The following is a 140,788-nucleotide window of genomic DNA, read 5'->3' as shown; positions in this document are numbered from 1 at the left end:
TAAAGGTTTTTACTAGAGTAAAATGTTGCGACTCATTGTAATATATTTTGAAATACAGCTGGATATTACTAAATTAAATAATAAATGAACACTATTCAACTTAATTTACTTCATTATTTGATAAATACTCCTCCCCCCCCTCTCTTAAAAATGAACCACATTTGTCATTTTGAAATTTCCCATAAAAATAGACTATTTTATTTTTTTTATTTTTTCTATCTCTAATAAGGTGAGTTCATTCTCCAATAACAAAACTTTAATCACTTTTTTTTTCAATCTCTCTCATGTTTTACTAATTGTGCATTAAAACTCGTATCGTTTCGATTGTTGTCTAGTTTCTAAGGAATGGATGGGTACTCTGAAAATTCCTGGAGTTAATTAAGTAATTATTGTGATATCTTGGCTCACACCAAGAAAAATGGATCTTTAGCTGCATTTTCATAGTTTGTAGAGTAGTTAATATGTTTTCATAGTTTAATTCTGTCATGTATTTGTACAAGATTCTTTTAATATTGCAAAATATATCGGATCAAATTATGTGTCCTCTAGTGTTAAAATTAACGTATAGAAAGATGGGGGAAAAATTAAAGTGGCAACAAGTTTGGTATACTGAATTTCAATTTGATTGATTCGTGTTTCTTTTTAGCTATTGAATTATATCTCCCAATATAGAAACATGTGTTGGGTATACTATATTGCTTATTTTCCTATAGGGGTTTTTTTCTTTTTCACTTTATTTTTTTAATATCGTAACATTATATCAGAACACTACAGACCTAATTCATGTGATTTTAGTTAAGGGAATGTAGTGAACTGATATTGTGTCATAGGAGGGACCCTATCATAATCAATAATTCTAGTGCACCACTTTTTCATTTTACAATGAAACTGTAAAGTTCAAGAAAATCAACATTAATAAACCTACACTTTTCATATTTGCATAGAAATGTTCTACTACGTACTTCACATTGAAAGATGTAAGTCTTGTCTTTTATATTTTTCTACTCCATTTTTTATTTCTATTTCTCACCTTCTCCTGTTAGAAATCATATATAATTTGCTCTTCTCTCTTATCTTCTGTTCTTTGCATTCATTTCTCACATTAGACTCGACAACTTTTGATTCGTAGACGAATGGCATTACTGGTCAAACCGGATCCAATTTACAATACTAGACTATAGTGACATAGTAAATGGTTATATATATACGAATAGCACATACATAGTAGAAAGGACTATTGGTAAAAAAAAATTAATATTTAATTTTTAAATCATGATAAATATTGCTAGAAAAATCACAAGAAACTATACAACGATCTACAAATAGTACTACTCCAATAGAATTGAAATTACACTAGAAAGTGATACCACTTTGATGACCTAGGTATACGGATCAAATGAATGCTTAACAAATTAAATGCAGCTTCTTTTTTCTTAAGTATGTATGCATTAATTTAAATATTTAAATATGGCTTGTATTTTTGTTGGCAAAATATTCTCACGAATTAATATAGGTAAATATTTCAAAATGATTCATAGATAGTAAACTAAAATTCAAATTACTTCATATAATCATATTCCGAAAGGGTAAAGGCCTAAAATAAGTAGATTATATTTTTCATTCATTTTATTTGCGTATGTCCTATTTTGATAGCATTAATTAAAATCCTAGAATAAGATAAGACTCATATCAGTCAAATAAGTAATTCCAGTGGCGAACGCAGGATTTCAACTCTGGGGTCCAAATTACTATTAACAGTTACAAAGTATTTTTCGATATTAATTTCACTGCAAGTAGTTGTGGCATGAGTGATTAGGAAGTTGTGGCATATATAGATTATACTCTCCCCGTCCACGAATATGCATGAGTCTCATTTGTTTCCGGCACGAGTTTTAAGAAATGTTAAGAAAAATGGGTGGAAGAAAGTTAGTGATAAAAGAGTCCCACTTGTATATATCAGTTTTAAATGATGTGTGAGGGGAATGAGTTAGTGGAATGTGAGACCTTTTTACCATATATGGTAATTATGAACCGAGACTCCTATTCGTGGATGGACTAAAATGAAAAAACGGGACTCCTATTCGTGGATGGAGGGAGTAGTAATTAACAAATAATAAAATGTTGATGACAATGACTAATGAATGATATATATGATCTTTAAAAATAGTTGAAAAATAGAAACTGTTGACAAAATTTAAAAAAAAAGAGGAATGATGTCACGACCACAACTCCCTAGTGCTAGTGAGCGTAACTATTTCGCGACTAAACAATTCTCAAAAATCAAGGGACAACAATAAAAGGATGAAATCACTTAAATCAAAAGTATCAAAGGCATATGGGTACATAGTCAAAACGTGTTCAGAGTATCAAGACTAAGTTCATAGCTTTCTAGCACACAACTCTAAATTTGCAGCGGAAGAGTCCAAGATAAAATAGCACGTATGAAGACATGCTACTTTGGGCTACCTAACTTCTTATTTAAAAAAAGCCTGTCCCAACACCTTCGCCTGCTCGTCCACGTTCAACCTGAAAATAACATGCAGGGCTGAGTATTTGATATACTCAGTGGGCACATTGCCAAAAATGGTTCTATCTTTAATTGTCAATGCCACAGTTGAGTGATCACGGGGTTTTACTTAAAAGACCCGAGTCACTAAAATACTTTTCCTTTAGTAAAGATTTGATTGCGCAATCACATAACATAGATATACCATATCTGAAACTGATGTGAACCGGGAATGTGGCCACATTCCACGACGGTCACTGGACCGGCCAACTCCTTTGTTAGCTCACGATCCCCTTATGTGTACACTAGTCCGAGTAGGGTTTGCGGCCCTACTGGGACCCGAATTTGATTTAACTTAAATTGGCATAGCCAAGCAGATAGGTAATCATAAAACAAAACATGGCATGACAACATACTTGAGCAAAAATTCACATTTTCATACTGAAATCACGTTTTGAAAGAATGCCCACCTCAAAAGCTAAAGCTCATTCCGAAATTTCCTTAACTTGGCCTTAGACGACGTTCGAAGACGCTCCTTTAGTAAAAGACATAATATTTAATTAGACTTTGATAAGTTGATTAAGCTTAAACGTGAATGCATCCTAGGTGCGGGATCACTTTATTCTTCCTCTAAATTTTCTAGAAGAGTTCTAGAATTCTTAAATATTAATTAAATCAGTAGATTTAATTAAATTAGCGAAAATTATCCACTTAACCAGAGGGTGCTACCTCCTATGCCATTTATTTGAGCACACTAAAAGCTCGAGGTCTATTCATCGTTAGCGTATCGTAGTCTCTTAGAATTAATTATTTGAGCACTCAAACTAAATTCCGGAAAATTAGACTTATCCTCGTGACAATAAATAGCGGGCCATTATTTAAATCCCTACATAGGAGAGTCCATGATTTAATTAAATTCTTAGTGCATTCATTAATTTGTTGGTGGCCCAATCCAAAATAAATAAGAGGCCCAAAACAAAGAAAAAGGGGAGAAGCCCAATTTCTCCCTAACCCATAACCATCGACATCTCTCTCTCACTCCTTCACCCTCTTGACCGAAACCCTCAGCGGAAGAAATGTAGCGGCGCCTCCTCGTCGCCCGTCGCTAGGAGCTCCGGCCGGCGCCTCCCTTGCGTCGCCGGAGGTTCCGATGTCCTTCCTCACAAACCCTCGGTCTTAATCTCTTCTTAGAACAAAAATCCCCAATTTCAAAGCACGTCCGACCTTAATTTCTTCGCCGCCTCGCGGCCGCCCTTATTCCGGCTGCCCGACGAGCAGGGCTGCCGCCCGCTGCGTCGTTTTGCGCCGCTCATCCTCGGTGGAAAATTAGAGCTCCGTCAGTGGGAACTCCCGTCTCTCTGTCGAGGTCGGAGAAGCCCTCGGCTGCCCGACGAGCAGGGCTGCCGCCTGCTGCGTCACTTGGCGCCGCTCCAGCCATTTCCCTCCTCCCCTCTTCTCCGGCGATTCGCCGCTGCCTTCTTCACCTCAGGAGCTTAGGCTCGCCGTGAATGTTCCCGCGGCTGCCCTCGCCCCCAACTTCGGCGAGTAGTGCCGCCTTGCAGTCCTCCGCCACCGTCCCGATCGGGCAACCCAAGTGCAAATCGTAAAAGCTAAGTCCTTTCACCCCTTTTGTTTATTAGTATTTTGATCAAAAGTTGGGCTGTAGCAATGTTGGAAACGTTTTGATTGTTGTGATTTGAGGTGGTGATCTTGGATATATACTTTAGTTTACTGGAAAGAGATTGATCTTGAAAAGGTTACAGTTTGCTACTGAAAATTAGCATGAGGGCAGCCTATTGTGCTCTTGTTCCATTTATGAGTTAAAGTTCTTCAAAGGCTACTACTGCTATGAGATTTCTCTAGCAAATTCTACATCCTTGAGCTAGCATGATGTTCTAAACAAGGGCAGAGAGTGTGCTTGTGTTACTTTGATTGTGCTTCCTAAGTTGTGGTGCCTCTATATGATGATATGTAAAGCTATTGGGGAAGGAAGATGGAGGTGTATTACCTCTGGAAAAATCGAAGGAATGGCTGTCTTTGCTGCCGTTCACCTTGTTCCACCCTCTACTCTCGGTTTGTGCTGAAATTTTGAAGTGTGTGTGAAAGGGAGTTGAATGTGGTGTGGAGGGAAATTTATAGGCAGATTGGTGTACTTGTGAGCCTTAAATGAGGCTGCTGAAACTCTTGTTTCTATCCAGCAGCATATCTCTCTTTTCTTGATCCTTTGCAGCAACTTTACTTGACACATTTTGGTGCTACTTGGAGTACTAGAGTTTGACTAATTAATTTAACTTGTTCTCACATGCTCTCATAGTACTTTGGTTCATAACTTTATTTGTTTGCAAGCTGCAGGAAATCTCTCACTTCCTTGATCTCCACTACTCTTGTTTGAAGGAACTTGGTGTTTTGCTAAGGACAGAGGACCTCTCATTTACTCACTTTGGTGGTTTGTGACTAAGATATAAAGGCAGATTTGGCTTTCCTCATTTGGATAGGTCCTTAGTCCTCTATCACTAAGGTAGGATTGTCTCAATTCCTTAAACAAAAACTCCATTTAACCTCCTGTTCCCTAGCTGAAACTTAAGGCTTTATCTCATATTGCAGGTGGGTCACCTTGGCTACCTTGATGTTCTCGGACTCGGCCCGCCGTTCGGCCGATGGGTTGCTCGAACGGGCCACGATTTGGGCCTGAGGGGGAAGGCCCGAAAAGCATCTAAATTTTATTTTCTTTGTTTTCTTTCTTTGAAGCCTCGATCCACATATTGTAGTATTTTTGACATTAATTGTTCGTTTATTGTATTAGAAATGTTATTCGAAAATTCATGATATTCTACAATGTAAATTTCCAATTCTTAGTTCAATTGATTTACTTAGCTTTTACTTGTAACTAAAAGTTTAAAAATTCACAACAAAAGCTCGAGTTTCATTAATTCTTCATGAACGGGGAACTTCACATCCTTAGTTCGATATTAAAATGGCGAGGGAAAAGAAAAGTAAGGGTGCGGGTATTACAAATGAGAATTGAAAATGGAAACTGTTAATAAAATTTAAAAAATAAAAATAAAAAGATAGCAAAATAGGAAGTGTTCTCCCAAAAAAAAAAAAAAAAAAAAAAAGACGTAACTTATCTATTAAAAAAGAAAGAAGAAATGTGAACATAATAAAGTTGCCTTCATCACGATTCGAACTTGGACCTATACAATGGAAGGCTGAGGTAAGACCACCTGTACCATCTAACACACATGCACCAACTTCGAACCTAATATATATATACGAAAGATAACAAAGTTGGGGTTTCATCGGACACCAAGGCACCATGTGGGTCCGCCTCTGAGTAATTCCTATGCTTTTTATAAAAAAATATTTTTACGGTGATACTTACGTGCACATATTAGAAAAAAGAGGTGTTTATTGCAATTATGGCATAAATTAACTTAATCAATGATATTTAATTTGGACCTAATTTGATTTAGAAATATTAAATAACATAAATGAGCTCGACATTCAGTATTGATAGCATAGGCATATAGCGTCTAATAAAATGCACATGATGAAATTTTCTTACCTTCATGGCATATACACATTGAAATCTCTACCTATTAATTCTCCTGTTATTTAAGACATCTTGTTGATGATCAATTTGAAATTCCTTATGCAGTCTCAGCAGCTGTATTCAAAATTTCATGTTAATGGAATTATGTGTGTTTTGTTCTTGGACTAATTAATTGTTTTCTTAAATATATGATAATCATGTATTTTAAGTACATTAGATTTGTGTTTTCCCATTTCATAAAAAAATTATATTTACCAAACTTACAAACCCAACATATCAATTTAATTATTACGGTGATTAGATTTATAGTTATTAGGCATGGGTGATTAGGTGAATATTATTGAGCAGGACTTTAGAATTTGGAGAATGGGGAGTCCAAATGTGTAGTTTATCTCACTTTTAGTAAAGTTAGGTTTATAAGTACATTATTAGGCATGGGTTAATGACCTATTTCTTGGTTCTAACAAAATCAGCCTTTGTAGAGAGTTACTTCTAAATTCTCCCATTCAACCATTTTTTCAATGGACCACTTTTTCATTTTACAAGGAAAATTGAGTGAATACACCTACACTTTTTTGAGTTAAAATTTTCATTTTGAAATTTTGCATCGGATCAATTATTGTGTTTAAATTATTAGGCAGACATGAGACTGAATTTACACAATACAGTTTAAATATTTACCAATCTCAGGCAAAATCCAAAAGGTACCACTTTATTTATGATATTCTAAACTGGGAAATGAATTTTTTAAAAATCTAATGAATTATTGCCATGACTGCTTCAAAGCTCCTTTAAAAAAATCAACCGAGTAATTAAGTTCACTTGTTTTTTCCTATTTTCTGAACTTCTTTTCCCCCTCTTTTAATTATTCTTATTCCATCAAATTTTTTCTTCAATTTAGTGTTTAATGAATCTTGCTAGAAACCCTAAAAAAACGAAATTAAAGTCATTTGTTTTAGTTAACACTGGATTTTAGTGACGTGGTAAATAATATATCTATATTTATGGAGTGTAGAATCAAATTTGTTTATAAATGAGCATTTCAACTGTACTGGTCTATTTTTTTTTTATTTGGTATGTGAAGAGTAGAAAAGACTATTAGTGAAAAAAATTTAATACAGAAATTTCTAAATCATGATAAATATTGTCAGAAAAATCACAAGAAACTATACCTACTCCAATAGAATTGAAATTACACTAGAAAGTGATACCCACTTTGGGGACCTAGATATATGGATCAAATGGATGCCTGCTTATTATAGTAAGAATTAAATGCACCTTCTGATTTTTTTCTTATCTATGTATGCATAGATTTAAAGTAAATATTTAAATATTGTTTGTATTTCCATTGGCAAAATATTCCCACAAATTAATATATGTAAATTTTTCAAAATGATTCATAGATATAGTAAACTAAAATTCAAATTACTTCATATAATCATTGTTCAGATCATATGCATACACTTATTACTATTGTTTAAGATGTCTACTTTTATTAATTTGCATGTCCTTTATTTTTGTTACATGTGTGTCTTGTTTCATGTACCTAATAAGTCTTGACACCTATTCTCTATATGTTAGTACTATTACTATTAAATTGTGAATATGTTCCAACAAGTCTTTGACACCTAAATTGAAAGTATATTGTAGTTAGAAGATGATTAGATATATCTGGATAAGTGAAATGGGAATCGATACACAAATTACTCTAATAATTGTGTTGCCAATTTTTTTTTATATTTTGAAATACTTCTCATTTAATTAAATAACCAAAAAATGTGATTGAACTATTTTCATTAATTGTACGTTTTTCCCTGATGAGTGATGAGAGGCTTTTTACTCATTGGAGAATGATGACAATAATATGAGAGTGAGAATGAATCATATGGTGGATTCCGTGGATTATATTTGGATATATATAAACTTAATTAGTTCCCAACATATATACATGTTATGTTATTTTAATTTTCAACATTTACCAATCATGATATACATTTACCAAACATACATGATGTTATGTTATTTTAATTTTCAACATTTACCAAACATACATACCCAATAATTTTCAATTTTATTATACATGGTGTGACTGGTATTCTTCATATATACTGATATGTTATAATGCTCCAACCAAATAATGAGGTTTGGTGATAGTAAAAATTTGCATATACATATATACAGAGAGTAATAATGGAGCTGTGATAGAAATGATTGTTTTCCCCATTTTAATAAAAGCGAAAATTTTCAATATTACTACCAAACATACAAACTTAGTAATTTTCAATTTTCAATTCTACATTTATCACACATACAAACCCAATAATTTTTAATTTCAAATTAAAAGCTCATGTGACCTTCTTGAACAATTTGTTGATAAATAGTACTCCTTCTTCGACTCTCCCCTCACTCTCATTCTAACTCTAAACTCTGCACTCACCCTCTCTCTCACACACACTCTCCGACGCTGCCGCCGGCCACCTGCAGGTACAATCCGCCGCCGGCCCTCCCTAAATTTCGATTTTAATATTTTTTTTTTCAATTTAGTGTTTAGAGAAACTTGTTAGAAGCCCCAAAAAAATGAAATCAAAGTCATTTGTTTTTAATTAACACAAGATTTTAGTGACGTGGTAAATAATCTATAGCAAATTTGTTTATAAATGAGCATTTCAATTGTACTAATCTATTTTTTTTTTCTTTTGTATGTGAAGAATCATGGGTAAACACATGATGATCACTTGCTTCATGATACTGTTGTGTACACTTGAAGCATCTGCGTAGAGAAAGTCAACTACACTATGCTATACTCGGCCGTTCCAAAAGGGGCAGGTAATTAATTATACTTATATATTTTGTAAATATTGGAGTACTAATTATCATGATAATTACTCATTAATTAAATTATTATTTAGTTTGTTTGGACGGAACTCCACCAGCATATGCCTACAGTAAGGGATTTGGAGATGGATCTACAAACTGGGTAGTACTCTTGGAGGTATTTAAATCTTTCTTTAATTAGTAATTTTATATTATGTTTAAATTAATTATAATATTATGTGTTGATTTAAAATTATCATAGATCCTCCCTGTTGTTGTCCAAATTTGATGAGTTTGATGGAGTTTAATTTTGTGCATGTTTCCTCAAATTAATTTCTTGTTCCCTTGTTCATGTTCTTTTCTTTTTTTAAATTTTCATAATTTCAATAGGTTTCACTAGTTTGGAATTCCCACAAGTTTTCACAAGTCATAATTTTCACAAGTTTTCACCAGTTTTGCTATGTGCTCTTCTCCACACCTCACTTTTTTCACAACACAAACACTAAGGTTACCTTAGTCTGTCATTAATTAAATACATTAATTATTGGTAATTAATTAATAAATTATTAATTTTTCCTAACAAATCATCAAGGGGCAGTTTGCAAAAGGTACTGCAAAAGGAACATTTTCTCACTTATCAAACACATCTATTCAGCTATTCTCAAATATTGTCAAACAAGCCCATATACATTTTCTCACTTACCAAACCCACAAAAAAAGGCTTTTCTAAGAGACTTAAAAACAATTCTCAAATAAATTCTTGCTGTTATTTTCTGGGCCATTGTGTCTATTTCTGGATGTCTATTTTCTGGAAACATTGGTTGTTAATTGATGCAGTATAATTTATCTCAACTTAAATATTACTCATATAGTATATAAACAATATAATTATGGAGAAAATGAGAATCTTATAGGTGCTGTTTTGTTTTTTAAAATAGGTGTATTACGGTATATTATTAATTTGTTTCAAAAAAAATATTTTGAGCATGTGTATAATGTAATTTATTCAAATTAAAAAAAAAATTGGTTTTATCATGTAAGGGTGGAAGATGGTGTGATTTAGAGGAAGAGACCTGTCAAAATAGGTCAAAAACCTACTATGGCAGCACTGACCATGAATTTCCTATTGACGGGATACTATTCAAAGGAATACTTGACTCAAATAGTCAAGCTAATCCCGGTAAGTTTACAAAATTAATTATTTTAATTATTAATTTAACCCCAAGTTAACTATGTCTTTTGCTTTTTGTTGTTTTTAGATTTCTACGATTGGCATAAAGTTTTTGTTCACTATTGTGATGGCTCGTTGTTTTTGTCGGACGTCGACCAAGTTGATCCTGTAAGACATATAAATATATATATTTGTATTTTTATCTCAATTTTATTAAAACTATGTCATTTACATCAAAATAATTAATTTATATATTCAATTAAAATTGGTTCAGACTAACAGCCTCACATTCCGAGGTGGGAGGATCTATAATGCTATAATGGAGGAGCTGCTTAACAAAGGAATGGGGATTGCTCACAATGTACATATCTGCGCCTTAAATCTATTACTATCAATTTATGTATATTTATTAACATATATTCATTATTTTGATTATTTGTAGGCTATCTTGACGGGTTTCTCAGCAGGTGGATTGAGCACAATCCTACATTGTGATAGATTCCGAGCCCTCTTTTCGAATACTACAAGAGTCAAGTGTGTATCGGATAGTGGTTTTTTTATACGCGGGTAAATTCAAATTTAAACTAATTTCTGATATACATACGCAATACAAATAGATTACATGTTAAGTCACCTACTTAATTTCCTAACAGGGAAGGTGAATTGGCAAACCAATCAGAAAGGCATTTTGCTGGAGCGATTGCTGCAAATGTATTATTCTAATTCTTACTATTTAATTAATAATTAAGTTTTCAAATAGTACACTAAATTAATTTGTAGTACTGTTTTTTGGCACAGGAACTTAGAGCATTATTGCCTAGATCATGCACATCTAAGAGGGACCCCAATTTGGTGAGATGATTATATTTTGTTTAAAACATTTTCCTTTATACTACACAATACAACAACGATGATAATCACATTTTAATGAAATTAATTTTTAGTGTCTCTTTGCCGAGTATTTGGTTGAAGATGTTGCCACTCCACTCTTTATAGCTGAATCAGCTTTTGATTCGTTCCAGGTATGAAACTACATGAATTTAGTATTATTTACTGTGTACTGCAAAATCGATACATCTGTATGCATCATATTGTTGTAAGAAGTTGTTGCTATTATTTCTATTATTATCATACCCTGCTTGCCATTTAGCTTAAGCATACATTTTCATTCACAAAAAAATTACTCGAAGAAACAAAAATAATAATACTATATGTCTTCTTATCCATCAAATATAAATAATATCCTCTGCTATTATTCATCTATTTCTATTCTAACATATTGCAGATTGGATACAACTTCATACTAACTATTCCTGGTCTGGATCCAATTCAATGGCGAAATTGCTCACGTTTCTTGGAGGAGTGCAATGCTACACAAATAGAAATAATAAAAGGTAGTTTTAAGTAATTTGTTTTTCCATTTTTAAAATTGTGAAATCAAATGTTAATTTCTCACCATTGGCATTCATATTTTCAGATTTTGGACCTATTTTCAAGAAGACATTAATGAAACTCGATAACTCTTCAAGTAGGGGGGTATTCTTGGATTCGTGCTATCTTCATACGCATATCTTCCAAAGCTATAACTGGATAAAATACCCGGTGCTTGACAATAAAGTAAGAATATTACTTGATCAATTTTCTTCTATATTAGTAGTACTAATATTTGGTGTGACATACTATGTGATGCAGAGTGTAGGAAAAGCTATTGGTGATTGGTTTTATGATCGAAGTGCATTCCAAGAGATAGATGCTCTTAATTTATGTCCACAATCATGTTATCCTAAATAATGGGCCGGTCTAATTTTTTGATTATGTTAAGTATGCGTATCCGATAGAGACGGCAGTTGTAATGTATATCAATATCTCTTACATATTTTTAGTCTCCTTACTAGTAGATCTTAGTAGATCTTCCGTAACATCTCTAACCTAAAACATAAATTTTGCATAGCAATATATATTTTCTTTTTGTGTTGTTATTGCGTATTGTATTCTCTATGCCTCTTCAAATATATTCTTCCGATATTATAAAAGACGTTATGTGGAGTTGGCATAATATATCATGGTTAGTATTCAAATTATTTTTATTTATATATGAACGAAACATAAAAATAGATATATATTTAGTTAGTAATTAAATTAGTTTCGTTATCTAATATGAATATATATAGTGGTGTACATGCATGAAAATATAAATAGAATATTTGTGCATTGAATGAAAGGGAGCAACAAGTGAATTAAAAACGAACCCATGTTTATTGCATTGATAAAAGTCCATGTCACGAATGAAAATTTATGTACGCATCTCTGGACTTACTATTTATCTTACATAATTGAAACATGAAATTAGAAGAAAGAATGTAAAATACAAAGGAAAAGTTCTTTGGGCCTCTTTCTCCCGAGCCCATGTCGCACCCCCACCGCGGCCCGTATCCGATCAGCCCGTCGGGCCCACATTCTGGGACAGCTGAGTGGCAGCCAAGTTGTTTCTTCCTCCTACAAGATAAAACAAGTGTTAATTGTGGGAAATTAAGGAACTACTATTAGAAGAAAAAGAAACAACCCTTCTTTGACAATAGGAGACCAAAAATTCAGCAAAGAGGGCAAGTCAAATTCTGAAATCCTTCACACCATATGGCAGCACCTGAAATGTTTATGTACCGGTCACTAGGTGGCCATATGAGAACAAGATGAAGTAAACAGCCAAGTATCTAGTACTACAAATAACATAAATGCATAGATACCACCAAATTCTGTTAAAGTTACTGCAAGAATCAAAGAAAAGGGAGATTTGCTGCAGGAAAATAACAAAGAAATACAATAAAGGCTACACGAGTACACATTTGTGCCTATAAAATCCCCTCCACACCACCTTTGAACACTCTCCTACACTTTGAAACTTTTTCCAGCAACATAGCAAGGTTGAGAGTGAGTGAGCTAGGAGAAGAGTCTGTGCAGAGTCTTACAGACAACTCCCACACCCATAGGTAACAATTACTTTTTCCTTCCCACAAGTATTTTCATGCTCAACTCAAGCTCACAACTTTGAGAACTTTCGAAATCAGATTTTAAGCCACTGTCTTTTGCAAGAGGAAATCGTAGGCCTGGAAAACTTGTTCCTGCGGTTAGATGACTATCGTCGTAGGCCTAGAGCTGACGGCTGACGGCGGAGCTATGTGGTGGCCGAGAAATCGACCAAATCCCGGTCAGTTAAAGTGAACGCCTAGGTGTTGCCTTGAGGTCCCGGCGGCGGGGTCTCGATTGAGTGTCGAAACGAGGACGGTGGTGGCGGCGTGGCTGGAGATCGAACAAGAGCGATGGAGCAGTAGAGAGAGAGTGTGGCGTGAGGGACCAGATTGGGGATTTGTTTTGTGAATTGGGAAATTGAAAGTGAAGAGATGACATGCACTCCGGATCCTACAACTTTTTCTACAACATCCCCTAATCCACCCCTCACAAATATAAAATATGATGGTGGGCCAGTGGGCCTATTAATTATGTTTGTGAGGGGTGGAGTAGAGGATGTTGTAGGAAAAGTCGTAGGTGATCCGGACCGGATGAAATGGGAGAGATGAGATCGATGGAGGTGAAGAGTATTGGTAATGCCCTTCTTTTAATTTAGTACTTGGGCCAACTATGAAATAGTCTTGGGCCGGAGTTAGATTGAATTTTGGGCTGCTTTATTGCTGATTAAATCACGGGCCCTCCTATGTTGCTCAATCGAATAATTTATGGGAAATGACGAGTAGATCTCGGGTGAATATTTTTATGCTTGAATAATTTATATAGGAGGTAACGCTCTTTCGTTAAACGAATAATTGGTAGACCTCCACATCAAACTAAATCGTATGATTTATTTAATGCTCAAGGACTTCTTATGAATTAAGGAAAAAGGAATAAAATGATCATGCACTTAGGGTGCATTCACGTTTGAGTTCATTTGGCTTCTTAAGCCTAATTAAGTATTATTTCCAAGTATGTTAGTCATGTCATGTTTTGTTTTATGATTATCTAAGAAGTTAGGTAGCCCAAAGTAGCATGTCTTCATACGTGCTATTTTGTCTTGGACTCTTCCGCTGCAATCTAGAGTTATGTTCTACAAAGTTATGAACTTAGTCTTGATACGCTGAATTCATTTTGACTATGTACCCATATGCCTTTAAGACTATTGCTTTAAGTGATTTCACCCTTTTTATGTTGTCCCTTGATCATTGAGAATTGTTTAGTCGCGAAATAGCTACGCTCACTAGCACTAGGGAGTTGTGGTCGTGACAGAGTGGTATCAGAGCACCGTTCTTTCGCTCTGGACCCAAGAACCTTCTTTCAAGCCTTAGTCTAGAATGATAGTACTAGGCTAGAATATAACTAAAATGGAAAGTTTAAAGGGACCCAACACCTCAACTCGTCACGTTCAACCACAGCAAAGGAGGTAAATACCTATGTTTCTTGAAGTTTCTAAGGAAAAATATTCTTAGTCATGCAAAAGCTGTGCCACCTTTTTGAGGAAAATGTATCTTTCACGAAACTTTATGAGTTGCATTTTGACACTAAGTGTAATGTGTTAGGCATGATCAAATATGTGATCTTTGAACATATTGTGACGATGTTAATGACTTGTATTCGGGACTATGTATGCGAACATAGAGCGCCTAAGAAAGTATGTTAGGCTGCAACACGTTTGAACAAGTAGTTGTAAGTGGACAACTGTAACATCACTTTCCCAAGTAATAGGAAAAACGGAGATTTTTGTTCAAGCTCGAACTTAGATTAATGATTACAATTCCCTATCGTTTTCCATGAACGATAAGAACACTTAGAATACGAAAATAAGTGGCATACGATTTGGAAATTGAGACATGGAAATATGCTAGGTGGTGTATCCCTGCAACAATGATAGATCGTACCTACGATCCAATGAAAATTTCTAATCTCTCATTTTAAGTTACCAGTGGCGACGCGTCATAGGAACGCCTCCTTTTTACACATCGAGCACACACGAGAGCTATGAGATTTCGCAAGAAAGATCGTTATGAACTTCCAAGAAAACAATGAAGATTTGACCTTCAACTATAAATTCTAGTTGTAGCAATGCGATAAATCCCAATTTAGAACTTTGGATTCCCTAGAACAATCTTATAATGTTCCAACTCTCGAAAGATGAACAAGGGAATGTCACCTCCGAGGTTAATATAAGACGATTTTAATCAACAGTACTTACTTGGATTCTGAACCTCCTTAACAGTGCCCCTTGTTTATTTTAGACTTTGGATTGACTGACATTTTTTGCAAGTAATACATTCACTATTTCATTTTTCCACGGAAGTAGTGACTCACTTTCAGTTTCCGAAATTGGATTGCTCATATATTCTCAAGCACCTTGATTGATTGTCGTCTTTTATGACCCACCATTTATAAACTCCAAAATAATCTCGACGTTCAGGCATTTATCTTCAGAGGATGGCATATTATATTAGAACCTTTGTTCACCTCTTTATGTTGCAACCATGTTTGTGGCGATATCTTTCTTACATGAGTGAAATTCTTTTAGCTCAGTTCCATCACATATATTGTTTTTAGCTCGTAAATTTCTTTCAGCAACACTAAGTTAAGGCTAGTGTATTGCATTTTCCTTGACGGATTGGATCTATTTGATCGTTTTAAAAAGTTTCTTTAACCTTGGTTGCCTCTAACCAAACCTGCGAATCCATTGATTTGTTTCCATGATCTCATAGTATGATGTCGCTGAACCATGACCAATATTGATTCGTGGCAATTGCGTATATTTCTAAACCCTCCCATGGTTGATCATCTCAGGCCTTGACATGTTGAAATCGTCATTCTTAATGTTCAGATCTTTTCAATTTGAGCATACAGTTGAACTATCCTATACAACTTCACCCTATTTTCATGATCTATCTTATGTTCTTTCAAGCTTTCATCAGAAGTGAGTTCACAATTCAATGGGTTTATCTAAAACCATTTGAACCACGTAGTTCTCTGAATGGACATGATAAGTTCAATTGAACTTAGTGGTTGCCTTCAAATAAATTGTCGCAACTCGATGATAAAAATCCATAAGAATCGAACTAGAGATGTTATTCTTGTCCCCTTGGCTACTCTAGAGCCCTTCCAAATTAAAGAAATTTTTAATCATGCTTCTTCTATGTAGTATCAGATCCTATCCAAGTTAAGACTGATCGATTAATCGTCGAGTTCTTAACACAAGACTCTCATGAAAGGCATAAACTTAATTTCGTATAGATACACATGACAGGCATACAGCCAGAAACGATGCACCAACTAGAAGCGTCGGTATGACCAACAACATGAAAATTTGGACAGTTCACACTTGTGTGCCACTTGTAGCGAGCTACTAAAGGAATGGAACGTTACGATATATACTCAGATGATAGGGCACAGAGAGAGAAAATGTAAATGAGTCTTATGTACGAATACGATATGGATATGTGAGTGATGCAATGGACATATTTTTATATAGCATTAGAATTATATGCATCATTGGATTAAAGATGATAGGTGACAGTCTTGCCATGGGTCTGATATCAATGATAATGAAAATAGACCTACGAGTCATATACAATGATAATGGACCTACGAGTCAAAGAAAATATGCAAAGAGGGACCTTCATGGAAAGGTCAAATCAAAGAAGGGACTTCGTGGAAAGGTCAATATGCAAAGAGGGGCCTTCGTGGAAAGGTCAAATAATTAAAAGGGACCTTCGGGTCGTATATAATGGAAATCCCAGGCAGATACCAGGCTTGATTTGTCACAGAATAATCAATTGAATAGAGAGACATATGCATATGGATAGGGATGTCAATGTAGCCCGTAACCCGTGGGCCGGTCCGAATAGCCCGCCAAATTTACAGGGTTAGGGCTGAAAATTTCTAGCCCGATAAAATTACAGCCCGATTAGCCCGCACCCGATTAACCCGCAACCCGTTAGGGCCAGGCCCGAAAACCCGATGGGCTGGCCCGGAAACCCGATAAGATTTCTATCGTTCTATTTGTTTGACTCTAATTCGACAATGCATTGGTTATTTTATAATATAGATTACTAAAAAAATAATTTTATTAACATAATAATAGATATATAAATTAGAAACTTCAAATTCATTAAAAAATATACTTTTAAATTTCTAAAACATGCTTTAAAATTTCTTGATTTTATGTTTTATTTTATATAAATCTCAAATATTAGTATTTGGTCATGTTTATGTTTGAGTTTAAGCATATATCTCAAATTTATCATAATTAAATATTTTACATTTTAAAAATATAACTAATTTTCACTATTATTTATTGGATTGAGCGCATGTTAATTTTATCGTTAGCAACCCGATTAACTGGGCTAGTCCGAAACCCGAGCTTTTAGGGTTAGGGTTGAACTTTTATAACCCGAAAAAATCACAGCCCGATTAGCCCGCACCCGATTGACCCGCAACCCGAATAGGGTTGGCCCGAAACCCAATGGGCTGGCCCGATTGACATCCCTACTTATGGATATGAAATTGTTTATGATATTTGATGTCATTTATATGTGCGATGGATGATGGATTTTGTAATTATAGCATTTTGGATGGTGAAATGATTAATATGTGATTTCTTTACTTTAATTTGTATTTGTTTATTATAAACATATACGTCAGAGGGGTTAGGGTGTGACACCTTCCGTCCGCCATTAAAAGTCTCATTTTATATATTTTTAGTCTCGTAGCGGCACGGGTTTGAACAATTGTTAAGAAAAGTGGGTGGGAAAAGGTTAGTGGAATATGAGCATATCTCGTATATTGACGGACTTTAATTAGTTTGATTTTTTACTTGTAAAATTGTATGTGTATGATTATTATCATAACTTATTGAAACTTTCCTAGATTGTGTTAATTGTAACGACTCTAATCGTTATGTCTTCTTGAGTGCAAACTTAAATGCATATTTAATTTTTAACATTTATTTAGTAACATATAAAAGTTTATGTATCAACATTAATTTAGTAACAGATCCCATCTAAACTAGTATATATGTTCATATAAAGATTAATAAAAATTATAGTTGAACCATTGTGAAAAGGAAAGATTTGTAATGAAGTTCAAATCCATGATCAAGATAGTGACGGTCCTTGTAATATGTGCAACAATTGTATACGAATCGAACTCATATACTCCGCCAGGACCCGATTGCTACAAAAACTTGCCGCAGAATTGTGTCGATATAGTTCGTGAGGCGATATGTGCAGGACCAAACGGTCCATACGAAGAAATAATACATAGATGTAGCGGTCCAATTACTGCTATACTTGATATTCAATGTTTCATCGACGTATTGGCCATCGATGTTGGAAAATCTTGCAACTTGAGCCGCGATGAATCAGTAGATATGGCAGGTGAAATTTGGAGATATATCTATGACGGACCTGGAGCTACGTGAATGCACCAACCAACTTTTATTAATACTAAATAAGGTGTAACAAAAAATAAGTATAATAGTTCTATTGTAAAATGGTGCGACTCAATGAAATATATTCTGAAATATGGTTGGGTATTACCAAATTAATAAAGGGACACTAATACTTAATTTACTTTATTATTTGATGGATACTTAAATTTCTGGTTCTTTAGATCTAGTGTTAATTATCATGAATTCATTTTTCATAATAAAAATTATTGTATCTGTAAATATAATATGGACAGTCTAGCTTCCATTCTGAAATTATCTTATTGATTGATCTTGTCTCCATTCCGATGTGTACTTATCAATGGCCTATCTTCCATCAGAACTTCTATTAATAAATTCTAAAAACAACGAAAGTGAGTGTTGAAGCTTATTTTTGATAAGTATCTTATGGTTAATGCATTTGATAAGTATTTCGTATGGGTAAGTTTTGAATTATCATATATTTTGAGATATTTTTGATGTGATGGCAATGGCCCTGCAAGCATCACATAAATGATGTTTGGAACATATAAACTTCATCAGGATGCCTCTTTAATTTTTGAGGAAATGGACCAATCATGTAAAGTAACTGTGAGCATAAGTGATGGCTCGAATCAAGGGCTAGTTTTAGCTGCGTGCAACACTGTGTTTCACCAACCGTCAGATCGAGTTTAAAATTAATGATAGATCTAATCTCAACCGTTGGATATAGCCGTTGGACTTTTATGTTTAAATAGCGGTTCAGAGTTTGTTGAAGATTTTTTTCATTCTTATTTTGTACACTCTCTCTCGATTCAATTAAGCTCGGAATAATGCTAATTTACGTTTTCGTAATACCCAATTTTTCGAGCAATTCGTTCTTTCATCCACCGCATCACTTCATTTCTTACAATTATGGGGACCCAATCATAAGTATGTAAAGTTATTACATAGTTATGATGATTTGTTGATGATTGTTTAAGTATTTCTTTCTTTCTTTCAGGTTAGACTTATTTATAATTGATAGACCAAAAATAATACTACTAATTTTGATAATTTTGATTCATAAATTCATGGAAAGTATTTATTGAAAAAATTAGGAATGAATATTTACAAAATTAGCTAAAAAGTATAATATAAATTAAGATCAATTAATATATTATAAAAAGAAAAAGAACTTATAGAATGAAATGTCTAATTAAAGAAAAAGGAAAAGAACCAACGGGTTGTACGGTAGCACGGAGTTGTGGTGACCTTTAGGTCACGGGTTCAAACTAGTCTAACCACTGGGAGACTTTCTACCCTTTTCTAATTGTGATTTCTCGTGCTTGTAATCTACAGTACTAGTATAATGACGGAATATACTTAATTTGATTTTTGTCTTGATTATGTTATGAAGAGTTAAAGAGAAACTTATATTTTGTGTTAATTGTAATGACTCAAATCAGTATGTCTTTATTACAAACTAAAATGCATTATATAGAATTTTTCAACATTAATTTAGTACTTCGTAACAGATAAAAGTTTATGTTTCAATATTAGTTTAGTAACAGATCCATACAAAGCAGTGTGTTTATATAAAGACTAATAAAAAAATTATAGTTGAACAAAATTTGTCAAAACGAAAGATTGATAATGAAGTCTAATCCATGATTAAGATGATATTCCTTGTAATATTCCTTGTAATATGTGCAACAATCTTAGGAGAATCATATACTCTGCTAGGACCAGATTGCTATAAAAACTTGCCGAAGTATTGTTTTGATGAGGTTCGTGAAGCCATATGTGCAGGACCAAATGCTCTTATAAGATATAATTGACTATACAAATATTTATTTAAAGTCCAATATTTTAATGCGAGGCTTTGATATATACTAACTTAATTCATCCTAAAAAAAGACAAGTTTTACCATTCTGAGTTGTCCCCAAAAATTATACCAAAGTTTAAATATGGAATGTTTTTAACCGATTACACACTACTAATAATGTGGATCACTTATCCAATACCACTATTTGCCACAACCTTTTCTCTCTCCCACTCATACTTTTTCTCATTTCAATCTTATTTACTAATTGTACATTAAAATATGTGTCATTTATAAATTTATCTGTTTTTTGATGACGCAATATAATACTTCGTCACTTTATGAGGTGAATATGAAATAGAGGTTGAATGAAATATAACTTTATTTCAAATATCTCATCGATGTTTTTATAATATTTGGGTAACTTTATACTCCCTTTGTCTCATAATAGATGTCTCACTTTCCCTTATAGTTTGTCATATAAAAGATGTCACATTTTCTTTGTTGGAAAAAGTTCATTAATAAAAATATACTGAGTACTATTTTTCTCTCTCCACCTAACACACAAAACAACATCGCCCAAATTCTCGAGTCAATTCTCAAGTGTGCTCTCTATTATGAGACGGAGAAGTACTTCTCTTAGAAATTTTATTTTGACCCCAAACAACCATTCGATACAACATATAGGCGTTCGGCGAAATAGAAATGTATTTCCAATAATGTATTTAATTTATTATTTTCAACTTTCAAGTAATGAATATTTTTGGTAGAGATTCAGCGATTTCGTGATTGTTGTAGTATTATTTTATTTCATCTTTGTTCAGAACAAATTTAGTTCTGACTTCTGCATAAGCATGGAACTAATCATATACACTTAACTGCAATGATTAAATTATTATTTAGTTTGTTTGGATGGAACTCCACCTGCATATGCCTACAGTGAGGGATTTGGAGATGGATCTACAAACTGGCTAGTACTCTTGGAGGTATTTATATCTTTCTTTAATTAGTAATTTTACATTATATTTTAATTAATTATGAAGTTTATGATATCTTGTGTTGATTTGAAATTCCCATAGTTCCTCCCTGTTGTTGTCCAAATTTGACGTGTCTGATGGAGATTTTGTGCATGTGTCCTCAAATTAATTTCTTGTTCCTTTGTTCATGTTCATATGATGATACATTTATCTTTTTTTTTTCCCATGTTCTTTCTTGTTTTACTTTTTCATAATTTCAAAGAGTTTTTACGAGTTCGGAAATCTTGTGTTCTTGACCAGTTTAGTTTGCTATGGGCTCTTCTCCACACCTCACTTTTTTCACAACACAAACACTAAGTTGCCTTAGTCTGTCATTAATTAAGTAAATAAATTATTGGTAATTAATTAATAAGTTATTAATTTTTCCTAACCAATACTCAAGGGGCAGTTTGCAAAAGGTACTGCAAAAGGAACATTTTCTCACTTATCAAACACATCTATTCAGCTATTCTCAAATATTTTATGGGCCGTTGTGTCAAACAAGCCCATATACATTTCTCACTTAAATATAACTCATATAGTATATAAACAATATAATTATGGAGAAATTTGGTGTATTACGGCATATTAATAATTTGTTTCAAAAAAACATTTTGAGCATGTGTATAATGTAATTTATTCAAATTAAAAAGAAATTTGGTTTTATCATGTAAAGGCGGTAAATGGTGTGATTTAGAGGAAGAGCCCTGTCAAAATAGGTCAAAAACCTACTCTCTCCGTCCCGCTTAAGATGACACGTTTTCTTTTTTAGTTTGTCCCAACTAAGATGACACATCTCCTTTTTTGGTAACTTTCTCTCTCCAATTAATACACTCAACCACCTTTTCTTACTCCTATTAAAATATCCATCTTTCTTTATCTACTTTAATACTTACATCCACATTCTATCTCCTATTAAACACTTTAACCAATAACTCCTAAAATCTCGTGCCGGCTAAGCAATGTGTCATCTTAACCGGGACGGAAGGAGTATTATGGAAGCACTGACATTGATTTTCCTATTAACGGGCTACCATTCAAAGGAATCCTTGACTCAGATAGTCTATCTAATCCCGGTAAGTTTATAAAATTAATTATTTTAATTATTAATTTAACCCCAAGTTAACTATGTTTTTTGCTTTTTGTTATTTTTAGTTCTACGATTGGCATAAAGTTTTTGTTCACTACTGTGATGGCTCATTGTTTTTGTCCGATGACGACCAAGTTGATCCTGTAAGACATATAAATATATATATTTGTATTTTCATCTCAATTTTATTAAAATTATATTATTTACATCAAAATAATTTATTTATATATTCAATTAAAATTGGTTCAGGCTAACAACTTTACATTCCGAGGTGGGAGGATCTATACTGCTATAATGGAGGAGCTGCTTAACAAAGGAACGGGGAATGCTCACAATGTACATATCTGCGCTTTAAATCTATTACTATCAATTTATGTATATTTATTAACATATATTCATTATTTTGATTATTTGTAGGCTATCTTGACGGGTTTCTCAGCAGGTGGATTGAGCACAATCCTACATTGTGATAGATTCCAAGCCCTGTTTCCGAATAATATCAGAGTCAAGTGTATATCGGATAGTGGTTTTTTTTATACGCGGGTAAATTCAAATTTAAACTAATTTCTGATATACATACGCAATATAAATAAATTACATGGTATGTCACCTAATTAAATTCCTAACAGGGAAGGTGAATTGGCAAACCAATTAGAAAGCCATTTTGCTGGAGTGATTGCTGCAAATGTATTATTCTAATTCTTACTATTTAATTAGTAATTAAATTAGTAATTAAGTTTTCATACAGTACAACAAATTATTTTGTACTGTTTTTTGGCACAGGAACTTAGATCATTATTGCCTAGATCATGCACATCTAAGAGGGACCCAAATTTGGTGAGATGATTATATTTTGTTTACAACATTTTCCTTTATACTACGACAACAATGATGATCACATTTTAATGAAATTAATTTTTAGTGTCTTTTTGCCGAGTATTTGGTTGAAGATGTTGCCACTCCACTCTTTATAGCTGAATCAGCTTTTGATACGTTCCAAGTATGAAACTACATGAATTTAGTATTGTTTACCGTGTACTACAAAGTCGATACATCTCTATGCATCATATTGTTGTAAGAAGTTGTTATTATTTCTATTATTATCATTCTTGATATACTCTGCTTGTCATTTAGCTTAAGCATACATTTTTTCATTCAAAAAAAAATTACTCCAAGAAACAAAACTAATAATACTATATGTCTTCTTATCCATCAAATATAAATAATTTCCTCTGCTATTATTCATCTATATCTATTCTAACATATTGCAGATTGGATACAACTTCATATTAACTGTTCCTGGTCTGGATCCAAAACAATGGGAAAATTGCTCACGTTCCTTGGAGCTGTGCAATGCTACACAAATAGGAATAATAAAAGGTAGTTTTAAGTAATTTGTTTTTCCATTTTAAAATTGTGAAATCAAATGTTAATTTCTCACCATTGGCATTCATATTTTCAGAGTTTGGACCTATTTTCAAGAAGACATTAATGAAACTCAATAACTCTTCGAGTAGAGGGGTATTTTTGGATTCGTGCTATCTTCATACACGTATCGTGCAAAGCTATAACTGGATATCCTTCCCAGTACTTAACAATAAAGTAAGAATGTTACCTTATTTATACTAGTGTGATCGATTTTCTTATATACTAGTACTAATATTTGGTCTGACATGCAATGTGATGCAGAGTGTAGGAAAAGCTATTGGTGATTGATTTTATGATCGAAGTATATTTCAAGAGATATATGCTCTTAATATATACCCACAATATTGTTATCCCCGTTCATAAAAATAATTGGCCGGTCTTGTTGTTTGATTATGTTTAATATGTATCTGATAGAGACGGCCGTAGTAATGTAAATCAATAATTTTTACATATTTTTAGTCTCCTCGTTGCTAGTTCTCCTTCCGTCTGTCATTAGGACTCTGTTTCTTGACGACACATATTTTAAGAAATGATAAAAATAGTGGGTGGAAAAAACTTAGTGGAATGTGGACTCATCTTGTATATTAGCGGACATTAATTAGTTTGATTTTCTATTTGTAAAATTTTATGTAGTACCAGTATATGATTATTATCATAACTTATTGAAACTTTTCTAGCTTGTGTTAATTATAACGACTCTGATCGTTATGTGTTCTTGACTACAAACTTAAATGCATATTTAATTTTTAACATTGATTTTTAGTAACAGATAAAAATTCATGTATCAACACTAATTTAGTAACAGATCCATCTAAACTAGTATATATGTTCATTTAAAGATTAATAAAAATTATAGTTGAACCATTGTGGAAAGTAAAGATTTGTAATGAAGTTCAAATCCATGATCAAGATAGTGACGGTCCTTGTAATATGTGCAACAATTATATACGAATCGAACTCATATACTCCGCCAGGACCCGATTGCTACAAAAACTTGCCACAGTATTGTGTTGATATAGTTCGTGAGGCGATATGTGCTGGACCAAACGGTCCATACGAAGAAATAATACATAGATGTAGTGGTCCAATAACTTATAGAGTTGAAATCAGTTGTTTCATCAACGTATTGGCCGTCGATGTTGGAAAATCTTGCAACTTGAGCCGCGATGAATCAGAAGATATGGGAGGTACAATTTGGAGATATATCTACGACGGACCTGGAGCTACGTGACAGCACCAACCAACTTCTATTACTACTAAATAAGGTCTAATAAAAAATAAGTATAATAGTTCTATTGTAAAATGGTGTGACTCAATGAAATATATTCTGAAATATGGTTGGGTATTACGAAATTAATAAAGGGACACTAATACCTAATTTACTTTATTATTTGATGGATACTTAAATTTCTTATTCTTTAGATCTAGTGTTAATTATCATGAATTCATTTTTCATAACAAAAATTTGTATCTGTAATATCATACGGACAACCTAGCTTCCATTATGAAATTATCTTATTGATTGATCTTGTCTCCATTCCGATGTGTAATTATCAATGGCCTATCTTCCATCAGAACTTCTATTAATAAATTCTAAAAACAACGAAAGTGAGTGTTTGAAGATTATTATATTATGGTTAACGCATTTGATAAGTATTTCGTACGTGTAAGTTTTGAATTATCATATATTTTGAGATATTTTTGATGTGATTGCAATGGCCTTGCAAGCATCACATAAATGATATCTGGAACATATAAATTTCATCAGGATGCCTCTTTAATTTTTGAGGAAATGGACCAATCATGTAAAGTTACTGTGAGCATAAGCGATGGCTCGAATCAAGGGCTGATTTTAGCTGCGTGCAACACTGTGTTTCACCAACCGTCAGATCGAGTTTAAAATTAATGATAGATCTAATCTCAACCATTGGATATAGTCGTTGGACTTTGTATTTAAATAGCGGTTCAGAGTTTGTTGCAGATTTTTTTCATTCTTATTTTGTACACTCTCTCTCGATTCGATTAAGCTCGGAATAATGCTAATTTACGTTTTCGTAACACACAATTCTTCGAGCAATTCGTTCTTTCATCCACCGCATCACTTCATTTCTTACAATTACGGGGACCCAACCATAAGTATGGAAAGTTATTACATACTTATGATGATTTGTTGATGATTGTTTAAGTATTTCTTTGTTTCATGTTAGACTTATTTATAATTGATAGACCAAAAACAATACTAGTCATTTTGATAATTTTGATCCATAAATTCGTAGAAAGTATTTACAGAAAAAATTAGGAATGAATATTTATAGAAAAAATAAGCTAAAAAGTATAATACTGTATAAATTAAAATCCATTAAAATATTACTCCATTAAAATATTACTCCATAAAAGAAAAAGAACATATAGAATGAAATGTCTAATTAAAGAAAAAGGAAAAGAACCAACGGGTTGTATGGTAGCATGGAGTTGTGGTGACCTTTAGGTCACGGGTTCAAACCAGTCTATCTGTTGGGAGACTTTCTACCCTTTTCTAATTGTGATTTCTCGTGCCTTTATAGTAATTGTAATCTACACTAGTATAATGATAGAATATACGTAATTTGATTTTTGTCTTGATTATGTTACGAAGAGTTAAAGAGAAGCTTATATTTTGTGTTAATTTTAATGACTCTAATCGGTATGTCTTTATTACAAACTAAAATGCATTATATAGAATTTTTCTACATTAATTTAGTACTCCGTAACAGATAAAAATTTATGTTTCAACATTAGTTTAGTAACATATTCATCTAAAGCTGTGTATTTATATAAAGACTAATAAAAAATTATAGTTGAACAAAATTTGTCAAAAGGAAAGATTGATAATGAAGTCTAAATCCATGATTAAGATGGTGACATTCCTTGTAATATTCCTTGTAATATGTGCAACAATCTTAGGGGAATCATACACTCCGCCAGGACCGAATTGCTATAAAAACTTGCCTAAGTATTGTTTTGATGAGGTCCGTGAAGTCATATGTGCAGGACCAAATGCTCTTATAAGGTATAATCGACTATCCAAATATTTATTTAAAGTCAAATATATTAATGTGAGGCTTTGATATATACTAACTCCATCCTAAAAAAAAGACTAGTTTTACCATTCTGAGTTGTCCCCAAAAATTATACCAAAATTTAAATATGGAATATTTTTAACCGATTACACACTACTAATAATGTGGATCACTTATCCAATACCACTATTTCCACAATCTTCTCTCACTCCCTCTCTTACTTTTTCTCATTTCAATCTTATTTACTAATTGTACATTAAAATATGTGTCATTTATAAATTTATATGGTTTTTTGATGACGCAATATAACACTTCGTCACTTTATGAGGTGAATATGAAATAGAGGTTGAATGAAATATAACTTTATTTCAAATATCTCATCGACGTTTTTATAATACTTGGGTAACTTTATATTCCCTTTGTACCATGATAGATGTTACACTTTCTCTTTTAGTTTGTCACACAAGAGATATCACATTTCCTTTGTTGGAAATATTTCATTAATATAAATATACTAGTACTATTTTTCTCTCTCCACCGAACACACAAAACAACTTCACCTAAGTTCCTGTGTTAATTCTCAAGTGTACCATCTATTATGAGACGGAGGGAGTATTTCTCCTTAATTGTATTTTGACCCTAAACAACCATTCGACGAAATAGAAATGTATTTCCAATAAAGTATTTAATTTATTAATTTCAAGTAATGAATATTTATGGTAGAGATTCAGCAATTTCGTGATTGTGGTAGTATTATTTTATTTCATCTTTGTTCAGAACAAATTTAGTTCTGACTTCTGCATAAGCATGGAACTAATCATGTACACTTAACTGCAATGATTAAGGAACAAACTTTGAGTTCTCTTAATCACGATGAATTATTAAAGAATAGTTTTTATGCATATATCGCCTTCAATGTACCTAACAAAATGCCAAATGTTGTGGGATCCTTAAGTTGAAAATGAAAGAAAACAACAAATACCACAAAAACCCAAATAAACACCACTCATGTCGTGAGAAAATTAATATAAATACATGAAGAGCAACTAATTAATCTTAAATTAAAATCTAAGCCTTCCATAAATGTATGTTATCTTTATTATGTAATTGGAGAAAGTGTTATATATTTTAGTATAATTTTAGAGCAATTAGTTGGTAATGTCACTAAATTTAGCCGAATTATGGATTTATTCATAAACGTAAAACTTGGTCTTAAACTTGGTGGTTGGAATTCCCCCACTCCATGAAATCAATTCCTATGTGGCTTGCCTAATAATCTAGGTAGCCCGAAACAAAAAACAATGGACAAATTGCTCATATTACTAACGAATTCAGACCGAGTTTAATTTATAGAATTAATTACATTAACAATAATTTTGAGATATTCTTATTAAATAAAATTAAATGATACTAACAAATGTTTAGTAATTATGCACATCTTTGGTTAAACAAGATGGTGGTAAAGACATGCATGTGCGAGACCAAAACAACAAATCTGCTTAGAGCAACACGTTGATTGACTTTTAATTTGTCTTTAGGTATATATAGTTTGGTAATGACCATAAAAAACTGTTTTTTTCTTGTTCCTTTCTTCTTTTGAGTCTCTCGTATTTACATACATCAGTAGTTGAAACCAGTGCATGAGTATTTTTTGTGTATATAAACAATATTAACTCCGTGCAACAATTATTCGTATGTGCTCGATCATCTAAAAATTGTATATATATATTACCAATTTTAATTAAAATTTACTTCAATTTGAGCAAATATCAAATCATGCTATTTTCTTATCACATTTGGCTTCAAAATGTCATATTATTATAAACAATATTTTATTCAAAAAATACTTTTAAAAATTAGAATATAGTATAAGCTACTTTTAAATTTATAAATACCAATTTTCGTTTTTGATATGATAAAAGTGACAATAACAAATTGTATGAATTGTGACACAAGAAATAGGTCACGTAGTCTCATCCTTTAATGTCAATAAATATTTCTAATTTTAACAATAATTATTATATGTATAGAATCCCAAGGCCTCACACATAAATGATCATTAAATAAAAGTAGTCGAATATATTTAAATTTGCATTTATCCAATACGAATAAACCACCTCTTCCCTACTAGTTCCATTAATTAACCATTTCTCCCTCCCCTCTCTCTATATATATCAAATTTCAAGATCCACCCCAAATTCCAAACCTCCTCTCATGCACAAATCTCTCTCTCTCTCTCACTCTCTCTCTCTCACACACAAGCACTGAAAATGGCAAACGAGCTCCAGAAAAACTCTATGTACATAGAAAATGGTGAAGCAAGCAAGAATTTTGACGACGACGGCCGTCAACGAAGAACAGGTAGAGTGGTTAATGTTTGAGTTCTAAATTTTTAAATTTACTATGACGCCACTTTTAAATTTCTATTAACTTAATTTATTAATAAAAAAATAAAAAATAAAAATAGTTAATTTATGTTCATTTATCAATAAAAATAGGGACGGTGGTGACGGCGAGCGCGCACATAATAACGGCGGTGATAGGGTCGGGGGTGCTGTCGTTAGCGTGGGCGATAGCGCAGCTGGGATGGGTGGCCGGGCCGGCTGTGCTGATGGCGTTCTCATTCATCACCTACTTGACCTCCACCTTCCTCGCCGACTCGTACCGCCACGACGGCCGCCGCAACTACACCTACATGGACGTCGTCCGTTCTCACTTAGGTATCTTTGCATTTCAATTTCAACTTCTTTGTGTTGGAAATATTTTCTCATTTTACCAATAAATCTTGGTACCAATAAATATGATTAATAGCTAAATTACAAAATTTCATCAAATTCAGGACAATTATTTTAAAATGAAATGTTAAATAAGACAATTTCAAAATTTTCATCTCACATTTCCAATGTTCAAAACTAACGTCGTTTTATTCAAATAAGTACTACTATTACTTTTTGTCTTTTTAGTTCTTTTCTGAATATCAGTTGATGTTATTTTGTAAATAATTAAGACAATTGATAAAAATTAAAACTTTCATGTTTTAATATCTTAGTACACTATTAAAAATTTTATTTTATCATTTTGGTATGTGTGTAAGTAGTATTACATGTTCAAATTTGTTTTTACTATATTTAGTAAGTAGGGGAAGTTTCCCCTGGATAAAAATAATGAATAGAAATGAGGTATGTATTTCACTAATTCTTTTAGGTAATTTTTAAAATTCGAGTCATTCTCAAATGGACGGTGAATGAAGAGAATATGGAGTATGTTTTAAAATCATGAGACTGGCTAAATTGTAATCAAAATTTATGAATTAAAATAATTAATAATTATTTTAATTATATAATGTGTAGGTGGTTACAAAGTTCAGCTATGTGGGCTGGCTCAGTATGGGAATCTTGTTGGGGTCACCATTGGATACACAATTACTGCTTCGATTAGTATGGTGTGAGTATATTTCCAATTATAATTTTTATAAATAATTAGTTTTGATGATTGAATGAGTTAATTTTGTGAATTAGGGCTGTGAAAAGGTCAAATTGTTTCCATAAGGAAGGACATAATGCAGAATGCTCAATATCAAACTACCCATTCATGGCTATATTTGCTGGAATTCAGCTGATTTTGAGCCAAATACCCAATTTCCATGAGCTTTCCTGGCTATCTATAGTTGCGGCCGTCATGTCCTTCGCTTACTCCTCCATCGGCCTCGCCCTCTCCATTGCCAAGCTCGCAGGTTCTCTCTCCCTTTCTCTCTCACGAGCACATACATTCACAAAATTTGGTCAAATTATGCCGGTCTCACAATATTCGATAATAGAATATTAAATCACGCAGTTTCAAATTTTCTCAATTTTATCATCTGCATAACTCAAAACAACATTTCTTCATTAAAAGAAAAAAAAATACTTATTATAATGAAATGTTGTCGTTTAGAAAACCACAAACGACGTCGGTTTATCCATGTGTGAGACAATTGCCGAAATAAAACTTCATGACCTAATATTCCGTTTTCAAACCTTTTGTGATTTATCAGAATTTGGCTAAACTACTTGATTGGTGAATTTGCACCGAAAGGTTGAGTTTGAAATTTAGCAATCAACATCTCTATGTCAAAATCTTATGCATTATGAAAATTGTATCGTTTTCAAATTTTATTTGATTGAAATTAATTATTCAAAAAATTGAAAAATAGGTGGTGGAGGGCATGTGGAGACAAGCCTAACAGGGACGAGAGTAGGAGTGGACACAAGCGGCTCAGAAAAGGTGTGGAATAGCTTTCAAGCCATTGGAGACATTGCTTTTGCCTATGCTTATTCAACTGTCCTAATTGAAATCCAGGCATGTCTTTTTTTCTTCCATTATCATTTCAATCCAATTTAATTACGCAACTACACGCATGATTAGTGTTCGATTTGATAGATTAGATAAGATCAAACTTTATGAATGCCATTCAGTTGAGTTGATGCAATTTAGTTATAGCCTCTTTTCGATAAAATTAATCTCGAGTCGCTTTAATTTTAAACAATTTTGGGATATGTGGTATTTAGTTTGATGGAGAGATATGATTTGATTCTATACTTTATATTGAGACAATGTCATGTATGATTAATTTGTCTGGGCATTTTTCCAATAAAATAATTTTGGATCAGTTTAATCTTGAACAATTTCGAATAGTAGAGTTTGATACGATGGAATAGATGGAATTGAATCTTATAAATGTCATTTGATTAGGTGGATACGATTCTAAACTAAATTCATAGATAATGTTACATACTATAATTAGTCTTAATAATTACTACTCCATAAGATTAATTTTTTTATATATATAATTAATATTGATTCAGTTCACGCCGACAAAGGCAAGGATATGATAGGTGTACCAATCCAACATAATTTCATGTGCTTTTGCATAAGCTATGGCAGTCCACATGTTTTTAATTAATTTCCACAGGATTATGAGTCAAAAATATTCAACACAATCGGCCCATGACTGAATCTTGTGTGACTCATGTTTTCTTCTTTCTTTAACATTTCTTTTTGTTTGGGAATCATACATTTGATACGTGACACGTGGCTCCCTTATCGAGTTTGGAATATATCTAATCTAATTATTTTATATAAATAAAATCAAACATATGAAGAACTTTAATTAGTTAAAAAAAATATTATAAAGTGAAACATACAAAATAAGGGACAGAGAAGAGGGACACGAGTCATGTGTAGGCTGTGTGTTGTAGCACAAAGACTTATAGTAATGGGATAGCTATTAAATTTGAGATATATCCACATTTAATGTCATGTGTCTTTACTCAAAATAAATAAAGACACCCATACCTTACAGCCTATATAAATTTGTCTTTATTTTTAATCAATTTTTCGCATTTGTTTCTGGGACACTATTTAATAGGCTGTTTTTTCTCCATAGTTGACTTTTAGTAACGGAACCTATTTTAATTTTAAAATTACTGTATTTGAAATATAGAGTAAAATTTCTTATAATAATAATAATAATGTGATCTATGGTCCAGCGTTATAAATTGGTTTGGCACTGTGCATGTGAAATCTCTGGCACCAAAACACAAGAACGAATAATGACCATAGAATATTTTAAAAAGATTGGAATAAAATCAAATTAGGGATACATACACTCACTAGTTTTTCATATTCTACTTTTATAGCGTGTGCGTTACCTCCATACCCAAATGGACCATATCTTTCTTCTTTTGTTTTATTTGGTATTCGAAAGCCCCACCACTTTGAGTTATCATATTTTTCTTTTAAGAAATTTTCAATTATTTTCATTGTGAAAATACAATTTTATATCTGAAAAATGTATTTCAAAATTGCAAATTAATAGTACTTGTATTATTGTTATTGTATGTATTATTGTCCCCTAAATTTGAAATCCACCGCATGACTCATCACAGTGATTCGAATCTTCAACCTATTAATTCAAAGAGAAACGTCTTCCCACTTACACTTTGTTATCCCAACTATACTTCATTATCTCATTTGATATAATTCATCTGACGTTCTTATATGAACTATTACTATGATTTTAACAAAATCAGAGGTTCTAAAATCTTTTATATTGGGATTTGTTGTATTTAACAGGACACGCTGAAATCTCCACCACCGGAAAATGTGGTGATGAAGAAGGCTTCTTTAATAGGTGTGGCAACCACCACCCTATTCTACGTCCTCTGCGGCTGCCTCGGCTACGCAGCCTTCGGAAACAACGCTCCCGGCAACTTCCTTACTGGGTTTGGCTTCTACGAGCCCTTCTGGCTGATCGACTTCGCAAACGTGTGCATTGCCGTCCATCTAATCGGAGCTTATCAGGTAGCACGAAAAAAACAAGAACCCTAAGAAACTATAAACTATATCGTATTTCATCTCATCAATTTTTCGTCATACCATTCGCGAAACAGGTGTTCGCGCAGCCTTTATTCGGCTTCGTGGAGAGTCGCTGCAGGCAGAAGTGGCCGGAAAGCAAGACGATCACCAAAGATTACTCGGTCCGCATTCCTCTATGCGGAGTTTATGACTTCAATGTGTTCAGATTGGTGTGGAGATCAGTGTATGTGATAGTAACAGCAGTGATTGCAATGATCTTCCCCTTCTTCAACCACTTCCTCGGCCTCATCGGAGCAGCCTCGTTCTACCCGCTGACCGTGTACTTCCCCATAGAGATGCACATTGCGCAGGCCAAAGTGCCCAAGTACTCCAGCAGATGGGTGTGGCTGAAGATCCTCAGCTGGGCTTGCCTGATTGTGTCGCTCGTCGCAGCGGCCGGATCCGTGCGAGGGCTCGCCGACGACGTGAAAACGTACAAGCCTTTCCAGAGTCAAGCTCATGAATAGAGCACATGTAGGGCTAGATCCTATTCAATCTATGAGTCCAAGATCCAAAACATTATTTACCTGCATTTCAGCATTTAGTGATTCTGTAGAGATCAATTGTCACCATATGAGAACTGTATGCCCATTTGAATAAGATAAGCTTAGTTTTAAACCAATAAAGGCTACAATATGAGCATCAATACATCGATGTCCACTACGTTATGTGCATAAGGTAACGCGATAAATAAACAATAGATAATATTAGAAAAACGCATAAAGAAACTAAAACTGCACAGCATGTTAGTGGGTAAAGATAAACAAGCATGCACAGGTAGGTAGCATCCTATTCTATTGAAGCAACAGAGGTTGGTTTCTGTTCTAACGTTTTCAAAAATTGGCAAGTATCACCACATTTGCTTCGCACCATCCATGGATTAGATTCCTACAACCTGAAAACAGCTACAGATGGAATACCATGATATCAACGATTCAGGCTGCTTCAGTCTCACAAATTACAAATGCTTGAATTAGACTCTGTGCAGCATTGGTCTGCTCGGGAGTCCCAGAAATTATGATCACGGTTTCTGATGCCCCAGGTTTAGGATCGGTGATGGTAACTTTTGCATCTGAAATCTGATAAGAGAAAACACAAAAATTTGATGGTTCTGAACTTTGACTTCATCTAATGAGCCAATGAAATATACTGATATGAATATCCATCATCTAAACAAATATACGTGTACACATATAGCGGAATGATCAAATAAAAACCATCCTTATTCTACTAACCGAGACAAGTCTTTTTACTCACAAAACAATTAGTGCTTCTCTATGATATGCTTTTTAACCATAAAGCAATGCTTTTTCTATGTTTGTGCTTCTTTATGCAAACAAAACAATGCTTTTTACATATTGCAGCATTGTTTTAGTCACAGTTAACAAATTGAAGAGCAAAGTCAAACTAGGCCTTCTTCAGATGCATACCTCGCGAATTTGTCTAAGGCACCCACCTTCCTCTCCGTAAATAGCAGGAATAACAAAGCGAGGAACAACAACCTCAACAGTTGTGCTTGTGATAACAGGTTGATTTCCACTGCAATGGCAAGCTAAACAACTAAATACAAAACCAAGAAAGTAAATTCAAACACAATAACATTGACACTCCAGAAGTACAAACCCTGCAAATCCACCAAGTCTTCTCTGAGGACCACCTGGATAGTCTGGAAATCCCATAGCACCAGGTCCTTCCATTGGTCCCTGCAACCCGCCATTTTACGAAATGAGTACATAAATAGCGTGATGTTATATGGTTTTCCACCACCACTTAGCAATAGGCATACATACAAATGCCCCCAAGGGCTAGAAGATTTAAAATGCATCCCACTCAATAAAAAATGCACCACATAATATTTATCAGGGTAAATCTATATCCTGCAAGTTTGCTATGTAGTTCAATCGTAGATCTCATAGGGTTTATACCTGGGTTCCCCATGGTGCTCCAGGAGGCATTCTTTCAGACATATGAGGCGGGATCCCTGGCCTTGGAAAATCATGAGCAAAATGAGGGCGATCATCATGTGGATGGAAGCCACCAACTGGAGGATGGCCCCCAGGACCATCAAAATTGTTAAATGGTGGACCTCGATTAGAGAATGTTCCGGGAGGCGAAAACTCTCTTCTTCCCATGTATGAGGGAAACGGGGGCATTTGCTCCATAAATGCTGGGTTTGGATGGTGAACCATGGGTGGAAATGCATCACGAAAGAAATGGTTCTTCAACCTTGTTGTTATCTGCATAAGAGCCTCTTGAACTACTTCAAAGTCTCCACTCACCTACAATTTCATATGACAGAAGCAAAAATAAAGGTCAGATAAAAGTCCTACAATGTTTTCATCCCCTTTATTCAGATTAATTATATGCAAGTTCCAAGGACGTTTGATGGTTTCGTGTCATGCATACCTGAACAACTTCCTCATTTTCTGAAGCATTCTTTGGAACCTGATCTTTACCAAGAATACGGATGTAAGCTCCAGTTGACTTTCTCATTTCAGCAATGACTGAACCACCCTTACCAAGAAGACATCCGATTTGATGAGATGAGACAAGGAGTTTCGCAAGCATGGTGTTATCCTTGCTTTCTGGAGCAGACCTAAATATTCTTGCTTGCACTCGAAGCACCGCATCTTGTGGGGGAGATATTCCATCATCCGGGTGCTACATTAAATGGAAATCAGCCATCATTTTGGGCCTCTTACATTTATCAGTTTAAAAGTGGAAGGAAGGAGTATGTGAAATTAAAGAGATGTAAACAAGCGATGAATTAAAAAACATACAGCAGGACCAGATATGATAATTATGCGATCTTCCGCGTCACCTGTACCCTCTAGAACCTTGATATCACAGCCAGATTCATGTTGAAGAGCTTTGACGATAGAACCTCCCTTTCCAATTACACCACCCACCTTTTCCTCATTACACAGTACCCGGTAAGTTATAACTTCAGGAGGAAAATTCATTCTACCAGGAATACCATTGTCACCATCATGAAATCCAGATGGATAGGGTGCTCCATGTCCATGGAATGGACGATTCGGAGGTGGGAACCTATCCTGCCTAGGAGTATCAAAGGAATGAGATGGCTTGACCGGAAAAGGATCCTGATGCTTAGGAATATGCTCAAGCAGCTGTTGGGAAACAGAAAGAAGAGCTTTCTTGATGGCATCAAGAGTACCAGATATCTGCAAAAGAGAATGCAATGTCAAACTATACTCAATCATCAAACTATAGTTATGTTTTTAAAGCTTTTCGTATTTAAACATGTATTACCTCTGTCCACGAAAATTTGTCTAGTGGATGGCACGAGTTTTAACACAAAATTGGTAAAGTAAGAGGGAGAGAGGAAAATAGACGTATACGTACTCTTAGTGGAAAAATATGGGACCCGCCTCATTAGAGAAAAAACATACTGATGAATTGATAGAGATTAATTTTGGTGGACAGACCAAAATGAAAAGCATGACTATTATTTGTGGACGGAGTTAGTATTTATTGTTATTTAAAATTCAGGAATGATTGATAAGCTTGCTGCATTTTAAGATCTTGATCTTAGTCATGGCTTTATATCTCAAATTTGTCAAAATAACAATCATCACTACAAGATGTCCATGACAAATATATTTAAGTACATTTTGCACATATATGTACACATGATAACGAGTGTGGAAGCAGTCTGAAAATTGAAATGCAGTAAGCTGTGTGTTAAATAATGCGCCAAATACAATGAAGACGGAAGTACCTGAACCAATTCATCAGAAGAAGATGCACAAGAAGGCAGTTTATCCTTTGGAAGAATTCGTATCTGCGCTCCACTTTCAGATGACATTTGTTTTATCACACTGCCAGCTTTTCCTAACAAACAGCCTACTTGACCAGAGAAGACAATTAGCCTAACAACAGATGAAGATGGCTTTTTACTTTCTTCTTCTCCTTCCTTAGTCTCAGCAAACACATCAACCATTTTATCAAACACAACTAGCAAAGCTTTCTGAACAGCTGAATTTTCTTTGTCCTTATCTGATTTAGAGTCATCAACTGGACCATCCTGCTCTTTGTTTCCTTCCCCATCTTCTTCACGGTTCTCATTGGACTCAGGGATTTTTGTCTCCTCGTTTTCATCCTTAACCTGCTCACTCGTCATTTCCTTAGCTTTATCTAGAGCTACTATTACTATGACTCTTTCATCACAACCAGGGACTGTTTCCTCAACGCGGACTTTTGCTCCAGTCTCTTGGCGTATTTGAGATATGTTGCTGCCACCTTTTCCAATAATGCCACCAATTTTGGAAGCTGGGCAAAGTACACGTATAACCTTGCTAGGTGTTGCATTAAATGGTGCAACACCAGAACCCAAAGCTGCTGATTTTTGCCACTTCCTTCTACCACTTCCATCTGTAGGACTTTGGTCTAGTGGCCTCTTAGCAGGTGTAACTTGAGCCGACATCCCTCAAGATCCCACCAATAAAATGACAGCTTCTGCCAAGAATTTTAATAACATGAATCTCATAACACGAATATATTGCAAAGACAAGCTCTGAAATGTAAAGTAAATTAAATTAGATGGTCCATTCCATATTAAGGTAAGATCCTAGTTGGAAAAATCGGGTTATGATTTGATGGATCTGCACATTACAAAATAATCATAATGTAAAACAATATCAGATGGTTCTAATGTTCGACAAATTCAATGAAGTCCTAAATGCCAACCATTATTACAATCTCACTATATACTACACATACTCCCACTATAGGGATTTGTTCACAAATTCACAATTACCATGACAACCGGCAAACTGAAACAGCACACCATATACATCAACCATTTTTCATTCTAAACGACTTAATGATCCCCATACACGTGTAAAAAGAAACGTATTTCCACTACTTTCAACCACGCACAATAAATTTCAGGATAATGTGTGACTCATCGCGCTTAAATGACCTTTCTAGGGCATGGCCAAAATTCAGACCTAGCATAAACAATTAAATCAATACACACAAGAAATGGAAAATCCGAAATCCAAAACATCTAATAAATTGAATTTCATACAAAAAGGAAATAAGAACACAACATGCATTCAGCTTTTAGCACCAAATGTATCCTTCCCTGTCTCAAGAATAATTCCATACTTCATTCACTAATATATGAATTTCTCTTGAATTCCCACGAGATCACCTAATTAAACTTCAATTACGAGTTAAGGCGCATCGAATACATCAAAGGCCCACAGACTAATGAACATGCATGAAAATACATATTCCAATTCGATAAAAAAAAAAATCCAAAGAAGAAATTAATAAGGGCATCTCGAACCCAACGGCATTCTGCTCCAGCTAAACACTAAAGAAAACGCATTATAGGATTCTAATTTTCAGATTCTCAACACCTGAAACGCAAGATGTTCACAAATGCATTTTCCTTGCTTGTGTTTTGAAGATTCCACATTAGTTAGCCCCTTATCTTGGGTGATCACTCATGATTTGAACATAGAAGCAAATTTGATCCAAGATTTAGGGATTTAGAAATTGGGGGAATTCGGATTTGACCTTAATTCGAACAAACAAAGGGCGACGGCGGGCCGGTGGCTGTCGACGATGAGCGGCGGAGACTGCTGAGGCAACGCGACTGCTCACGAGCTGGACTTTTGAAGACGGAGGGACGGAATTGTGATGGCGCTGGCGAGGGGCTGTTGGTTGCAGTCGGCGGCGGCGAGCGCGGCGAGAACAATGGAAGGCGCAGTAGACGCGAGTGAGTGAGATACAGAGTTTAATTTTATTAATTAAATGTTTGTAGATTTATTTATTTTCTGCTAAAAATATTGGAGTGTATTTTAATTTGAGAATTAGTGAATTCATTTGATTCTCGAGTTCGGCCCGGCCCATTAGTGCTAATTATCCAATTATAACTGGAGTGGAAATTATTACTTGGGCCAATCCTATTTTGTGTTCTTATTAGTCGGCCCTTTTAAAAGTAAGAACGATGTACTACTGCTCTCTTCGTCCGCTAATAAATTTCTCATTTTTTATTAGATCGGATTTTAAAAAATTATTTAATTTTATAAAGATAGATAAGTAGAAAAAATTTAGCAGAATGTGAATCATACTTTTATATAATGATTTTATAATAAAATATGAGGTTCACCTACTAAACATAGGTAAATGTAAAATTAGATATTTATTGGCGAATGGACAAAAGAATAGAAAAATGAGTCATTTAATGGCGGACGAATAGCATTCTACGAGGCTTTAATATGTGTAGGTTGGGAGCCAAGGAGAGTCGTCGACAGAGGCATTGAATGGAGCAGCCTAGAGCTCTCTACCGAAGGCGGGGAGGTTGTCGATGTCGGTGCCTAGAATACACACCAGCCAATGCAAGAATTTTGAAAGAGATGAAAAAGCTGAAAGGATTTCGAGTTGGAGGAAAGAAGGAAGCAACATTTTTTACAATGAGCTTGATTGTATTTTGTTCCCTGTTTTAGTATTTATATCTGAAAACGTCTTTTCGATACAATGAGCTATTGTATTTTGCCACTAACGTTTTTAAATTTGACTGGAATTCTAAATTGTCGAAATTAACTACTACACACACAAAATTCATGTATAAAGTGAAGTGAAAAAGAAAATATCAATTCAATTACCCAAACTATAGAAAAATATTCTTCCTATGAGAGAGAGAGGGTATGACACCTAATACCAGGTACCCAATTTTACTAAAAAGTCCAAAAATATCCTTAATATCTTGGGAACATTTTTGGTGAAAAAATAGGCCACATAGTAGAAAATGCCATGGATGAAATGAAACTATCCCTAAGTCCAAAGACTATTTATAATATTTTTAAAATTCAAAAACATTAACATGCAAACATCAAAGTTCAAATATCATTTATATATAGTTATGTAAAACAGTAAAAGTAGACTTCTCTATTTAATCTTGTCTAGGTATGTTTTTCAAAATAGTGACATTACTTTAAAGTAAAACAGTAAAAGTGATAAAAGATTTTTTTAAAAGTTCACTGGGTTATAGAAACATTAAGTGGGCATAAATTTGTACTTGTTCCTACTGTATTTATTGAGAGTTTTTTTTAATGAAAATAATCAAACTTACTTGCATAATATAATGAAATTTTTGCTAATAAGTGGAGTGTAAGTAAATTGTGTATATTGACAATCTTTTTAACTATTTAATAAACTCGCCCTCTAGCATTTTTAATCGATGAAAATATGTAGAATTCAACCATCACAACTTCACTAAAATGAACACACCTATAACATGAAGTATTTCATTCTATGGGTTAGATGCTCGATTAACTTTATTTAAAAATATTTTGCACAGTACGTTGTAACGTGACTTTTTATATGATTTATTATTTTTTCATACATATAATATATAGTATATTTATTATAAAAAAATATATAGTAAAGTTCCTATAAAATTATTTTATGCATCCGCAACTGACTAAACATATTTTCTTCTTTCACTTGAAAAACGTTTTATTGAGGTTATTTTCTACAAATAAATAGATAGGAACATGCATCTCGACGTAAAGGTAAGCATCGGAATTCTTTGCATCTTATCTATTTTCTTAACAAACTTTTTTCTAAGACTTTTTACCTATTTAGAAAAATAAGTCATGCATGTCGTGTTTTGAGTGGAGCACTAAGACTATATATATTTGCTTTATTAAAAAGCGACTCATATCTTATTTTATTACAAATTGAACCACTCTGATTAGATTTGTATCACCAAGGACGAATTTACAACATTTTCAATTTCATAATATGAGTATAAGGACAAATTTATATGGATTAGGATGCATACATTGTCTTTATTTTTGTTTTAGTTGGGAATAGAGGGGATTGATTGGTGTTTACATATATTTTAGTTGCCTCTCGTGAATTTGCTCCACACTTTCATCTAATATTGTAGTATGTTTTAATTGAGAAAATTAAATAGCCAAATACGTCATGATTACGAACTATCACCAATTTGCAAATTTCAACATCATTTTTTTTGCAATTGAAACGCAACCACAATTTGTGACTGGCCTTTGGGGTCATGGATTTTTTGTCGTTTGAATTCTTATATTCGACATTCATACAACCTCACAAAGAGAATGGTATCAAATGTAGAAAACAACTAACGAAGCATTGAAAGATAGAAAACAACTACTTGATGTTATTTTCGGTATACAAGTTGAGTTCAATATATATTCATATTCTACGTAATAATCACTGACTTATATTTTTCTATAAATTTCAAAAATAGTCAATTAAATCACCATCTTTTGGATTTTGTATAATTTTTTCACTGAAAAAATCAGAAAGTATCTTAAGTAGTGATATAAGCAGCAATTACCTTTTATATTTTTTTACTTTTTTTTCAAAAAATAGAATGGGATCTATGCGATTGATATTTGGGTCGAATGTTTATTAAAAGAAGGAATGGTTGATATATGTACGTCTCATTCATTTTAGTTGAGTGACGATTGAGAATTTTGCCACATAATATGATTTCACCATCATCCATTATAGGGTTTTTGGCTTTTAAAACCAAAAACTTTTCCCGAATTCTGGTTTTTCCCATGAACTTTGAGATTTGTTTTTAAAACCATAAACTTTCATTTCGTTTGATATTTCCTGACCCGACCCGAATAACCCATTTTCGGCCAGAAGCTTTCCCACGTGGACTACCGCAAAAATGACATGGAAGCCGGAATTTTCACCCTAAAACGACGTCGTATTCAACCCAATTCCATTTAAAACATTACAGAAATTTCCTAAACCCTAATATCGGCTTCTTCATCCATTTTCGAAATTGGCTTCTTCATCCATCTTCGAAATCAATTTTCATCCATCCATCTTCATCCATCTCCTAAACCCTGAAATTGGCTACGAAATTAGGCGTCTACGTTCCAGGTCGAAATTCAAATGTCGTTTTCTTCACAAACCTCAAGCTTCAACGTCAATTGGCCCGAAGGTGAATTCGTAATCTGTAACCATGGAGTTCGGGCTGAGATTGGGACGTCGTGGACTGATAGTAATCCGAGAAGACGATTTTATCGTTGTCCGTCTTGGAAGGTATTCTCCACTCCCTGGCCAACTTTAGAGAAAAATCGAAGAATCGCGGTTGAAAATCCCAAAATATGTGTGAGAGAAAGGAAGAAGATCGAGAAAGGAAGAAGATTGAGAAAGGAGCCCTAACTTTTCGATTCTGCTTTTTTGTTTAAGTGTTGCTGTTGTGAATATTATTTAAATGGTATGTTGTTTAAGTTTTATTTTGCCTATTTATTTGGCCAAATAAAAAAGCCTATTTTATTTTGCCAAATGTTTAAATTGTGACCGTATATTGCCACGTAAACACTTTAAATGACAATTAGGATTAAAATTGACACGTAGACATCCGGGTTTGGTCGGTGACCCGCCGGGAGAAATATCAACCGACATGAAAGTTTATGGTTTTAAAAACAAATCTCAAAGTTCATGGGAAAAATCAAAATTCGGGGAAAGTTTTTGGTTTTAAAAGCAAAAAACCCTCGATATAAGGCTCATCGAAGGTTCCAATGGCAAGAAAAAAAATAAATATTGATATTTGATTACAACAATTACTTAAATTCCTTTTAGTTAAAAATTAATCAGAAAAGATTGTCATGTGATACAATTAAAGTTTTAAACCATTATATTCCAAAATAAAAAGGGAAGTAATTAAATATTGGTTTTAGTAATTCTATACTTCTATTTAAAATTTAATTCTCACTTAATTACTTCCTTATACTATTTTATCATGCCATGCGTATGATTAATATTTCAAATAGGAGTATATAAACTATACAGTTCATGTGAAACATGCTTATATATAAACAAGAATTACTCCAATTTTTCATAGTATCGTGATTCGTGAGTTCCAAATCATTACCAATGTTAGTCCAATTAAAATATTATGCCCACATTTAAAGTGCGGAGAAATGCATTATAAATTTATAAGCACTGGACATATGTACCAAACTATGTAGGGAAAAGTGTTTTTTTTAATTGTTTGGTAATATTTACTTTAAAGAGAATTAAATTCGATGGCGTTTGTTGTCAAGAAAAAGGTCACTGAATATCATTATTTTATTATATACTACTATCACATTGCTTGAGACAAATGAACATGCAATTAATATCCTAAATACTCAGCCGCATGTGCTTTTTAGGTAATTAGTGACATGTTTAGAAAAAAATTAGAGAGGTGAACGAGATAAAGGGGAGGAATAAGTTTCTTTGCAAATTAGAATCTGATTAGTTAGGTAGAATTCAAAATTTTATACTGAGAATTGGCTTTTTTGTGAGCACTAAGGATGATGAGCAAGCATATATATAATCAATAAATAAGAGTTTAATTACTACTAGTACAAAATTATGTGATTTTCAATATTTTAACAATTAAAATTTTATAAAAAAAAACGGTTTGATACACTTATTCTATGGTTAACCAAATCGTACTCTCTTGCAATATAAGGTGGCAATAATTGTGAAAGAATTAATGGATTCTTGTTCTGCTCTATTTCTAAGAAATTAATTTTAAAGAATAAATTAAAAGAGAGAAAATTCTAGGAATCATTCTTGTTGACATTAACATATGACATGTTGAGGTGATGAATGGGTAGGAATGAATCAAACATAAAAGCATAATAGATAATGACCCTTTAACACCTCCCTCGCCATTCGTCTCGTCAAATATGATTAGTTTTCTTGAAATTATTTTCAAAAGAATATCAAATTTATATTATGAAAACCTATATTTTATACTCCATTCATCATCAAATTTATATTATGAAAACCTATATTTTATACTCCATTCATCCTAAGACAGTTAAGCCGTTTATTTTTAGGAGGCTTTATTTGGTTTTTGATGTTCTTGCTATTTGGCTATCGATCGTAGCACTAGTGTATTTTCTTGACTGCTCTTTTTTTTCGTTTGATTTTGGTTTTGCAAGGATCGTGGGGTGCTTGTGGCCACTCTTGGCCTTTGTTTTCTTTTTTTCTTTTATTTCTACTTTTGTTATGACTCTAATTCGCTTATACCTTTGAACTTTTTTCTCGTCCACGACTTGGACATGCTGCTTTATAGTTATAAAAAAACAGTATAGACTTATAAGAATTAAGTCCACTTAGAAAATTGCGACTTATAAAGAAATCAGCTCACCTAGAAAATTACCTAAAGTAATCCTTTTTCTCCCGAATAAAAAAAGACTTCCAATAAAATATGAAATGTACCATGGGTCAACTGTACATGACATAATCAGTGTTATTTGGTCAAGTTGGCAATTCTAAATATGTTCGAGCTAAATAGTAATAAATAAATAGGTGTGCTATATATGGGAGTGGGGTGTAGGTCCAAAACTTTCACAAATAATTAATTAAGTTCCCTTAGATATGGACCAGCATTTTCCTAAGATATTATCATGCATCGTGCCCACTACAACGACATCAACTAATTATATACTACATTCTTTTCTTACATAACAACAACTAATAAGATTAGTTGCAGATCTCGAATCGACAATTTTATAGGAGTATTCCATACCAAGTGACCAATCTATGCATTTTGGATATGAATATCTATAAATTGCAGAATATTTGCTTGTTAATATTTTATTTTTATTCCATACTATTAACTATTTTTATATGAAATTTGGACTCTTTTGGCTTTTATCCAAAATTAATTTCTCTCTGAATTGATCGTAGACATGTTTATCGGAATTGCTAGTACGACTGATTCAACTGATCGTAATTTGGATGTAAATACATAAAATTTCGATATTTTATATTTCTCCTCTGGATATTTTTTAATCTAAAATACATGATATATAAGCTTCTCACTAGAATTTAATTTTCTCTGAATTAAAGCTTACATATTCGTCGGAAGTGTTAGTGTGACAGATTCAACATATCAATGAAAGGATGCTTTTAATACAAGAAGGTCATTGAGATTGATATTAGGGATTATGATTTAGAGATTTATTAAAGGGTAATTTTTGGAATTAAAATATAAAAACATATATATAATTTTACGTGGACTACGACGTAATTGGTGAGAGACATATCAATTTTATTTATGAGAGTTTATATTTATACACATAATATATAGAAGTAGAAAATGTGAGAGTGCGTATATACATATAAGTAGACATCAAGAAATATATTCCATGTCCATATACAAAGAAAAAAAAAGGAATACGATAGAAAGTTCCATAATGTAGGCGTATTAAACAAACACAACCATATCCCAAAAACCAAATTGGTAGCAAACGATTCGCTTAAAACGAATATAAATATATCTAAGGATGCTAAAAAGATAAGGTTCAACACACAGTCTTATTCATAATCCATCAAATACTATTTCTATTTCACTATATGTGCATATATTAAGTCATATTTGCATTCCCTCTCTCTCACACACACACATATAATTTGTATTTTTCTTTCATTACATGCCAATATGCCATGCATCACCCAACCTAATCACGATTATTAAACTCCATTAAAAAATTAAAGAAATTTGTAGGATTGGATTAGGGGCTAGCTAGATAGGTTTTCATTTTGCTTATTCATGTTTGATAAATTTTATCATCAATCTTTTCAAAATGGTGATGTAGCTATTAGTAATAGATAACTACAACTGGAAGATTAAATTTGATAGGCAAATTGAATATTTATCATTTTATAGTTTTAAATTGTACAATGTGATAATGTAGGTTAGGTTTAAGGTTCCCTTAGGTTATATTCTAGGACGCGGTGGCATAAAATACAAGCTACAACTTTTTTCTATGTTTTAAAATAAATATATATTCACCATTTCGTGTTAATATTAATCACGGTGTATTTGTGATGTATCGTCCATAAATTTTTAGGGTATCTGCAACACGAAGTCTTGGTCACGTTCAACGGGACCATCATAGAACATAATGTGGGGATGAGGGTGAGTCTCACAATGTCAAGCGAAGTGCCATGTGAATTGGCATCACCAATTATCTATGGAGTTTTATTTTTATATTTTTATTAAATACTTTAATTTTTACCTTAAAATTCTACTCCATATCCCATTATAGAACACTATATAACATGAGAATGATGCAATTAGAATACGCAAAAGTAATTCTTTCATTGCTATAGGAAATTAGCATCAAGAGTCTAAATGGAAATTTAAATCGACAAAAATGAACAATAATTAGGAAAATATCCCTTTTTTGGCACATAAAATACAATTCAGCTGAAAAAGAACCTTCCAAAATGGGCACGAATAATATATCGCAAATGTCAATGAAAATGTCCCATAAAAAGAAAATTAAGAATAAAAAAGATTTCATTCCTTGCACATAACAAATGCGTCGTTCTAAAGCAAATAATGGTAATTGACGTATGCTCCCTCCAAGTTTCTCATTTTGCACTTTGAGCCTCGTAATTTCATATATACAAAGGGCAGAAGCAACAATGTTCGATATGAAATGCTTTCATAATGTTGGTCGTTTGCTTCTATTTTCTCATTTCTATAATGTTTTTAGATTCTATAACACTTGATGTGTTATTTTCTTCTAGTTTTTTTTTATTATGAGTTGATTTTGTATGATAGCTCGTCATCTATCAATTTTATACCACATCCAAAAAAATAAGAAACTTTGATCCATCTAAGTGACTAAGTTTGTCCCTTTTTTATTATTGTAAGTGTGATTTAAATCTCTTTTGATTTTGAAACTATTGTGATAAAAATTTGATTAAATTTTTTTTTATTGTAATTTGTTGATAAAAATTGAAAGGGGCGACTATATAAAATTTTCCTTTTTTGACTTTTATATTGACCCGTCAAGTTGAAATAAGTAAGTACTAGTATGTCGGAGCCGAATTATAATGACTTTAATAATTGAATGATTGGTAACTTTGAAAATAATAATTGATCTTTTGACCACTATACCCACATAAAAATAAAAGTACCAAAACAACTCTAGGTCGTGGATCGTGCAAACAATGGTTATAAAAATTCACAAATAGTTTGATCAGTCAATTGCAATTTTTAGTTTTCACCACATTACAATATTAGTATCAATTCATTAGAATTACGAGAAAAAAAAAATCATGTTGCATAATTTATGTGAGCATATTATAGCATTGATCTCATTTAATCTACGTTCAATGCTTTTGCTTTATTTTATATATTAAATTTAATTAAAATAATCTTAAAAATTGTTATTAATGTAATCGTTAGTATAAATAACAAAATCAAAGGTCAATTAAAAGAATAATTTTTAAATAAAAACCAATATAGTATAAAATTAAAATAAATAGTGCTAATTAGAGCTTCTCCAGCAGCGGACGTCCTGGCGGGCGTCGGACCGGGCGTGCCCAACGTCCGTCTGGGAAGTCCGCCATAAGGCGCGGCAGGGACGGAAGCGGACGTCCGTAGCGGACACGGGAGAACCGCGGCATTCCCGGGACGTCCGTCGCGACGGCGAGCGGACGTCCGCCATTGTGGCATGCCGATGGACGTCCACGGCGGACGTTCGATGCGATTTTTAAATTTTTTTTTTACAAACTCTATATATACAGCTCGTTGCAAACTCTATATGTGCGATTTTTTTAAAAACTCTAACGCATGTATTATCGTTGAAAGTGAAGGCCTAAACAATAACATATCATACCGTCGGGTCTAAACATATCATACAGCGAGACCCCTGTTCGGCTAGCGGCAAACTATATAGATTCAACGCATATGTATGCTTTTTTTTTAAAAAAAATCGTTGCATTTTTTTCGTATTCGTGTTTAAATTTTAATTTCGTAAATTGTTTAATTTGGTGAATTTGTGAATTTTTTTTATTGCGGAAAGTCCGCGCGAAAAGTCCTTGAGATGTCTGCCACTGTGCAATGGAAAGTCCTTATGACGTGACAGTATTGTAGGAGGTCCTTATAATGTGACAGGAGGTGTTTAAGGGCGAGGGACATCCGTCCCCATTGAAGATGCTCTTAGTCTAATTACGAAATGTGGTTAACTCGAATATATAAAATGCAATTTAATCGCAACAAATTAAAAAGCAAGTGTTTTCCACGTAAGCAGCGCAGCGCGTTCTACAGTTGCCTCTCAACACACATGTGAATAGATACACCATATAGATACAAACAGATCCATGAAATCAGATTTTGTATGTATATATATACGTAGGTTTTCTCTTCGTCTTCATCGCTCCACGCGTTGCTTGCATTTCAGCTTCTACACTTCTACGCTTTCGCTCTACACCTCATCAAACGCCGTCTCTCTATCTCTCTCTCTCTACCCGTTTATTGTCTAAATCTCCGCTCTCTCGCGCCAATTCCAGCCCCATATTTTCCAATCTACACACAATCTGACATTTGTAGAGAAGCCTCATTGAGAAATAAATCAACGCGAACGAGGCGAATTTGGCGAAATCGAAATTAATTTTATTTGTATTGGCTTTGTTGGAGGAAGGGGATTGAATCTCGGTGTGTGCGTTTGAATACCTGTATTATTATATATCTATATTTAGGTAATCGGTGTTGGTGATGAGGATGGGTGGTGAATTGGCCTACTGCACAGAAGAAAAGGAGGAAGAGGTCATAAAAGACACGGAGCTGGAGGACGAGAAAATGGTGGCCAAGATGAGATATTCGGCGGCTGCGATCGGTGGAGGCTTTTCTCCAAAGGCTGTCGTCGTCGGCTACGCCCTTACTACCAAGAAGATTAAGAGCTTTCTGCAGCCCAAGCTTGAAGGATTAGCTAGGTAATTCATTTGTTTTTATCTCAGAGTTCCGATATATATCTATCTAATTATATGTAGGTATGATTTTAAAGTTGAAATTATTGGTGAAAATCTGGAAATCGAGGATATTTGTTTGTAGATAAAACAAAAACATGTGTAATTACTGTTCAGGGGAATGATTGGTAACAGCTCTGCTGTTTGATTAATGCTGAAACTGTTTGTGTAAGATTCGCTCGAATTGAAACGTGATCAATTTGTTTCGTTTTTCAAATTTTAGATTTTATTATGGAGAAAATTGGGATTGGTTCTGTTCATAAGTTTCTGTTTGATTTTCTACTTATGTAATGTTCTTATATCTTCTATGGAGTCTATTTTGGAGGAAAATTGAACCTGGTTATCGTTTACAGGAATATTACTTTTGAAGATGTATTCTCAATGAAGTCAAATCTTCATAGATATTTTTGTGGTGTATGTTCTATTGGTGTTTACATATAGGATATTATTGAGGAAATTATATGGTCCTTGTCCCTTTCACTGATTTTCGTACTCTTCCAATTTCTAGTACTCTATTCATGAGCTGTCCTTTTTTCCTGTCTTGAAGGGAATGGACACTTGATTTGACATGAATGAATGAATTTATTTAGCTTTCAGTGACAGATATTATAAGTTTCTCTTGAATTATATTCACTTTCTTTACCCCTCCATGTCTTACAATGTGTTAATTTTGTCCTTCTGTGCGTAGTAACTTAAGTGGATGTTTATATTGTTATTACAATATGATTACTCAAGCTTTTTCTATCAGCCGCCATGATCTATTTCCTCTTGGCATTTAAACTATTCTTGGTCTGTGATAGATCCAAAGCTTTCTTTGGAATTGATGAGTATCTTTTTCCTTCTAACTCATTCTTTTCTTGCATAAGAAAATTGCAAGTATTTGGCAATTGTTGCTCTCCAAACCCCAACATACTTGATGACTTGAGATTCAACGTAGAGTGCATGTTCTATATTATCTTAGCTAGGTGAATGAGAAGGAAACAACAATATCGCTTTTATGCTTTTATATGGAAATTATAAATAATTTGAATGGTAACGATTAACGAGTCCCCTCATGGAATGTACACGTGCTTCTGTTTTTGCTCTATAATTGCGTAGCGTAGTACTTGAACCACTATTAGCTAATTGAATACAGTTACAAAAAAATGCAGGAATAAAGGAATTCTTTTTGTGGCTATCGACATTAGTAAACCACTTTCGGATCAAGGTCCCTTTGACATTGTGTTACATAAGGTGAGTTTTCTGTGTGCCTTGTAGACCCTATTCAGTGTCTTGATTGATACTCTTTTATTCTTTATCTTTAAAAGTGAGATAGTTAATCTATACATGGAACTTCCATTCTTGTCATGCAGTTATCTGGAAAAGAATGGCGATCCATACTTGAGGTTGGTCTCATCATTCAGTGTCTCAATCATGTTAAGAAAATGTGTTTTCCCAAGTAGCCTAATTGGTCATTCAGTGTATATTTAAATGAGGGACCCATACCTGTGGATTTAAAGACAAAATTTCCTAGGGCCAATTCTCATCCTTCCCTTTTACTCTTTTTGAAGGATTATCGGATAACACATCCCAACGTCACAGTTCTTGATCCTCCTGATGCCATACAGCATGTGTACAGCCGCCAGTCTATGCTCCAGGTTGTTGCTGACCTGAATCTGTCAGACCCCTATGGTAATCTTTTATGGGCATGCAATTTTTACATAAGGCTTTTCTTTCATTTTTAAGCTCGTTCTTTCCTCGGTATAAGAATTATTTGTGGATGCCACAAACAGATAGATTGTCCAGCTTTTGCAAAAATCACTGATCTCTCATGTCCTTTTGTCTTACAGGTAAAGTAGGTGTACCTGAACAGTTGGTTATCAAAAAAGATTCATCATCAATTCCTGATTCTGTGAATATGGCTGGGTTGAGGCTGCCACTGGGTATGTCTCCTTGATATGGAAATATATTTGTGCTTTGGCTATTACATGGATGAAATGTTTAAATATAGTAATCAATCTGTGTATATTTTAGTGGCAAAGCCGTTATTTGCAAAGTCACATGAACTATCTCTGGCGTATGACGAGTTGTCCCTCCAAAAGCTTGAACCCCCACTTGTCCTGCAGGAATTTATTAATCACGGTATGAAATCACAGCTCCTCTGTTTTCCCTTACCTGTTCAGTGGCTAGCATGGAGAAATGTGTTGACTGTCTCTTGAATATTTTCCTTTCTTGTGATTTAGGAGGCGTCCTCTTCAAAGTTTATATTGTTGGTGAAGCAATAAAGGTGCTCAGACGTTTCTCGTTGCCAGATGTCAGTAAGCGTGAGCTGAAAGCAAGTGCTGGTGTTTATCGTTTCCCGAGAGTATCTTGTGCTGCTGCATCTGCTGATGAAGCAGACTTGGATCCTCATGTTGCCGGTAGGTAGACTTGCAATTCATGCATGAGCTTAGAGCATTTGATTGTATAATGTGGTCTGTGAAAAAATCCATTTATCTTCCCTTTTCCACCTTCGAATATTTGGTGGTTCTTGTTAACATCTTCTGCCTGGGTTGAATTTATGAAAATTTATGCCAAGGGGTTAAAAAGTACTTTTATCTCTGCAGAGCTCCCTCCAAAACCGTTACTTGAGAGACTGGCTAAAGAACTACGACACCGGCTGGTATTCTTCTTGCCCATTTTGTACTTGAGTCTGTTATGCAACTTACTGCTACTTTCTTGAGCTCTAATCCTTGTGCCTCGGAAATAGGGTCTCCGGTTGTTCAACTTGGATATAATTCGTGAGCATGGAACTCAAGACCGTTACTACGTGATAGACATTAACTATTTTCCAGGTATATAACACACCCAAGTCACATCTTGTTAATAGTTTTTCTTTCCCTTGGATGGACAAGAAGTCGTAAAAGAAACACACTAATCCCGATCTAAATGTTTCTTGCGACATGCAGGATATGGGAAGATGCCCGAATATGAGCATATATTTACAGATTTCCTTTTGAGCCTTGTTCAAAGCAAATAAAAAGTCGGAAAACCTGGCAAGAGATTTCCGAATGATGTATAAACAAAGCTCGTTCGTGCTGCACAAGATCCAAAACAAGCAGTTGAAAAAAGCGAAGCCGCCTGCATAGGTGGTAAGCAATGGTGTCATTTGAAGTGCAAAGAATACGGATAATCTGTTCCCTTCTTGCTCTGATCCTCGACATCGCTTCAAGGGCGATAATCTCGTTGGCGACTCCGTGTCCTTGTCTAATAATGTTCGAGTTTTTGTTTATTCATGTGTTTTTCTAATTTATAGTTTAGCATTTCTTCTGTAAATCCTTCTCTTAGAGAAGCACCATGTAAATAAAGTCTCTTTATAGTTTAGCATTTCATCATCTCATTTTTTGCTACTTCTGTTACTATTTTTTTCATGGATATACTTATGTTTTTACTTATTCAAACAAAATTAACTCCCAACTTAAACTTAAAAACTTCATATTTTATATGATAGTATAAATCAATTTTTTTCTCAATAGTATATGCTAATAAGACCTATCTAACAAAACAATATATGCTACGAAATGGATTCAAGATTTGGTAACATGTGCTATAAAGTACTTGTTATTGTGTATAGTTTGTTTAAACGTGACCTACGCGATAAGATATCTGGGAGTAACTACGAAGAAATCGAGCTCAGCATGGAATAAACTATAAAGAGAAAAGTTAAAAACATCCATTTTAAGAGGTCCTCACATCTATTTCATGATATGGATATTTTAGTCTCATAAAGTTAAGACTAGCACACTGTAGAATTCGTTAACGATGGACTAGTTAGTGCTCACACAGCCTTTACATCGGAAGACTCACTGGATGCGGCCGTATCATCTTTGTGCTTGACCATTCCAGAATCAACAAGAATAGGAATCTCAGCAGCAAGCCATGGCGCAAGGCCCAAGCAAAGTGCATGTGCTATGCCAAACCTAGGACTGGGAAAGTAGAACAAAACAAATTGGAGTCAGAATGATCACTCAGTCTGTGAACAAAATGTTCTTTCCTAAATAGAAACCACAAAAACATAAACTGATCATGATATCAGTGGAAGCATGTCTTCATTGGGCTTTATAAATATTTCTCATGGAATAAAAGTAGCAGCGAAGAATGGTTCCAAAATGTCAAATTCATCTTAGATCATGGTGGATTAACTCACGAGAGATGAGATGTGCAAGCTTATAAACCTCTCACAGAAATAGCAGAGGGCACCACCTTTCACACATAGATTTGGATGTTTAGTAGCTCTCACACAATAGGAAGTATAATAGAGATTATTATAGTAAATGTAGCCATTTTCCGTGGTGGTGACCGCTATTGTACCAGTCCACCATTTCTTATGTACAAATGGCAATAGATACCACAAATTTTAACAAAACAATCAGCTACAGGCATCTAGTGGGTCCTATGTAGGCTCTTGGGCCAATTTTGCTATTTAGATATCCACATTTGTATTTTCTCTCCCAAATGTTCTATTCTTGTTAACTTGAACAGAATCACTTTAAACATAACTAGGCAATAATAACTTTAATTATAGGGCAGAGCCACAGAGGGATCAACTGCATAAGATGATTATGAAAACTATCTGTAGGTAGGATCTGGATGCCTACTTACGAAAGAGGACTTAAAGTCTTACAATTCAGATAAACCAAATGATTCATTTCACAGATATGGTATATGAAATAACCTACCAATTTCTTATATTGAACCCACGGGATGATAAAATCAATGGTACTCGTATCGTGAAACTAAAGATTAACACCACAACTACTCAGACCAAAAACAGAAAACACCAAAGAACTAAGAACTAACTCCTAAAAAGCTACTAACAAAAACTTCATTATTATCGCTCAGAATTGTTTTCTGCGGAGGGTAATGTTTATAAGTATTTGAACTCGTGGGTGGGATTGATCATTCACTACAGAAACCAATGTTCAACAAACAACTGTAATCAGAATTCAGTTTGCGGGTTGGATTTAGTATTGGATGACTGTCAAAAAGACTGATACAAAAGCTAGTTGACGATTAAATCATGAAACACACGATATTGTGGATATAATAAGGTTTACAATAAGCATCAAACCAAAAATCCATTCATCTATAATCAGCACTGAGAAATCTAGGATGATACGAAGCTCCCCATCTGTTAGTGGTTAATTCCATTACCACTATTCCAAAAACCCCCCCACATTCGACGCACTCCCAATCAAGATTTCCCCAATTTCAATCGAAAACACAAGTTCTCTATAGATCAAAGAAGACCTTGCAAACAGAATCAATACTTATCCCACTCATCACCATTCACCAGAAACTCAATCCAACAACTCAGACTAAAACATGAAATTAAGCTCAAACACATAAAAAAATTACCAATTTTTGGCCCACAGCGGCTTGAAGTGGACGGTCAGGCATATCTTCCCTCCTCTATACATCTACACAACACACACAAAATCAACAAACCTTATCAACAAAGAGGGATAGAAACACTCACAAAAACAAATACAAACTAAGGCTCCGCTCAGTATCATGGAATTGATTCTGCGGAATTAGAAACGGAGCCTTCAATCCCAACTCCAATGTTTGGCACCACACAATATTTGGATTAGGAATTGAATTACAATTTCAATTCCTCCCAATTCCACAATTTGAACCTCCACACACTGCACACACACAATGAGCACGCACACACACTTTATATGAATATGATTTTAACAGGATTTGGAATTGAATTTCCTTCAAATTCAATTATGTAGAATTCTTATGCCAATTCAATACAAAAACACATAAGCACTAAACGAAGCAATGAAAAACACACACTAAACGAAGCAATCAAAAAGAAAAAGAAAAAAAGGAACCTTTTGGGTTTTGCCGTCGAGTTGGGGCAATTCGAGTTCAGGGGCGGTGGCGGGATACGTGACGGGAATGTCGAACTGCAAATCGAACTCGTATTTGAGCAAATTGTGGATGTACCAGCACTTACCGGTCCAGCGGGTGCCCTCCGGGTTGGCGGCGGAGATCCGGAACCAGTCGTTGTCCTTGGATTTGTTCATGGCGGTGTAGGCGATCAGCGCCTTGTACTCCTCCTTCAGCCGCTGCGTCCACGCGGCGCCGTCGCGCGGCCCGGCCTTCACCGACAGGAGAGGGATCTGCGTCAGCGTCGATTTCGTCGTCGGATCCCAAGTCTCCATGATTGACCCGGATTTCCGACCCGAATTGATTCAGCTGTTTTTGTCTTCCAAAAACCTTCCAACTGCCCAATCAATTTACACCTTTTCTCCTTTTCTTTTTAGCGAGAGATTTCGGGAAAAAAGGGATTAATTTCGCCGACCTTTCGAAATTAGGGATTAAATTCGTCGATCTTTCAGAATATGGGATAGAGGCATGCGAATTTTTTAGAACCAGGGTTTTTTGAGTTTTTCTCTTTTTTCTATTCTTTTTTCTTATTATTTCATTTACAAAATATATGAAATGACCAAATTATCCCATAATATATTCACCCTAATTCTAATATTTTTCACCCCCAATTCATTTATGCCCTATGCAGAGCTCGACCTGCATCTAATTATGATAACTAATTCTCTGCACGCAACCCTATGCAACATCTGAGCACCAGATGTGAAATTGTTCGAGATGGAGTGTATGCTCTGGATGGTATAGGATTTGCACATTCATTTATTTAGTCTATCTTATTTATGTTTAGGTGATGATGTGACATGTTATGATTCCTCCAAAAGATGCCTAGATAAATGTGAGAGTTTTTGATGATATTGTTTTTTAAGGTATTGGCGAGATTGCACTGAGTGATCAAGTAGCCAACTTAGCGCAGCATGCCATCATGTTCCTGCGACGAACTGATACAGGGCAAATACATCACTCAAGTAGGTCTGCAAATAGAATTGTGGTCAATAATTTATGGGATAGTTTGGTCATTTCATATATTTTGTAAGTGAAGTAATAAGAAAAATGAATAGAAAAAAGAGAAAAAAGAGAAAAACCCTTGTTCTGAAAAATCCGCATGCCTTGATCCCATTTTTCGAAAGGTCAGCGAAATTAATCATTTTTTCCGAAATCTCTCTTTTTTTTATTGCGTGTTTTTATTTATACTCCTACAATTAATTACTGTATGTTGCAAATTTATATCATAATAATCCATACGGATATATACGAATTTAACAATTGTCAAATTTACGTGTCAATATTTTATTGTAACAATGTCCGTAATATCAACCAAGGGTATTATAGTTGATAAAGGGAATATCTCTACAAATCTCCCGATATCTTTATTATTTCATACTGATTTAATATATTTTTTCCATATATCTCTTGCTTATTAGTTTAGGTTAGTCTTATAAATATGAGCAATCAATTAGAAATACAATCCTATTTTATTTTTACGCTTTTATTTCAATTCGGTATTGTTTTTTGTTTGATCGATGACACAATTGCGATGTGTTGATTGTGGATCATTATATTTTTCTTCATAAGGGTGTGATTGGTTCGCTAAAAAGGTTTTATTGAGTTTACAGATAACACGTTTTTCTCATGATTAAGGATAGCAATTCTTTGTAAATTGATGTTTGGTTGAAGATGCTTATACTACTCTATTGTTTGATATGATTTAAGTGTCGTAGACTAACATTATACTACATTATGTGATGACTAAAATGGCCTTACTTTTGCGAAGGAAATGACAACAACACCCTACTACCTATTCAACTCTCCTATCCTATGTATAAATGGCAGCTGGCCTAGGCAACCCACCGCAGGAGCGGGGGTTTGGCCCTATGTTGGTTCCCTCAGCGCATACGAGGAATGTCCGTCAGGTATCATTTTATCTTTTTCAAAACTGCTCGCCTCTCGTTCATATGAGTACACGCCATAGATGATGGTGTTCTTTTACACTCCATAGGGGGTAAAACAATGAGGGATTAATAGCAGCACCGCCTTACCTGCTGAATTCGCTGCCACGAATGACTGCATGCTAATCGTATTGTTGTGGGTACGTGAGAGGGCAAAGTAGGTATAAAGATCCAATGCAGATTTTCGGAGAAGTAGAGAAAAAATTATACCACCAATTTTCGCCGATAGTGAAATGCCTCAAGCACCGAAACTAATATCAGTTCCTGCGAAATCCGACATTTTTATTCCGGGTCATCTAAATCAAACGCTGCCTTTTATGGGTTTTTACCCCCTACCATTCATGCCCTAAGAGTAGTAAATTGTATAACTACTACAGTTTGTGTAAATGTCATAGTAGAAGGCCGTGTTATTGTACAAGCATCTAAAATTCACTTTACATTTCTGTGCAAATTTTGTGACAAGTATTTTATGAATCATATTTATATAAGGTGAACGAACTTGTTTCATTCATATCTCATTTGATATGAATATGACTTGAGAAATCATATTTCATGAAATATTAACATCCCAATTAAAAAAATTTAATAGTTCAGAACACAAAGAACAAAAATTCAATCGAAAATTCAAGCGGCAGAAAACCGAGTCACCCCCTAAAATATAATCACGTGAGTTTTAAGAAATTATTCAATTATGTAAAAAAAGTTAATGAAATATTTGTCCTATCATAGATATCCCAAAACGGTAAAATCAAAATGAGTCATTATTTCGTAAACAAAGGAAATAATACTTAATCATATTCATAACAATAACAGCATATCCGGTAAAATCAAAATGAGTCATTATTTCATAAACAAAGGAAATAATACTTGATCATATTCATAACAATAACAGCATATCCCGAAGCAGACGATCTAGAATAAGCAATTTCATCAATGTAAATGGTTTTCTTCCTTTAAATAAAATGGTAGTTCCTCTATAATGACTTGTGATGACTAGCATTATAACACCATAAAAAGGGCTACAATATAGACAAAGAAACTGTGTCACCTCATGTGAGGCAATTCCTATATTACTGCAATCATCAACTCAAATTTCATACAAACCCACAACACAGGATGGACGCAGCATCCTCCCCCCGACGGGCCCTCTTAACACGTATACAAACTATACCACAAAACTGAGTGTTGTTTCAGCAAACAATTCTCAAAGAAATGAAAAAATTATAAATGAAAGTAGGGGCTGCTGCTGTTCCCTCTACAAGTCTCCTGCTCAAAAGCGGGACGTGCTGATTTGGTTTTGGCTTCAAGTCAACAATCACCTCCAACAGATGACGATGCACTGCAACTATATAAAACTAGTGTTAGCAAGCAGCTGACTATGCCATAAGGCCAAATTAAATCATCATGCTGGCAAGTGCTCTATGTTCTTTGTTAGTTACGGAGTTTCTATCAGGGTCATGGTTGACACCAGCTTTGGAATTCCAAAACTCAATAATTACGTTACTGAAGGAAGATAAAGGAGAAACGAGGTACCTGTAACTATATGCATGGATGTAAAACACGTTAATCTAATCAACTATACATTTTCTTCCAATTTTCTGCAATTTTGAATGAATACACATGTAATAAAAGAGCTTATTCTTACAAATTGGTTTTTACCTATTTTATCCCTTTATTTCTAGAAGAGCGTTGACAAACTTTGTTTTAGTTGAGCATACACGCTTGATAACCAAAAGAATACGCCTGAAAGGCTAGCATCCCTTTTGAAGTAATAAAGCACTGCCATATATCATAATCATGAAGGTTTTAATAATTTGTTGGGAGGTTATATAGTCTAGTACTCCCTCCATTCCATGTTAAAAGAGTCATTTTTCTATTTCGGGAAATTCCAAGTTAATTGAGTCATTTCTATTTTTGGCAAAAAGTTATTCTCCCTTTTACTTTATTCTCTCTTCATCTCTCTTACTTTATTCTCTCTTACTTTTTCACCATCCATTTAACACGCCATTTTTAAACTCCGTGCCGAAAAGAAATGCCTGAACGGAGGGAGTAACAATTATCCTAATAGCATTGTACAATCAGAAATTTTCATTACAATTATATAAACTACACATTAAAAATTCTACTACATATGATGCATGCTCTTACTAGTATCCATAAAAGATCTGTGAGATTGGTTCGTTTACTATACCCCAAGCAAAAACGACCCACTTATCCCACGGAAATTCCCTAGGTTCTAGAGGGTGGAAGACAGCAATCGCATAAAAATATTAATAATCAATTTGAACAGTACGAGGAGTAGTAGCATCAGTTAGCAGCTTAGGCATATGCATCGCCAGACTTTTTGACTGAGACAGTATATTTACCATCAAAAGTTCAGAATAATTCTTAGGATTTGTAAATAAAAAATAAATAAGCATGGGATAGGAAGTACGTCTCATGGTCATGGATCAAACCAAAATAAGCTTAGGACATAAGGCATACCTCACAGACCAAAGAAGAGACGTGTAATCCCATCAGGTCAAATTATATCACTTGGAAGGAATAACTACATCAAGATTCTTTGGTAGCACCCAGCCCTTAGGATATGCAAGTCCACGTGCTTCTAGATGGAGGTGCCAATTCATTATCTTGTTACAACCTAGAGGAATACCTTCCATCTGACTTTCATCTTCTACAATCTGTTCTATGAAAGTTGTTTCCTGAAAAGCAGTAATAATTTCCAATTAGAGTTTGAATTATCTTTGAACTGAATATGATAAAAAAATGACAGCACTTATAAATGAAACGATACATACTTGGAAACCCTCCTTTACAGTGTCTAACTGCCTGATAGGATGTGAATTTGGTCGATGCCATCTCTTGGGATCCCACAATATGCTGCTATTGAAGGCAAACCCTGACATATCCACATGGAATCTGCGGAGTCTTTTGCTCTTCTCATTTGTGTGCCATCCTATTACTTGACTTCCATTGCATACAGGGCCTTCCAATATTGCTTTATTTTTGCTTTGAGCCAGCATGCCAACAGGCCAAGTGCCAAATCGACTGAATAGCAACGAGACAACAAAGGAATTATGAGAAATGAAGAAAAAGCATTCTCATGCTACAGCAGAGAGATTGAGTGAAGAGTAGTGAGATTGAAAACTTGGTCATGGTCATGGTCAAACAAAAAGATCTTATATGATGTCTTCAACTCACACGTTTCCCTTGGACCAAAGAGCTGTATACTTCTCCATAATTGAAGTGAAAAAGATTAATACTGCCCTTTTCTTATAGATATAATTAATTTATTCAAAAGAATCAGAAAGCCACATACCCACCCACCCACAGACAAAGCAATATAAAATAATACTGTAGCCAAATTGTTTTCAATTCCAATGGGAAACTTTTCATTTCTTAATTATTTAAAACTCAAATTATGGATTTGTAATTTGGTATAGTTCAATGCTTTTCATTCTGAAACAGTCAAGAACATCACTTGTGATATGTACAAAAAATCCCATCACATGATGGGGGTAACAATCATGAAACACATGCTTATTGTTTTTTATTTGTGTAAGTTGATTAAAAAATTCTCTATTTACACATAAATAACCTATTAAAAACATCTTCAGCCTAAATGATACAGAAAAAACAAACATGAAGCTGGAAATGAAGCTAAAGGAACTAACAGCTAGTACAGCAAAGTATGGAAGTACAAGTTCATACTTGACATAATTTGGAAGGGCTTGTTTTGACTTCTGAGCCTAACTATCCCTATCACAATTATTTCAAATGCTTATCAACTTCCAAATGGAATGGGACAAGACTGTCTAAGCCATAATATTCCGTAAAGTTGCAATGTTGATAACCCGAGTTAACCCATCCTTCCATTACCCGAGAAAACATGCATAACTATTTCCAGGCAAATGTGTTTCAAAGTGTCAATAACAACACATTACTAACATAATAAGTAATGCCAGAAGAGATCATATTCATCTGTCAGACAATTACTTATAAATTGAAATAAAACGATTTTGTCCCTCATAGATAGAGAAGTTTCTATAGTAGTAACTGTCTACTCCTATGTATTTTATCCCAGTCCCTAACTTAATCTCATCATTTACAGAATGTGTGCTAGCTCTTTGAAAAGAGCCTACTTGCACTTGGCATGTAATCTATCCTTATGTAACTCACTATGGTTTTGCAGACTTGATACACAAGGAGAGTAAATTTGACCAGATCATAACTACAATATAGAACAATGGTTTCAACATCTTGTTGTACGATATCAGATAAATAGAGAGATATGAGAAAGCTACTCTATTCCCCATTCCAAAAATTTCAAGTAAAAATGAAATTAATCTACTTAAAGTGACTACTTAAGCCACATTCCGAAGCTTCCTAAGATCCATAAGCTATCAAAATGAAAATAAAAATTTGTTGAAACCATCTAACCTGGCTGTTCTAAAGTACATATACAATTTGTTTAGGAAGACGCCGTTGATTAAATTTTGTAACATTTGAACTAAACATAAAGCAAGTCAGAGGAATAAGAACCACATTCTTTAACATAAAATTAGGAACCGATATGCTCTAACAGAGTCAATGATCACAGCAAACTAAACAAAGTTCCTTATGTTTTTCTATTCTTTGCCTTGAAGACACAGAATACTAACATACATGACAATGCAAAACAACAGCCAGAACAATGATTAATGTACACAGCAAAGAAGAGTAACTACATTATGTTATAGCCTAGTCATCACTAAAGCATTCACACCATTGACTTCAAAAAATGTTCTCCAACTGCCAAACTAAAATTCAACCATGTAAATTCTTCCTGTGCATATTTTATACAGTTTTATAGTGTCTGAATATTACCCTCATGATCCTATGGCCACTACTACCCTGGCAATCATATTCCTATACTATGATTCACCTATAGTGAAAAAGAACGATATTTCAGGTAATATACACATAGTTGTTAAAAGCAGATAAAAATGCAGCTTATAATATCCAACCTGATTTCTCTCATGCTCTCAAATAGCTCAAGTGAGTAGATGTTATCATCATCAGCAAAATACACCATCCCGTCGAGCTTATGCCTCTCTATATGTTCAAGTGCAGTATTCCGCTGGTGCACACCCCTATCCTTTACATCTGTAGTATTTTTCACACAAACCAAATGCCTATACATAATTCCCAAATTTCTCAAAATCTCGGCAGTCTCCTTTGATGCCTCGTTTAGCTCCACCACAATCCACAACACTGGCGGTTTGACCAATCTCAAGACCTGTCCTAACCTAGTCAAATAGTACGCCTGAATCGCCCTACTATAAGTTGGAGTGACCACAATCAACTGTTTCCCTGGCACAAAATCCAAAACCTTCGTCATATCAGTTTTATCACCCCTCTCAACCACACCTAATTCCACAGCACCGATCAACAAATCATTCTCCTTCGGCTTCTCAACAGAAGCTAAATCGTCTGCGCTCCAATGAACACTCACCACCTCCGGCTTCATTTCCAACGAGAAATCGCTCTTGCTGAAATCACCCCTCAATTCATTAAACTCGCTATTGAAGGGCGCCATGCCGAGCAAAAACCCTAAGAAGAAGCACATGAAGCAGCAGAAAAACGGTTTTCTCCAGGAAAACTGAAAACTCTTCCGAGGCTGGTGCTTCCGGAAGAAGACTCCGGCAACAAATCTACGAATAGGAGAGAGAGTCGTCCTGCCTTGGGAAAACAGCTTCTGCGACGGAGATTGCGGCGAGAATGCAGTATTGTGACCGTTCTGGTGCGATCGGTCGTTGTACGGCGAAAGAGTTCTCCGAATCGAAGCCATTTATGCCGTCCAAATCGCATCCAGAAGAACGTGGGATTGAGAGTCTGCGATGCGATGAGAAAGTTATGGCGGATCAAATCCAGCTTAATAACAGTTCACTGACCTGAATTGGAAACCCTAAGACGCAATCGAGCTGAAATGGGAAGAAAAATAGAGGGAATTTAACAGCTTTAATTGAAGTTAGAGAGAGAAACTTGATTTTCAGGTGGAAATATTTTGCGTGTGGGGAATGAAGAATGGGAGGGAGACGATAACATGCACCGCTTAGCTAAAGTGCGCTGTCGTGTCAGCTTAAATTACTTTCTTAATTAATTACTCTGTTTTTTAATACCATGACATAATGTTAAGGTTGTTAGCATTTAAAAAGAAATAATTGCATGTAAAGCACTGCATTTTTTTATTTTCTAACTAAAACTCTAAAAGAATACTAATTGTCGCTCTTATTACTGGCACAAAATTTTAAGAAATGTAATACTCTCTCCGTCCCGCTTTAGCAGTCCCATTGACTTTTCTACACTCGTTTTGTTAAAATGAGACTCTTCTCTACATTATTCTCTTTTTTACTTTATTATTATTCTCTTTTTTTCTTTATTATTTATCCACTTTTACTATTTATTATCATTTCTTCTCTACATTATTCTCTTTTTTACTTTATTATTATTCTCTTTTTTTCTTTATTATTTATCCACTTTTACTATTTATTATCATTTTAACAAAACGAGTGTAGAAAAGTCAATGGGACTGCTAAAGCGGGACGGAGGGAGTAAAAAATTAGTTGAATAAGTTAGGAATGAAGTGACCGTTTATGGTATAAATAAAGTGTAACATTTATTGTTAGACGGACCCAATGATAAAGAGTGACAATTGTTAAGTACTATAGTTTTACGATATTTAAATTATTTTTAATTAATTTAAAATTTTATGAATATTAAAATAGTACTCCTTCTATCACCCAACTAATTTTGCAAATCATGACTTTCGTTATTATATTTAATAAGTACTATTATGTCTCACGCATTATCAAATTAGTATATAAAAATGTAATTTAAATTTCATAACATTTTTTTTTTACTTTTATTCTTTATATTTTAAAAAATTATGGTAGATGAATAAAATTTGTATGATGTATTTGTACATATGAGAATCAACTTAAAAAATCTCTATATTGAAATTTTTAAACAAGTTGATATTATAAAATTTAGTACTACTATTTTCTATTTGTATTATCTCCAAATGTGCCAAAATTATCAAAAACTCTCTTAGATACTAGTAGTACTAGTTTTTTTCGGTTATTTAAAATTTAATTTTTCAAATTTAAAATCGAATACAAACTTGGTTGGGGAATTAAAGATAACGGTGACTAGTAAAACCGAAATGACAAAAATTTGGGGTTTAGGGTTGAGCCAAACCGCCAAATAGCTGTTGCACCACCTTCTCCAGCCGCGAAATCACGCCTTCCACCGTCCAAGGCCGTCGGCCTCCCCCCGCGTTCCAGTGGTAACTAATCAGTTTGAGCTTTACTGGATTATTCGTCCGTACAAGTTGTGATTCTCGAATTTTTATTTGTCTTAACTAGTTTATTACCGGAGCTCAAGTGTAGCATTGAATAATGAATGCAACCAATGCATCTAATATTTTCACTTGAAATTCTAATCCTTGGTTCTCAAGCTGTTGTTACTGTTAGTGTAGTGTTCTTAATTTTATAGTTGTTGTTGTTGTTTTTATTTACTGATGACCAGTATCATTGTAGATGAAGATAGCAGTAGAAGGATGCATGCACGGAGATTTGGATAATGTATATGCTACTCTTTTACACCTGCAAGAAGTCGAAAAAACCAAAATTGATCTTCTCATTTGCTGCGGGGACTTTCAGGTAATTTCAATTATTGGCACGATGATTAATAATATGTTTCTGCTATAACTACTATGAGTATTTCTATAGCTTGTGCTATGATTGGGTTGTGTTTACCCAAGTGTGCGTTACTAGTATTGGGCATGAACTCTATGTCAAATATGCAAGATATTGAATTTGGAAACCATGATAGTCAATGGGTCTCAGATACTATTATTGACGATGTTAGGTTCATATCATAGCTTGGAATCTTGATTCTTGAAGCCTCCTGTTCTCATTAAAAATAGTAAAATACGATCATGTTAACACGATATTGTGCGCTGTGAACATGACTCAATACTAGACTTAACATTTTCTTTGCCACACAAGTTGGGGAATCTTCTGCCTGTCATATACATGCTAGCTTAAGGGTTTCAGATATAGTATTGATGATCTTCAGAGTCAGTTTGTTTCACTGTGATCTAGGTTCTGTTTATTAACTATGCTTCCTGGAATTATTTCTAAGAATTATTCTTTAGAGATTCGTAGCAGTCATAGATGTTGCACAGACACTTCTAGGAATTGTTTTGAAACTAAATTTAAATAGTTTCTTACGAATATTCCTATACTTTTTCAGATACAGCCATGGGAAATTTGCTCCTATTTTGTTACTTTCATTGAATCGGTGTTGATGCATAGGACTGAAAGTTTTGTTCATTCTTTCTGCTTGAGGAACATGAATAAGTTTGGGTGTCAACGTATTTCAAATTCTGAAACCCTCCTACACATTACTCTGCTTTTTTCCCTATGTTTGATCTGAAATGACTTCTAACATTGCTCTTTTAAACTAAGAAACACACACATAGTGGTCTCCTCACTTGTTAATTTCAACTACATGTTATTGTTTAGAATTAGAACACAATTTGTAAAGTTAGATAGTACTATAGTTATTTGGTTTTATAGCAAGGAATGGAGTTTCCTTAGAGTGCATTCAATTAGATGATTTTTGTTTTATCAGGCTGTTCGGAATGAGAAAGATCTGGACAGTTTAAATGTTCCGCCCAAGTATCGGACAATGAAAACTTTCTGGAAGTATTACTCGGGCGAAAAAGTTGCGCCCATTCCAACTATATTCATTGGTGGGAATCATGAAGCATCGAACTACCTTTGGGAATTGTGAGTAAAGATATTTATTAGGTAGCATTAATACCTTGGAAATGCTGTCATAAGTTGCTAGTTTTATATTTATTCGTTTCATTAGAATGTTATGTTTGATCTGATGGCTGACGTTTTTGGTTAAACACTCTATCCTCATATATTTCTCATTAAAGAATTTAGAGCAAGCAGCTGAAAGGAGAAGCCATAAAATAATTCCTGTATCCCAATGATTATGCCTTATTTTACTTTTGCGGGAAATATAATAAATATCAGATTATGGTTAAGTTTTACCCATAGCCACTTGTTGGCTCTTTAAAGCAGTGCATTTTATATTTATTTTGATAGAGGAACCGATTATGCATGGGCAACGTGTATGGGTGGTTAACTCTGAAATTGAATGCGATTTATTTATGTGGAAAACATGTTGGGATGTGCCATTCTTGCATAAATTGTTTCGTGCTAAAATTCAAAACAATAATTCATATGATGAGAATGGGGCATTAGGGGGGAAAACAAACCAGTGAATGCTTTATGATTGACTCCTTTGAGTAAACTTCAGTTTTTTTTTCTTTTGTTTTGTTTGCTGGGGAGGTGAGGGTATTTTCTTATACCACCATCCATTAAGTTAATTTACTTATGTCCCTATTGACATGTTCACATAAATTTTCTGTTCCACTTTTGTTAGTGCACAGTTCCTGTACTTCCACATGTAACTAGGTTCGTTAAATTTTGTATATCCTTATGTATAAGGTCAACAAGTTCAGATAATACATTTCTCACAATCTCATGCAGATTCCAACTATATTTATTTTGCTGTGTCAGGTACTATGGTGGATGGGCTGCACCGCAAATCTACTTTCTTGGATTTGCTGGAGTAGTCAAGTTTGGAAATGTTCGCATTGGTGGACTTTCTGGAATTTATAAAGCAAATCACTACTATTCAGGTAATAGCATCTGCATCACTGATCACTTTTCAATGATGTAGGTGGTGTGATGTCTGCAATCTTTTGTAAAGGTTCATATATTTCTATTTATGAAAAGTATTGCTGTGCTATCATTTAATCAATGTTGCATGATTTGCACTATTTTGGAAAGTTGTTTTAAGAATTAAGAACATTGTAGAGATTGCCTGACAACTTTTATTTAATGCCTATAATTTCCTAAATACATTTATTGCATAACCTTTGTGGGTTTACAACACAGGCTGACTTGGTCTTCTGAACAGGACATTATGAGAAGCTGCCTTACAATGAACAAGACATCAGGTCTATATATCATGTGCGCGAGTATGACGTACATAAGCTCGTGCAAGTGCAGGAGCCCATTGATATATTTCTTTCTCATGATTGGCCTTGTGGAATTACTGACCATGGGAATGTGAAAAAACTTATACGTCAAAAACCCTTTTTCGAGAAAGAGGTAAGGTGAAGATGTGTTTCTGCCTTGTGTTAATGCTTTAGTTTTCAAAATTTATACTTGGTGAAGAAATCACATCACATAATGTGAAATATGATCAAGATCCGAGTCCTAAGTTAAACCATTCTATTGGATAACTAATTCACCCTTCTTATGTAGTAATTCTTTTTTTAACACTTAATTACTAGGACTGCACATACCCCTGTACACTCTTGTTGGTGATTCATGTTTTAACGTTCCATTGTCTCCTACTGAGACTATTGTGCTCACTCACTCCAAATTGCCTTTTGTGATTCATATCTGTGCATCTGGAGAGCTGTGTCTTTGTCCATGTGTAGCTAACCTATCTCTCGAGTACTACACAAGTGCTTGTAAATGCCTTCAAATTTCTAAGGTTGGGTGTAATATCCTTCCCCCCCCCCCCCCCAATCATTAGGTTTTCCCATGTTGTCAAATATAAATCTCAATTTGTACTGGATCCTTGGGTTCTGAATATGAAGGGAAGATTGTCTTTTGTACTGCGGTTTAGATTCAACCTATAGCTATAGTTAAGTATATTTTGATGGTGGTGGCCGAACTTACAAAATGCATTATGTCCTTTGGAAACATTTTCAAAGATTCTTTCTGTTCCCAAATTGGTGTGCTTTGTATAGGATTGACTTAGGACTAAGATCATCTTTATCTGCACAATCATTTCTACTTTAAATCTAAAACTTGTTATCCAGATTGCGGAAGGGACATTGGGAAGTCAAGCTGCCGCAGATTTGATGGCTAAATTGAGGCCTTCTTACTGGTTCTCCGCACATCTACACTGCAAATTTCCTGCTCTGGTTCAACATGGCGATGGTGGCTCTATAACAAAATTTCTTGCCCTTGATAAGTGCCTCCCTGGAAGAAACTTTTTGCAGGTTGTTACTTGTCCCTTTTTTCTCACGAAAATTATTGAAGTATTTGCTCGGCTAACTCTTTAAATGTTACAGATTTTTGAAATAGAATCAGAGCCAGGGCCTTATGAACTCCACTATGATGAAGAATGGCTTGCAATCACAAAGAAGTTCAACCCAATCTTCCCTAGGACTAGAAGGCGTGCAAATTTTAGGTTAGTACATTGGTTTCCTCATAAAAAATACTTTAGCCAGATTTTTTAATTTAAAATTGGTCATCTTTAACTCCATAGTGACGCTAAACTCAACATGGAAGAGTGCCGTCAGTTTGTTAAGAATAAGCTGCAAATGCGAGGGAGCACACCCTTTGAGTTTGTTCGAACTGCACCTTGCCATAATCCACATCAGTCTGTTGCTAGCAATTTCCCCTCTGGTGAGTGTTGCCTCTACAAGAAAGGCCTGTTGCCACTTCTTCTCTCTCAATTAAGTTTCATATTATTGGTTAGAACAACACTACATTGATAGTGACAATCAGGGCATCATTTAACCATACCTCAGTCATATGTTTTGATTCAGAATATATTATATAATCGACGCAATTATTTAGATACCAGGTCAAAAATAAGGCAACCTTTTTTTTAGTGAAACTATTGACATCATGTCAACCCTAGTTTTCTCGGCTTTCCTTTGATATGGCTTTACTGATGAGAAAACTAAGTAATCGAGTATTTTCTACAACCACGGATTGAAGATTGAACATATCTCAAATGGCTAAATTCTACTATTTCCAGATTGTATTTTAGGCACAGAAGAGTTCTGTACATTGGAATGGTTTTGATTATGATGTTTTGATTTTCTTTTTAATGCAGGACATTGTCGGAACCCTCAAACCGAAGCTTTCTTAGAGTTGCTAGGACTTCAATATTGCCTCGACGCTTATTCTGAATCACGGGAGCTACCTCAAAGTTCTGGATCACTTCTTTCGAAAGGTAAGTAACTTCTAAAAATGATGCTTGGCTTAAATTTTCTCGTCAGTCTACTTAACTTGCATATAAATCACTGTGACAAACTACAGTGAGTATGAGTCATGACATCATAAATGCTTTCAACAGTTCTAATTTAATCCAGTACTACTGCAGAATCCTTTGGTAGTGAAGATATTCCAATTGACGATATAGATGATGACGACGAACTCAATGGATCTGACGATGGAGAAACATAGAACGAAATTCATCAAACAATGTCCAGGTAATTAATTGTAGGCTTCATCTTCTGTCCTTACTATCAAGTGCCTACAATAAAGTTGATAATCTAGGATTTTAATGAAACAAAAAAAGCATTGGTGAATAAGTGCATGTATCGAAATATTGTGTCTTGTGTCGTCAGTATACACGAGGAGCCAGAGTGAACGTTTATACTGATTCTTCTTTTTTAACACTTATTTCGCAAGTCAGGATGCATACGTTGCAATTGGACGGTCACTAATGCCATAGAAATCACCAAGGTCGCGTGATCTACTGATATCGCTGTCTATGCCATAAGACGGGACCTAGGTCAGCTGCTGTACCGACATTCATGATATCGCTGTCTACATGTAGTCTTCCCAATAGCTAATCGAAGTGGACATGCCATTATTGGAGAAGGGAATGGGACAAGCCCTTATGTTGATCTCATAGTTTGTATGTAGAAGATATTGGCAATCCTGACAAATTCATTATGCAATAGTTTGTATGTAGAAGATATTGTCATACTTAATATTCTTGCCAATAGATGACAAGTTCCGGTTAACAACTCTATGCATTGCTTTTCTTGGTGAATTACCGAAGTATGATTTTAATCATATGTATTTTTATCATTTTAGGATGTCCAAGATTTAAAATCCCATTTTAGATAAGTGAACCACACACTCCACTGAATTATTAGTAATAAACTATCTTTCTTTTTCGTTTTTTTAAAACTTGTACCGATTGCAAGAGCATTCCGACTGAATCCTTCACTAGAATCATCATCACTGGAATCATCATATGATTCAATTGTGGTAAAGAATTGCCAATGTTTAGGTGCAATACAAATACACAGTGCTTCCAACTGTGGAAGTTTTTCAACAGCTTTTATTACAGAATCTAACAAGATCCAAGTTTAAGATGTGTTAGATTTCGTGATTTGTTAATCAACACAAGATTATACGAACAAACGAACACAAGTGATATAAATTAGAATGTGTCCAATGTATGTAATTAATTATTCATATTTCATTACGATGGATGTATTATGTTTAAATTTATTTGAAATGTTGTGCATGTAGGGTCCATAGCTCAGTGGTAGAGCAATTGACTGCAGATCAATAGGTCACCGGTTCGAACCCGGTTGGGCCCTTTATTTTTTAATTTTTTTGTTTCCTGTTTAATACGTCCCAATAAATATGAAACATTTAGTTTTCGGCACATGATTTTATGTCATGTTAGTGTGTTATATCGTGGGTTTAATGCTCCTGTTTAATAGTGCTCCTTTTTTATCAAAGGAGAATTAATAATGATTTTCAATTGGCCATTATTTTATAGTACAATTTTCCGATTAATAGTCATTTTCAATTCGCCATCATTTTATACAATTTTCCGATTACTATTTATTTGTGTTGATGTACTTATATTAATGAAGTTTTTGGTAAGATCCAAAGAGTTTGAACCACCCAGGTCATGTTGGTGTCTTCTCTCATAGTTGTTTTCACCACGTCAATAAACAGAAAAAAAAAAATCGAAAATTGGTAATTTTATTTTGTTTAGAAAGAAACAGCAAATAAGTTTCAAAAAATGGTTTCAGTGCTGCATAAATTCCAATAAACCCCACACACAAAACATAGTATTTTATTCCAATAAATTCCTCATTATTCACTTACTACAATTGCAGCCATGGTAATAACATCAAACACACACGACTTCTCCAACAACAACAAAGACATGAACATAAGGAGATCACTGAAGAAATTTATTCTTCACAATTACATCATTCAGTTCTGTACTCCAACGACACCGGGTTCCTCTGCTGCTATTTACATCGGTCGAGGCTAAGAACAATGATGTTCTGATACCGGTCTCGCCAGACATAAATATATCAATCTGTTACATGACAACAAAACTTCACTAATAAGAGTGTCCCTTCGTGCCTTCTTAATTCAAAACGTGGGAAAACGTAAATCCAAATAAGAGTGTTCAGTGCTCGCTACGGCAGAAGCTTCACACATACCCCTAATGGCATTTTCTTCAGAAGCTATTTCTTGAATCCATGGTCCGATTCTTAGACAAAGTGTAAGACAGGTCCCCTATACAGTATGAATCCAAAACCATGCATTCGTATCCGCAGAATCATTCAAAACCAGAACACATTCTAAACTCGGGAGTGGCTGATACCTAGAGGTGGATCCTCGGTTTTTCAACTCTTGTTCTGGGAATCGCCAAGATGGCTATAAGCCCTCCAGTTAATGCAGCGATTGCTCCAACAGCTATGGCTGGGGCGTTGCCGCCACCAAAGAGTTGATCCCATGGACCGGATCCCAGGGACACGACCATCTGTTCTCAAAATTGGAACTAGTGAGTTTCTACAGATAGAGAAGTATCACGTCACATGCACTTCTCATTGTAATTGCCACATGAAAAAATTAAACAGAAACAGATATTCCATAGTCAAAAGCATAGAATGAAACAGTAAAATCACTGAAGAGGAATGGTTTTACACGAAAAAGGAATAACCATTTGTTCAAGAAAACTTACACATAACAGAATCACAATACCCATTTTTTTGTTCTATATGTTTGTTTTTGTATGGTTATCTCTATTAATGTGATTGATCACATTCAACTTCGACCGAAGCCAAAAATTTTAATTATTGAACTACACGAGAGCAGTCTATACCTGTGGGATTACAATTGCCATGTTCAGAACACCCATGGATAACCCTGCAAGATCGAAATCATTTCTCAAAAGTGACATCCAACTAGCAAGATCCAGTCATCTAGATCATGATTTACCAACCTTGACCAAGGCCTAGTGCTTCAATTCGTGTAGATACCAATGCATATGGAACACTATATGTCATCTGCAAATAAATTACACATCAGAAATTAGTATAGCAAATATCTAAGGTTAAAGAAAATTCGGGTCCCAATTTCCACAAGTAAAGCAATAGAAAGAAACTAGATGATGCATATGAGTAGTGTTACTAATCTCAGTATCTCACTAAGTAATTTTTAGAATAATGAGATCAATTGTAAGGCAGATAAGCATTCGCGAACATATTGCAGAAACTTCATAAAGAATATAGTAACTTACTGCCAACGGAGCACCAAGAAATGTAAAAGCTAGTAGGGCAGCTACCACAATACCATCTGGAGGAGGACCACCGTTGAGATCCATATTACTCCTGATAGCACCGATGATAAGCATCGCTACAAATGTAAGAGCCATGAGGACGTTCGAAAGTCCCCATGTGAATCCAGCACCCCATCTCCGGCAAAGCTTTTCCATGAACACAGATGTGAGCCCAAGGACCACTGAGTTCAACATCAAGCCAAGCGAACCCATTCTAACACCCTGGTCGTAATTCTTCCCATCATTAGGCTCCCCACCATATATCTCACGTCCCATCCAATCCGTATCGAAAAGAATAAATGGAAACCACCCGATCCAGGTTAGAGCAGTAACAAGAAGGATGACCCAAACCGTACCAGGTAGATATCTAAATGTTCCAAAGAGTTCCCAGAGTAAAGCTTCACGCTCGTGAGAACCTTCTTGGGCAGAACCATTGAGAGACGTTAAGGGCTGTTCTTGAGCAGCTGTCAGGCTTATGCATGTAGTTACTACAATAAATATAACATCAATAATGAATGCTGCCTTCAGATTAGCACAGCTGACGTTGCAAGCTGAAGTGAGTGTAAAAGGGAATATCTTGAACCAGCCACTGAAGGAACCAGCTGCATATCCAAGTATATTGCCAATAGCCATAAATAGGGAGAAATACGCATTTGCTACTCGAGTTCTCCTGTGATCCTTTCCTATCATGAAATGTAACAAAAGAAAACCATTAATAATTGAAGGGTGTCCTGATTCAGAAAGTACTACTAATTAATGAAAGACGATGCTCACAGAAGAAGTAAAACTTTGTAACGATAAACTGATCTACAAGCAAGACTATCTTTTTGTCCAAAATATATCCATCCTATTACTATGAGTAGCATTTTTTTTATATGAATACTAGCCTTATCCATTAGCCATATGTCAACCAGAGAACCGGCTTTACTCTGAAGTCGGCAGAGCAGTTATCAGTTGTCCATTACAATTCATGGAGTACTGATGCAGAAACTCAAAGAAGAATTGACAACAATCTTTATGCTTTTAGCTAGGATGCTCTGTGCTCATTTCGGCCAACCCAATACATGAGAAGGAAAATGAAGGGTGCACCTAAAGAAAAGGGCAAGAAGCAAACAACTACACCAACATCACAGAACAGCCTTTACGAAAAATATGGCAATCTCACAAGGCATCAAATTCATTCACCAAAACCCAAAACAACAATGCAACTTCAAGCTTCTTACATTTACTTGGCTAGTGAATGATGCGGAAAAGGGCACTAACAATGATCCACAAGAAGCTCATGAAACTCAGAAAGAGCATAAAGCTAGTTTGAGAAAAGCTGAAGAAATGAGACAAAAATTCGAGGCAAATCTAGCTCCCTGGCAAGCTAGGACAAGAGTCAAGGCTGTTGGTGCAATTTCATAACTAGTTGGTACAGTCGATAGTCAAAAGAGGTTCTGTTTCTCAACCATATTTCGATTGCAATCACTCAACAGGTTCCAATTTTGATACGAAATGCTCTTCACCATCTTCAACTAACCTTGTAAGTACATCCCAAATTCATAATACACGGCTTTCATCAACCCGACAGCGACCTATTTTAGTAGTATAACCAAACTTTCAATGTACAAAACCTCAGACCCTTCCCCACAAAAGAAATTAGAAAGTCAATCTTCCATTCCACCCATAACAAGACAAAAAACTCCATCTTCCTCAACTTCACCACCTTTTCTAAAATATCATTGATTGTAATCTTAGATCTTTCCTCTACACTGAATCGACAACAATCCTAAGCAATAAGCTTAATAGTAATACACATAAAAGCAGAGCACATTAAGCAAAAGCAAAGCAACACAGAAAAAAGGGGGATTTTGGATATAGAATCGGAAATTCACCGGTTAGGTCAGCGAGGAGAGCGCGGCAGGGGCCCTGCGTCATATTATTAGCGACGTCGAGAATCCAGAAACCGACGACGAACGCCGCCACCGCCCTAATTTTGATCTCTCCGGTATCGGCGCGATCGCCGAGCCACCAGCCGATGTCGGCGGCGAAGCCGATGACGAGGACGGAGAAGACGATGGAGACGGCGCCGGCGACGATGAAGGGGCGGCGGCGGCCGAAGCGGCTGGCGCAGCGGTCGCTGAGCTGGCCGACGAGCGGCTGCACGAAGAGGCCGGAGATCGGGCCGCAGAGCCAGATGATGCTCGCCCAGGCGTGCGGAATCCCCAGCTCCTGCACGTAGGGCGTCAACAGCGACAGCTGCAGCGCCCACCCGAACTGAATTCCGCACGAGACCGACGCCACGCGGAGCAGGGTCCGGAGTTTCACTCTGGCGGGCCGGGCCGGGGCCGGGCCGCGGAGAAGCGGCGTGTTTTGGCTTGGAGTTGTTGCCCTCGGCGGCGGCGGAGTCGGCATGATTGGTGATGTGTTTTTGTTTTTCGTATTTTTTTGTTGTTGTTGGAGGGAGAAATGGTGGTCCGCCGGCGAGGGCGAGGGCGGTGGACGGTGGTGGAGGGAAGGCGTAAAGAGGGAGTGAAGGTGGCGAGAAAAGGAGTTGAAATTTGATGGGACGAATTTGCCCTTGTGAGTCCTTGGCTTTTGGGAAAAGGTGTAGGGGCTGTTGGGAGATATTATTCCTATCTGATTAGAGAATTTTTAGTGGTTAATTTTATTTTTAATGTGGAAAAATTGTACTACTAGTAAGTGGACTCATCATACTGTATCATGAAACCGATAATATAAAAGTGGAATGCACGTTGCATAAACTTTTTTACTAGTATTTGTTTTGAAGCTCCATATTAGTAGTATTATTCAAAATCGTGGACAAAAATAGAATACAACATAATTATGGAAGGATAGTCTAATCATTTTTTAGTTTTTATTTGATACATTTAAAAGGCTCAAGATCATAGCAGATGAGCAGTGATCCAGCTCAAAATTATAGCAAACATACAAAGGAGAATTATAAAGCTAATAAAAAACAAGAAACCACTAACAAAAGAAGGCCGACAAATCATAGACAAGCACCAAAGCAACCAAGCAACAACACTCCCAAGACGCAGCCAAAGAGAGGAGAAGAAATAGAAAAGTCAAACTCTGAGCTTCATCAAGCATACCTGCTACCTTTAATCTTCATTCCAATCTCAGATATTTCTCATATCTTCTATTGATGAAGTGAGTGAGAGTGCAAACCTTGGACACCAACTCTTAATCTACGAGTGAAACTCAAAATTAAGGGTTAACTAAAAAACTATTAATTGAATGTTTTAACAATTGAAATGGAGTTGCACTTGACTTATTAGAATTAAGTGAGTAAGAGTATAGTCGATAGTACATCTATTTTAAAACGATAGTGGCTTCTAGCGCTCTTTTCTTTCCTTTTTGCATACAAGCCGCCGCAAATTTTACAGCAATCCATTTAATATTTTTTCAGTGGGAAATTTTCTCCAATTACAATACAAACATGAATTCTTTCTTACTAATTTTTTATGAACCCATTCCTAAAAATTGTATGGGATAGAGAAAATACATAAATTTGAAAAAAATGGAGGATCTGATATGGAGTAAAAGATTGTTGGCTAGCTAAGTAGCAATTTTTTTCTTTTCATTCTACTATTATTTTATTCCATAAAATAATACTCCTTCACTACACTAATTAATATCTAATGTGGTTCCGTAATTAACCAGAAAGTCCATTACTTTAGCCATACTCATATTGGTTGTGAGATAATTATGATAACTTAAAACACATTATTGTATTGACGTTGTAGCGTAATACTACTATAAGAAACTAAAATATGGGAACCTAGCAGCTTTAAATTTATATCAGCAATTGCAGCACAGATAAGAATAAAATTGGTAGGGTAGTAATTATGTTGAGAAAGGAAGGGTAATATTTAGGAAAATATTTATATACTGATTGTAACTATTGAATCTGTTGGGTTATAATTTAAAGAGAATAATAAGTCATTATCAAAAGAAAAAGAATAAAAAAAGAAAAATGATTATGACCAAAAGCTAAGCTACTTGTTTTTCACATTGATATAAGTTTATTCGAGCTCGTTTAATAAAGGTGGATGAACATAAATTGGATCAAATTATAATGTGATATCATTCCACTTGTTACTTTTATGTCGATATGAACTAACTGAAAAAAATAAAGAACTATTAATTCGAAGTTCAATTTATAAATTTATGATTAGTGAGTGATGCATGGGGATATTCGTTATTTATTCAGTTTTATATGTTCTTGTGAAATATTTACAAAACTATAAAAATGGTTATATTTAAATGTTCAATTAGTTGCTAGTTTATTGTTTGATTGGCTGGCACTCAATGTACATGTTCACATAATTCATTTGCCTTTTGTAGGGAGCTACCGTCATTCTGTTCACATGGTGTATTTATAAGGTTCATCTCATGTGATTGATCTACAAAGTTTCAAAGTAAGTTCTGTTAGATTTTTTAGACTAATTAAATTACGTTCTTTTGTTTGCTTATCATAATTTTGGTAATTTGTTATTCAAATTTTGGAAGATGCATGAAATATCTAAATCTGATCAAACTTTATAATTAGCGGCAAATTTTCTCAAATCAATATTGCGACTTCTTTAATACTATTTGACATAATGTATTGAGCTTGGGTTGATTTTTTATGAACACAAAAAAGCTCGAATAGTAAATCTATTGATCTCACAATACAACATATTCGAGATAAAGTCCACAATTCAAATAATATTTTCACGTCATATTCAAATATTTAACTTGATACAACTCAGTAATGGCATATCCATGTATCTTCACTTCTTCACAATAGAAAGATTTAATTTATGATCGACATCCAAGTTATATGAGTAATATTTTATATCTCTGAGAATCTGAGATAGAAGTTAAAGAACTACTACTATAAATTCTTGCTACAATGAAATTAAGTACCCAACACCAATATAATGTGGATCTAGCTTGGTTTAAATTGAAATATCCATTGATTAAAATCATTACTCTCAAGTCTAAACAAATTTTAGTGCTCACACATCGCTCTCCACCTTTATAATGAAGGCAATATTAAACATAATTTTATTGTCATCTTATATCTCACTGATTGCAAAAGCAATCATTGTCAAAATATACCTAAATTAAATACACACTCGAACTACTAATTATTTGCCATTTTCCTAAGGATTTCTTAAAATTAAACGTTATTGAAACTTTTCGATAAAAAGCTTTCACATTGTAATCAAGTACTGCTGTAATATTTCATATATATATATGAAGATATATAACAAAGTATAAACGTAATACTATAATACTATAACAATTTATCAAATGATGGAACTAAAATACGTATATTTGATTGCAAAACGACAACTTCCACTCACCTTAATTCATAGTCAAAAAGGTGATGGGTCTTGTTTGGATACTTAAAAGTTAAAATTTATGTTTAATTATCAAAGTTCAAAGGAATCTAATCTGTCGTATACAAACTAAATCATTACACCATCTAAACGGAGTACTAATTAATTAATATTGTACAAAATGAAATAGTAATACTTTTATCATTTCATAACCTAATTATTGTTGGCGCTGCTTTGCTCTTTTTTCTAGAATTAATCATAATTTTGCATCCCCGTTTTTGTGTTTTTATGAAAAAATATCACAATTTACACTATTCTTTAAAACTTCTTAATTTATTCAAATGTTTTATTTATACTCTACTTGACACAATATGAATAAATATGATGATTGGATTTATAGTGAGTCAGTTCGACGATTTTTAGGTGACTATATAGTTTAATTGAGATGGACTTTTGGGGATTAATCATGCATGTTAAATTTTTCGTTATCTACCTAATATTTCGACAAGCTAAGTCACAATATTATATGAGAGCTTATTTTTTTGTGTACCATTTATTTCAAGCTCGACTAATGGATGAATGTCACGCCTCATATTCAAAATATTAACAGGTTTACTATTTTAACACATAGCTCCAAATTAAATTTCAAATATATAAATTCCATTATGTCATTATTTTTTCAATTTCGGGTTTGACAACGCTATAATGAAATGCCCAATTCATAACACAGAACATATCAAATGTTTTTTCAAATGCTGGGAAGAACAAACTACGAACATTGAGAATTACAGAGATTAGGAAAGAAACATGATTGATTAATTATTATACTATATTAGTTGGAGCTTTGGGCTTATAAGATAAAATAGTAAATTTATAAATATTTTAATTGTTTTAGAAAACAAAAGGCTACAGAGTACTGAGTAAAATAAAAGCTTGGAGAATATAATTCAATAGATTCTATAAAATCGCCTTTTGTCGGCCCATTATCTGAAGCCCATAGAAAAACTCAATATTTATACATCAATCCACTAATTCATGGACACTTAGCCCAATTATTTGATGCAATATTTTGAACTTTTTTTATTAACTTGAATATTCTGAATTGAATTCTACTCATTTTCTTCTTTATTTAATTTTACTGCTACTCGACCATTTTAGTATCTGTCCCAAGGGAAAATAAAAAAATAAATAATTTTTTTTGATATGCTCAATTTACATGGGCGGCCCAGGCAGTTGTATAACGTCTTCTTTATGTACCAAAATCATATCGATCTGTGTGAGTTAGCCAAACGGTAGAGAGATAAAGATCTTAGATTCGAGTCTTCCATAGCGTAGCCTTTAAATTTAACATTTATCGCATATTCGTGGCATCTTTGTGATTAATTTGGCATTATTCTTTAACCCATTTCTTACAAAGAGGAACATGGTTTAACAAATTGATTTTTTTAGTACTCTTGGTTTCTTTCAATTTTAATAATAACATACTGTTCTGAATCCACATAGAAAGAGAGAAAACATATTTAAACTTTACAAATTGAAAAACACGCATAATTAATCATATTTACTGTATATCACAAAATTCTGATCGGACAGTGACGGAATATTTCGTCGTGTAAGAATTTGTCGCACTTGAATATTTTCTATTTAAAACACAGTATTCATTATTATCTATATTATCTCAATGATTCACATCAGAATGCCACCATCTCCTTGATTTAAATCCAAGGTGAGGTGATGTTTATAAGTTAATTAGCGATGCTACATTGCTATATCAAGATCCAGATGAGATGATGTTTATAAATTTAGCTACCAAGATAATGTTCAAAACTCATTATAGTAGTAGACAAGATGTTAGATGATTTTTATCATAAATTAGTTATGATCTTTCTAAAGTCCGAATGCTACTCAGAAGTTCGATGCATCGAAGTCTGAAGTAGCATTTGAAGTTCCGACGAGATCATGATGGCGTTTAAAAGTCCGATATAGTAGTTTTTCAATATACTATATGATTAGACTCTATAGCCGTGCCCATCATATTAGGATTATAAATTTTTCAACACTGACACGATGACATATAAAATTAATAGGTCTAGGTCTTAGTCAAGTCTTATTAGATACGTGTTATTATCAAGTTGACCGTTCGATAATTCCGGTTTGAGTTCGGGTAACCTATTAAAATATTATTATTATTTAATGATTTTTTTTTCTAAAAAGTATCTTCAGTTTTATTGTATAAGTTCGTTTAAATCATGTTTAAATCGGGTTTAAAATCTTTTTTTATCTTATAATATTCTATTTTAATCATGTGATATCATTATATCTTGTTTTAATTGTGTATATTAGGTTTTATCGTGTAATATCATATTTTAATTGTATAAATCAGATTTGTACCGTTATCATGTCGTCCATATTAGTATATAGCATCGTTAACAAGTTCGTTTCGTGTACAAATCGTATTTGGATTTAAAGCTAATAGATCGACTTCATATTTGTGTTGAAAATTTCCTTAACAACTCTCCCGATTTTAAATTAATCCCAAAGTCACATGGTCCCATCTCAAGTAACAACCAAAGTAGGGTTGGGGAAAAATACCGAAATGCCGAAATACCGGCCTTATCGTACCGAAAAAATACCGAAAATACCGAATTTTTGGTATACCGTGACTTTCGGTACGGTATGATACCTTACCGAAAGATTCCAGTAAGGTAACGGTATGAATTTTCAAATACCGCGGTATACCGCCCCATACCGAAATTCGGTATATACCATAAATTAAGGTATATACCACAAAAATATAAACACAATTATATATAAAATATATTTTATATATTTTAAAATTATAAAATCTATTGTGAAATATAAATATAATTATGAATAAATTATATTTAATTTATTTTTAAAATTATAAAATATAAATAATATTCTAAAACTCTAATTTTCTATTTTAGTTGACGTTGAAAGTTAGGTATATCTCAAAAGTAAGGTATACCGAAGTTCGGTACGGTATACCGAAAATGAGGTACGGTATCGGTATGGAAATTCTTCATATTGAAAATAAGGTATACCAAAGTCCGGTATACCGAAAACTTTGGTAAGGTAAAGGTATGACTTTTTCGCATGCCGTATTTAAGGTAAGGTATACGGTATGGTGGTTTCGGTAAGGTATACCGTACCTACCCACCCCTAAACCAAAGTACTAATTAAGTAATGTCCATTTCATTTGTTAGTAAATGTTTCACAAGTACATTTCTAGATTTAAATGATGTTCTTCTATTTTGGTTATGGTGATGGCATCAAGTTCAGAAAATGAGAAGCGCAATGACGAATTTAGCCCTAACACTTGCCTAGTGTTCAAATGCCATACACGAGAGAGATGAAGTAACCAACCAACCGACGTCAAATAAACAAAAGCAGTAACTAACGCATGCTTTCAGAAAAAAAAAACAAAAAAAATAAATACAAACAAACAAACAAGGCGCCGTTGCTCCTCATCACACTCCACTGTTTTCAATTCTCGCTTCATCTTCTCTCTCCGGTATCTCTCTCATTCGCACACCATTTGTATGTGTATTCTACGCTTTCCGTTTTCAATTTTGATTTTATGCGATCCAGTTATGATTTCTAAGTAGTGATGCGGTTTTGCTTTGTGCGAGTAGAATTTTGAGGTTCGTTTGCAGATTTGAAGCGTGATTGAACTTTTCTATGGATCGGCGTAGCTAATCTGATACATATGTGTGCTTTGATCGGAAATATTCCGCGTTTGTATGTGAAGTTAGAGCAGGGAGAAGCATGGTAGTGACTTGCATTGTTTGAGCTCACGACGAAATCATGAGATTTGTGGTTAATCATGAGATTTGTAGATGGAATGTTAGGAAAAGTATATGGAAGGAATATATGCAGAGTAGATGCTATTCTCAATGATATTTTCATATTCCAAATCTCTATTATGTGGACAGAACTCTCTGCTAATGTCTGAGAATCTCAGTTTGCTCTTGAAAGTTTCAAATTGGATGTAACTTGCTAAGATAGCATCTTTCAACTTCGTCGATTCTGTTATGCTGTGGTGACTACTAGTTTGTAAGGATTATGCCATTTCTTCAGTTAAAGCTACATAAAGTCTCTATAGATGGTTTGCCAAATATGACTTTGATGAAGTCATTGCTCTTGAAATTTGGTTATTCATTCATCTGAAATTGTTTTTAATTTAGAGTCCTAATCTGATGGATGAAAATTGCTTAAGAGTCCTAATTTTGACTTTTAAGCAATGCACTATAAGGTGGTTTAATGTATAGTGTCCAAGTAAGAGAAGAAGAATAGTTGTTACTTGAATTAGTCAAGGTCAAGGAGGCTCAAGCCATACCATTTGGATATTAATCTTTTCAGGAAACCAGAGGATAGATTTATTGTGAAAAGTGATACAGAATCTTTTTAGTTTCTTCAAGCATATTTTTATCATTATGTAATATGTAGTATGTATATAATTTCTTAATCATTGTAGATATGGATGCTGTAAGAGGCCAAGGCATGTATCCTTTGCACCGTTGCAAGACTATCCATTTGGTCGGTGATTCATTTTTCTTGCTGTTTTCATTAAGATAAATTCTGAACTTTAGAGACTACAGAGTCATAATTTGGATTCACTCCATATTTTTACATGTAGGTGAGACATGCCCAAGGTTTCCACAATGTGTGCGGAGAAAAGGACCACAGTGCATACATGTCCCCAGAGTTTTTTGATGCAGCACTTACCCCTCTTGGCTGGCAACAGGTCATAAATAGATGGCATATCATGTTAATTGTGTGTTATATCTGAATTTGGAATAGGTTCCTTTTTATGTTCATGCTTTTTAAACCATGTCCATCTGAGGAAACTTTCATCCTTGTAACTGTAAGTGGAAAGGTCTTGGCAATATTTTTTGATATGTTTTCTTTTGTTATCAAAAGAAAGGCAACCAAAATGACTTTTTCATACCCATTGTACAGGTGGACAATCTGCAGAAGCATGTTCATTCCAAAGGTATTTCAAGGAAGATTGATTTAGTAGTTGTTTCCCCTTTATTAAGGTGAGTGTGCTGAAGTTCTGCTTCTTCTCCAGTCTCTTATACTTTATACTAATATGAAACTTTCGTCAAAGACTTTGTTGTTGAATATATGCGTTCTAGAATTGTAGTATAACTCTAGTGAGTAGCTTTCGTATTCGGGAAAGAATTTTAAGTAGTTTCTTTTGATCAGGTCTTCACTAATAACTTAACTGATCAAAAAATTGAAAGGAGAAAATTGTATCAGTGGAGAAAGTGGTTTGTTCCAGAAGTACACTATACATGTCATTTATCTTGATCGTGGTTATAAAAAATTATTTTTCTTCTATATAAAATAAATAAGACCTTTGAGTGGTTATAGTTAAGAACCAGTAGAGTATTAAGTGTTGATCTTTATTTACAGCATCTGCATTATCACTGACATTGCAAGTTGATTGCAGGACTATGCAAACTGCTGTTGGGGTTTTTGGTGGAGGAGGTTTTGATAATGGCATCAAAGCAGCTCCTCTGATGACGGAAAATGCTGGGGAAAGTGATCGTCCAGCAATTTCAAGTCTCAATGCCCCACCATTTGTGGCAATGGAACTTTGTCGAGAGCGCTTGGTATGCAATGATTCACTTAATTGTTTGAAGTCTCAGAGATATTTAATGATGCTCTGGTCTTATTTTATGGAGTATCTTTCTTGCTATCTAGTGTGACGTTCATAACTGCAACTCCTGCCAGTACAAGTATTACTATTTGGTAAATAAGTGTATTATCTTATTGCATATCATGCGACACTATGTATATGATTATGTCACATATGATACTTAAAAAGGAGTACAGTTGGCTTTCTTCATGCGTTCAAATACTTGAGAAGCAATAGAAAAAGGCCTTTTTATACGAAAAAGGATGAAAAATTACATATTTTCATTTGTCTTTCTGAAGTACCAGTAGTATATTTGAAGTATAATGAAAGTCTTGAGCTGCACATAGAGATTTACTGAGAAAAGATGGATAGTTCTCCCCACATTTCATCTTATATTGATGAGTGCTAGAAGATTTCTTACTCTTTAACTAATCTAGTGCACATTTTAGTGCAGACATTGTCTTCCTCACTTACAATTGTGGTTTGGCATATATTAAACGTTTGAACACTAAATTTTTTCTAACCAATCGATGATATCTGGCCAAGATTCTGGGAGTAAAAGTATGAAGAACTGGACTTAAATGTCAGAATTCTGGTTAAAACATCATGGATACTGGTATCTATTTATTATTACTACTAGTTTTTATACTGGTCGTTAAGAAGTCTGTATCCTTGGTAATTTTTTGAAATGAAAGTAAAGGAAACAGAGCCGTTCTCTGGTTCATGACGAACACACCACATTAATCTTTCCGTTTGTATTGAACTGATGCAGGGAGTTAACTGGTGTGACAAGAGAAAGAACATAACTGAGTATAAGCTTCTCTTTCCTGCTATTGATTTTTCACTGGCAAGTAAATTGTCCTTGTCTTCTTTCTTCTTCATCAAATGAGCCAGAGAAGAGTTAATTCATGTCACTTATATGTATAACTTCTGATTATATTCAGATAGATACTGATGAGGACACTCTCTGGACTGTAGATGTTCGAGAATCTAATGAAGAATTGGCTGAGAGAGGCCAGAAATTCTTGAACTGGTAAACTTTTTGATTCTCAATCAAGCTTCCAGGACTAGTTAATTAAGTTTCTAAAAGAATGAGAAACGATATATGACTAATTCTCGAATGTGATGCAGGTTGTGGACGCGGGAGGAGTCTGAGATAGCTATTGTTACTCACAGTGCATTCTTAATTCATACCCTTTCTGCATATGGAGATGACTGCCAGCCTCCTGTGAAGGAAGAGATCTGCAGACCGTAAGTCTTTCTTTTTCGTTATTTTGTTTCTTAATCAATGCGTATCTTCTGGTAACTGGCATTGAATATCCATGTCCAATATTCAATTATGGGGTGTCCAATCATAAAATCACATATTAATATCAGATAAAGCTTAATGTAGGAAGTTATGTTGCATTGTCTTTTGCCAGCCTCTTGTTATGTTGTTTCAATATGCATCAAAAGTTGAAGTTTGATATGCAATTGATCAAAGAAGACAAAACTGATTTACTTGTGCAGATTCAACAATTGCGAACTTCGATCAATGGTGTTTGTGGATAGAAGGTATTAGTAAGTACACAAGATTAACATAACTGCAATATGGATTTCTTCTTCCCTGTGGTTTAATATCTCACTCTTATTTTCTGGTTGCAGTATGGCCGCGTCAAGTTCCCCGAAAACTAATTTCCCAGGAAAAATACCAGACGGGACAGATGCTCCTAGCGAAGACAACGTTGAGAAAAACTGATGGCTGCATGGTTGTGAATTTTCCTGAACTAGCTTAAGTTATTGGGGATTCTAGCAGAGGAAGTGTAGTTGTGATTTATTTAAGTAGCTCAAGTTATTTAAACTCTACCACCACTCTTTCTTTTATGAATTAGACAAACTTCAGCAGAAAATCACTATTTTGTACGTGCATATAAGCTAAATAGTCGATTTTGTCTCATCGTCAAATGTACCTTGTAACAATTTATCTATCTATTTAAGGATTGTGACAACAAAACTACAATTAAGGTATTGGCATTCTATGTTCAACATCAACTTCGTGAGCATGAATCGAGCCATATCGAGAACGATGCCGATCGTCTGACCACCGTAGACCGGGATGGAGCGGCGGTTTTCTCGCAGAAAATTTGGTTTCTGATTCCATTCTTGAGAGAGATGGTGCATGGCTATGTATTTATAGAGAGAGGAGTTGTAGGGCTTTCCAAAGTTAAACCACTTTCAATAAGGCATTAATCATTTCATAAGTTAATTGTTATTGGTGTTGCTTTGCTTTTTTTTCTAGAATTAATCATGATTTTGCATTTCTGTTTTTTTTTTTTTAATCACAATTTACATTATTCTTTAAAACTTCTTAATTTAATGAAAAGTTTTATTTAGATTCTACTGGACATTAAATGATGATTGAATTTATAGTGAGTCAGTTCGTCGATTTTTTAGTTTAATTGAGATGGACTTTTTGGGGATTAATCATGCATGTTTTATATTTTTCGTTATCTACCTTACAATGATAAGCTTATAACTCCCAATATACTATCGCTCCATTATGTCAAATGCGACATAAATTGACACAAATATGAGAGCAATTGACTGACTATAAAGACAATTTATTTTTATTGTCTACCATTTATTATAAGCTCGACTAAGGGATGAATGTATACATGTCTTAATTTTACTCACTAATAGCCTCATTAATAGACTTACTTATTTATTTTGATGAGATAAAATAGTGTAATTTATAAATATTTTACTAGTAAATAAAAGGCTATAGTGTGTAAAATAAAAGCTATGAGCCTATAATGGTGTAGCCCATTAAATGAAAGCCCATTGGAAAATTATCAATATTTAATACATAGTCCTAAGTCCACTAGTTCATAGACACTTTAATTATGTGATTCAATAAATTTGAAATATTTGGTAACTTGATATTCTGAACTGTATTCATCTTCTTCTTAGTATTTTAATTTTATTGTTCATCGACCATTATAGCATATGTCCCATATAAAATAAATAAACATTTTTTTATATGCTCAACTAATATGGGCCCATGCAGTTGTAAAACGTCTTATTGATGCATGGAACCTTATCGAATATTCGCGGAATCTTGTATTAATTTGACATTATTCTTTAATCCACTACCTGCAAAGAGGAACATCGTTTAAGTTTGAACAAACGATTTTGTAATCATTCTTTGTTTCTATCAAGTTTTAACAATTATACAGTTCCCAATCCAAATAGAAAGAGAAGAAAATATTTAAACTTCACAAATTGAAAAACAAGCATAATCATCATAGCTAGTACTTTAGTCTTTATACCACAAAATTCTGCCCGGACAATGACGAAATATTATGTCGTTCTTTCCAAATGACAGATCACTTAACTAAAGTATTTAAAAATATTGATTATCTATATTATCTCAATATTTCACATCAAAATGTCAGTATCCCACCATATTAAAGTAATGTTGGTCTGTTACGACCTAAATGAGATAATGCTTATATATTAGATGTTGTTTGTCAAGCTTAAAATGAAATTATATATGCTCGTTGCTTAAATATTACTCCCTTGTGAGATAACATGGAATTTTATGAGGTTTTGTTTTATGTCTTAAATAAAGAGAGAAAATATAATTTTTATATTCATGTGAGAGAAAACTTTTTTCAGAAAAGAAAATATGACATCTTTTGTGAAACAAACTAAAAAGAAAGTATGACATCTTTTATGGGACGAATGAAGTATTTCAAACTCTAAACAAGATAATGTTCATAATACTAACTCTAGTTGTGTGTGTATATATGCATAATATACACACACATTTGGGGAACTATTTATTGGTAAGGTCCCATCTCAAGTAGTAACTACAAAAGCAATGTCCTTTTCATTTGTTGGTAAAAATGTTTCACAAATATATTTCTATATTTTAAGGATCTGTTTGATAAGTTGGTAATGCCTAGATACGTATATTTATACAACTATTTCCAAGTGTTTGGTATTATAGTTAATCTATCATGTAAGCCTGTGTTATGAGATTCCCTAATCATGCCATACTAAAGTGGCAACTAATAAAATTTTGACATGTGGAAACTTATAAACTCTCACTTCCCTCTACATTCCAACTAGATGCATAAATTATGGAAATACATTTATTATTTCTAAAGAAAAAGGTATTATTGTAAATTATGGAAACTACGCCAATTTGAAAAATCATATATACTCATAAAATATATAGATATACACGCACACAATTGATAATAAAATGAATAATCGTCTAAAAAGTCAAGTGAGTGTTAAAATAATATTGCACCCCATTTAAGATTTGAAGAATTCTTTTTGGATACATATATGCAAAAATCTACACAATTCAAAAGTAATAATTAAATTTTATTAGCATTGAATGCCAAAAATTAAATCGTCTATATGAATAATTATATAATGTAATTCTTTATTTATTTATTTTAGTATTGCACATTAACTATATAAATGAAAATTTGTTAGGTTAAGATATACAAATAGTTAATAATAATAATAAGATGACCTAAATTTCACTACTTTAAATCATAATAATGTATCATGTCAAAACTTCATAAATTTTTATGATAAAAATATGGAGTACTATAATAGATGATTGTTGCAGGAAATAGTCATTTATTTAAAATTATTATGAAAATGTAAATATATGAATATATATGCTGTATCAATTAAATTAAAATTCTGAAAATATGGAGCTCCTCAAGCGTTATATATAGTCCATCTATCATAATGTGCAAACAAATTTATTATAATATCATAGTTTACTTTTATAGTTTATATAGTTGAAAGTGATATATTAAATGTTTTCACATGTCAAAATTTTATTAGTAAGACATACCATGTCATATTGCCACTTTGGTATGACATGACTAGGAAATTTTTTCTATTATTCTTTATGGCCCATCCAAATTCTCTCAAATTTGGTCGGATAGCATTTCCGCCTCATTTTTTATCTAATAAAAAAACTCTCATCTGAACTTTATCATATTATGAAGTATGCATTTCTTACTTTACTTTAGGCAAATCTTCTTATATCTCACGTTTCTTATCATTTCTATTTTGGTCATGGTGATGGTATATAGCTCAAAATGGCTAAATAAATCTCGTGATCAAATGCCACACATCAAAGAGAGATGAGAGAGAGAGAGAGAGGAAGTAACCAACCGACGTCGAATAAACAAAAGCAGAAACTGACGCATGCTTTCAGAAAAATGATAAAAATAAATAAATACAAACAAACAAACAAGGCGCCGTTGCTCTTCTTCATCACACTCCACTGTTTTCAATTCTCGCTTCATCTTCTCTCTCTGGTATCTCTCTCTCATTCGCACACCATGTGTTTGCTGTATGTGTATGCTTTGCGTTTCCAATTTTGAATTTTTTGTGATTCAGTTATAATTTCAAGTAGTTGCCAGTTTTTCGCGGGATGCAGTTTTACTTTGTGCGACTAGAATTTTGTGGTTCGTTTGCAGATTTGAAGCGTGTTATGTACGGATCGAGATAGCTAATCTGCTACATATTTGATCGGAAATGTTCCGCGCTTGTATCATTGTATATTTGTGAGCAGGAAGAAGCATGAGAGTGACTAGCATTATTTGAGCTGACGATGGAATTATGAGATTTGTGGTTAAGCTTATGTGATTCTTCCGTAGATGGAAGTTAGGAAAATGTTGGTATGCAGGGGATAAACCTTGAATTGTTAAGGAAATTCTCAATTAATTTTTTACATATTTCAGATCTCTGTTTATATTGTCTAGTCATTTTCTGTGGACAGAACTCTCTTCTAAATTTCTAATATCCGAGATATCTCGGTTTGCTCTTGATAGTTGCAATTGGATGTAACTTGCTAAGATAGTTTCTTTCAACTTAGTCAACTTAGTTGAAATTTGGTTATTCATTCATCTGAAATTGCTTTGAATTTATAGTATAATAATCTGATGGATGAAAGTTTGCTCATATGAGGAGGTTGCTTTAAATCTGTTGTCATTGATGCTTAAGCAGGCATGTAAGGTGCTCTAATGAATTGTGTCTAAGTAAGAGAAGAAGAATAGTTGTTACTTGAACTAAAGTTAGTCATGGAGGCTCAAACCATACCATTTTGATATTGATCTTTTCAGAGAATCCAGAGGATAGATTAATTGTGAAAAGTAATATCCTATGTTTCTTCAAGCATATTTTTGTCATTATGTATATAATTTCTTCATCGTTGTAGATATGGATGCTGTAGGAGGCCAAGGCATGTATCCTTTGCACCGTTGCAAGACTATCCACTTGGTCGGTGATTCCTTTCTCTTGCTGTTTTCGTTAAGATAAATTCTGAACTTTAGAGACTAGAGAATTATAATTTGGATTCACTCCATATTCTTACATGTAGGTGAGACATGCCCAAGGTTTCCACAATGTGGCTGGAGAAAAGGACCACAGTGCATACATGTCCCCAGAGCTTTTTGATGCAGCACTTACCCCTCTTGGATGGCAACAGGTAATAATTGATGGCATATCATATTAATTGTGTGCTTAGTAGGAAAATTAGAAAGGATATGTTTGTAATGAGAACCTGTGTACTTTTGTGTTAAGTTTTTAACCGTCTCCATCGAAGGAATTTTCATACTAAGTGCAAAGCTCTTGGCATACGTTTTCTTTTCTTTAAAAAAAGAAGCAACGGACTTTTTTCACACACACATCATACAGGTAGACAATCTGCGGAAGCATGTCCATTCCAAAGGTATTTCAAAGAAGATTGAATTAGTAGTTGTTTCCCCTCTATTAAGGTGAGTGTGCTGAAGTTATGATTCTTCTCCGGTCTCTTATACTTTATACTAATATGAAACTTTCGTCAGATACTTTGTTGCTGAATATATGGGTCCTAGAATTGTATAACTCTAGCGAGTAGCTTTCGTATTCTGGAAGGCATTTTGATTAGTTTCTTTTGTTCAACGGTTATTAGTTATGAACCAGTAGAGTAGTAAGTGTTGATCTTTATGTACATCATCTGAATAATCACTGACATTGCAAGTTGATTGCAGGACAATGCAAACTGCTGTTGGGGTTTTTGGTGGCGGAGGTTTTGATGATGGAATCAATGCCGATCCTCTAATGACAGAAAATGCTGGGGAGAGCGATCGTTCAGCAATTTCAAGTCTAAATGCCCCGCCATTTGTGGCAATGGAACTTTGTCGAGAGCATTGGGTATGCGGTAACTTACTAAAAGTGTTTGAAGTCTCAGATATATTTAATAATAATCTGGTCTCATTTTATTCTTCTTGCTATCTTGTGTGACGTTTATAACTGCAACTCCAGCCAGTGCAAGTATTATTTGGTTTTTAAGTGTTTCTTCTCGTATTGCATATCACGGGACACATTGTATATGATTCTGTTATACAGGATACTTAAAAGGGAGTACAGTTGGCTTTCTTCATGCATTCAAGTACTTGAGAAGCAATAGAAGTGTTTTGTTTTTAAATTATTTGAAGTGATTTTCTATCTTGTGACAAAGTTTTGCATCACTCTGCTCTGAGATTTATGGAAAAAGGGCCTTTCTATAGGAAAAAGGATGAAAAATTACATATTTTCATTAGTCTTTCTGAAGTACGGGTATTTTAAGTATAAAGAAAATCTTGAACTGCACATAGAGATTTGTTGAGAAAAAATGGATAGTTCTCCCCACATTTCATCTTGTGGCGATGGGTGGTAGAAGATTTTTTCTCTCCTTATTAATCTAGTGCACTATTTAGTGCAGCCATTGTCTTCCTCACTTATCATCCTACTTTAGCATACATTGAACATTTGAAAAACTAAATTTTCTATCCTATCCAAGATATGTGACCAAGATTCTGGGAGTGAAAGTATGTAGAACTGGACTTAAATGTAAGATTTCTGGTTAAAACATCACGTAAACTGGTATATACTTATCATATAGTTTTATGCTGGTGGTTAAGAAGCCTGTATCCTTGGCACATTTATTGAAATGCAAGTGAAGTTAACCGCCATTCTCTGGTTCATGACGAACACACCACATTAATCTTTCCGTTTGTATTGAACTGATGCAGGGAGTTCACTGGTGTGACAAGAGAAAGAACATAACTGAGTATAAGCCTCTCTTTCCTGCTATTGATTTTTCACTGGCAAGTAAATTGTCCGGTCTTCTTTCTTCTTCATCAAATGAGCCAGAAAAAGAGTTAAATTATCCCATGTTTTCATATATATCATCATGTCACTTATTGTATACCTTCTGATTATCTTCAGATAGAAACTGATGAGGACACTCTCTGGACTGTAGATGTTCGAGAAACTAATGAAGAAGTAGCTGAAAGAGGCCAGAAGTTCTTGAACTGGTAAACTTTTTGATTCTCAATCAAGTTTCCAGGACTAGTTTATTAAGTTTATAAAAGAATGAGAAACGATATATGACTAATTCTCGAACATGATGCAGGTTGTGGACGCGGGAGGAGTCTGAGATAGCTATTGTTACTCACAGTGGATTCTTACTTCATACCCTTACTGCATATGGAGATGACTGCCAGCCTCCTGTGAAGGAAGAGATCTGCAGACCGTAAGTCTTTCTTTTTTCGTTATTCTGTTTCCTAATCAATGCACATCATCTGATAACTGGGGTGTCCAATCATAAATTCACATATTAATATCAAATAAAGCTAATGTAGGATGTTATGTTGCATTGTCTTTTGCCAACCTCTTGTTATGTTGATTCATTATGCATTACAAGTTGAAGTTTGATATGAAACTTATCAAAGAAGACAAAACTGATTTACTTGTGCAGATTCAACAATTGTGAACTTCGATCAATGGTGTTTGTGGATAGAAGGTATTATTAAGTACACAAGATTAACATACCTATTTCTTCTTCCCTACGGTTTAATATTCTCACTCTCATTTTACTGTTGCAGTATGGCTGCATCAAGTTCCTCGAAAACTAATTTCCCAGGAAAAATACCAGACGGGACAGATGCTCCTAGCGAAGACAACGTTGGGAAAAACTGATGGCTGCTTTGGATTGACAAGAAATTTGGTTGTGAATTTTCCTGAACATGGTTAAGTTATTGGGGATTTTTTTCAGTAGGAATTCAAATTTAAGTAGCTCAAGTTATTTAAACTCTACCACCACTATTTATGATTAGACAAAACTTCAGCAGAAAATCACTATTTAATTTGCACGTGCATATCAATGATATCATTACAAGCTAAATAGTCGATTTTGTCTCATCGTTTGATAATTGGCAAAGACAAGATGTACTCAGGTATACAATTTATCTATCTATTTAAGGCTGGTGACAACAAATATACAATTAAGGCCATGGCATTCTATGATCAACATCTACTAATCTTTAGTTTCTTCAACACTACAGCATCAGCATCATCATCATCATCACCCGTCATCGGGCCATGATCAACGCAAACGTGTGGTCTTTTGCGTTTCTTCTTGGAGGGTGCAGCATTAATCCGCTTCGGGCCAAAAATGGGTCGCAGTCTCTCGCGCTTCTTCTTGGAGGGTGTAGTTGTCTCCTGAAGCCTAGTTTTAACCAATCGAACGAGATCATCGCTAAAATCATACGTCCACCACGCCTTCTTGACTTTACAGACAGACTGAACCATCAGTGCGAAGATTTTAGAAGCGGCATAGGTGAAATAGTAAGGAGATTTAGTCCCCTTTGGTAGTAAAGATGAATCATATCGGTCTCGTTTATCGGATGGCGTGGAACGAAACTTGGTGAGCACGAACCGAGCCATATCGATAACGCACTCATGGTCGTAGGAACACTCTTTCGGCAGCTTGTGCTCAATCTTGACAACCGTTACAAACGCCTTAGCTATGGATTTTACGTGTTGAGCCTCGTGGCGGAGTTGATCGGCGATCCAATGCCGATCGTCTGACCACCGTGGACCGGGACGCAGCGGCGGTTTTCTCGCAGAGAATTTGATTTCCGATTCCATTCTCGAGAGATGATGGCATGGCATGGTATGGCTATTATTTATAGAGAGAGGAGTTGTAGGGCTTTCCAAAGTTAAACCACTTTCAATAAGGCAATAAATTATCGACATATTTTCCTTATATAAATTAAAATTTTGGGTGTTATGGAAAGAGAAGTTGGATCGCTTTGACATAAGCCAATACTGATTTCATATAAAATTTGGAGAGAGAGAGAATCCGGGAGTATGATTTTATAAATGGTGAGAGGGATTTGATTTTATTTGATTTTGAATTAATTTGTTTGATAATTACACTATCTATTTTTCTTAATTCAAATCTATATCTATTCTATTTCATCGCATTATCTAATAATTTTTAGATTTTTATTCTTGTAAAATGTAATTATAATAATATATGTCTGCATTATTTATTTGTTCATATATATAAGTCGTGTTCAGAAATTCAAATGAATTTAACAAACTACGAGGATCACCATCAGAATAAATGTTAATTGCACATTTAATCAACATCAGCGGCAATTAAATTAAATTAATTAATTAAAATGTGAAAATAATTAGGGAATGTACCATCTTACATTACGTATCAAAGATATGATCTCAAATCCTTTTTTATGGAGTACACAGTTTTATAAGCATTAATAAATTGTGCCAATTAACTCCGTATATAACAATTGAAATTCTTGGTCACAATGATTTTTTAAACAAATCATATTGCTCATAAACAAAAACAACTTTGAATTGAAGACAATCTATCAAATATACTAAGTTGTTATATATTGGTTTGAAAATAATTATCAAACACAAGATGCCGGTAACAGTTTATGTACATTATTTAAGGGCAAATTAAATACAAATTGTGATTACTACAAAAATACAGCAATACAGATTGTGAGTAAGATGTTGGCATTCATTCTAACTGATCTTTAGTTTCTTGAACGGTAAAGCATCAACATCATGATCAACACACGGTCTCTTGCGTTTCTCGTTCGAGGCCGAGGGCGTATGATCAGCATCATCAATCTCCATCGGGTCATCACGATGAATCTCAAAAACGGGCGGTGATCTCTTGAGTTTCTTCTTAGCAACAACATCAACCGGCAAGGGGCCATGATCAACACAAAGGCGTGGCGGTCTCTTGAGTTTCTTCCCGGGCGTACGAGTTGTGTCGGGACGAAGCTTTTTTAGTACTAACCGAACGAGATACGACGTAAAATCAAATGGCCACCAAGCAACCTTGTAGGCACAAGCAAACTGGACTTGTTCAGAGAAGATTTTGCCCATTAGTTTGAGGTGATAGAAAGGTAATTTAGTATCCTTTGGGAATAGAGAAGAATGTTGTTCGTGAAGGTTAGAATGATACTTGGTGAGCACAAATTCAGCCAAATCAAGAAGCAACTCAAAGTCATACCACAAGTCTACCATTTCTAATTTGTAATTAAACTTGACCAACTTTTAAAACCCTAAAAATGTGGACTTAATCATAATGTGAGACTTGTTAGAGCGAGGTTGTTTGGCGATCCAGCGCCGGTCCCACCACCGTGGACCGGGATGCAGCGGCGGTTTTCTGCCGGAGGAGAACTTCAGTTTTTGCAATTCCATATTGTAATTTGATTATGGATCTCAATTGATTATGGATCTCAATGTGCTCCATATAGAGAATGTACTTACCAAAATTAAATCATATTCCATAAGGAATGTTTTTATTTCAATTTCCTTGCTTCTAAAACACGGTTCGGTATACTTTCCTTGTAGAAATATTGAATTCTAAATATAAAATTCACATAAGCTTTTATTTTTTTATTTTTTTATTTTTATTTTTTTTATGGCTGGATTTTATGGATTTTCTATTTTTTTCTTTTATTAACGTATTTAATTTTGGACAATTTATTTGATTTGATTTAATTTGTATGATTATTACACTATCTATTTATCTTAAAACAATTCGTATGCACATATATTCGTTGAAATTAATTATTATGATATACTCCCGTCCCCCAAAATTCGTCACCATTTGACCCGGCACGAAATGTAATAGAAAGTGGGTTGAAAAAGTTAGTGGGACGTGAGTCTACTTTTTTATATTAGTTTTGAAAATAAAATGTGAGTAAAAATGAGTTAGTGGAAAGTAGATACCACTACCAAAAATGATAAAAGTGAAAAGTGAAAATTTTTTAGGGACGAACCAAAAAGGAAATAAGTGACAAATTTTCAGGGACGGAGGGAGTACATTGGATTAATAATTGTAAAAAAACATAGATTAATAATTGTAAAAAAAAGTACCATCGTCGTAGTAATATTCTTATTGAATCAGTAAAATATGTAATCAAGGATCTCTACTGTGTTTCTTGACAGTGCATAACCGTTTGATGTTGATTAAATCCCTCTCATTTTATCCTCTTGCTGCCTGTTACTAACTTAAAGCTTAATTGTTAATTATGATATCATGATTTGCTATACGTGTTGAGTATTAAATTTTTTAACCAGTTCTCGGTAAATTTATTTTGCGTGTCCTTTTCTTGATTGCAATTAAGTACGATAAATTGAAAGTAGTTTGATAAACATGTAAACCGATTTCATCATTTCATTCAAATATATATGGATTTAAAATCCAATGTGATTATGTAATGAGTTTATTAATTGACTAAATTTGTAGAGAATATTGACTAAGTCAATATGTAAATCATTATTGTTTTTAATTAATGGGATAAAATCAACCATTTATCCAATCATTATTTATACGAAATCAATACCGATAAATATTTATTGAGAACATGTATACACATTTTAGCCAAACTAAAAATTTTAAAACCAGTCAATAGAAAATTTTAATTGGATGGCAATTGGTAAACAACCAACAAGATCAAAACTCAGATTAAGTTAAAACTAAAAACCGGAAGCAAATTGTTAATTCTGAGAAAATTATTGAGCTACGAAAAAACATTTTGTATGAAATTTCCCAAAATATTTCATCTGACAGTAGTTATAAAGGAAGTACAAAACAGATGATACTAGTCTCCTTTCTCAATTCATTGCCAAGGGTTTTGTCCTATGACTGTAAACTACATCTTCCCTGTAATATTAAATACTACAACAGCGACTAGCAGGAAAAAGATAGCAAACAATACAACGAAATCGGCTGTCTTGGCTGGTCTTCCGTTGCCAGTTTTCCTCGTCTTTGAGACTGATGTACGCGGGTCGACTGGTGATGAATGGTCAGTTGCGACGTTCCAAAAGGTTTTGCCAGTTGAAGCTGTTACAGCGGGGGCTTCTGATTCAGGCTCCAGAATTTCAGAAGAGTCTGTTGGGAATTCCACTGACATCAACTCGACACAATGGTCTTTGAGAACCTGAAAGATAAAAGGTATTGAAACTAATATTAGTTGCTTCAAAACTACAATACTATTCTCCCAGGGATTAAGGCGAGGGACGGACAACAAAAACGCATGTTAGTCAGCAGCATATCTCATCATATATGCATGAGATGAGTAGCATACCTCCAATGTCTCCTTTGACTGAATATAATCACATATGTATGCGCCCTCCAGCCATGGAACAAACACTCTTCGAGGAAACGAAAGGCTGCACTGTTTTCTGCCAGACAGACATCAAAAAGTTCCTGTCAGTTGCAGGGTCCAAATGTTGCTTGCCAACCCAGATACAGAACAAGTATCATTCAATTAATTTTATAAGGTATCTGGCACCCTAATAGTTTCGTTGATTTTATTTCACGAAATCAACATTTAACAAAGAATGATGACTTTGACAAGTACTTATTGGCATCGGCCAAATAACAAGGGAAAGTTGGCTCTGTACCAGTGTGAAATTTCAGTATCGTGCCCTGAAGCATGGCACTTGATTATTTTGGCTTATACAATTATTTAGCACAAAACCAACCATCCAAAACAAAAACAATCTGGAAGTTTCTTTCAAGCTTAATCTTTTTGCATTGGTGTGAATCATGAAAACAAGCTTCTAGTTAGAAATAAATGACGAAAAACTAGTTCAGTGCAAATAAAGGCTTCATCCATGGGAGCAAAAAACAAGGGAAAACATCTTTAATTTGGTTGAAACCACAGTACCTTTGAGCTTGAAGGTCAAAGTTTGCTATGCATTCCTCAGATGAGAGGCTGTTTGCTCCTTGGTCACCACCAGTCACTGATTCAACATCTCTTTCAGCCTCATCACACATTATATCAAGTCTACTCAGCAAGCTCCTGATGATGTCTTCCTAATCATAAAAAGATTGAATATGATAAAGAATGATGAGACATCAAAACAATACGGTAATAAAAAGCAGCTAGGCATAAACACTTTATGTTAATGAGCTACAGACCTTTGTATAGTAAGTGTTCTAAAACTTAACAGAAGAAATTACCCAAACTTTCCCTTTTTTTGGTTCCAAACACCAAATAAACTTTTAAGTCATTGGCATCATCCTAAAATTTATCAGTGCAGTAACATTGATATTTGATATCCTCCAATGAAACTTTTGGAGTCAAAGTATGGTGGAAAACATATGGAAACTTCAAGAAAATGACATTAATAATCCATTATTAATGTTGGTGGGGTTGCACATAAATAATACTTGAACAAAAAATTTAATGTGTACAAAGAGATGAAAGTCACCTTTATATCAACCAAAGCTTGTGAAACAGGCTCCTTTGAATTCAAGTATGACAGAGAACACACCGAGCCTCTAAGTAGAAGAACACCAAGAACCTCTTTTTGGTTACAAGCTTCACAGGAAAAGAAGATTTATTGACAAGGAGAATCATTATGAAGACAAATGCAAAAGTTCAACACATATGTAGAGAGCTAAATCACACCTTCTAAGTATTTATCTTGCATGAAAGGGAGAAGAAAATCAACTTCATGAAAACCATCTGATAAACTTAGATCATCACCTGCCACCTAGGTAATAAAAAGGGCAGGAAGAAAGAATTTGACATCTACTTTTTGAATTCTTATTTCCAGACAAAAAAAAAACAGCATAAACAGACACATTAAGTGGCAAATAAAATATTGAACAACTGCACAGCCCATAAAAAACAAATTTTTCGATCAAAACCTGTAGAGATAGAGAGAGAGAGAGACGAGGATTAACTTAATCCCATTGTCAATAAAACTGCCAAGAGATGGCACTTGAACTTAACAGATCACTCTTGTCTCTAACCTCCAGGTATGGTCCAACAAAGACACTGGATGTGAAATTACCAAGTTCAATTTCCTAAGGACTTCATATTAAATCTGTGATATTATAGCTGGTGTTGCATCACAGCATTGCAACTATCTGTTATCATCACTATGTAAATTGACAAGTTATAGTGGTCTTACCAATTTTCCATCAATCAAAGCCTTCACACCTTTAAGTTCCTTGGCACAAACCATTATTTCATTACGAAGGGCATCAGAAAATATTTTAATGTCTGATCCATCATCACGAGGTATCGGCAACCTAAGAGGAACAAGCTAAAGACATGTAAATAAATACTACTAACACATAAACAAAAATATTAAGCATGGTGGCAGTGCAGCAGTTAACCACATCAGCCAATAGGTAAACTTACTTCAATATTTCAGAGAACATGTTATATGGCAAGGAAGCAGAAAACTGGACCAACTTTTAAACAAAAAAAAAAAGAAAAATAGGAGAGACAGCAGAGGGAAACCAGTTTCCAAACGTAACATTAAAAATAGATGATCTTGGAAGATTGTTAATAGCCTGCACCTAGAGTTCATATTACAGCAACAGTCAAATTTTAATTATTAGTATCTATTTTTTTTCACTATATCGCTTTCCTTTTCTATTAATTCCGTATAATTCCTCAAAAATATTTTTACGCTTGATGACGATTTATCTAAATGCTCTAATGTCAGGGTACTGTTTAATATATCGAGGAAGCATCTTTAGCTCAAACTCATATGGCATGAACATAAAGACACATTAGGGAACCTTATGGTTCAGACTTCAGATCACTATTTTATGTCATGGTACAAGTGTTGGAGAAATACTCACAGAAGCTGTAATCTCACGCAACTAAAGCTGGTACAGGTAATACTTCAGTCAATTCAGTAAGGGGGCATTTACTTTTGACGATTAGCCTAGATAGATAGAAATAGTATTAGTTAGAGGCTTAGAGCCTTGTTTACATTGAAGGAATAGAGTTTTGGGGCATTCAAGGCCGGTGATAACTCCTATCATTTGAGCTAATTTTTCTTGATTCTCTTCCCATTGAAAAGGTAGGATTGGAGAAATCCTAGTATTGGTGACAAATTAGACAATCATCTAACCTTATCAAGCATGAAAGGTAAACAACCCCTAAAAGTCTATATATGAGTTTTGTTTTAAATATTGAATCACAATCCAATTCCCAATATAACAAGCATTGGGTGGAAATTCTCAATAGAAGACACGAAGCGATGATGGGATGTTGTCAATTTCCTTATGTCCACATACACAAAACCACACAATTAGCCAGATAAGATCTGACTAAAAAGCCCCCGATTTCATCATCCATTAAAGTTTAGAGAAAGGGCTCAGTGACTTTGAATGGAGTGTAACAGGAAAGTAACTCACAAGCCAAACACAACATGTTTAGAAAAAAGGTGAAGCAAACAAAAGATCACCTTAAATCAAAATTGTGCATGCATCTGAATGTTTGGAGGGAACCTAATATTTTTCCTGTTTTGAAATCACTAGGCCAAAGACTGCCCGAGGTATTATTTGCTGACAGAGAGCAATTTCGGCATGTCCACCTGAAATGTTAAAGTGTCAGGTATTTAATATGTATTGGGAGTCCAGGCCTTTACATCAGAGAGAAGAGAATGGTCATGGGGGTACCTCAAAGGGCTGTAACTAATATGGAGTAGCAGTCTTTCATTTACATCATCCATCATTGTAGAGGCTGCTTGTTCAACTCCTATTACAGTCTGTAGAAATTTCATTAATGAATTGCAGATGTACACAGTTTTTGCATAGCTAGAAGATGAATAACTTAATGCTTAATGACACCATGTTGTCTAAATCAAACTTTACTTTCCCAAAAGTGGATCCAGAGTCTATTTTATACTTCACCCAAGTCCTACTAGACAACGTGCTCTATATTTTTCACATATATCATGGTGTATTGGTGTGTGCTCCTTCACCACCCCATCAAAATAAAAGAAAAGGCCACCAGTAAAAACTTGAAAATCGTTTGACCTAAACCAGGTGCAAACCATCACTATGAAACATAGTTTATATCGTAAATAGAAAATTAAAAGTGCTACGAACCCATATAGAACAGTTAATAGAATTGGAGACTCACTATGCTAATAAATACTAGTATCAAATAAGAAGATGAGAACCTGGCACAGTGTGATCGTTGAGTTCTTGAATAGGCTTTCACTGACCCATATGTAGATGCCTACCACCTTCATGCCGCCCAAGAGCATTCTTGAGACCTAAATGGGAAACAAAACTGCATGAGGAAGCAAATGGATGTCAAAGTAAAGCAACACTGAAGCATGAAAGAATCCACAGTCCTTGTAAAAAAGAGTGGATTATGAGATAGTTAATACATCATAGCCAAAATAGTTCATAAGTTACTAAGAAAGAGACACTTATCAATTGTGCATCAATAAAGCAACATGTACTTAAAACAATTCTTATATACACTTCATAGATTTCACACAGAACTAGTCCAAAATCAGTTAATCAATTATGATGCACAGCCAAATTCTAACTTATAATCCACCAATACTAACTTCATCGACACAAAACGAGATAAACAATTTCATGAGGCAGACAAATATGAGCAGCAGAAGGATAAATCTAAGATTTCAAAATCACAAATTGAACCTGGCGCGCGTGCTCGAACACCCAGTCGTGATCAATGAAGAGAGACGAGGACTCAGACTGAGACTTGGCCTTGGACGGCACCTTCTTCTTACTTTTGCTGACAGCTCCAGCGCCGTCAATAACCGAACATGGCTGCTCTCCAGCATCATTAGGCGGCGTGGGCACCAAATCATACACGAATCCTCTGTCCAGCTTCGAATTTAGTTTCCCAATCACAAGCCCTATCTGGACAATTGATTCGAAACGCGAATGCGTTATGAAACTATAAAGGATTTTGAATCGTGCTTCAATTCAGTAATAACTAAGAGGTTTATTCATGATTTGGTTGGCATAAAATCAAAGAAATTGGATACCTGAGACGGGACGGCGGAGCGAGTGAGGCGATCTTCAACCAATTTGAGTTGATTTTCATCTCCGATGACGGATTTCACCATGATTTCTGAGCTAAAAACCGCAGGGTTTTAACGCTTACTCGAATAGCCACAGTCATACGGTCATACCCGCATTAACTAATTCTTCCTCAATTTTTTTGGGTATTTTTTTATGTTACTTTTTTTCTTTGTATTTTAATTGAAATTTATTTCCTCTCACAAGTTTTTTTCATTGGTGAATAAAAATTGAAATGTGTTAGTTTTTCATATGCAAATAGAATTTAAGATGGAAGTCTACTTTGGTCATGAATATGACCATTAGAATATGATTTGGGGAAGAACATTATAAAATTATATGACAATTATACGTTTTGGCAAAAAATATTTATTTTATTCTAGAAATGACAGTATCGTTAATGGACATGTAATGGCGAATGTGAACTCTAGCAACAGGCTTTGATTAATGGATATTAGTATCGAATGTAAAATCCCTGGACAAATAATAGACTACGGAGTCTGAAAATTAGATATGGAAAATTGAATATTAAATACTCCCTCCGTTCTATTGAAGATGATTCACTTTCCTTTTTGGTTTGTCCCAACTAAGATGATCCATTACTTAAAATGGAAACACCTTTATTTCTACTTTATTCCCTCTCTTTTACTTTACTCTCTCCTCTTAACACACAAAATATAACTGCATATAATCCCGTGCCGCCTAAGAAATGGGTCATCTTCCTTGAGACTAAGGAGTAATAATTTGTGAAGAATAAGCAAAACATAAAACAATTTATAATAGACAAACAAGAGTTACTCCTACGTAATAACACTACATAAAATAAAGAGACAATAAAAATAAGATAGTACTCCATTGGAGCAAGCTAAACCCTAAATAGGCTAGAAATTCAGAATCATTTAAAATTGAATGGTGAAGATCCTTGTCCCCTTCCTTGAGAGGAAGCATCATCATCGAAAATGATCATGCTTGGTACTGAAGCTCTAGCAACATCAACAGCAGTAGCATTATAAGCAGCATCGTTTGATCTTCCTTGAGAGAAAGCGGGAGCATCGAAATTGATCAAGCTTGGTGAAGCTCTAGCATAAGCATCAGTACTAACGGCAGTAGCAGCACCCGCATCCGCATCGTTCCATCTTCCTTGAGAGAAATTAGAATCATCGAAATTGATCAAGCTTGATGAAGGTCTGGCATAAACATCAGTAGCAGCAGCGGTAGAAAAATCGTTTGATCTTCCTTGAGATAACAAAGGATAAACATCGGCATCATTAACAACATTAGCAGTAGAAATAGCAATAGCAGGAGAGAAAGGATAAGCATCAAAGCTTGGTGATGGTGTAGCAGAAGCAGCAGTAGTAGCATCGTATAACTTCATTTTTCCTTTTAGTATAGCATCACATTCTTCTACAGTGGTGAGATCGTGGATGCTAGCTCTCATTCCATCCTTCTTCTTCGCCGCTTGACGGATGGAGAACTTCTGAGCATGGCTCGACACTTGAGCCGTCGACCGCCCATTCAAATAATGCCTACTAATGCTCCTCCAGTCGCTCATCCCGAACTCCTCAACCCCTTGCAGAAAACACCTGACAACCAAAAGAATGACACGAGATTTTAGGTGAATTTATTAAATATAATAAAATAGATAAAAAAAATATTTAAATATTTTAGTCAAGACAGCGAGGTTTAAATATAGAAAGTGGATATCTTATAACATACTTGTGTTCTTCGACTGACCAAGACTCGCCTTTCTTCCTCTCGCACAGGCTGCGGTTCGACCGGCTTGGACCAGCTTCCGGAAAATCAGGATAGTCTGGAATTTCGACATCGCCAGCTTCTATAGCCGCGACGTCCGCCACCAATATCTCGTAATGCACTAATATATCATCCAACGATTTTTCGGGAAACAGTCTCGCGATATTTTCCCACCGGTCCGGGGAATGCTCCGGGAACGTTACTAGTGCGTTCTCGAAGGTCTTATCCTCGTCCCAGCTCCACTCCGCCTCCGCCTCCGTGTTCATGTTGGCGGGGATGGAATCTCGGTTCCAATCCATGTAAGAAAAATTATTTTGATGAGAGAAAAAGAGGATTTATTTTATGTAAGAATTGTTGTTGAAACTAATGATTGTTGTGAAGGCTGTAGTTAACTATTTATAGTGCTTGCTATAACCTAATTGGAATAGGAGAAGTAAAATATGAGTAAAGGCAGATAAAATAAGCAAATCCAAATATTATAGGATTTGTGTTATAACGGATTACTAAATATTTTTGGATGTCTGTCTTTTGTTTTATTAATTAATTAATTGTTGATGGATAGATTTGGATTATTTTAATGTTTTATTTAGTGAGTTATTTTGAGATTAGGATTGATTAATTATTTTTTTATTCGTATGCGATTTTACCGCTACTAATCCAATTCTTTTCATAGTTTATTTGTACATATTTAAGTAAAGAGGACTTAAGTCCAACATTAAAACGTTAATGCATAACCAATAATCATTGGATAGCTAGAGGATATAAATTTGATAGGTGACAAATCTGATTCTAACTCTAAACGGGGTTTGGTTTAGTTCATAAGACTAATCATGCTAGCTAAAGGATAAATACGTCTCCCTTCGTCCCATTTTAGGAGTCCGGTTAACCATTTTAGGTGTCCCACTTTAGGAGTCTCAATTGAAATATCCCATATATGGGTACTAAGGCCCAGATTCCAATAACCTTTTTTCACTCACATTTTATTATAAAACTAATATAAAAAAGTACGTAGGACCCACATTACACTATTTTTTTCACCAACTTTCCTTTACATTTCTTAAACCCGTGCCGAACTCAACGGGACTCCTAAAGTGGGACGAGTGGAGTAAAATTATCTTATGTGCTTTGTGATACAGTCCAAGACGTTGATAGCGAGAGCGGTAAAAATGACGAAGACGTCAAATGTGTCGGATTGTCCTCAAATTTGATGAATGATGGGTTTCGGGCACGACGAAGACGTCAAATGTGTCGGATTGTTCTCAAATTTGATGAATGATGGGTTTCGGGCATCCGAGATAGTATATGTAGGGCGAAACAATGCTTTTTAAATTTTATTTTAATTTCAATTTCAATTTCAATTGTTTCCTTTCATATTTCTAAGGTTTTTGGACCACTTATAAATAGTGGAATAGTTGTTTTTTAAGTCAGATTTTAATATTGAATAAATAAATTAGGGTTTCTTTGAGATTTTCGTGTGATAATTTTGTCACGTGGTTATGATGAATTGCAAACTACTCCCTCCATCCTGCATTAACTAATTCTTCCTCTTCCTCGTTTTTTTTGGGTATTTTACTTTTTTGTTTTTTATTTTAATTGAGATTTTTTTTTCTTAAACAATTTTTTTTCATTGGTGTATTAAAAATTGAGTTGTGTTAGTTTTTCATATGCAAATAGAATTTAAGATGAAAGTCTACTTTCGTCTTGAATATGACCATAAGAATATGATTTGGCGAAGAACATTATGGATTATATGACAATTATACGATTTAGCAACTACTCCCTCCGTCCCACATTTGTAGTAACATTTAGTTATGGCACGAGTTTTAAGGAATTAGTGGAGTGTGTAATTAATGAAGTGAGAGGTGGAGTGTGTAATAAATGAAATGAGATGGTGAAATGAGATGATGAAGTGAGATGATAGAATGTGTAATAAATGAAGTGAGTTGGTTGAAGGTGGGTCCCTCTTTGACTTTTTGGTTTTTATTTTTGTTTTGATTTATTTTAATATAGATAATGGCATTTGGGTGTAATTTTAGTGAATAATGAGGTAAAATTTTATGTGCAAATATGGTAAATTCTAAATGTTACTCTAAATGTGGGATGGGCTTTTATGGCAAAATGTTACGACAAATCTGGGACGGAGGGAGTAACATTAATGGATATTTAATAAGTTTCAAATCCTAAACATTATGAATTACAATATTTATTTTATCCTAAAAATGACGGTACAGTTAATGGACATGTAATATCGAATGTGAACTCTAGCAACAAGCTTTAATTAATGGATATGTAATATCGAATGTAAAATCCCTGGACAAATAATAGATGGAGTCTGAAATTAGATATGGAAAATTGAATATTGAATAATAATTTGTGAAGAATAAGCAATTCATAAAACAATTTATAATAGACAAACAATAGTTATTCCTACGTAATAACACTACATAAAATAAAGACACAAGAAATATAAGAAAGTATTGGAGCAAGAACCTAGCTAAACCCTAAAAAACATAGAAATACCAAATCATTTAAAATTGAATGGTGAAGATCCCTGTCCTCTTCCTTGTGAGGCAGCATCATCATCAAAAATGATCGAGTTTGGTACTGAAGCTCTAGCATAAGCATCAGCAACAGCAGTAGCAGTATAAGCATCATCGTTCGATCTTCCTTGAGATAAACCAGAAGCATCGTAAGTGTTCATGCTCGGTGAAGATCTAGCATAAGCATCAGCAATACTAGAAGCATCATCGTTCGATCTTCCTTGAGAGAAATAAGAATCATCGAAATTGATGAAGCTTGATGAAGGTCTGGCATAAACATCAGGTATGGCGATTGCAGTAGCAGCAGCAGTAGAAAAATCGTTCGATCTTCCTTGAGAGAAGAAAGAATAAGCATCGGCATCATTAACAACATTAGCAGTAGCAATAGCAGCATCGTTCGACCTTCCTTGAGAGAAAGGAGAAGCACTGATGGAGCTTGGTGAAGGTGTAGCAAAAGCATCAGTAACAAATACATTAGAATCATCAGTAACAGCCATTGCAGTAGTAGCATCGCTCAACTTCATTTTTCCTTTTAGTATAGCATCACATTCTTCTACAGTGGTGAGATCGTGAATGCTAGCTCTCATTCCATCCTTCTTCTTCGCCGCTTGACGGATGGAGAACTTCTGAGCATGGCTCGACACTTGAGCCGGCGACCGCCCCTTCAAATAATGCCTGCTAATATTCCTCCAGTCGCTCACCCCGAACTCCTCAACCCCTTGCAGAAAACATCTGACAACCAAATAACCAGAATGACACGAGATTTTAGGTGAATTTATTAAATATAATAAAATAGATAAAAACATAATTAAATATTCTAATCAAGACAGCGAAGGTCTAAATATAGAAAGTGGATATCTTAACGTACTTGTGTTCTTCGACACTCCAAGACTCGCCTTTGTTCCGCTCGCATAGGCTGCGGTTCGACCGGCTTGGACCAGCTTCCGGAAAATCAGGATAGTCCGGAATTTCAACATCGCCAGCTTCTATAGCCGCGACGTCCGCCACCAATATCTCGTAATGCACTAATATATCATCCAACGATTTTTCGGGAAACAGTCTCGCGATATTTTCCCACCGGTCCGGGGAATGCTCCGGGAACGTTACTAGTGCGTTCTCGAAGGTCTTATCCTCGTCCCAGCTCCACTCCGCCTCCGCCTCCGTGTTCATGTTGGCGGGGATGGAATCTCGGTTCCAATCCATGTAAGAAAAATTATTTTGATGAGAGAAAAAGATGATTTTTTTTTATGTAAGGAATGTTGTTGAAACTAATGATTGTTGTGAAGGCTGTAGTTAACTATTTATAGTGCTTGCTATAACCGAATTGGAATAGGAGAACTAAAATATGAGTAAAGGCAGATAAAATAAGCAAATCCAGATATTGTAGGATTTGTGTTATAACGGATTATTACTAAATATTTTTGGATGTCGTCTTTTATTTTATTAATTAATTAATTGTTGTTGGATAGATTTGACTTTTGAGAATCGGGTTTGATCCTTTTTTTAATGTTTTGTACTTGCTGCGATTTTACTGCGCTACGTACCAATCCAATTCTCGTCATAGTTTATTCCGTTATATAATAGTCAAACATTGAACATTAATCCATAATCAATAATCATTGGATAGCTACGGATTTTAAGTTTGACACGTGACGAATCTAATTCTAACTCTAAACGGTATTTGATATTTGGTTGAGTTCATCAGACTAATCATATAAAGGCTAAATATTAAAATTAATTTATGTGATCCACTGTGAAACGGCCAATACACATTGCCGTTGCCATGATTAATGATGGATTTCGAGATTGTTTGAAGGGTAAAACAGTACTTTTAAATTTTATTTATTTTTATTTTGAATTGTTTCCTATCAAGTTTTTCTTTCAACATATTCTAGGGGTTTTTGGACCACTTATAAATAGTGAGAATAGTCATTAGTTTTAGAGTAAGGTTTTAGTATTGAATAAATTAGTGTTCCTTTGAAATTTTCGTTTAATTGTTCTGTCTCAGAGGTTGATTGTCATCAATCTACTTCTATTGGCCTTTTATTTAGAATAGAGAAATTGTACAAAAAATTTAAATATATCAATAATTTATCAAGCATAAACACAAATATAATTAAGTACTAGTGTGAAAATAAAAAGTATTGCTTTCTATCGATAAGAATAATATTTAATAAATATTGAGTTTTTGAATGAAGTTATAATAATACTATATTGACATGTTATAAATTTTAATTTAATATTTATAAAATTAAAATGAAATATAAACATATTTTAATACATTAAGCATGTTTTACCACTGAATATTTTTTTGTGAAATTTTTTTATTTATATTTTTTTTTGAAATTTTTTATTTCCAATTATAATTTATCAACAAAAATATTATTTATAAATGTCCTAATGCCATCAGTCAATAATAAAGGTACTCCCTAGCCTCCGTTCCTTTCATAGTTGAGGCAGAACTTTTCGACGTGAAGTTTAAGAGATAAATATTGAGTGTATTAAATAAATAGATTGAAAAGTAAGAGTGTTAAAACTCTTCAAATCTTGTCACACATCGATTTTGTAATGATCCTAGTTTGTCTATATAAGTGTGGAAACCCTCCCCAACTCTTATAACGGCTTTTAAGGGGTGAATGACTCATTTCTAATAAAGAGAGAATAAAAAATAGACAAAATAAAGTAGAAAGTGAATAAAGTAGAGCGAATAAAGTAAGAGAGAGTAAAATAAGAGTGAGAAAAGTATTACTATATATGGAAATGACTCAACTATAAAGGAACTTTTTTAAATGAAAAAATGACTGAACTACGAGGGAATGAAGTACTAAACCAAATGAACTAAAGGGGAAGGAAGAAAGAAAGATTATGAAAAACCAATTTAACAAGTAATAAACTCAAAATAATTAGAATAAGAAATCAATCCATAATTTGTAGAAAGAAAGCCTAATTAATTTTAAGTTTATCCATGTCTAAATCATGTAGCTCGGGATAGTGCTCGGTATAGTGCGGAATTTCGACAAAGCCAACTTCTATGTTCGCCAAGTCTTCCAGCAATATTTTGTAATGTGCAAATACATCGGTCGACGATCTTCCAGGCAACAATGCCGCTATATTTTCCCACCTGTCCGGTGAATCCTCCGAGAACGTCACCAGGGCGCCCTCAAAGATCTTGTCTTCGGCCCAGCTCCACTCCGACTCCGGTGTTGTATTGCTTCGGCAGCTGCTCATGATGGCAAAGGGAATCTCGCGCGCCTCCAATCCGTGTAAAGTAAATATATTTTTTTGATGAGGAAAAAAGAGATTTGTGATAAAAATTTTGTTATTTGTGATGCTATATTTATAGTGCTTTAAACTTATATGCTAATTGTTTATTTTCGATTCATAGTTTTCCGCATGTGAAGATTCATATATATGCGATTTTATCACTCCCAATCCGGTTCTGCGCTTATTTCTTTTATATATTTATTGAGGAAAATTACTTTTTGCCATGATACTCTTTACTTTTTTCTTTTTTTCACCTAATATAACCTAATTCTATTTTGGATAAACATAAATTAAATATAAAATCAAATCATATATGATTATCCAACATTTTTAGATTTCAATTTCAATCTCTCTTAAAATATCAATCGCTAAACTATGAAAATTAAATCATATTTATCCAAGAGATTAAAGATTTAAATCTCTTACGTAAAAATATTGATTTTCTGTTTATAAAAATTGTTAGTGATGATCTAGAGTTTCTGATTAATGATTATCCTCCTAGCTAGACATCGGTCGGCAGTGACATATCCATGAAACGAAACTCATGAAGTAAGACACACTGAAAACAAACAAAAAAAAAACACACTAGTGGACCCCAACCCCGAAAGATTGGGGCATAGGTACCACAGCGGGTCTGCGGCAGCTCCAAAGGCTGGTTAAATGGATTTTTCCAGCCCTCAGGGCCGGTGGTGGGGTCATCGACCCTCCGACCCCACCTGGATCCGGTAGGAGAGGTCAATGCCGTCGAAAATTAAAAAGTGCCCTTACTTAACATTTATATTGGTCTAAAGAAAGTGGACAATGAAGTGCAAATGCAAATGTGGTATACCTTGTCTCTTAAATTCACCAAGACAAGATGGTTCTCAGTTCCACCTGATATTTCTCTATCAATGCCTGCAAATAGGGTATTTTAATGTGATAGACACAAAATGCTACTAGTTTAGAACTAATAAAAATATGTTGACAGGCTCTGTTGTATCCAACATAACTTTCTTGCGCAGAAGTGTTACCTCAGCAAACTTTGAGCAGTTACTTAGAACTTGCTCTTGATAAGCTCTGTATTCGGGTGTCATGGCCTGCATTTCAGAATAATAAAATCAGCAAGGATCAAATTATATTTGCAAGGAGTAGTCACTAGTATACTTGCCTGTTTTAGTGCAACTGCTAAGCCAGATATGGTATGATTGTACGGTCCACCTTGAAGCCCAGGAAATACAGCTTGATTGATTTTATCCTCATAATCACACCTCAACTGTCAGGTAGAACTCAAATTTAGAAATATGGATTGTCTACAATAAAAAACTACCGCAGAAACTGCTTTATTTCATTACGCACACTTTGGAAGCAGAAGTTCCACAAAGATGAGAAACAATAGTTTCGAGTAAGGACATACTGCACTGTAAAGTATTTATAATGATAGACTAAACTATTAGGATATCGGCATGGTTGTTAATATGGCTTCATAGTAACACATGAAGGTTTCTGTAGAACATCCTATTTGGTTTATAATGCACAAACAGGATGGTGTACAGCTATGTATGCTATGCTGAATCCTTCCTTTTGTTTTCTTTTTTATATTATGTAAGGACATAATTTATCCACTTTGCACTGAAGTCGGGAAACACATCCTTTTTCCTAATCGAAAATAGTATTTGCCTGGCTCTGGCCTCTAGGTGCCATTCATATGACACCACCTAGCTTCAGGAGTTCTGACTTCTGAGTTCATATATTTTTAAAATTTTAATATAGCATAAACAGAAGTTGTGACTGAATGATGGAAACATTGATAAGGTTTCTCTCAAAACTTAGAAGACTTCTAAGAAAATTAATATCAGGTACCTGGCCATAGTCAACATAGCCAGTGCTTTCATCTAGTCTGTAAGGCATTGTCTCAAAAAATATGGACACAGCACTAATCTTCTTTGCGTCAGTCTGTATTCCAACAATTCAAAGGAGCATTAGTGGATCTAAAGATGGAAGAACGAAAAAATGGAACTTTACGAACTTGGAAGTACCTGATAACCATGTGACAAATGACCACCGTGAGGAAGATCAAGTGCCATTATCCTCTCATGAGGTTTTAATAAAGCAGTATAAACTTGAAATTAGAAGGGGATCCAGAAAGGGACTGCACATTCACTGCAAAGATAAAGCGTAGCAGTCTTGATGTCTAGTTTATAATGTTAACAAATAAAAAACCTATGTAAAGCCCATTCCATTCCAGAAGCAGGATTAGTCTCATTAGTTTCCAACATGATGGAAAGGCTTGTTAAAAGTAATCACTAATCAGTCAAGTCAAATAAGTGGATATGTGATCAGAGAGCAGCTGGTGCAGATGTTTGAATCAGCATAACGTTTCCAGATTATCAACATGCATCATTGGTCATTTATAGTTTCAACAAATTTTATTCCTCATTGGTGTGGGGAATCCTAGATAGGACCATACAAAAACTGCTTACCTCCCCATTTTTCAGGATCCAGTTGGAAGGTTTCTAGCGCACGCTTCTGACACAATCTCTCTGCCATGTCAATGTACCTTAACACAGGAAGGTTAAGACTATCAATATTTAAAACACATTATGTAGAATTGAAAACGGTTTAAAGAATCTTAGCAGTGTTGCCCTCAAATGCAGCTGAAAATCAAGTATCACACCTCTATTTCGAGCTCAGAGTTACTTTTAAGAGAAATTCCAGGTTATTCTTCAGATGGAATGGTTCTCATTATTCATGAGAGCCAGTGGTTAATGTGACTAATATAGATCCTTTTCCAAACTGTAACCATTGAGTTTCCCTGTTATCAGTATCTAACCAACAAATTTTTAAATATAGCAGTCTGAGAGTAACAAAATCAGAATGCAATGTGCTATTCAAAACTGCAAATATCCTCACACAGTGAAAGATGAACGACAAAACATAAAATCGAAGAGCATGGAACAGAGGATAACCGTCAGCATACTCATTGCCTCCATAATATCTCGCACCAGGGTATCCCTCGCTGTATATGTTAGTCATAACTGATCCAACAGCTTGCATTACAGATAGCAAAGTGAAGTTCTCTGATGGTATAAGCTCCAAGCCCTAAATTCACACTCAACTCAACAATCAAAACCACATATCTTCCCCAAATGCCGCCAAATCAGAGCTCAGCAAACCAATTCAATAAGAAACACGAATCTATTCAACATACATACACATTGAAAAAAACGTATACCTTCCATCGCCTGGCCTTCTCAAGCTCAATGATGTCCGCGGCCTCCGGATCCACCTCTTCCAGTGGCGCATTCAATTGATTTATCCACTGGCCACAACAATTTCAAGTTGAAAACCATGTAACGGGATAGAGAGAACGCATGGAGGAAAGGCGCCGGAGAGCCATGGCAGCTGCAAACTGTTTTTCTCCCTCAGCAGTGTGTTTTCTGCACGGTGTTATGGCTTGATGACGACGGCGCGCACTATTATTTATTCCCTCCGTCCCGTTTAAGATGATACGTTTTTTTTAGTTTGTCTCAATGACACGTTTACTTTGATACGATTTTCTAGGGGTGTCGAAACGGGTACCCGCGGGTACCCGCACCCGATTTCGGCCCCAAAGGCAGTCCCGATACCCGTCCCGCACTGTGTCGGGTATTACCCGATACCCGAGTCGGGTATCCCGCACCCAACGCCGCGGGTACCCGACCCGACCATTTTTTTTGTTTTTTTTTTTAAATCTTATTATTGTTGTTATTTGTATATTTTACTCCATAATATACTGCCAGCTCAAGATGTTTCGAAACTAAATACATTCATAATATGCACAATTGTTGATCATCATTCGTAAGTATTTGATTTAGATGGATTCATTTTAAAAACAAATAAAAAATACGTAGTCCTAACATGAGTAATAAGTTTTCAATCATTCATATACACTCACACACGACATATGCAACACATGTATGTCCAAAGTAAACCCTGTTCTACATAATATACAATATATGTATATGTTAGTATGTTACTGAATTAGTACATAATAATATATGAAAATAAGATTATGAAAATTATGTTAGTATATTACTGTGTGTATGTGTTACTATAATTAAAAGATTAAAAGTTAAACAAACTTAACTCATTAAAAAAGGGAAAAAAGAAAAAAATAATAATGTTGTGAGCGCATATTTAAAATTTTATTATAAACAATCGGGTAATTGTCGGGACTAACGGGTAACCCGTTCGGGTATCGGGTATACCCGATACCCGCAAATTCCAAAGTATGGATACCCGATCCCGACCCGTTTCCCGTTTTCATCGGGTAGCGGGTATCCAATACCCGCCGGGTATCAGGTCGGGTAGGAAATTACCCGATACCCGCTACCCGTTTCGACAACCCTACGATTTTCTTTTTAGTCTTTCCCAACTAAGATGACACATTTACTTTTTCTCACATAACTTTTTCTCCCTCCTATTAAAATATTCATCTTTTTTTATCACTATACTTTACTACTTACATCCATTTTTTCTCTCTAGAATTAAATATTTTAACTAATAACTCTTAAAATCTTGTGCCGCCTAAGAAATGTGTCATCTTAGCCGTGACGAAGGAAGCACTTTTTTATGAAAATACATATATATTCCTGACGTCATCCCAATCCAACGTAACATCGAAGTTGGTGCCCAGTCTCCTCACAAAGGTTTTCCCAATTAAAATCTTTTAAAAAATAGACATTAAATATACACATCAGTCTTCTCTTTGTGGATCCTTATTCCACTACATACCTTTATATACAAAGTTAAACAAATTTTTAAAATCTATATCAGATTAAATTGGAACCAACTTTATGGGATGATTAAGTCAATTTTATTAAGTCCAAGGCCTTTGAAAAGTTTTTCTAAAGTAAGATTATGAAATTTTTTTTGTAAAGTCCTTCCGTGTCCAAGATAATCGAGTTGTATTTATTTTTGGGATGTCCTATTATACGTAAGTTATTTCTCTTTTTAGCAAATATATTATTTTTCTTATTTTATTCCCCACCTGCTTTATTCTCTTTTCACTCCTCTACTTTTCTCTCTCTCATACTTTACTTTCCCCACTTAATTATTTAAATATCAATTCTTTAAATCCCGCCCAAAAGAAGTGCTTCGCTTATCTTGGGATAGAGGGAGTATTAATATGGATACACACCTCATGATTTCGGTTTTCTGTTGCATTTTAGTCGAGGATTGATTTTGACTCTCTTCATAATGTAACACAATTATGTCTCATATATCTCTGTTTTACTATTTCTACTTTTTGTTCGGCAATTGTGTTTCGTATTTTCGTCGATAATGAAGATATGTACATATAGGAACAAAGCCACAGGAGTATGATTTAGTTGCTGACAACAATAAACAGGTATAAAGATAAAATAAGATTAAAAGAAAAGGAACTTGAAAGTGTTTCCTTTTAGTTGGGAGTAGGCCAGTAGGGTAATTAGCAGTATGACTTAGGCTCCTGTTAAACTATTTTTCGGTACAAAATTTGGTGATGTAGATTTACTATTTCTAAAAACGTGTCCTCATTTTGCATGGATAATTATTTAAACATGTTGTTCTCTACTAAAAAGTTTCACTTTATATAACTATTGCAAAAACTTGCACTTTATTCTTGGAAAGCTTGAAGTTGAATTCTATGAATGGATTAAAGTATTTGACTGAGCTAATAACCCCTCTAAAATATATTATAATTAAATTACTATAAAGCTAGTATAATTTTAATGTAATACTCCTTAAAACGATTAATAAGTAGTTTAGGGTTATAAATTTATTCGGTGTGTTTTATTATGCCTTGAATCTGTATAGAATATGTTTCCGAATTTGGATATGATTATGTTTTCGAATTGGGATAGGATCTCATGTATGTCTATATATATGGGAGTATGGCACATAATTTTTGGCTAAGTTTATAAAATCCTTAAAATAGATTATACTAGGTTTTTTGAGAAGTCAGAGCTTTATGACTCAGCTTATAAACTCCAAACAATAATTGTTTAAAAAGTTGTAAGTGGGTAACAACTATACGCAAATTATTCTGGCACTTTAAAAACTTATAAGCTATTGACATATTATATCTTATAAATTGTTCAGAGATCATGTAAGATGTTGAGAGCTTACAAGTTTTCTAAAACAATGTTAGTGTTACGGATTTAATATCTCACGTTGAGGAAAAAAAGCAATCAGTGTGGACTGTGAAGTTTATAGACTAAAATAGGCTCTCTCACTCCCTCTCCTATGGCAATAGGTTAATTTTTTGGGATGAATTTTTCTATTTGGTTTGTATTAATTAGCAAAGAGTAAATCACACCAATACATTGCAACAAATCTTCAAAGAAATGAGCTTGGTCATTACATTAGCCCTCTATAGCTTGACTAGGAGCAACTCTTAGAATCTTACAAACACACTAAAACTGTAAAACACACCGACGCACAATAAATAAGACACCTAATGAGGATAACTATAAACTAACCATCAACCATGCATTTGGATGGGACGAGTTGCAAAGAAAACATATACATAATGAATCTTTTAGAATTTGGCAAAGAGCTTTTTCAAGATGATTAATTAATAATCAAATTTGAATAAAAGAAAGAGCTTTATCAAGATGCTTATTCTTGAGGCCGATGTACTCCTTAAATGTGATGGCCCGGAACCGTGGTGGCCCTAGCTTAGGCAGCGGGGTCAGCACGGCATCAGCTGGAGGGCCATAGAAGTATCCCATTGTAAATCTATGGCTCATCTCATTTGGAACAACACGATGGAACATATTGTGGAAAACGCCGTTGGACAAAATGTGCATGAGGTTGCCAATGTTGACGATTAGGGCTCCTGGGGTGGGTCGGATTGGAACCCATCCGACCCCCTCTTGCATGACTTGGAGGCCATTGGTATTGTTTTGATGCAAGATAGTTATTAGTAATGAATCGGTGTGTGGTGCAAGGCCGATCGCCTGGCTAGCGTTTGGGCAACAAGGGTACGAATTGAGTTGCAATGGACCTTCTGATTGATAGAGAAATGACGATGAAAGTTTTTCACGATCTTCTTCGTCCACTCCCAATGCCTTGAGCATGACGATCAAGATGTTGTAGGCTAGTGATTTCATCTTCTTCTGGTACTTGTCCATCGCATCACTGACAAACAACTATGAATTTCAGTCTTGAATTTTATTTGATAATAATTCATATCAACAACTAAAATTAGGATGAGTTGTTGTTTCAATTGTAGCATGCCTTTTATGGGTTGGACTTTTATAGATATATTCACTTTTTCATAAAAAAAAAAACAAATTTTTATAAACTGTACTTGAAAAGTGGCATGTATGATGATATGGCCTGCCTTCAATGGTGGTAAGGACGTGATATTTGTCGTACATAAAATTAAAATATTTGTAGTGTGATTCTTGAAAAACACAGACAAAATGAAAAGCAGTTAGAATAATAAGCTAAATAAGATTCTATTAACAAAAGGAGAGAATATATTAATATTCCGATTTCTTAAAAAATAAAATTCTCTGACATACTATCAAATTTTTAAATTAAAAGATGCTCAAATGTATAATCTTATACACAAGAACAGGTGACTCCAAGAAGAAGGGAAACCACCAATTTAGTGATTTAGTGAATTCCGATTTTCGAGGATTAAAAAATATGATATACCAATGATTAAGATCCCATTTAGATCCAATCCATCAATCAAACCACCAATTACTTTGTGTTGCATTTGAATAAAACACCCACGTATTTACGTTTATTTAGATGCAAACTCTACGTCAAACACTCCATTAATTAAACAAAATTTAACTTTAAAAAATACTACAAAGAAATAATTTTACTCCTTGTTCCTACATTTATAGTCACATTTAGTTAGGGCACACGTTTTAAGGAATTAGTGGAGTGTGTAATTAATGAAGTGAGATAGTGGAGTGTGTAATAAATGGAGTGAGATGGAAGAGTGAGATGGAGGAATGAGATGGTAGAGTGTGTAATAAATGAAGTGAGATGAAAGAGTGTGTAATAAATGAAGTGGGTTGGTTGAAGGTGGATCCCTTGTTGACTTTTTGGTTTTTTATTTTTGTTTTGGTTTATTTTTATGTTGATAATGACATTTGGGTGTAATTTTAGTGAATAATGAGGTAAAATTTTATGTCCAAATATGGAAAATTCTAAATGTGACTATAAATGTGGGACGGACTTTTATGGCAAAATGTGACTATAAAACTGGGACGGAGGGAGTATTTCTTTGTAATTTTAATAGTGTATGGGTATTGCGGCATTACCCAGTTCATAAAAATACACAAAATATTTTGTAATGAAAACCGAACCCAATCTTGTCTCTACATACACACAAACACACACAATTTTCTGCATGAGTGTGTGAAACTGCATATTAATAAAGCGAAAAATGTTAATTTTAGAAACACCAAATAGTGTAAAATTAAATACTCCATCCGTCCCCAAAAAGTATGAACTTTGAGTTCGGCACGAGTTTTAATAAATAAAGAGAAAGGTAAGAGAGAGAGAAAGAGCATTGGAAATAATGTTAGTGGAGAGTGAAGTCTACATTATTATATTGGTATAAGTGTTAATGATAATGGTATAAGTTGTAAATAAAATGATGTGTAAGGGTAGTATGTTGTTTGAATTTTTTAAAATTAGAGAGTTCGTACTCTTTAGGAACGGACGAAAAATAAAATAGTTCATACTCGGGGCGGAGGGAGTATAGTAGTAATAGTGCATGAACATACCAAAACTCTTCATAGTGATTGGGCCAAAGCAGCTTGGCATGTTCCATGGGCGACCCCGCAATAGTAAAGCCTTCATGCCACATTAATTTTGAGTAGAACGGAGAAAACCGGGGCACGCCGTACCCGGTCACCCCGTTCGGGGCCCGGAGGACCTTCAGCTTCTGGTCGTTTGGAAGCTCGAAGAGCCTCCGGGCTTGCTCCTCGACGTCCTCCACGAGGTCATAAGGGACCCCGTGGTTCGTCACCTGGAACACCCCCCACGTCCGGCACGCATCTCCCACGAGCTCCACTGCGTCCGGGGCTTGCAGGTCGATGACCGGAGGTGATGCTTCCACTGGAGGTGATGCTGCCACCGCACGTGGCTGGCGCCCCAGACACGTGCAACGGTTATTACCTGAGTCATCATCGTCTGTCCAGACATGGGACTCAGGAAGTTGCAGGACTGACCCGAAATCGAGTGGGGTTGTGTTATTGGGATGGATGTTGGTGTCTTCGTAGGCGTTTGAGATAGATGTGGCCATTTTTTTGGTGTGGGTTAGGGTTGAAAATGAGAAACCTTTTTATAGTTTTATATCAACATTGTTGTGTGTGTGTTATGATGCGCATTCATATTCATATTCATATTCATAATCATGTACATTTACATTTATCACTCTTTGCTATAACAAAAATTTGGAGTATTGATACTTCTGTAAATATAGTATATATTCATAATCATATACATTTACATTTATCACTCTTTGCTATAACAAAAATTTGGTGTTATGGTACTTCTGTAAATCTTAAACGTATTCTTATTCATATACATTTATATTTATCGCTCTTTGTTGTAACAAAAATAAGAGTTATGGTACTTCTGTAAATATAAATCAGTTTCATAAACATATTCTTATTCATATACATTTACATTTATCACTCTTTGTTGTAACAAAAATTAGAGTTATGGTACTTCTGTAAATCTAATTCATTTTCATATTCATAATCATATACATTTACATTTATCGCACTCTGCGTTAATAAACATTGGAGTTATGGTACTTCTGTAAATGTAATTCATATTCACAATTATATACATTCACATTAATCACTCTTTGCTATAACTCATAATTATATACATTTACATTCATCACTCTTTGCTATAAAAAAGTTGGAGACATTTACATTATTATTCTTTGCTATAACAGAGTTGGAGTTATGATATTTCTGCAAAATGTATTTAAATTTGAATTCATTGTAAACTTTTTGTGCACGCATTAATTTAATATGACTGACCATTCTTTATTTGTGTACATTCGTGGTTAAATGGATATATTTTTTTTTTCACATATAGTAGTAGATGATAATTATACTCTCCACTCAAACACAGTATTAGTGCTACTCCCTCCCGTCCCTCGTAGTTAAGTCATTATTTTATTTCGGAAAGTTCTATCATAATTGAGTCATTTTCATATATAGTAGTAACTTTTTTCTCTTTCTTACTTTATTCTCTTTCTACTTTATTTTCTCTACGTTTTTCTCTCTCTTACTTTTTTATCTATTTATTTAACACACTCAATATCTCTTTCTTAAACTCTAAACCGAAAAGTTTCGCTTCAACTATAAGGAAACTGTAAGGGAACAGATGGAGTATAATTTAACTCACTGTTACTGATGTGGACATTTTAAGTATCTTAGTAATTAAGTCTAAGGAATCATATATAATTCCATTAAAATTGTTGTACAAATGCAATATACACCAAAATAATTGGGCCCAATGAATTACTACACCAAAGCCCAACAGAACGGAGGCAGAATAGAAATTATTCGTCAACAAGTTCAACAGATTTCGAGTCTGTCTCCACACTCATTGTTTGTCCTCTGTTATAAATTAGTTTGTATATAAAGATAACGCTTACTCCGTTTCAAATAATTTATCCCATTTTTCCATTTCGATCGTTCCCACATAATTTGTCTCAATTCACTTTTCATCATTTTTGGCAGTGGACCGCATATTCCACTAATTTATTCATATTCACATTTTATTATAAAACGAGTAATAAAAGTAGGACCTACATTCCACTCACTTTTTCAATTCACTTTTCATTACATTTCTTAAAACTCGTGTCCGGTCAAAGTGAGACAAACTATTGGGGATAGAAGGAATATGTTTTTTATTTTATAAATTTTAGATAATGGCCTGTTACTGAGTAAAAGTTTGACAAAAATTATGATTTTAGTTTAACTTATTTTTTTGTAGTTGCTGATAAAAAACTTCATTTGATTTCAGATTTTAGTTCTCTTTAAGATTGTCACACATATTCATACTCACAATATGTTGTTATAAGTGATTGATTTTTATTTTTATTCTTTTGCTTTTGCTAATAATAGAAAATAAGTTATTATAGAATATTCTTTTGAGTTTGAGTTTGTGATTGATGTAATGGTTGAATTAAAATTGTAAGTATGATATTTATTATAAATTGGGTTTAGATTTGATGTAAATACTGAGTTTACATTTAAGATTGAACCAAGCACATTCAAGTGCTAGGAATTGTGCTTGGTATATGAGGCTGTTGTTATGCTCGGAATTTTGCTCGGAAAAAAATCCGAGGAAGCAAATAGCTAGCACAGTGGGTGCTCGGAAAAGTGCTCGGAATAGTAGGGATTTTCCTAGCACTTCGTCTATTATCCTAGCACTTTAATTTGGTGCTCGGTATATGTTGTTTTTTTTGTACTGATATATATATGCAGTAGGAATGTTGTTATTCGCTCATTTATTTACTTATTTCTTTTGGAATGCTAGATCGCTTTAAGAGCATCCGCAATGGTGCTAGCGACCAAGCCAGCCGATGCCCGCATCGGGCCGATCGGGCTTAGCCGAACCATTAGAGTCGCCAAACATGAATCCATGAAATGGCGAGCCGATCGGCGTGGAGCTGGCCGATCGCTTGCCGCTTGGCCGCCATTGTGGCGGCCCGATCGGCCAGCGCCGAATTTTGTTTTTTTTTTTAATTCTTTTTTTAAATTTTTTTTAATTTTTTTACAAAAAAAATTTAATTCTTTTTTTTAATTTTTGAAAAACTATATAAACGCGATTTTCTCTATCTCTAAATTTCTGTACAAGAGCAACATCTAGCGATGGACAACAACAACTAGCCCAATACAAAATTAAGACCTAAAACAGAAACATGTCTGAGACCCCCGTTCGGGCTAGCGGCAAACTATAACAGATTCAAGGTGGCTCGTGTGTGGAAGCCCGGATTTTTTTTATTATGTTATTTTTATGATTTTTAGTTAATGTACTTTTTTTTTTATTTAAATAAAATTAATGAATTTTCCCGTATATGTCTCGTAAATTTAATTCCATATTTTAATCGTAATTTTAATTCCGTAAATGTAGTATATTTTGAATTATTTTTATTGCGGCTGGCCTATGGCTGGCCTAAATCTGATGTGGCAGGTGGATTTTTTAGTGTTGCTGACGTGGCAGGGGAGAGAATGACTGGCCTATTGCTGGCCTAAGCACTATTGCGGATGCTCTAAGGAATCTTCCTAGAAATTTGGTGGGTTTTTTTCAGAAAGAGTACTGTGTCATCTGACTTCACTGTTCCACAAAGATGGTCTTTATCGGACTCGATTCCATCGAAACTCATTTGTTTTGATAGTGTTTTTTTTTTTCATAAAAAGTAAGAAATCGAATCAAATGCTTTTTTAGAATCAAAATGGTTGAAAATCGTACTATTTTTGTTGGATGTTGATGTTATATGTTGTTGATGATTAATGGATTTCTATATACTATAATTAAAATGTTCTTATTAATTCTGCATGTTGTGATGTGCATAGTATAAATTGATTAAATTCATTCCTTATAGCGAATGTATAAATTGGTATCATATCATGTACAACATGCGTGCATAGCAATAATGGCCACATGCAAATTTGGTGTGTATATTATGAAGTCAGTCAATTAAAATTAATACCACAAATATTAAACCTTGGAATCCCAAAAGAAAGCCTTACATGACACTTGCATTACAAATTAGCCCTCTATAGCTTGACTAGGAGCAACTCGTAGACTCTTACAAGCACACTAAAACTGTAAAACACACCAACGCACAATAAATAATGAGGAGTAACTATAAACTAACCATCAACCATGCATTTGGATGGGACGAGTTGGAAAGAAAACATATGCATAATGAATCTTTTCGAATTGGCAAAGAGCTTTTTCAAGATGATTAATTAATAATCAAATTTGAATAAAAGAAAGAGCTTTTTGATTATGCTTGTTCTTGAGGCCGATGTACTCCTTAACCGTGACGGTCCGGAACCGGGGTGGCCCGGGTAGCTTAGGCAGCGGGGCCAGCACGGAATCAGCTGGAAGGCCATAGAAGTATGCCATGGTAAATCTATGGCTCGTCTCATTTGGGACAACACGATGGTACATATTGTAGAAAGTCGCGTTGGACAAAATGTGCATGAGATCTCCAATGTTGACGACTAGGGCTCCTGGGATGGGTCGGACTGGAACCCATCCGACCCCCTCTTGCATGATTTGGAGGCCATCGGTATTGTTATGATGCAAGATAGTTACTAGTAATGTATCGGTGTGTGGTGCTAGGCCCATCGCCTGGCTAGGGTCTGGGCAACTAGGGTACGAATTGAGTTGCAATGCACTATCTGATTGATTGAAAAATGATGATGAAAGCTTTTCACGATCTTCTTCGTCCACTCCCAATGCCTTGAGCATGACGAGCAAGATGTTGTAGGCTAGTGATTTCATCTTCTTCTGGTACTCGTCTATCGCATCACTGACAAACAACTACGAATTTCAGTCTTGAATTTTATTTGATAATAATTCATATCAACAACTAAAATTAGGATGAGTTGTTTCAATTTTAGCATGCCTTTTATGGGTTGCTAGACTTTTATAGATATATTCACTTTTTCATAAAAAAAACCAAAGTTTTATAAAGTGGACTTGAAAAGTGGTATGTATGATGATATGGCTAGCCTTCAATGGGGGTAAGGACGTGATATTTGTCGTACATAAAGTTAAAATATTTGTAGTGTGATTCTTGAAGAACACATACAAAATGAAAAGCAGTTAGAATAATAAGCAAAATAAGATTCTATTAACAAAAGGATAGAATATATTAAATATTCCGATTTCTTAAAAATAAAACTCTGACATACTATCAAATCTTTAAATTAAAAGATGCGCAAATGTATAGTCTTACAAACAATAACAGGTGACTCCAGGAAGAAGGGAAACCATATAGTAATTTGGTGAATTCCGATTTTCGAGGGAAACCATATAGTAATTTGGTGAATTCCGATTTTCGAGGATTAAAAAATACTCCTTCCGTCCCATGTTACTTGAGATGTTTTTTTCCGGCACGGAATTGAAGAAAGTTGTGTTTAGTAAAATAAAAGAAAGAATAAAGTAAGTGGGATTAGATGTTTTGTTTTATTCAGAAAAAGAGAAATGATTCAAATAACTTGGGAAAATTCAAAATGGAATACGACTCAAGTAGTTTGGGACGGAACCAATGATTAAGATCCCATTTAGATCCAATCCATCAATCAAACCACCAATTAATTTGTGTTGCATTTGAATAAAACACCCACATATTTACGTTTATTTAGATGCAAACTCTAAGTCAAACACTCCATTAATAAAACAAAATTTAACTTAAAAAATACTACAAAGAAATAATTTCATTTCTTTGTAATTTTATTAGTGTATTAATGGGTTTTGTGGCATTACTCAGTTCATAAAAAATACACGAAATACACACAATTTTCTGTATGAGTGTGTGAAACTGCATATTAATAAAGCGAAAAATGTTAATTTTGGAAACACCAATTAGTATAAAATTTAATAAACATTATATTCTCTCCATCCCACAAGAATATACCCTCTTTCTTTTTTAGTCCGTCCCACAAGAATATGCATTTTCCAATTTGTAACTCTTTTCACTTTATGAGGTGAGACTCATTTTCCACTAACAATATTTTAATTACTTTTTCTCTCTACTTCTCTCTTACTTTCTCAATTTTGCATTAAAATCCGTGCGACCCAAAGTGTATATTCTTTGGGGATGGAGAGAGTATATAAATATAGTAATAGTGCAAGAACATACCAAAACTCTTCATAGTGATGGGGCCAAAGCAGCTTGGCATGCTCCATGGGCGACCCCGCAATAGTAAAGCCTTCATGCCACATTAATTTTGGGAAGAACGGAGAAAACCGGGGCACGCCGTACCCGGTCACCCCGTTCGGGGCCCGGAGCGCCTTCAGCTTCTGGTCGTTCGGAAGCTCAAAGAGCCTCCGAACATGGTCCTCGACGCCCTCCAAGAGGTCATGAGGGACCCCGTGGTTCGTCACCTGGAACACCCCCCACGTCCGGCATGCATCTCCCACGAGCCCCACTGCGTCTGGGGCCTGCAGGTCGATGACTGGAGGTGATGCTGCCACCGCACGTGGCTGGCGCACCAGACACGTGCGACGGTCTTTACCTGAGTCATCATCATCTGTCCAGACGTGGGACTCAGGAAGTTGCAGGACTGACACGAAATCGAGTGGAATTATGTTATTGAGATGGATGTTGGTGGCTTGGTACGCGTTTGAGATAGATGTGGTCATTTTTTTGGTGTGGGTTAGGGTTGAAAATGAGAAACCTTTTATAGTTTTATGTCACCTTTGTTGTGTGAGTGTGATGATGTGCATCCATATCCACATTCATAATGATATACATTTACATTTATCACCCTTTGCTGTAACAATAATTTGGAACTGTGGTACATCTGTAAATGTAGTTCATAATCATAATCATATACATTTACATTTACATTTATCACTCTTTGCTGTAACAAAAAATGGAGTTATGGTACTTCCGTAAATCTTAAACATATTCATATTCATAACGGTGCGTCAGGGCGACACTACTCTTAAAGTAACAACATGACAACAAGTAACATGCAATCTGAAATGCATATGCAAGCAATATATAATATATAGACAAGCAATTCGGCAAGGGTGGATCTACATAGACTTGTAGTGGGGCAATTGCCCCTGCTCAAAAGTTTACTTATATACAAATTTTTCTTCAAATTTGAATATTTATTTGAGTTTCTTCTTAAATGCCCCTCAAATTATTTGCTTATGTATATATTTTCCCCTCCTAAGTTTAATTCCTGGCTCCGCCTCTGCAATTCGATATATAGTTCCAAGCAATATGAGATATGAAATCAGAGCACTATGGTGACTCCATAGTTGAAATGACAATCTAGTCAAGCAATATACGATATATAGGCAAGTATTCTGCGATACATAAGTAGCATTACGGAATATGGTTTCAAGGAATCTGCTATATGAAATCAAAGATAATCAAGTAATCTACGATACATAGGCAAACAAGGTTGAATCTGCTCCTAAATCTAACGGTTGTCATTGGTGGTACAGTGTCATCTTAAACGGTGTTATCATTTTAACACAAACCCATATTCATATTCATAATGATATACATTTACATTTATCTCTCTTTGCTGTATAAAAAATTTGGAGTTATGGTACTTTTGTAAATGTAGTTCATATTCATAATCATATACATTTACATTTATCACTATTTGCTGTAACAAAAAATGGAGTTATGGTACTTCTGTAAATCTTAAACATAATAATATTCATATTCATATTAATAATAATATACATTTACATTTATCACTCTTTGCTGTAACAAAAATTTGGAGTTATGGTACTTCTGTAAATGTTGTTCTTATTCATAATCATATAAATTTACATTTATCACTCTTGGCTAGGGGTGTGCATTCGGGTTTCGGTTCGGTATTTCGCCCAAACCGAACCGAACCCGAAAAACCGAATTTAGGCTAAAATTGAAACCGAACCGAAAAACCGAAAACCGAAAAACCGAAATCCGAACTTAAAAAACCGAACCAAACCGAAAAAACCAAAATTTCAAAACAAAACCGAAAAACCGAAAAAAATAGTATATTAATATATATCTAATTTATTTTATTTTATATATACTAATAGAATATAAATATATATAATATAAAATTAATATAATATATATAATATTTATTATATAAAAATATATTAGAAGAATATATATTATATATATGATATAATATACTAAATTAATAGGATAAAATATACTCCCTCTGTCCCATTAGAAATGCAACGTTTTCCTTTTTGGGTTGTCCCACTAAAAATGAAATGTTTCTAAAATGGAAACATCACTCTCTCTACTTTTCCCTTTCTCTTACTTTACTCTCTCTTTATTAACTCACAAAACAACACTGCATAAAATCCCGTGCTGGAAACCAAATGTTTCATATTTATTGGGACGGAGGGAATATAATAATATATTTAAAATATAATTCGGTTTTTCGATTTTTTTTCCGCCCAAACCGGACCGAATCGAAAAACTGAAATTTTTGTATTTTTAAAACCGAACCAAACCGAAAAACCGAAAAAACCGAACCGAATTTCAAATTTTCGGTTTGGTTTGGTTCGGATATTCGGTTTTCGGTTATTTTGCTCACCCATACTCTTTGCTATAACAAAAATTGGAGCTATGGTACTTCTGTAAATGTAATTCATATTCATAATTATATACATTTACATTTATCACTATTTGCTATAAAAAAAACTTGAAGACATTTACATTTACAGAAGTAGAAGATTTGATAGAAAATAAGTGAATCTAAAATATTCTTTTGAGTTAGAGTTTGGGATTGGTCTTATGGCTGAATTAAAATTGTAAGTATAATATTTATTATAAATTGGATTTAGATTTGTGTAAACGAGTCTCATAACTTTATGAGAAATAAACAAGCATCAAGAGTTTCAGCACTATGTAATTTTCTTTATGTGGATTTTTCTCTTTCCACTGTGCATTAACCGATATACATAGCCCATGGCATATTTTTGAAGTTGTTAATACCTAACTAAAATATATTCTCTCCGTCTTTTAAAATTTGGCACCAAATAATCCGGCACGAGTTTTAAAATATGTAAAAAGTTAGTGGCATGTTTGTCATACTTTTATATATTAGTTTTAAAATAAAATGCGAGTAGGAATGAGTTAGTGGAATGTAGGGTTTACTACCAAAAAATAAAGTGAAAGGTGACAAATTTATAAGGACGGACGAAAAAGAAAATAAGTGACAAATTTTCAGGGATGGAAGGAGTATTTTACATAACTCAATTTTTTAAATATATAAATTTGAATGATAAGTTATTATACCTTAGTCATGCTTCAGTTTATACTCGCTCCGTCCACGAAAAATAGGACATATTGTGAATGACACGGATTTTAACGTGGAATTGATAAAGTAAGAGTGAGAGAGAAGTAGTGTTAGTGGAATGTGGAGTCCATATTATTAGTAAGAGAGAAGGAAAAAAAGTAAGAGAAAAATAGTGTTAGTGGAATGTGAGATCCATATTATTAGTAAGAGAGAAGGGAAAAAAAAGTAAGGGAGAAGTTGTTGAAAACTTTCCTTTTTAAAAATGTGTTCTATTTTTTGTGGACAACCAAAAATGACAAATGTACTCTATTTTTCGTGGACGGAGGGAGTATATATTTACGATTTCAGATTTCATATAACGATAGTACTATTATTTATTACTCCTACTATTAATGAAATTATTTCACAGTATGGAGAAAATAAAATGAGTCGTGCATCGCACGAGTGTGATACTAATTACTACTCCCTCCGTTCCATAATAGTGGGGGCGTTTTTTTCCGACACGAAAATTAAGAAAAAATTGTGTTAAAGGAGTTAAGTAAAGAAAGAATAAAGTAGGAAAGGAAAAAGGTAGAGAGATTAAGAGAGAAGAAAGTAAGAGAGAGTAAAGTAAGTGAGAAGAAATGTGTTGAGTTTTACTAAAATAACAAAATGGCTCTATTACTATGGAACGGAGAGAGTAGTATACAACCAAGATTTGACAAAAGGAATGGATTGGAGCAACTCGTACACACATGTCAGCACATTTACGCAATTATACCATCAATGCAATAGTAACTATAAAATCATCATTTATAACCATTGTGCTGACTCTGAACCTCGTACAACAAAGCTAACTTGGGAGAGGACTTTATTGGTTGATGCCTCTATTTTTTCGATAGCTGGATCGTTTGTCCGATGCAAGTACCATTCCCTTACGATACTATACAAAAATATGAATCCGATGATGCCTAATGATACAACAACTACTATGATAATAACCGGAACAAGTGATTGCGATTGTGTTTCTGCACTGGGAGAGACAACCATTATAGATGCTCCATAGCTAAGTGCAATAGATGCGAGCGACACCCACATTGCAAACAAGGAGATGAGCAAGAAAAGAATGCGTCCAGATGGCTGTCGGGTTGTGATGAGGAAGATTGTGATGATTGATGAAACAAAGGCTGTGTTGTTAACACGAACAAACTGTTTGTATAGTTTGGGATGAGTATATGCCATCACTGCATCGCCAGCCTTGTGTGATGTCGTGTCTTCCTGCCACACCCCGCCTGGAGGGCTGATGGCGGCCTGGAATGCCATGGTCGCTATCAGGCCCACAACCACCATTGTCATGTCGCTCAGGTTGGGGAAGACCTTTGATATTTTCTTTGTTGATGGAATCTTCAAAAGTTTTTCTATTTCTGAATAGTTACTTATGTCGGGACTCTCTTTCCAAATTTGCAACGCTGTTTTTCCCATCGAATTGCGCGCCTGCTTCTCGATTTTAGTATCTTCCACCAAGTATCGGATGGTCTGAAATATTAAGGGATGGAATAGTAATTAGGAAAACCACTACTTAAATGCATAACTAGAAAATACGATTAGTTCACTATAAGAACGCTTTAGTTCACTATAAGAGCGATTTAGTTCACTACACGAAAGAGTGAACCAAAACGCCATTACAGTGAACTAAATCCTTCACGGATTAAATACTTCACTATAATGGTGTTTTTGTTTACTCCTTGTTTTCAAATTCATATTGTGAACTAAAACGTCCATATAGTGAACTACATCGTTTTGATCTAATGGCTGAGATTTGTTCTCTAGTCATGCACTTAATATTAGGTATATTTTGATCATTTCCCGGAAGGGATGATTTTAATAAAAAAAATTGGAATTTAAATCACTAATACTAGAATATAGAATCGGTGTTATTGTTGTCAATTGAAAGAAAATAAATATAAAAAATCACCAGTTGATTTAGGACGACATCATAAGAATTTTATCATGTTACCTGGGGTTGATTGAATCTAACCGCCAAATGCAAAATTGTGTCACCATCATCATTCTTTGCACAAACAAGCTCCCCCAACTTGTCCACCAAAAACTGCAAGGCTTCCAGCCGGTCGTGTTTGATGCACAAGTGCAACACGGTCTCTCCACGATGCACCCTCTCCATGGAAGGAGTTGAGTTAACTCGAAACATCTCCTCCAAGATACTGACACGCCCATTGACGGCTGCAACATGAACCGGGTTCATACCATGACAGTCTCGCCACCAGCATGTCTCAGGAGCTATTAATAACAATTTTGAGGCCGCAAAAATTCTCCCATTGGCCGCTGCGATGTGAAGTGGTGTCGAATTTTGGGAGTCTAAATCTCGAGCTAGCTGCCGGTGGGATCTCAACACGTCCACGATGTTTTCGTGCCCATGCATCGCTGCTAAGTGAAGCAGATTTCGTGAACATGCAAATGAAACTTCACCAACTTGTTTTGGATTCTCGACCAGCCATTTTTGCAATACTTCTTCATCTCCATATCTTACAACAGCATCATAGAGTTTCTTTTTTTCTGCCTCTTCAATCATTATTTCTCCCCAACTCTATTAAGGTTTTGAGATGTCGACTCATTTATATGGATATTCAAGCACACTAGACCAGACATGATTTTTATTTATTTTATTTTTATGACAGCCAACTACTCAGGTTGTTACATTGATTTCATCATTTACAAAAAAGATAATACTGTAGCTACAAAAAGGACGGATCATGCTAGATTGCTAGGACATTTTATTGATATTGCTGTAGTTAAGCACGCTTAATAATAAGAGACTAGCATTTTCATTGCCAGCATAGCATGCACTCTTAGTTAAACAAGAAAAAGGTATTTTTTTTGCTAAATTATCTAATCAATATTAGTCCACTTATAATTTCAAAAGCTGTTTCATTTTATATTTTTGTAATAATATTTTTATTTCGAACATTTATGATTTTAGGTTTCCTGATGATATTGTTTTTCATTTCATAAAATCATTTTAGCACAAAATAATTCATTAAGATGAGATTTAAGAAAGAACTAGTATCACACCTGTGTGATGCACGGTCCATTTTATTTTCTTAAACCTCCATTGGGAAAAACAATAAAATTCCAACCCCTTGATAAATGGACATGGTATTCTTTCAACTCTTAAAGAGTTAAGTTAAGATACCTAATTTATAAATATTTACGTTTAACTAAATAGGATTTTAAGTGGGAACGTATATGACTCATCCGGTTTAATTTGAATTTTCGCGGAGTGATAATATTGTGATTATTCATGGGCATTGCTGAATAAATGCATTGTTTATAGTAATGGATCTGGAAAATGAATCTCATCAAATCGGATACAATGAAAAATTAGCAATATATAAAATATTTTAATATTAAAAGAATACATTATAAAATTTTAATATCCTATTCGCCATAAAATTATAGAGTACCATAAAAAAAATTCTGATTCATCATTCGATAGCAAAAAATGAAAAATCTTCTTTAAATCAAAATATACTATAGATTAATAGGCTATGGGCCTAAAGGTTTTATTTGGAGTCCAACTACCTAAATCCATCTTCATCTCCTTCAGCCCAAAGATAATGGGTCAAATCATACTCCCGGTATAGTCTTTCTACGTCTCGCAAACGATCTCGGCCGGGTGGCTTCTTTTTTGGTAATTACCAGGAGTATCTACCGAGGCCCAAGAATTTAAAGCTGCTCTATACTCCTAAAAACACCTCTGATCATTTGATTAAGGATGTACGAGTCTCATACCACTCGACTACACCCCTTGGGTTGCCGAGTGGCTTCTTTCATCAACATTGTTTCAACTTCTTTAAAATTAAAAGTCACGTTCTTGTAACAAAGCTACAACATAATATACTCCCTCCTCCTATAAAAATATGTGCAATTTCCACTTTTTTAGTCCCACAAAAATATATTTCATTTTTGAAAAGTTATCCCAATTTATTACCCTTATATATCAATTTATTTACAACTTACACCAGCATTAAACACTACTTCCTTCGTCCCAAGATAAGCGAGTCGTATTCATTTTCAGGAATGTCCCACTATGAGTGAGTCATTTCTCATTTTAACAAAAAATTCAGATCTCTTTCCTTATTCTTTATCTATTTTATTCTCTTTTTACTTCTCTATTTTTTTCTCTCATATTTTACTCTCTTTGATTTAACTCTTTAAATGTCAATTTCTTAAATCTCGTGTCTAAAAGAATTGTTTCGTTTATCTTTGGACGGACAGAGTACTAATAATGTGTGACGCACTATCCACTAACACTACTTTAACTACCGTTCTCCTCATCTCTTTTACTTTATCAATTTTATCTTAATTCTCGTGTCTTATCAATTTTATTTACTACTACAAATTTGTCCATGTGTGACCCTCCCTCCATTGTTACAAATGTCTTAGTGAAATATGATATTCATTTTTTTATATCCTCTCCGTTTATGAAAAATAGACCATCGCCTATTATTTTTTTCATAAAAAATGGACCAAGTGTGAAAAATGACTGGACATTTATTATTTGACAGAATAAACACAACTAACAATATGGATCTCACGATCTATTAACACTACTTTCTTTTTACTTTTTTCACTTCTCTCTTATTTTACCAATTCCACATTAAAACCGTATCATTCATAATATGGTCTATTTTTCGTGGACGGATGGGTATTGGTTTTATAATAAAATGTGAATGAAGTGAGTTACTGAAATGGAAGACCTACATACCATTTATAGTAAAAATAAAGTGTGACTCTCATTGTAGGATGAACTAAAGTAGCAAAGTGTGACTCTTATTAGGACGGAGGGAGTAACATTTAATAATTTTGAAAAAATAGGTCAAAGTTGGAAATTAAATACTCTCTTTATTCCAAAAAAAATATCCTATTTTTTCATTTCGGTCCGTCCCACAATAAGAGTCATACTAGTATTTTACTTTTATTATAAGTGGTAAGTATGTCTCACATTCCACCAACTTATTTCACTCACATTTTATTATAAAACTCATGTATATATAAATGGAACCTATATTTCACTAATTTATTCAACTTATTTTTCGTTATCTTTCTTAAATCGTGTTATATTTAAATATGACTCATATTCTAGGACTCAAGGTGCAATGAATATCTAGTTTACAGAAACAGCACAATTGAATTTTGAGGGGCATGTGAATGACCAAAGATCAAATCTCATTACTTTTGTGTAGCTGTAACACTTCTCAGCATAAAAATGAGACTTTAGAAGGTAAGTTTCTAAGCAGCAGTGGATTAGGTCATCCCCTATCAGGTCACTCTACCCTGATTTAACACTGCTCAATACCAAAGAGTAATAAATATCTAACCAATGTCGGGTTAATATACGAGCTCGATAGTCGTGGGTGATGGGTCAATCCTGCCGAATAAATGCTACCGAGTAAATGCTATACAGCTGTAAAGCAAAAAAGCTCATTACTCCTAAGAGCTAGACGTATTTAATTAAATATTTTGGAAGGAAAAAAGTATTCTCTCTCAGTAAGTAAAAAAAAAAAAAGCGCTATGTAATGATATACTCCCTCCATCCTAATAAATATGAAATATTTGGTTTCCGACACAAGATTTTATGCAAGTGTTGTTTTGTAAGTTAATGAAGAGAGAGTAAAGTAAGAGAGAGGAAAAAGTAGAGAGAGTGATATTTCCATTTTAGGAAACGTTTCATTTTTAGTGGGACAACCTAAAAAGGAAAACGTTGCATTTCTAATGGGACAGAGGGAGTAGGTTTTAATACTCCATCCGTCCCAATAAATATGAAACGTTTGCTTTTCGGCGCAAGATTTTATGTAGTGTTGTTTTGTGAGTTAAAGAAGAGAGAGTAAAGTAAGAGAGAGGGAAAAATAGAGATAAAATTATTTCTATTTTAAGAAACGTTTCATTTTTAATGGGACAACCCAAAAAGGAAAACGTTTCATTTCTAATGGGACAGAGGGAGTATAAAATTAGTAAAATAAGGCAGAACGAAAAAAAGTAAAAGAGAAGTAGTGTTAGTGGAATATTGGGTCTATATTATTAGCAAGAGAGAAGGGGAAAATGTAAGAGAGAAGTTGTTGAATTTTTTTTTTAAATGTGCTCTATTTTTCATGGACAACAAAAAATGACAAATATGTCCTATTTTTCGTGGACGGAGGAAGTACTCTCTTTGTCCCAATTAAGTTGTGTCGTATTCTTTTTTGGTATGTTACAATAAAATTGAGTCATTTCTTTTTTCCAGGAAAAAAAAAACATCCAATCACTTTTAATTTGTTCTACTCCATCAACTACTTTACTCTCACTTTATTTTTCATACTCTCTCCGTCCCATAAAAGTATATGTACTTTCCATTTTCGTTCGTCCCACAAAAATATGTGCATTCAATTTTTGAAAAGTTATACCCCCTCTGTCTCATTAGAAATGAAATATTTTCCTTTTTGGTATGTCCCATTAAAAATGAAACATTTCTAAAAATGGAAACAACACTCTCTCCACTTTTTCTTCTCACTTACTTTACTCTTTCTTCATTAACTCACAAAACAACACTACATAAAATCTCGTGCCGAAAATGAAATGTTTCATATTTAATGGGACGGAGGAAGTACAATTTAATAATGTGGGTTCCATTATCTAGTAATACTACTTTAACTATCATTCTCCTCCTTTCTCTTATCATACAATTCTCTCTATCTCTCTTATTTTATCAATTTTATCTTAATTAAGGTGTCATGCTCATTGTCCATATATTTATGGGACGGAGGAAGTATTTTATTTATCTCTCTTACTTTTTAACACAATTTCTTAATTTTTTTCTCAAAAATTTTGACTTAATTTAGTTGAAACTGAAGGAGCCTAAAGTACTATGAACACTTGACTAATGTAGTCCACACATCCCACAAACTTATCTATGTAAGAAAAAGAATAAGGGAAAAGCCATCACTTAATAGAGTTGCATCAAATGGAGAAAATGAAGCTCTATGATGCTGCAAAAATTGGAGATGTAGCAACATTGCAAGATTCCCTGCAAGCAGATCCGAATATTGTCGGTGAAGTTTCATTTGAACGTTCACGAAATGTTCTACACATAGCAGCGATGTATGGGCAAGAAAGCATCGTTGAGGCCTTGAAAGTGCACGAGCAGTTAGCTCGGGATTTAGACTCACAAAATTCGACACCACTTCACATTACAGCAGCACAAGGGAGTGTTGAAGTAGCCTCAGTATTGTTGTCAATGGCCCACGAGACTCTCTGGTGGCGAGACTGTCATGGTCTGAACCCGGTTCATATTGCAGCCATCCATGGTCGTGTCGATATCTTGGCCATGCTGCTTGAATACAACTTATCTCCGGCTATGGAGAGGGTGCATCGTGGGGAAACAGTGTTGCACTTGTGCGTCAAACACGATCAACTGAGGGCATTGAAGTTTTTGGCGAGAAAGGTGGGGGAGCTTTTGTGTGCAAAGGATGATGATGGCGAGACAATCTTGCATTTGGCGGCGAGGTGCGATCATGTTAAGGTAACCATCTAAATAACTTTTTATTTTATTTATTTACTTCATTTTAAGTGCACTCTATTTGTTTATGAAAAATAGCTTTGGTAATGAATGGTACTCCCTCCGTCCCATAAAAATTGAGTCGTATTCCTTTTTAGTCCGTCTCATTTCCTTTTTTAACTAAAGACAAAACATCTAATCACTCTTATTTTATTCCATCATTTACTTTACTCTCTCTTATCTTTCCTACTTTTTTCATCTCTCCTATTTATTTAATATAAATTCTTAATCTCCGTGCCCAAAAGTTTTGTCTCAATTTTTATGGGACGGAGGGAGTATAAATTTTTATGCAAAATTACTAAAATAAAAGAGAGATAAAGAAGGAAAATGACTAAAGTTTTGTTAGTAACACAGAATATGAATTAATTTTAGTAGATTGAGTGGAAAAAACAAGACTATTTCTTATAGACGAGAGTATTAGTTATGCAGCAATAATGTCGTATATTCCCACCACCGTGTCTTAATTAATTGAGACTTTTTTTATTTATTTTGGTAGTACATAATTAAAGAAAATAATACTCCCTCCGTCCCACTTTAGGAGTCCGGGTTTACTACTTTTGGGTGTCCCATTTTAGGAGTCCCGGTTGGAATATTCCATAATTGGTAATAGGTCTCACATTCCACTCACCTTTTTCCACTCACATTTTATTATAAAACTAATATATAAAAGTAGGACTCACATTCCATTATCTTTTTTCACCAACCTTCCTTTATATTTCTTAAAACTCGTGTCAAACTCCACCGGGACTTCTAAAGTGGGACGGAGGGAGTACTGTACTAATAATATCTATTGAGTTACGAAAATAAAACAAATAAGTGAAAAGAGATCAAAATCTCATCCAAATGAGAATGTAGAATAGATTACATGTGCTGATTTTGGTCAGAAAGAGAAATAACACTGTCAAAATCACAGATCATCAAATACTTGGTGGATGATACAAAAATAAAGAAGCAGACACGAAATTCCTTGGGCAAAACAGCACTGCAAATCTTCACCGACAGCCAACACACAAGTAGTCGGCAGTCACAAGTGGAATTACTTTTGAAGATTTCGTCAACACAAAAAATTTCCAAGGTCTTCCCTGACCTGACCGACATGACAATGGTGGTGGTCGGCCTGATAGCCGCAATGGCATTCCAGGCTGCTGTCAGCCCCCCAGGCGGGGTGTGGCAGGAAAACACGACAACACACAAGGCCGGCGATGCAGTGATGGCATCTACTCATCCCAAATTATACAAACAGTTTGTTCGTGCTAACACCACAGCTTTCGTTTCATCAATCATCACAATCTTCCTCGCCACAACCCGGCAGCCATCTGGACGCATTCTTTTCCTGCTCATCTCCTTGTTTGCAATGTGGGTATCACTCGCATCTATTTCACTCAGCTACGGAGCTTCTATAATGTTCGTCTCTCCCAATTTGGAAACGGAATCACTTGTTGTTCTTATTATCATAGTGGCGGTTGTGTCACTAGGCATCATCGGGTTCATTTATGTGTATAATATCATCCGGGAACGGTGCTTGCACCGGATGAGTGATCACCATACAACTATCAAATGGTTGAAGAATTTGACCGGTGAACTCTTCTCCCGATTTGGCCACGTTGTACGACCGGAGGCTTCTATAACCCCGCGAGCGTGACCATACCTTTGCAAAATCTAGAAGACTTGTTATGTGTTTTTTTTGCACAGTTCACCAACATGTTGGTTATCTCTTCTCATCCAAGTGCATACTAAGTCTAAACTAAATAATCCCAACCGTTCCGTGTCATACTGCCGCCCCAAGCAAAAGTGGGGGCAAGTACACATGGCCTTTTCTTATTGGTTTAATAACTTTAAATAATTTTAAATTTTATTTTTGCTTTTTAATTATTTTTTTTATTAGTACTTGAATTATGTCATGAAGTATATATATATTTTTTGGTGATGTAAAAAATTTGACATATATTTCTACATTACGGATTTACATTTTAAATCTCGAACATTTTGTGTATTTTAATTTTTAATTTATTTGTGTATATTATTGTGTTGTAATTCAATAATATAAATGTGTTATAATTTTTATATGAATTTTTTAATATATTTGAATAAATTATAAAATTTATATGAATTAAAAATATATGAAAAAGAAAATATTTAATAGAGTTGAGTTTGGGATATTGGTGGAAGTAAAAGTTTAATAAGTTGGAGGTTGTATATGTGGATGAGTGAGAAATGAATATTTATTAAAAAGTTGATTGAGGTTGGGTTAGTTGAAGGTTACTGATGAGGATTCAACCCACTATTCTTTTTTTTCTCAAAATCTGTGCTCATAATAAGAGTGACTTATATTGTGGGATGGAGGGAGTCTTACTACATTCGTCCCATAATAGGAATCATATTTGGTGTACATGAATTTTAAGAAATGTAAAGATAAGTGGGTTGAATAAGCTAGTAAATTATGAATCCCGCTTATATAAATTTATTAGTTTTATAATAAAATATGAATGAAATAAATTGATAGAATGTTAAGCCTAGTTATTATTATTATGCTAAAAGTGAAACATAGGTGTATTATACATTAATATAGGAGCCCAAAAGCAAGAGTTGGAACAACTCGTCGACACTTAAAAAAAAACACATTTACTAAATGCACGCACGCACAATAAGTAAGACACACATGACTTGTTAAAAATTTGGGCTTCCGTATGATTAAGAAGAGACTCGTTTGAAAGATCCATAGCCGTTGCAAAGCAATTCTAGCAATTTCACCGTTTACTTCTAGATGGATCGAGGTACGCTTTCACTCTACAGTTTATGCTCCTTCTCTATCATTCTCGGTTAATTATCATAGAGAGCTTTATGTGATTGTTCATACAATTATCCAACATGACTATCAACTGATCATGATCTACCTTGCAATTTGGATGAGAAGAGTTGCAAAGAAAACCAAACGGCTGTTAAAGTCTTCAAAGAAAACACATATTGACTCTTCTAGTTTTTTGGCCCCGACGATAGTAAAACGCGGCCAACATTGTTAATGACTCTATCGCTTGATGTATGAGATCGCGGAAGAGCTGTATCACGACGTAAGATCCATTCCCGTATAATACTATACACATATATGAATCCAATGATGCCTAGCCAACGACTACTACGATGATGATTCGGGTAATTTGGGTATACCCGATCGGATATCGGGTTATCCGATGTATCGATAATTCAAAAATCATATACCCGAACCCGATCTCGAAATCCAAAAAATCGGATATCGGATATCCAATTACCCAATATTTTCGGGTTCGGATATCGGGTATCCAATACCCGATATTCATTTTGACACTCCTACTATAAATGGTAAGTAGGTTTTCACTCACGTCACTCACATTTTATTATAAAATCAAGAGTAAAGGCCAAATGTGGTCCCTAACATATGACCGTTTTATCAATTTGGTCCTTAACATTATCATTTTGATTATTTGGTCCCTCACAAATAAACTCGGACCCGAATCGGTCCTCACTTAACAAAACCGTCAAAAAATTAGATGGTGATTGCAATTTGACTATATTAAATTACTAATGGTAATTAATTATACCTAATTATAATTCTTAATTCCTATTAAATTACAAATTATTCATTTCATTTTGCAACTGATATTATCTTTTTTCCAATTTTGCTAATAGGAAAAGAATTATAATTAGGTATAATTAATTAACATTAGTAATTTAATATAGTCAAATTGCGGTCATCGTCTATTTTTTTACGGTTCTGTTAAGTGAGGACTGATTCGGATCCGAGTTTATTTGTGAGGGAACCAAATAATAAAAAGATAATGTTAAGGACCAAATTGATAAAACGGCCATATGTTAGGGACCACATTTGGCCTTTTACTCTAAAATCAATATAAAAAAGTGGGTCTCATATTACATTAAAATTTTCCAACTCACAATTCTTTACTTTCTTAAAATCTGTTTCCACAATAAGAGTAACTCAATAAGAGTAACTCTTATTGTGGGACTGGGGGAGTACTACTACATTCGTCCCATATAGGAATCACAATTGGTGTATACATGAATTTTAAAAAAGGTAAAGAAAAGTGAGTTGAATAAGTTAGTGAATTATGAATATCATTTATATAAATATATTAGTTTTATACTCCCTTCGTCCCATAGTAGATGTCACACTTGGGAGATGGCACGAGATTTTAGGAGATGTTAGTTTGTATGTTAAGTGGTGGGAGAAAATATAATTTGATAATTGATGTGAAAGAGAACTTTTTCTAAAAGAGGAAATGTGACATCTTTTGTGGGACAAACTAAAAAGGAAAGTGTGACATTTATTATGGGACGGAGGAGTAATAAAATATGAGTGAAATAAATTACTAATAGAATGTGAAGTCCACTTGTTATTTATGGTAAAAGTGAAATATAGGATAATTGTACATGAATATAGGAGCCCAAAAGCAAGCATTACACACTTGAAGCATTAGAAATGAGTCGACACTTAAAAAGCACATTTACTAAATACACGCACGCACAATAAGTAAGACACACATGACTATCAACTGATCATCATCTACCTTGCAATTTGGATGGGAAGAGTTGCAAAGAAAACCAAACGGTTGTTGAAGTCTTCAATGAAAACACATATCGACTCTTCTAGGTTTTGGGCCCCGACGATCGTAAAACGCGGCCAACATTGTTGATGACTCTATCGCTTGATGTATGAGATCGTGGGAGAGCTGTATCGCGACGTAAGAACCATTCTCGTATAATACTATACACATATATGAATCCAATGATGCCTAGTGACACAACGACGACTACGATGATTACAGGAACAAGTGATTGTGTTTCCATATTGGGAGAGATGACCATTATAGAAGCTCCGTAGCTGAGTGCAATAGATGCGAGTGATAGCCACATTGTGAACAAGGAGATGAGTAGGAAAACAATGCGTCCGGATGGCTGTCGGGTTGTGATGAGGAAGATTGTGATGATTGCTGAACCGAAAGCTATGGTGTTAGCACGGACGAACTGTTTGTATAGTTTGGGATGAGTTGATGCCATCACTGCATCGCCGGCCTTGTGTGATGCCGTGTGTTCCTGCCACACCCCGCCCGGGGGGCTGACAGCAGCCTGGAAGGCCATGGTGGCTATCAGAACCACCACCACCATTGTCGTGTCGGTCAGGTTGGGGAAGACGTTTGATATTTTTTGTGTTGATCGAATCTTCAAGAGTTTTTCCATGTCTGAGTAGCGAGGTGTGTGTGGGATCTCATTCAAGATTTGCAGGGCTGTTTTGCCCAAGGAATTATGTGCCTTCTTCTCTATATAAGGTTGCTTCACCAAGTATCGGATGGTCTGAGATTTTGATAAAATTCTAGTTATTTAGTTATACGAAAAAATGAGTTGAATAAGTTAGTGGAATATGGATATCACTTATGTATATTGGTTTATAAACAAAATGTGATTGAAATAAGTTGGTGGAATGTGGGGTCTACTTATCATTTATGGTAAAAGTAAAATAGGACTCTTATTATGGGACAGACTGAAATGGTAAAACAGGACGCTTATTGTGGGACAGAGGGAGCTTCATCCCGGAATAGGAGTCCTATTTAGTTATGGCACGAGTTTTAAGAAATGTAAAGAAAAGTGGTTTGAATAACTTTGTGGAATATGAGTCTCACTTATATATATTAGTTTTATAACAAAATGTGAGTAAAATAAGTTGGTGGAATGTGGAGTCTATTTACCATTTATGGTAAAATGAAATAGGACTATTATTGTGGGACGGACTAAAATAGCAAAACAAGACTGACTCTTGTTATAGGATGGAAGGAGTAATTAAATACTTGAATTCAAATTACAAAGAAAAGAAAAGCGTTGGTGTTACCTGGAGTTGATTAAATCTAACAGCCAAATGCAATACTGTCTCGCCATCATCATCCTTTGCACACACAAGCTCCCTGAATTTCTCCACCAAAAACTTCAACGAAACCAAACGATTGTATTTGATGCACAAGT

General features: G+C 34.5%; 17 protein-coding genes, 3 long non-coding RNA genes, 1 other non-coding gene and 1 pseudogene across 33 annotated transcripts in view; 10 read left to right on the top strand and 12 right to left on the bottom strand.

Moving 5' to 3' along the window:
* Positions 1–2,290: 2,290 nt before the first annotated feature.
* On the bottom strand, positions 2,291–3,039 carry LOC125209095. Its single transcript, XR_007174301.1, has 2 exons — positions 2,977–3,039; positions 2,291–2,526 (listed from the first exon to the last, which is right to left on the bottom strand). It is a non-coding gene; the product is annotated as an uncharacterized LOC125209095 (long non-coding RNA).
* Positions 3,040–4,121: 1,082 nt separating this feature from the next.
* Positions 4,122–5,367, top strand: LOC125202782. Its single transcript, XR_007173190.1, has 2 exons — positions 4,122–5,024; positions 5,111–5,367. It is a non-coding gene; the product is annotated as an uncharacterized LOC125202782 (long non-coding RNA).
* A 3,094-nt stretch (positions 5,368–8,461) lies between these two features.
* On the top strand, positions 8,462–12,023 carry LOC125210537 (pectin acetylesterase 8-like). The gene is made up of 13 exons (XM_048110102.1): positions 8,462–8,543; positions 8,768–8,885; positions 8,969–9,051; positions 9,915–10,053; positions 10,133–10,212; positions 10,319–10,405; positions 10,487–10,611; positions 10,698–10,755; positions 10,843–10,896; positions 10,989–11,066; positions 11,330–11,438; positions 11,522–11,661; positions 11,737–12,023. The coding sequence occupies exons 2-13, from the start codon at positions 8,855–8,857 to the stop codon at positions 11,833–11,835; spliced, it is 1,083 nt and encodes a 360-aa protein (XP_047966059.1). The 5' UTR covers positions 8,462–8,543; positions 8,768–8,854; the 3' UTR covers positions 11,836–12,023.
* Positions 12,024–12,321: 298 nt separating this feature from the next.
* LOC125200977 lies at positions 12,322–12,663 on the bottom strand. Its single transcript, XR_007172820.1, has 2 exons — positions 12,608–12,663; positions 12,322–12,540 (listed from the first exon to the last, which is right to left on the bottom strand). It is a non-coding gene; the product is annotated as an uncharacterized LOC125200977 (long non-coding RNA).
* A 9,631-nt stretch (positions 12,664–22,294) lies between these two features.
* Positions 22,295–24,105, top strand: LOC125199472 (pectin acetylesterase 8-like). Its single transcript, XM_048097469.1, has 10 exons — positions 22,295–22,375; positions 22,455–22,532; positions 22,639–22,725; positions 22,807–22,898; positions 23,019–23,076; positions 23,173–23,226; positions 23,312–23,389; positions 23,661–23,769; positions 23,852–23,910; positions 24,079–24,105. Exons 1-10 carry the CDS (start codon positions 22,295–22,297, stop codon positions 24,103–24,105), a joined length of 723 nt encoding a protein of 240 aa, XP_047953426.1.
* Positions 24,106–29,043: 4,938 nt separating this feature from the next.
* LOC125202227 (amino acid permease 6-like) lies at positions 29,044–33,920 on the top strand. Its single transcript, XM_048100593.1, has 7 exons — positions 29,044–29,237; positions 29,375–29,596; positions 30,227–30,320; positions 30,395–30,609; positions 31,069–31,214; positions 32,991–33,218; positions 33,308–33,920. Exons 1-7 carry the CDS (start codon positions 29,147–29,149, stop codon positions 33,737–33,739), a joined length of 1,428 nt encoding a protein of 475 aa, XP_047956550.1. The 5' UTR covers positions 29,044–29,146; the 3' UTR covers positions 33,740–33,920.
* Positions 33,921–33,959: 39 nt separating this feature from the next.
* On the bottom strand, positions 33,960–39,038 carry LOC125202210 (RNA-binding KH domain-containing protein RCF3-like). 2 transcript variants are annotated; one of them, XM_048100579.1, is made up of 8 exons: positions 38,823–39,038; positions 37,015–37,751; positions 36,053–36,457; positions 35,679–35,933; positions 35,198–35,551; positions 34,896–34,975; positions 34,703–34,811; positions 33,960–34,351 (listed from the first exon to the last, which is right to left on the bottom strand). In XM_048100579.1, the coding sequence occupies exons 2-8, from the start codon at positions 37,717–37,719 to the stop codon at positions 34,208–34,210; spliced, it is 2,052 nt and encodes a 683-aa protein (XP_047956536.1). In that variant the 5' UTR covers positions 37,720–37,751; positions 38,823–39,038; the 3' UTR covers positions 33,960–34,207. The 2 variants fall into 2 exon arrangements, with proteins under 2 accessions (XP_047956536.1, XP_047956541.1); XM_048100584.1 differs by having other exon boundaries at positions 37,015–37,748.
* Positions 39,039–48,476: 9,438 nt separating this feature from the next.
* On the top strand, positions 48,477–52,437 carry LOC125201502 (inositol-tetrakisphosphate 1-kinase 3-like). Its single transcript, XM_048099647.1, has 10 exons — positions 48,477–49,046; positions 50,231–50,312; positions 50,432–50,464; positions 50,630–50,750; positions 50,909–51,001; positions 51,093–51,200; positions 51,302–51,478; positions 51,665–51,720; positions 51,808–51,892; positions 52,007–52,437. Exons 1-10 carry the CDS (start codon positions 48,829–48,831, stop codon positions 52,075–52,077), a joined length of 1,044 nt encoding a protein of 347 aa, XP_047955604.1. The 5' UTR covers positions 48,477–48,828; the 3' UTR covers positions 52,078–52,437.
* A 277-nt stretch (positions 52,438–52,714) lies between these two features.
* Positions 52,715–55,367, bottom strand: LOC125204403 (ubiquitin-fold modifier-conjugating enzyme 1). The gene is made up of 3 exons (XM_048103065.1): positions 54,941–55,367; positions 54,456–54,517; positions 52,715–53,023 (listed from the first exon to the last, which is right to left on the bottom strand). The coding sequence occupies exons 1-3, from the start codon at positions 55,271–55,273 to the stop codon at positions 52,876–52,878; spliced, it is 543 nt and encodes a 180-aa protein (XP_047959022.1). The 5' UTR covers positions 55,274–55,367; the 3' UTR covers positions 52,715–52,875.
* Positions 55,368–57,913: 2,546 nt separating this feature from the next.
* On the bottom strand, positions 57,914–63,018 carry LOC125201318 (probable beta-1,4-xylosyltransferase IRX9H). 2 transcript variants are annotated; one of them, XM_048099379.1, is made up of 5 exons: positions 62,878–63,018; positions 61,951–62,818; positions 59,743–59,992; positions 59,429–59,646; positions 57,914–58,289 (listed from the first exon to the last, which is right to left on the bottom strand). In XM_048099379.1, the coding sequence occupies exons 2-4, from the start codon at positions 62,772–62,774 to the stop codon at positions 59,476–59,478; spliced, it is 1,245 nt and encodes a 414-aa protein (XP_047955336.1). In that variant the 5' UTR covers positions 62,775–62,818; positions 62,878–63,018; the 3' UTR covers positions 57,914–58,289; positions 59,429–59,475. The 2 variants fall into 2 exon arrangements, with proteins under 2 accessions (XP_047955336.1, XP_047955337.1); XM_048099380.1 differs by having other exon boundaries at positions 57,914–58,283; positions 61,951–63,008.
* A 1,107-nt stretch (positions 63,019–64,125) lies between these two features.
* On the top strand, positions 64,126–69,880 carry LOC125202895 (lariat debranching enzyme). Of its 3 annotated transcripts, none has more exons than XM_048101344.1 (11): positions 64,126–64,271; positions 64,525–64,647; positions 65,624–65,781; positions 66,586–66,707; positions 66,989–67,182; positions 67,905–68,087; positions 68,160–68,278; positions 68,357–68,496; positions 68,933–69,052; positions 69,203–69,311; positions 69,518–69,880. In XM_048101344.1, exons 2-10 carry the CDS (start codon positions 64,525–64,527, stop codon positions 69,283–69,285), a joined length of 1,242 nt encoding a protein of 413 aa, XP_047957301.1. In that variant the 5' UTR covers positions 64,126–64,271; the 3' UTR covers positions 69,286–69,311; positions 69,518–69,880. The 3 variants fall into 3 exon arrangements, with proteins under 3 accessions (XP_047957301.1, XP_047957302.1, XP_047957303.1); XM_048101345.1 differs by having other exon boundaries at positions 69,514–69,880; XM_048101346.1 differs by lacking the exon at positions 65,624–65,781.
* A 487-nt stretch (positions 69,881–70,367) lies between these two features.
* Positions 70,368–70,439, top strand: TRNAC-GCA. Its single transcript has one exon. It is a non-coding gene; the product is annotated as a tRNA-Cys (tRNA).
* A 455-nt stretch (positions 70,440–70,894) lies between these two features.
* On the bottom strand, positions 70,895–75,072 carry LOC125201531 (sucrose transport protein SUC4). 4 transcript variants are annotated; one of them, XR_007172930.1, is made up of 7 exons: positions 74,305–75,072; positions 72,389–73,110; positions 72,092–72,155; positions 71,972–72,015; positions 71,471–71,629; positions 71,307–71,382; positions 70,895–71,179 (listed from the first exon to the last, which is right to left on the bottom strand). XR_007172930.1 is itself a non-coding variant. In XM_048099686.1 (6 exons), exons 1-5 carry the CDS (start codon positions 74,822–74,824, stop codon positions 71,471–71,473), a joined length of 1,509 nt encoding a protein of 502 aa, XP_047955643.1. In that variant the 5' UTR covers positions 74,825–75,072; the 3' UTR covers positions 70,895–71,382. The 4 variants fall into 4 exon arrangements, 2 of the variants coding, with proteins under 2 accessions (XP_047955643.1, XP_047955644.1); XR_007172929.1 differs by having other exon boundaries at positions 71,307–71,629; XM_048099686.1 differs by having other exon boundaries at positions 70,895–71,382.
* Positions 75,073–81,165: 6,093 nt separating this feature from the next.
* LOC125201793 (phosphoglycerate mutase-like protein 1) lies at positions 81,166–85,434 on the top strand. 4 transcript variants are annotated; one of them, XM_048100046.1, is made up of 10 exons: positions 81,166–81,298; positions 82,262–82,323; positions 82,424–82,531; positions 82,747–82,826; positions 83,243–83,405; positions 84,204–84,278; positions 84,376–84,464; positions 84,563–84,682; positions 84,941–84,985; positions 85,076–85,434. In XM_048100046.1, exons 2-10 carry the CDS (start codon positions 82,264–82,266, stop codon positions 85,167–85,169), a joined length of 834 nt encoding a protein of 277 aa, XP_047956003.1. In that variant the 5' UTR covers positions 81,166–81,298; positions 82,262–82,263; the 3' UTR covers positions 85,170–85,434. The 4 variants fall into 4 exon arrangements, with proteins under 4 accessions (XP_047956003.1, XP_047956005.1, XP_047956006.1 ...); XM_048100048.1 differs by having other exon boundaries at positions 81,166–81,324; XM_048100049.1 differs by lacking the exon at positions 81,166–81,298 and adding an exon at positions 81,357–81,428.
* A 3,213-nt stretch (positions 85,435–88,647) lies between these two features.
* Positions 88,648–92,657, top strand: LOC125212591 (phosphoglycerate mutase-like protein 1). Of its 3 annotated transcripts, none has more exons than XM_048112812.1 (10): positions 88,648–88,764; positions 89,667–89,728; positions 89,829–89,936; positions 90,146–90,225; positions 90,481–90,643; positions 91,504–91,578; positions 91,700–91,788; positions 91,887–92,006; positions 92,232–92,276; positions 92,359–92,657. In XM_048112812.1, the coding sequence occupies exons 2-10, from the start codon at positions 89,669–89,671 to the stop codon at positions 92,450–92,452; spliced, it is 834 nt and encodes a 277-aa protein (XP_047968769.1). In that variant the 5' UTR covers positions 88,648–88,764; positions 89,667–89,668; the 3' UTR covers positions 92,453–92,657. The 3 variants fall into 3 exon arrangements, with proteins under 3 accessions (XP_047968769.1, XP_047968773.1, XP_047968760.1); XM_048112803.1 differs by lacking the exon at positions 88,648–88,764 and adding an exon at positions 88,866–88,914; XM_048112816.1 differs by lacking the exon at positions 90,146–90,225 and having other exon boundaries at positions 88,668–88,764.
* A 3,665-nt stretch (positions 92,658–96,322) lies between these two features.
* On the bottom strand, positions 96,323–101,751 carry LOC125208014 (protein odr-4 homolog). The gene is made up of 11 exons (XM_048107556.1): positions 101,594–101,751; positions 101,241–101,465; positions 100,748–100,843; positions 100,242–100,330; positions 100,028–100,156; positions 98,735–98,855; positions 98,227–98,311; positions 98,027–98,136; positions 97,480–97,628; positions 96,895–96,991; positions 96,323–96,747 (listed from the first exon to the last, which is right to left on the bottom strand). The coding sequence occupies exons 1-11, from the start codon at positions 101,672–101,674 to the stop codon at positions 96,460–96,462; spliced, it is 1,470 nt and encodes a 489-aa protein (XP_047963513.1). The 5' UTR covers positions 101,675–101,751; the 3' UTR covers positions 96,323–96,459.
* Positions 101,752–110,095: 8,344 nt separating this feature from the next.
* On the bottom strand, positions 110,096–113,673 carry LOC125199461 (annotated as a pseudogene).
* Positions 113,674–115,764: 2,091 nt separating this feature from the next.
* On the bottom strand, positions 115,765–118,457 carry LOC125209875 (gibberellin 3-beta-dioxygenase 1-like). Its single transcript, XM_048109455.1, has 3 exons — positions 118,331–118,457; positions 117,937–118,282; positions 115,765–116,323 (listed from the first exon to the last, which is right to left on the bottom strand). Exons 1-3 carry the CDS (start codon positions 118,455–118,457, stop codon positions 115,765–115,767), a joined length of 1,032 nt encoding a protein of 343 aa, XP_047965412.1.
* A 3,707-nt stretch (positions 118,458–122,164) lies between these two features.
* On the bottom strand, positions 122,165–124,564 carry LOC125207761 (gibberellin 3-beta-dioxygenase 1-like). The gene is made up of 2 exons (XM_048107242.1): positions 124,062–124,564; positions 122,165–122,726 (listed from the first exon to the last, which is right to left on the bottom strand). The coding sequence occupies exons 1-2, from the start codon at positions 124,562–124,564 to the stop codon at positions 122,165–122,167; spliced, it is 1,065 nt and encodes a 354-aa protein (XP_047963199.1).
* A 3,419-nt stretch (positions 124,565–127,983) lies between these two features.
* LOC125199451 (ankyrin repeat-containing protein At5g02620-like) lies at positions 127,984–129,760 on the bottom strand. The gene is made up of 2 exons (XM_048097460.1): positions 129,188–129,760; positions 127,984–128,706 (listed from the first exon to the last, which is right to left on the bottom strand). Exons 1-2 carry the CDS (start codon positions 129,758–129,760, stop codon positions 127,984–127,986), a joined length of 1,296 nt encoding a protein of 431 aa, XP_047953417.1.
* Positions 129,761–134,169: 4,409 nt separating this feature from the next.
* LOC125186675 (ankyrin repeat-containing protein ITN1-like) lies at positions 134,170–136,624 on the top strand. The gene is made up of 2 exons (XM_048083131.1): positions 134,170–134,746; positions 135,696–136,624. The coding sequence occupies exons 1-2, from the start codon at positions 134,189–134,191 to the stop codon at positions 136,422–136,424; spliced, it is 1,287 nt and encodes a 428-aa protein (XP_047939088.1). The 5' UTR covers positions 134,170–134,188; the 3' UTR covers positions 136,425–136,624.
* Positions 136,625–139,420: 2,796 nt separating this feature from the next.
* LOC125199441 (ankyrin repeat-containing protein At2g01680-like) overlaps positions 139,421–140,788 on the bottom strand; it is a 1,807-nt gene continuing 439 nt past the window's right edge. Inside the window, exons 1-2 of the mRNA XM_048097449.1 lie at positions 140,658–140,788; positions 139,421–140,125 (exon numbers count right to left, since the gene is read on the bottom strand). The exon at positions 140,658–140,788 is cut by the window's right edge and continues 439 nt beyond it. Coding sequence (XP_047953406.1) covers positions 139,421–140,125; positions 140,658–140,788 — 836 coding nt within the window. The remainder of the gene's footprint in view (positions 140,126–140,657) is intronic.

Source organism: Salvia hispanica, chromosome 1, assembly GCF_023119035.1.
Source record: "Salvia hispanica cultivar TCC Black 2014 chromosome 1, UniMelb_Shisp_WGS_1.0, whole genome shotgun sequence".
NCBI classification, from domain to species: Eukaryota; Viridiplantae; Streptophyta; class Magnoliopsida; order Lamiales; family Lamiaceae; genus Salvia; species Salvia hispanica.
The sequence above is the reverse complement of the archived record's forward strand: the minus strand, read 5'-3'. Positions and strand labels throughout refer to the sequence as shown.

Bases quoted from the DNA above. Each gene is read 5' to 3' on its own strand.
- LOC125210537 (XM_048110102.1), top strand. From the start codon at position 8,855: ATGCTATACTCGGCCGTTCCAAAAGGGGCAG. The intron at 9,052-9,914 runs GTATTTAAATCT...TTATCATGTAAG, and splicing joins ACTGGGTAGTACTCTTGGAG to GGTGGAAGATGGTGTGATTT. The intron at 11,439-11,521 runs GTAGTTTTAAGT...TCATATTTTCAG, and splicing joins ACAAATAGAAATAATAAAAG to ATTTTGGACCTATTTTCAAG.
- LOC125199472 (XM_048097469.1), top strand. From the start codon at position 22,295: ATGGAAGCACTGACATTGATTTTCCTATTAACGGGCTACCATTCAAAG. The intron at 22,899-23,018 runs GTGTATATCGGA...AATTCCTAACAG, and splicing joins CCGAATAATATCAGAGTCAA to GGAAGGTGAATTGGCAAACC. The intron at 23,227-23,311 runs GTGAGATGATTA...ATTAATTTTTAG, and splicing joins CTAAGAGGGACCCAAATTTG to TGTCTTTTTGCCGAGTATTT.
- LOC125202227 (XM_048100593.1), top strand. From the start codon at position 29,147: ATGGCAAACGAGCTCCAGAAAAACTCTATGTACATAGAAAATGGTGAA. The intron at 29,597-30,226 runs GTATCTTTGCAT...TATAATGTGTAG, and splicing joins CGTCGTCCGTTCTCACTTAG to GTGGTTACAAAGTTCAGCTA. The intron at 30,610-31,068 runs GTTCTCTCTCCC...ATTGAAAAATAG, and splicing joins CTCCATTGCCAAGCTCGCAG to GTGGTGGAGGGCATGTGGAG.
- LOC125202210 (XM_048100579.1), bottom strand. From the start codon at position 37,719: ATGTCGGCTCAAGTTACACCTGCTAAGAGGCCACTAGACCAAAGTCCT. The intron at 35,934-36,052 runs GTATGTTTTTTA...CATTTAATGTAG, and splicing joins TTATCATATCTGGTCCTGCT to CACCCGGATGATGGAATATC. The intron at 34,976-35,197 runs GTATAAACCCTA...GGCGGGTTGCAG, and splicing joins GAGCACCATGGGGAACCCAG to GGACCAATGGAAGGACCTGG.
- LOC125201502 (XM_048099647.1), top strand. From the start codon at position 48,829: ATGAGGATGGGTGGTGAATTGGCCTACTGCACAGAAGAAAAGGAGGAA. The intron at 50,313-50,431 runs GTGAGTTTTCTG...CTTGTCATGCAG, and splicing joins TTGACATTGTGTTACATAAG to TTATCTGGAAAAGAATGGCG. The intron at 51,479-51,664 runs GTAGGTAGACTT...TTATCTCTGCAG, and splicing joins CTTGGATCCTCATGTTGCCG to AGCTCCCTCCAAAACCGTTA.
- LOC125204403 (XM_048103065.1), bottom strand. From the start codon at position 55,273: ATGGAGACTTGGGATCCGACGACGAAATCGACGCTGACGCAGATCCCT. The intron at 54,518-54,940 runs GTTCCTTTTTTT...TGTGTTGTGTAG, and splicing joins TCGACGGCAAAACCCAAAAG to ATGTATAGAGGAGGGAAGAT. The intron at 53,024-54,455 runs GTAATTTTTTTA...CTACTTTCCCAG, and splicing joins CCGCTGTGGGCCAAAAATTG to TCCTAGGTTTGGCATAGCAC.
- LOC125201318 (XM_048099379.1), bottom strand. From the start codon at position 62,774: ATGGCTTCGATTCGGAGAACTCTTTCGCCGTACAACGACCGATCGCAC. The intron at 59,993-61,950 runs GTTGGATATTAT...GTTGCTATTCAG, and splicing joins GAGAGCATGAGAGAAATCAG to TCGATTTGGCACTTGGCCTG. The intron at 59,647-59,742 runs GTATGTATCGTT...ACTGCTTTTCAG, and splicing joins CTGTAAAGGAGGGTTTCCAA to GAAACAACTTTCATAGAACA.
- LOC125202895 (XM_048101344.1), top strand. From the start codon at position 64,525: ATGAAGATAGCAGTAGAAGGATGCATGCACGGAGATTTGGATAATGTA. The intron at 66,708-66,988 runs GTAATAGCATCT...TCTTCTGAACAG, and splicing joins AGCAAATCACTACTATTCAG to GACATTATGAGAAGCTGCCT. The intron at 68,279-68,356 runs GTTAGTACATTG...TTAACTCCATAG, and splicing joins AGAAGGCGTGCAAATTTTAG to TGACGCTAAACTCAACATGG.
- LOC125201531 (XM_048099686.1), bottom strand. From the start codon at position 74,824: ATGCCGACTCCGCCGCCGCCGAGGGCAACAACTCCAAGCCAAAACACG. The intron at 72,016-72,091 runs GTTGGTAAATCA...TCGATCTTGCAG, and splicing joins AGCACTAGGCCTTGGTCAAG to GGTTATCCATGGGTGTTCTG. The intron at 71,630-71,971 runs GTATAGACTGCT...TTTTGAGAACAG, and splicing joins TGGCAATTGTAATCCCACAG to ATGGTCGTGTCCCTGGGATC.
- LOC125201793 (XM_048100046.1), top strand. From the start codon at position 82,264: ATGGATGCTGTAAGAGGCCAAGGCATGTATCCTTTGCACCGTTGCAAG. The intron at 82,532-82,746 runs GTCATAAATAGA...CCCATTGTACAG, and splicing joins CCCCTCTTGGCTGGCAACAG to GTGGACAATCTGCAGAAGCA. The intron at 84,279-84,375 runs GCAAGTAAATTG...GATTATATTCAG, and splicing joins CTGCTATTGATTTTTCACTG to ATAGATACTGATGAGGACAC.
- LOC125212591 (XM_048112803.1), top strand. From the start codon at position 88,881: ATGCAGTTTTACTTTGTGCGACTAGAATTTTGTG. The intron at 89,937-90,145 runs GTAATAATTGAT...CACATCATACAG, and splicing joins CCCCTCTTGGATGGCAACAG to GTAGACAATCTGCGGAAGCA. The intron at 90,644-91,503 runs GTATGCGGTAAC...GAACTGATGCAG, and splicing joins AACTTTGTCGAGAGCATTGG to GGAGTTCACTGGTGTGACAA.
- LOC125208014 (XM_048107556.1), bottom strand. From the start codon at position 101,674: ATGGTGAAATCCGTCATCGGAGATGAAAATCAACTCAAATTGGTTGAA. The intron at 97,629-98,026 runs GTGACTTTCATC...TTTTATGATTAG, and splicing joins AAGCTTTGGTTGATATAAAG to GAAGACATCATCAGGAGCTT. The intron at 96,992-97,479 runs GTACTGTGGTTT...TCTGTCTGGCAG, and splicing joins TTTGACCTTCAAGCTCAAAG to AAAACAGTGCAGCCTTTCGT.
- LOC125209875 (XM_048109455.1), bottom strand. From the start codon at position 118,457: ATGGCCACATCTATCTCAAACGCCTACGAAGACACCAACATCCATCCC. The intron at 118,283-118,330 runs GTAATAACCGTT...GTGCGGTGGCAG, and splicing joins GACAGACGATGATGACTCAG to CATCACCTCCAGTGGAAGCA. The intron at 116,324-117,936 runs GTATGTTCATGC...GTTGTTTGTCAG, and splicing joins AATCACTATGAAGAGTTTTG to TGATGCGATGGACAAGTACC.
- LOC125207761 (XM_048107242.1), bottom strand. From the start codon at position 124,564: ATGACCACATCTATCTCAAACGCGTACCAAGCCACCAACATCCATCTC. The intron at 122,727-124,061 runs GTATGTTCTTGC...GTTGTTTGTCAG, and splicing joins CATCACTATGAAGAGTTTTG to TGATGCGATAGACGAGTACC.
- LOC125199451 (XM_048097460.1), bottom strand. From the start codon at position 129,760: ATGATTGAAGAGGCAGAAAAAAAGAAACTCTATGATGCTGTTGTAAGA. The intron at 128,707-129,187 runs GTAACATGATAA...TTAATATTTCAG, and splicing joins TTAGATTCAATCAACCCCAG to ACCATCCGATACTTGGTGGA.
- LOC125186675 (XM_048083131.1), top strand. From the start codon at position 134,189: ATGGAGAAAATGAAGCTCTATGATGCTGCAAAAATTGGAGATGTAGCA. The intron at 134,747-135,695 runs GTAACCATCTAA...TCAAAATCACAG, and splicing joins CGAGGTGCGATCATGTTAAG to ATCATCAAATACTTGGTGGA.